Source organism: Lissotriton helveticus, chromosome 4_1, assembly GCF_964261635.1.
Source record: "Lissotriton helveticus chromosome 4_1, aLisHel1.1, whole genome shotgun sequence".
Lineage (NCBI taxonomy): Eukaryota > Metazoa > Chordata > Amphibia > Caudata > Salamandridae > Lissotriton > Lissotriton helveticus.
Genome location: NC_136063.1, coordinates 20499740 through 20643918, shown reverse-complemented (window position 1 = coordinate 20643918; position 144179 = coordinate 20499740). Strand labels below are relative to the sequence as shown.

The following is a 144179-nucleotide window of genomic DNA, read 5'->3' as shown; positions in this document are numbered from 1 at the left end:
ATACAGAGCGAGATGACACTCGCAAAGATAGAGATGGCGCAGGCAGATAGTGAGATGGCACACGGAAAGAGAGAGATACCGCAGGGAGAGAGATGACACACACAATGAGAGAGATGTGTCATCTCTCCCTTTGTGTGTGTCATCTCTCTGTTTGCGTGTGTCATCTCGATCTCTGTCTGCACGATCTCTCTCTTTGTGTCTGTCATCTCTCTCTTTGTGTGTATCATCTCTCTCTTTGTGTGTGTCATCTCTCTCCTTGTGTGTGTCATCTAACTCAGTCCCAGCACCATCTCTCTCTTTGTGTGTGTCATTTCTCTGTTTGTGTGTGTCATCTCATTCTGTGCCTGCCCCATCTCTCTCTTTGTGTGTCATCTCTCTCTTTGTATGTGACATCTCTCTCTTTGCGTGTGTTATCTCACTGTGTGCCTGCACCATCTCTCTCTTTCTGTGTGTCATCTCTCTGTTTGCGTGTGACATCTCACTCTCTGCCTGTGTCATCTCACTCTCTGACTGCGCTATCTCTCTCTTTCCATATGCCATCTCACTCTCTGCCTGTGCCATCTCTCTCTTTGCATGTGTCATCTTGCTCTGTTTCTGCTCCATCTCTCTCTTTGTGTGTGTCATCTCTCTGTTTGCGTGTGTCATCTCAATCTCTGTCTGCACGCTCTCTCTCTTATTGTGTCTCATCTCTCTCTTTGTGTGTGTCATTTCTCTCTTTGTGTGTGTCATCTCTCTCTCCAGCATTGAATCAAACCAAGAGAAACAATATAAAAAAAACAGTATCCTATAAGCTAAGAGATGCAAACTGTGAGGAGACACAGGTGACATTATAGAAAAAGGTGAAAATATAATTCCTTAATTGACACAGACACTCAGTGTGATCCTTGTCAAAAATGTTAAAGCCATTCATTTTACCCAAAAACATTTAGCATAGTAATTCGTAAAAGACACAGATCACAGCCCATATCAATGGCCACTACATTACAAGGCAGAAACTTGACTGATTTCCAAAATACTTTTCCAATATGTACCATTCATTTTTTTGCCAGTATTACATAGAAACATGAGACACAATGCAAAAAGAAACAGTACCCTATAAGCTAAGAGATGCAAACTGTGAGGAGACACCGGTGACATTATAGAAAAAGGTGCAAATATAATTCCTTATTTCACACAGACACTCAGTGTGATCCTTGTCAAACATGTAAAAGTCATACATTTTTCCCAAAAAGATTTAGCATAGTAATTTGTTTAAAACACAGAGCACAGCCCATATCAATGACACACACAAACAGAGAGATGACACACACAAAGAGAGAGATGGGGCAGAAACAGAGCGAGATGACACACGAAGAGAGTGAGATGGCATCCGGAAAGAGAGAGATAGCGCAGGCAGAGAGTGTGATGACACATGCAAAGAGAGAGATAGCGCAGGCAGAGAGTGAGATGGCACACGCAAGGAGAGAGATGACACACCCAAAGAGAGAGTTGACACACACAAATCGAGAGATGGCCAGGCACAGAGTGAGATGACACACGCAAAGAAAGAGATGACACACAAAGAGAGAGATGACACATACAAAGAGAGAGATGGGGCAGGCACAGAGTGAGATGATACACGCAAAGACAGAAATGACACAAACAAAGAGAGAGATGGTGCAGGGACTGAGTAAGATGACACACACAAAGAGAGAGATGGGGCAGAAACGGAGCAAGATGACACACGCAAAGAGAGAGATGGCGCAGGCAGAGAGTGAGATGGCACACGGAACGAGAGAGATAGCTCAGGCAGAGAGTGTGATGACACACGCAAAGAGAGAGATGACACACACAAAGAGAGAGATGACACACGCAAAGAGAGAGATGACACATACAAAGAGACAGATGACACACACAAAGAGAGAGATGGGGCAGGCACAGAGTGAGATGACACACGCAAAGAGAGAAATGATACACAGAAAGAGGGAAATGGTGCAGGGACTGAGTGAGATGACACACACAAGGAGAGAGATGACACATACAAAGAGAGAGATGACACACACAAAGAGAGAGATGACACACGCAAAGAGAGAGATGACACATACAAAGAGAGAGATGACACACACAAAGAGAGAGATGGGGCATGCACAGAGTGAGATGACACATGCAAAGAAAGAGATGACACACACAAAGAGAGAGATGACACACACAAAAAGAGAGATGGGTTAGTCACATAGTGGGATGACACACGCAAAGAGAGAAATGACACCCACAAAGAGAGAGATGGTGCAGGGACTGAGTGAGATGACACACACAAGGAGAGAGATGACACACACAAAGAGAGAGATGACATACACAAAGAGAGAGATGACACACACAAAGAGAGATATGACACAGGCAGAGATTGAGATGACACACGCAAACAGAGAGATGACACACATAAAGAGAGAGATGAGGCAGAAACAGAGCAAGATGACACACACAGAGAGAGAGATGGAGCAGGGAGAGAGTGAGATGGCACACTGAAAGAGAGAGATAGCACAGGCAGAGAGTGAGATGACACACACAAGGAGAGAGATGGCGCAAGCAGAGAGTGAGATGACACACGCTAAGACAAATGGCACAGGCAGAGAGAAGGATGACACACACAAAGAGAGAGATGACACACACAAAGAGAGAGATGGTACAGGTAGAGAGTGAGATGACCCATGCAAATAGTGAGATGGTGCAGGTAGAGAGTGAGATTAATAATGATACTGTACTGCACTGTTGCTGTGAAACAGGTGCTGTGCTATAAACTTAGTTTTGTTGTAAACTAGTGTTTATATCGTTTACTTATTGTAATTGCTATGTAGTATGTTAGTAGTGGTCTATAATATGTTATTTTTTCTTTACCACAGATTGTATCATCTATAGAAAGATAAAAGAATATGCCGACGAAGGAAAGAAGAAGAAAAAGTTATAAACATGGTTTATTGTCTAAGAAAACACAATTAGAAGAGTCATCCAAAACACAATCTTCAGTGAAAAAAAAGAATGTTCCTGGTAAGCAAACAAAGGAGTTTTTTAGGAAAGTAACGCAATGTAAAAAACATCTGGATGTTGATTCAAAGAAAAAAAAATCACCTGTAAATACAAAGAAAAAGCAGAGCCCCCCAAAAAATGTTAGACCTGTAGAAGGAGATGATATTCTCTATAGTAATAGACAGAGAAATCAATTTATTGACATTCGTAGACGAATGTTTTATAACAGAATTGTTTTAAATTTATTAAAACATGTAAAGATTTATAAAAAGATGACTGCTTTTTACAAGAAAAAAAGTATAGTGAAGATTGTGGATCAGGCTTTTGAAGTGAAAAACAAATTATATGGTTCAGTAATCAATAGAATTTGTACACTAGATAAGGTAATCAATGTTTTGAAATCAAAATGTAAGTGGAAAAGAGTAATTAATTGGACTAATTTTTGTGATGTTTTTTCTGGAGAATGGAAGCATAGTTCAAGTTGTGAGCCATTTTTTAATGAAGGGAGTTACTTTCAGGATAATGATTTGGTGCGTGCAAGTGACACCAGTGGTCGAGCATATGAGGTGAAGGATGGTTGTCCGGAAAAAAGAAAAAATTGTGCCTAGAAATGCAGATGAGGTGTTAGCTGATGAAGTTTTATGGATATGTCCTAAGGCTCCAGTGTATACTTGGAATTGTAGTAGTATTTGTAGTGTGCGACAGGATTCAATTGATTTGTTTCTCAATTTCTTATGGACATATACTAAGAAAAGTCTAAAACAAAAGATGAAGATGTTGCAAGAGTTCTATCCTTGCAAAATGAGAGCAAAAACAGTTTTGCATGGGCATTCACTTGCTTGTCTTTCAAGAAAAGTATGGCAGAGTGTTTTTCACCATTCATTTTAGGATGTTAGCAGTGCATCATAATAAAGTGAGGAAATTAGTGAGAAGGTTGTATTATGCAAAAAGTCCAGCACTTAAGTTGAAACAGTTAAACAGTGCTCTTTTGCATGGATCTAAATTAGATGTGAAGAACATTTGTGAAGAAATTGAGTTTTGTTATTTTGGTGAAAAAGAGGACAGTGCAGAACCTGATACAGTAATAGAAGGTAAAGTGTAAGAGAATGTACAGATTTCAAGTACAGAAACATTTGACCATGAAATTACAAAGTTTAAGGTCAATTCAAGTGAAAGGCCTAATTTTTCCTGTGTGTGTTTTCGACGAACTCATTATAAGAATCAGACTACGTTAGTTGATTTATATGTAAAAAGTGAAATGGAAAATAAAAATGAGCGGAAGGATTTTGCAACTTATTTGTTGGTAGAAAATTGTTTTGATTTAGGTTCTGATCAACGTATTTGTAAATATTGTTATAATAAATTAAATAAAAAACAGAATGCTAGAGCTGTTCATAATAATCTGGAGTTGGTAGACATTCCTTCTGAATTGATGGATTTAAATACCTATGAGTCTATTCTGATTCAATGTGTGCATCCTTTTCAAGCTATTGTTCGCATGGAGCCTAAGACAGGGAAATTGCCTCCTTCAGATATACAGAGAGGATTAAAGGGAAGAGTTGTGTATTTGCCTCTAGATTTTAAGAAAATATTGATACAATTGGTATAGAAAAAGTAGAAGAGGAACCTCTGGTTATTCTAGTTAATGGTGTTCCAACAAAGAGTAATAAAATCTGGCAAGAATTAGTGGATGTTAGGAAAGTCAAAAAGGCAACGTTGTATTTGGTAAAAACAATCACTACTACAAAAATGTATATGTTGGAGAATAGGAAACAACTGTACAAAAGGACAGTGATTTCTCAGCTGGGCAAATTGAAGAAGTGAAGAAATTTATGAACATTATAGTGTTCATCCTTTGCATTCCAAAGAAGTAATGGGGAATGCTATTGACTTGTTTCAAATGAAAGAAGCAAAAGGAAATCCCATTAGTGTATGGGAAGAAAGTTTGGAAGCTCGTTGTTTTCCTCAGTTATTTCCAACAGGTCAAGGTGGACGATATGACGACCGACCTGTTCAAATTCCTGCATCTGAATACCGGACTTTAAGATTATATGCAGAAGATCCAAGGTTTCATCAATGCATTCCATATTTGTTTCATCTACTGTTTGAGAGTGACTTGTCTGGACTTTCTTATGCAGTGAACCATATACTGAAAAGTGGAGTACATCTGCAAAATGTTTCGGCAAGGGACTTTATGCATAAAGTCAAACTGCAAGTCAGTATTTTGGAATCTCACCTAATTAATCTCATGGCATGTCAGCGTGGTACTAACGAGTATTGGTACCGTCGTCATGGGGAATTGAAATGTATGCTAAGAAACTGAGGAACTCCAACATGGTTCCTCACTCTTAGCTGTGCTGAGTATGCTTGGGAAAACTTACTTCAATTTCTACGAGAGGCAAATGCAAACATTGAAAATATAGAATACAAGACACCTGGAGAACTGTGCTCTTTGGATCCAGTTAATATATGCAGGTATTTCAATCATATGTTTGAAGCTATGATGTCTTTTATCACAAACAAAAAAAATCCTCCGCTTGGAGAGGTTTTGGATTTCTTTTGGAGAAAGGAGTATCAAGCAAGAGGTGATCCTCACATACATATGCTGCTATGGATCAAAGATGCACCCACATTTGGAACAGATTCGGATGACACAGTGATGAGTTTCATTGAACAGTAATCTACATGTGCTGTTCCGAAAAGTACAGAAGAAAACAATTAAAACATTAGGTTTTACGCTTTCAAACCCATCGTTGTGGAAAATACTGTCGTCGAAAGTTCAAATCCAAGGAGAAGTTCTACACAAAATGTTGTTTTGGATTTCCACGACCAGTAATATCTAAAGGAAGAGTGAACAATTTTATGTCTTCTCTGCGACATACTGTGACAAGAAAATCACCGAAAAATACATACAACTTAAGAAGAAATGAAGAGTCCAAATGCATAAATGACTACAATCCAGTCATTTTGTCCATGTGGAATGCTAACATGGATATTCAATATGTTGCTGACAACTCTATTGCTGTGGCTCGATATGTGACGTCTTACATCACAAAATCAGAAAAGACGGAACTGAAGGAAATGTGGAGTCTAAGTAAGAAATTGTACAGTTACAGTCTGAAGATGTTGTCGCATCTAGAAATTGGAACATATGAATGTTCTGATTGGTTATCATCAGCAAGTCTATATGTCATATCTAGAACAATCATTTGGGTGAGTCTAGGTCTTGCTTCAACACGAAACCGAGTTTTGAAATCTGTACAAGAAATTGAGTATTTGGCGGAGAAAGAACCAAACAGTACAGATATTTTGAAGACAAACTTGTTGGATACTTACTTTCCAAATAGAAGTAGTCATCTTGAGAACGTTTGTCTCTATGAAGTTCTGCAAAGCTATACTTTTAAGAGGAACATCACAGAAGATATCATAAAAGGAGTATATGCTGTAATTGGATGTGAAGGATGACTGGTGAAACAAAGATAACGCCAGTTGATTAATCGTCGAAAATTGAGTTGCGAATCTCCTGACAAAAGGGAATTTTACTAGTTAGCTCTTTTGAAACTCTTTAAGCCATGGCGTGCAGAAGAGGAACTACTTGGAGATTTTCTCAGTTATCAAGATTCCTTCAATGGAACCATCAAATTATCTGCAAATGTTGAACGTGGAAATACAGCAAGAAGCTACAATTGAAGCAGAGATTGCTAGAGACAGTTCTCAAGACAGTCAGAGTTCTGCTTCATTGAGTCAAGATCCACTAGGAGGACCAATTATCCAAAATGAAGCTGCCACTGCCATGGATGAAGTGGAAAGAGCCATGGAACAAGGTCAGGAGGATGTAGTTAACGTAGAATATTTGGAAAAAGAACTAAACGTGGAGCAGAAACAAATAGATGACGAAGTCACAGAACAGATTGAGCATGGTTTATGTCATGAGAAAAAAGAGTGCTCATGTACGTCATTTATGCCTGTCCGACTGTACGTGAGTGGAGAAGCAGGAACTGGAAAAAGTTTTCTGATTAAAGCAATTGCAACTTATCTGCAGAAAAGAATGGAGTCATTGCAGTCTTGTGTTGTGACCGCTCCAACTGGGTTGGCAGCACATAACATTAAAGGGATTACTTTACATCATTTATTGATGCTGCCAGTAGAGCATGATAATAAATTACAATACCACAAGCTATCTGGAGAAGCTTGTTGTGAAGTTTCCAGAGTCCTGAAGAAAATGACACTTCTTATCATTGATGAGGTAAGCATGGTATCAAATGTAATGCTGGCTTTTGTGCATTTAAGAATGCAATACATTATTAAAACAGAGTATGATGTGTTATTTGGAGGCAAACACATCATTGTTTTTGGAGATCTACTGCAGCTAACTCCAGTGAAAGGACAACCAGTATTTAACATGCTTACGCATGAAGATACCAGGTAGTGCCTAGGAAGCATTGGAAATGTTAATACATGGTTAAATTTCAAATATGCAGAACTGCTTCAAAATATGCGACAGTCAAAGGATGAAGATTATAAAAATATTCTACAAGATGTAAGAATTGGAAAAGTAAGTGAGCATGGCAAAGAAGCTTTACATGCACGATTAATTTCAAATTTGTTTCCAAACGAACAAATTCTCCCAGAGAATATTTTAAAGAAAATTGCTGAAAACAAATCTGTGATATGCTTGATGCCAACTCTGCAAGAATGTTTAATCTTCAACAACAAAATGTTAGAGTTAGAAAATCAAGAGATTGTAAAACTGAAAGCTATTGATAAAATAGAGCATGAAGGAGCAACTATTATTAATACAGAAAAGTTGAAATCCAAATTGGATTCTTTAGAGAAGACAATATCTAAAACTGCTGGTTTGGAAAAGACTCTGTATGCATGTTTAAATTGTCGTATAATTTTACGACGTAATTTACATGTGGAAAGAGGTTTAGTAAATGGAGCAATGGGTCATGTTGTTGATTTTGTGAATTACCGAAATAGAGATGGAATTGAATTTTTAAAAATAAAATTTGGGGAATTGAAGAAGTACAACAAATCAGTCGTTGTTCTGCTCGATTTTTGCTTGTGAAAGATTTATATGTCCGCCGAAAACAGTTTCCTGTTTCTTTGGCATATGGGTGACTATTCATGAACCTCAATGTTTAAGTGTAGATAGTGCTTTGGTGAATAATGGAAGTTCTGTGTTCAAGGAGGGTATGACATATGTTGCTTTATCTCGAGTCAGAACTTTATCTGGATTGTACTTGATTGATTTTGATGAGACAAAGATTAGTGCGGATCTAAATTGTGTAAAAGAATATAATAGGTTAAGAAGAGAGTATGCTCCAAATTTACCTCAATATCCTCTATTTGAAAAGCGTGTGGTAGGCTGAAAAAGAAGAAATGAGAAAAATTGTGGTGAAGTTGTAGCAAAAAGAAAAAAAGTAGATGAACCAGTAATTGTAAGCAGAAAAGAAAAGGATTCAGTTAAAGATGTTGTTGGATTTCAGTATGAAAACAGTTCTGGTGTCAACTGGTATGCTAATGTAGTGGTTAATGTTGTTTTTTTTCTCCAAACTTTACAATAACAGATTATTAAAAATCGGGATCAAAGATTTTGTTCTTTGTTGAATTCTGTGTTTGAGAAATGTAGCAGTGATAGAACAAACATAGAAAGTGTTTCTGCAATTCGAAATGTTTTAGACATATGTTCTGGTCTAAATCAATTTTCACTGAATATTCAGCAAGATCGTCAGGAATTTCTAATGTATATGCTTGTTGTATTGCAAGATGAAGGTGTAGGAGAGTAGGGTCTGCTATCCTATGGTCACCCCAAATTTTTGCTTTTTGCTTAATTGGTTTATGACTTAATGTGGCTGTGGGCCTGCTAATCAGACCCACAACCTGCTGTTCTCTCTCTAAATTGTAACCCATGCACTTTAGGTGCATAACGAAATTGGAACTGGTTCACCTTATTGGCCCCTGTAACAGTGTACCCAGGTACCCAGGGCATAGGTGCTTCCAAGGCCTACCAGGAGCTGCAGCATGTATTGTGCCACCCCTGGCCTGGCCTCCATATTTGACACAACTGGCTGATCACTCAGCTGGGGTAAGTTGGTGTAACCACCCCTTACTTAGGTGTAGTATGCCTATACCTAACCTAAAATGGACACATATGTTCCTATCAGTCACTCCTATGGAAGGCCTCATCAATCCTGGAGGCAGAGTGCTTGGAAATATGTGAGATGGTGCTCTGGCATGAGCTGAGCCTATCTGCAGCTTTCGGAACCATGTCCTTTAGCTGTTTCATGATGCTGCCATACCATATACTCTTAAGTGCATTATAATCCTCGCGGTTAAATGCTATCTTAGGTTTGGCTTTATCAAAACATGTCGAGTAAGGTGTCATACGAATTGGAATACTACCCCCTTGCCAGTTCTGGCGACGGGGGTAGCATTCCACCCTTCTAGAGGGACACGACATGTACCTAGCCTGAACCCCGGTTAAAGTTAAACAGAGCCTCAGCATCACAAAATGGATGCTGCCCCCACAGACACAAGTCTGACCTCCTGCTGCTGGGAGTCCTTCCAGCGAGGGCAGCTTGGACAAAGGGTTTCCTGCCTTGGGAGGTGCTAGCACCACCCCAGACAGGATTTTGTGTAGTGGGTAGGGGAGGGCTGAATAGAATCAGACATGCCGGGGGCACACAAGGTGTCCCTGTGCATAGGCCAGTTCAAACCGGTGCTGGGGCCTTCCAGCCCCAGTCCTGGCGCGAAATTGGACAAAGGAAAGGGGGTGTAACCACTCCCCTTCCTGGTTCCACCCAGAGGAGGGACCTAGTAGGTGATCCGGCCCCCCAGATTCGAATAAGAGTGGGAGCTGTGTCCTGAGACTTCAGATAATCCTGAATCAACTTGAAATACAGAAGAAGACTGGACTTCGACATTCTGCTGCACAGAAGACGGAAGAGAATCTCCCTTGTGGCCAAGGAGTGACCACCCTGTGAACACAGGCACCAACCAGCAACTCGACGTCTGCTTTGCTGCCGCCTCCCGCTGGAGCCCGAGCCCAGAGCCTGACAAGACCCAGACTCCCAGACTACTCACCGCCCGATCCACAGTCCCTGCAAAGAAGGGACCCGTGGAGGCACCGAGAGACGTGGGACCAGACATCTTGGAAGACCCACGAAAAGCGGACTGCGCAGCATCAGAGGCACCCTCGACACTGTGCTTTGGGGTTTGAGAAGCCCCAACCTCGAGCAGCCCTTGCACCGAAGATCAGCCCCCCAGCATCTCCACGATCTGCGTGGGGCCCTTTTGCACTGTGCCACTCGACGCGCCATCCCGTCCACTTGCCATGCGGCTATTGGCCATCTTGGCGACGAAATCTTCAACTTTCACTGCAGGTCTGGTTGCTCCAGACTTGCCCTTGCTTCTGTGAAAAGGAGCACCCGCTCTGACCTTGCTGTTCTGAGTGACAAGCCTTTCTTGATTCCTGCGTGGCTTGCATTAGCCAAGGCCTGTTTGCTTCCATCCAGTTGCCGACATGGCCAACAGCGAGAAGCCTGCGTGGGACAGCTCATGACCGACTCCTGGATGTCTTTGACCCCTTGTGTCCACGTGGCTGCAGAGAGAAGCTACACCTAGACGCCTGTTTGCACCCGACATCGCCTGGTTCCACTCTGGTTCCACGGTAGTCACTGGCTAGTGACTTTGAACATTGTCCCCTCTGCTTTCAGGTCTTCACGACTTCAGATCCACCCTTGGATCCACCGGAACTCTTCACCTCGAGTCGCCTGCAGCATCTTCAGCTCCAAGCACCATCGACCAGCGTGACGAAACCCGACACTACTTCGACCCTGTGCACCCGCTTCCTGTGGGTGAGGTAACTCAGCTCCGCCGGTGTTCCCACACTGGTACACACCTCTAGGGCCTGTGTCTTAAGTTTCATCATTCTAGGTCACTCGGAAGGTTCCTTTTTAACTAACTTTGTACTTTTTACGCACCATTGAAACTGCATTGGTATTGCGTGCACTTTCCGCACTGCACCCGAGTCCTGCGGGCCTTTCCCGACTTCATCACTGTTAGTCCTGAACAGCTCCAGCGATTCCCCAGGCCCTAGGCCTCTTCACTTTCCTCATAGTGGTTCTTATACCACTATTTTAGTATATGGTTTAGGTGGCCCCTAGGGCTCATCCATATTCGTGCAACTTTTGTGTATTTAAACTGTGTTTTGTTTTAACGCTTGTGCTTCTGTGCTCATAAAGAGTATAGGGTATCTTTGTAGTTAATAAATCTATATATATTTTCAATATATATCTGTGTGGTGTCCTTTCATTTGGTATTCAAGGGGATTGTGTATGGTAAAACAGCTTGCTTCACATGCCTTTACAGAGTTTAGCCTAAGACTGCTTAGTCCATGCTACCCCTAGGATAGCTTGTCTATAAGGTTGACTTTACAACCTGCACCATAAGGGTTGCTTGGCATGGTACAAGGTGATCACTAGAACTAGTGAGCATCATATACCAGGCCAACTTCTCACATTGGTGAGCAGCGGATTGGGATTTGAGCTTGCTGTTGTTTTACCATTACAGTCTTTGAAAATATAATTTGAAAGATCATACAGGTACCTGATAGGTACACTAAAACAAGACTAGATATACTTACGTTCTACTGAACTTAGTTGTTGTAGAGGATAGGGAGTAGCATACCCTGACTACAACTACTAGATAGGTTTTGTAGGAAAACACAAGTGTAGGTAGATTGCAACACATCCACCACACTAGAGCAATGTCTGGAGCAGAGGGATCCACTGGACCCATCTCTGTTGAGAGTGACCCTCCAAGGGCACCATCCAAATTTGCTATCTTTCCATTTAAGGAACTGAGGCAACTGTGTTCCATGAGAGGAATCAAAACAGGTCCTACTCCTACAGCAGGACACCTCAGAGAGCTATCAGACCAGTCTGAAGCTCTAAAGAACCCCAAACCAGGTGAGGAGGTTTCTCCTTCTGAAGATGATAACCCTGATGCCCCTGCCCCTGTCATCCAGATAGATGAGGAAGACCAGACCCCTGGGAATACTCAGCCTGAGGAAGAGGAGGAGGAGGAGGAGGAAGACAGTGATTCTGATGATGGTAGAAATAGCCAGGTGTTAGTCAGCAGGCTTAACCAGGGTAACTTAAGCTTATTTGGGACTGAAGGTGGGTCCAACCAATTCAGACCCCCAAATGGACTTAACCAGGAGCATAGGAGGAGGAGGAATCACTCAGGTGAATCCAATACCTCCCATGTTTCTAAAGGTTCTCATGGCAACTCCAGAAGGGAGTTGACTAGCCCTCAGAGAAGGGAACATGAGGCCAAAATGAGAGAGGCTGAACTTAGGATCCAGAGACAAGAATTAGAAGTCGCCCTGGCCAAAGATAAACTTGCTAGAGCAAGGCAGCCTAGAGAGAGTGGGTTAGAACCCACTGGTGGCAGCAATATCCCTAAGGATAAAGACAGGTCCTATGACAATAGAAACCTGAGTAAGATTGTGCCCCCCTACAAGGTAGGGGATGATATCCACAAGTGGATGACTGCACTTGAGAGAGCTTGCAAAGTACAGCAGGTCCCTCAGGAGCAGTGGGCAGCAATCTTGTGGCTCTCCTTTGAAGGTAGAGGCCAAGACAGACTCCTCACAGTTAGTGATGGGGATTCTAGAAACGACCTGGTCCTGAAGAGTGCTCTGATTGATGGGTTAGGCTTAACCACTGAACAGTACAGGTTAATGTTCAGAGATACCCAGAAGACACAGACTCAGGACTGGTCTGAATTTGTTGAATGTGCCACTAAGGCTCTGGAGGGCTGGTTGCTGGGAAGTAAGGTTACAGACTATGAAGGATTGTACAATTTGCTTATGAGAGAACAGATTTTAAATAACTGTCAGAACCAGCAGTTGCATCAACATTTGGTTGACTCAGATCTAACCTCTCCCCAAGAATTGGGAAAGAGGGCAGACAAATGGGTTAGAACCAGAGTTAAGCAAAAGAACCAGAACCAGAACCAGGGGGGTGACCAAAAGAAAACAGACCAGAAGGGTTCGGAGCAGAAAGCTAAAGACCAGAAGTCTTCAACAGGTCCCCAAACTAATACTGAGGGTGGGTCCCAAACTTCCAAGAAGAAGAAGAAAGAAGGTCAAAGAAAACCCTGGTGTAGCTTTTGCAAAAACACCACTCACTGGACAAGTGATTGTAAAAAGGGTGGAGCCCCCAACACTGCAGCCCCTAAGGCACCTGCACCCACTAGTACAGTTGGCAGTGTTGGTCCACAGACTAAGGGGGTAGTGGGTATCACCTTGGGAACTGATGGAGATTCTGACCTAGTCAGAGTCCCCACACAGGCTGTTCTGATTTGTGATGGGGAGATTGATTTTTCCCCTACTATAAGTCCCAATAACTTGGGCAAGTACAGACAGACACCTCTAATTAATGAAAAAGTGGCTCAAGCATACAGGGACACATGTGCCAGTGTCACCATGGTGACGCCTAGCTTTGTGGACCCTGGACAATACATACCAGGTGATAATTACCTGGTGACCAACGCCAGCAATGTCACTACTACCCATAGTGTGGCAATTGTTAACTTTTCCTGGGGAGGGGTAACTGGCCTAAAAAGAGTTGTGGTTAGTGCTGATCTCCCAGTAGAGTGTTTGTTGGGGAATGACCTGGAGAGCTCTCTATGGTCAGAAGTTGAGTACATGTCTCATGCTGAGATGTTAGGGATATCATCACATGTCCTTGCTGTGACCAGGTCACAGGCCAAAAAGTGCCTCTCTGAACTTCAGGTTTTGGATCCTGGAATGTAGTGTAGCTCCTATTTTCCCAATAGGCTCTGCGCATTGGAATAGTACCTACAGCAGTAAAGGCCTAGACCAGACGTTAACTAGGTCTACTACTGTCGATACTAGACTTAATTTTTGGGTTTGCCAGCTAAGCTCAGAGTTCGCTAGAAACTTTCTCGAATGTTCAAGGAAGGATTAACTCCCCTGATTAGACAAGAAGGGATTTAGTTTCTGACAACCATAGAACATGACAACTTTGCTCTCCCCTAATCAAGAGTCAATCTCAAGAGTCGTGTGAGCACAAGGCAATTATTTTACTCAGTCAGTACGTGCATTCTTAGTCTCATCAGAATGTAGAGAAAAGGAAGAGACGGGCGTGTTCAATAAAAGATGTTATTTATTGATCAGTCTCTTTTCTCGTACAAGAGAAATGGATCGATATTATTGCAATACTTATAGTTAAGTAAAGTGCATACATTAGAAGCAATAGTATAAAATAATACTGTAAAAACATTGATATGGTTTCTGAGCCATATGATGTTTAGAATGATTAAAATATATTTACATACACATATATATTTGACTAAACGTACTCAACTGGTGTTTCTAAATACGCCTACCCCGTGTACCTGACCTAAGTCTAATGCGTGGGCGGGAATAGAAAGTTACAGTTTAAGTTAAGTTTGTTTTTGCCAAGTGAATAACTAAAGAATTCTCTAGGAGGGGTTATTCAGTTCTGTACCTGGAATTTAGGATGAATGAGGAATGGTATCTCTTTCTCTGCTCTCGATATTCCAGGCTGCCTGCGAGGGCTGCCCGGAAGCGCCGGTGCTGGGTCTCTCGGCTTGAGATAGCAGCGCGTCTCTCAGCGCGTCAGGAAGGCGGGGCTGTTGCCTGCGGGGTCTGCTTCTGCTCTCGGCTTCGGCAAGTATGGCTGCTCCGTCTTTTCACCACGCGTGTGTTTGCATAGGGCAAGGTCGGCAATATTTATACCTTAAAGGTGCCGGGATTGACGTAAGGATGGACATAGGTACGTCAATAAAGATGTCATACGACTTGCTCGTTAGCACATTCTTTACTAAAGTTCTCTGTGAAATCAAAACAATGGCCGCACGGATTATCCAGGTTGTCATAGGTTTGATTTGTTATGAGAACGTCGTATGCCTTATCAGGGGCTGGAGGAATGTCGCTTGTCTAATTAGATCTCAAGCGTTATGACCTAATCAGATAACACGTTCCTGTGCCGTAGTGTGACTGCGTCAGATAACGGTATCTGCATCATGGGGGTTTTCTTGCCTCATGGGCTGACTGTTAGTTAACTAGCTAGTTAGTTTAACCAGAATAGGGTCAGGAATATGGGGATCGATTCAGAACCTATAGAAATACACGACACCCACTCCACGCTAACTATGGTCATATCTACTAATCTATGCATAGTATAACATAGTACAACATACTATAGAGTATAGTGTATACCTTACCACCCCAAAATACATAAATGCATTTCGAAATTTTCAAATATACTGAAAAATTGCAGTCATATATATTGTATGCACTTAAGCTATGAATTAAATGCAAAAGTAAACACGCATTTTATGCATTATTGCTTGTTGGTATATGAGAAATACACATGAAATGGCTCTTAATATGGCTACACAGAAAGAAAAGTCGAAACCATTTCATCACATAATATATTTTGTGAACATACCAGCGGGCAGCTAAAGTCTATATAAAGTATCTAAAAATAGAAATCTTAGTTCTCTAGGAATAGTTTCTTACTTTAAGCAGAAGATCAGTGTCCCGGGGAAAAAATATATAGAAAAATATTTTAAGGGCTTGCTGAAAAAAGTTGCTGTCCGTGAACTGGATTGTAATTGTTCATGTGACTTTATTTTTAAAGTTGAAGGCCGAATTCAGGGAACGCCGTGTGCGAGTTTACTCAAAAGTCTCTATTTCTGTTCTGGAGAGAACATCATATCATTCAGGCTTTCGAAAAAACTGTCAACAGCTTCATGGGAAAGTTCCTCTAAGTCGGAAATAGGGGTAACCATGCATTCGTGCGCATGATTGTCTCCATTGACATTCTGATTTGCATTGCTGACAGAAGGTCGTACCTGTTCGATGCTGCTTTCATCTCGAACTTCACTACCCTTCAATCGTAGTGGTGAAGATTCCAGGAATGCCGTCATCAGAATTGGCAGCCTTTGAGGGCAGCACAGTGCGTGAACCTTGGTAGGAACCAACAGTGTATCTGCATCCACTGGCGCATCCGATTGTAGCGTCAGACAGGTGTCTAACACGCATTCTTCTCCGCATAGCAGACACCTTAGTACAGGTAAAACACACCTTTGCCACATTGGTCGAAATGATAGAAACCAAGTCATGTTTAGGTCTCTAAGCCGGGAGAGTCCCAGGATTTTTGATATCCGGTCCCGGTATCCAATGGCTAGGATCGTATCTTCCATTGTCGCGAGAGTTTGATCTGTGACATGGGTTGCCATAACGGAAAATAAGGACTAGGAATAGGATTCCTGCAATTAGTCCCAGGATCAGGGGAAGTCCGCCAAAAATCGAATGGACGAAATCTGGAAAAATACCCAGTATGGCTTTGAATGGTGTTAATGCCATCGAAAATACTGTCTTAAATACCTTTGAGACCCCAGTGGTATCAGAAATATTTAAGATTTCGCTCAGGATTTCCGCGAAATGTACGGGGGAATTAGTTGATAACAATGAATGTATCTCTGCAGTCGTCCTTGCGACTTGGAGATCATACGTTTCTTTTGATGACGTGAGCCTTGTAGGCGTCTGAAGAAGCACTGTTTTCATTCTGCTTAAAGTATCTATTCGAATAGAAGTAATTTTCAAACCGGGCCATGCCCTTGCCTCCCTGTCTGGAAAGGAGCTGGGGAACAAAGAACGTCCACAGCACTTGACCTTCGCCGTCGTAGTGACGAGATAAGGAGTCCCGGGCATAAGACTACAACATCTGCGGTCTACAATAAGAATGTAACTCCCATTATAGAGTCTTTGAAAGAATGGTTCTATTTCAGTTGCAGGTGCGCCTTGCTGGTGACATGAAAGGTTGTATGAATTCCCTTCACAGGCTCCGTGCAAACTAATACCGTTACACAGAAGCGTGCCGCTTAGTGACATAGCACAATTGTTGCCACTAAGAAACACTTTCTGTCCTTTGTTACTGACACATGCATGTGAATAGGGCAGGTTCCAAGTTGTTTTAAGGTACCCCTTTCCCAATTTCTCGTACATGCCAGCCTGTATATATTTTTGGCAGTATTGAAACCTGAAGGTTGAGATTGGAATATTTATGATTCCGTGGATTATCCATTCACTGACAGGTCGTTCTGACATTGTCATTGGTAATCTTTCTAGTTTTTCAATGCTCAAGATTGTATAATCAGCACCCTTCTGCGCCATACCGATTTGTCTATCAGTAAGGTTAAAGATTTGGAATAGTGACGTTGTGTTGATTAAACGCCAAGGCACGTAGCCTGAACGCAGATTTTGTAACGTCCAGCCAAGCTGTACGATAGAACGCAATTGTGACTGTCCATGATGTAATAACAGTAAGTCTTGCGATAATATATCGATTGCTGAAGACACAATGCTGTCCAATGAAAAAATTCTGGAGGACAGAGTCATTAACCCATTGTCCACTACAGAAAGTGATTTTTCCAAATTAATACGATCAATTTCACGTATTCTCTCTGCTGTCTCAATTTGAGTAACCTTCCAGGCCTCATTGTATGCTGCATATACAGAGGCTGCTATGAAACGCTTATGACGCTGTTTGCGTGGTCCCAGTATGAAATCACGCAAGTCAGCACCATCAGTAAGTAAAGTTAGGTGTTGCTTAATTTCAGGCAGTGTGGAAGTTTGTAGCCATTGAAGGCATAATTTGCCCACACTGTAGGTTGTTATTATCCCTGGGTGATGTCTTTGGGGATATCTAGGGTCTGGCCTGGTCATTTTGAAACCCTGTGTTTTATTCAGGAATCTATCTTGACAGTTATTTGTATCTGTGGGCCAGATCAACCATTGTTTCCAATCAGGATGTGTTCTGTTTTGGTTAAGTATATGGCTTATGTCTATTTCTTCATCTGTATCAGAGTTATTGCTAAACATTGTTGGCTTTGGAATAGACAGGTTATTTAAATCTTTGATTTTGGCTAAGCCAAGACAGGTGGTTTGTTGAACAGTGTCATTTAAAAATATAATTTGTTCTGGGATCATGCAGGCTCTAAACAAAGCTTCTAAACCCTGTACTTGCCATTCTTTTGTACCCCAAACACTTTTCAAATCAACATTTTTGTCCCAATAATCAAATCCAAAAGTATTCATTTTTTCAAAGAACGAATCAGAATAAATCAATTTTGTGTTGGTTATCATGGTTTTCATCCCTGTCTTGTTTGACAATTTGTAATAAAATGTTTCAGCATTAGTTATGTTAAAACCTGAAAAATATGAATATTTGTCATAAACGATTCTAGAGCTCCCTTTTGGAGGTGTAGCACAATGTTCCCATTGATTATAATTTAAAACATTTCTAGGTTGTGCAGATTTATGCAAGAAATGGTTACCATAATGGTTATAGCAATACATACTATCATAATTTGTAGAACCCTGCAAATAATCATGTTTTGTAAATTTAGCAGACATTACTAAGTCAGACATCATATTGTTTATACTTTCAAAGTCCCAATCATCAGCAAATGAGTTTGGTTTTGCAAAATCACTGAAGGAGATCTTGATTTGGTGTGGATATTTCAGGATCTCGACCGGACCATAAATTTCATAGTCAGTGTTGTCCCAGGCTACCCCACCAGGTATTGGAATTGCTGTGAAGTTGGCTGAAGAAAGTTCTGAAGAAAGTTCTCGTTTCTCGACGTGTGAAGATGTGTGTGGTTTGAGGACCAAGTTGATGTTCTGACTTGCTGTGTCCATTTTAGCATATTTTCCCTCAATGAAGCGTCCCAAGGTAAATACCATGATGAGCCAAAGTATGAGGATAAATGCACCAAAACCCACCCAAAACTCAATCCATGGAGAAATCAGATATGTTTCTTTTAGTTGTTTCAAAAGTTCCTTTGCTTTGTCTTTAAAGGATTTTGATGATGGCTGTGTCTTTTGTTCACTGAAGCCGTCAGAGGAATCATCGAAGTTGATGAAGTAACCAGATGCAGTTCTGTCAATTGTTCCAATTGGTTCAGGATTTTTGTTTTTTGCATTTTCACTTGGCACTTCAGTATAGATTGGTGTCTCTCTGCTAAAGGTCTTTATTTGGGTTTTCAGAGGTCTTAGTTCTATTGCATTGTTGCATAGTCCTTGTTGTTCTTCTGTAGGCGTTTCGAATGTGATGAGCCTCTTTGATAGGACCTCTGTACTGGTAGCAAACCTTGGTGTTCTGCTACTTATTGGGAGTCCACTTGGCCTACTGTTTGTTATTGGCCACATGTTGTGGTTTTACCAGGTCGATGGATACAACTCGGTTCTCCTTTTTTCCAGCAAGTGGCGGTAGTACAACTGATCTTGTCCCGTTGACAGACAAGACAGGAACTGCTTTTCTGTAAGAAGGCCCAAATTCCTTCTTTACCGCGATCTTCTCCCTGACTAGATCCCCGACTTTTGGAATCCAGACAGGTCTTGCTGGGACAGGTGGTGAATCTTCAGTGGTCGTTGGCTGTTGTTTCAACTGTATGTTGCTCAGGTCTTTTCTTGTTTTGTTTAAGTCCTGCAAAATAGCCAAACGGTCTTTGACATCAAAGGTTTTTTCTATTACCACTGAAGTCTGACTATCAAGGTCAGAGATCAACATCCTAGTTCCGAATAATAATTCGTACGGACTGAATCCCTTCAGAGAATTTCTTGGCAAGTTATTTAGACTACGTTGGACACTTATTAGATGTTTGACCCACCCAGCTCCCGAACCTAATACCTTTGCCGTTATAGATTGCTTTATGTCACGGTTTTTTCTTTCAACAATTCCGTTCCCCTCAGGGTGAAATGCACAAGAGTACCGCAATTGCACGCCCATGCTGACCATGGCCTCCTTATAAGCCCGAGAGCTAAAAGCAGGACCATTGTCCGAATGCAGAATGCCAATTGCGTATGTGCCGATAAAGACCCGCAAATCTTTTATAACAGTTCTGGCGTCAGCCGTTCGCTGGGGCCACATCCATATGAATCTCGTGCATGAGTCCACTGCGACCAAGATATATTTATAGTTACCATCCCTTTGTAAGGGACCGCAGTGGTCTAGATAAACACATGCTAATGGTTTATCCGAGATTAGAAGGGGCGTCTGTGCTGGACGTCTCACAGTTGATACTTTCATTTTTTGACATATTTCACATGCTAGAACATAGTTCCTTGTTTGTCTTCTCATTTGTGGCCACCAGTATCTCTGTTTTAATAATGATACTGTGGCTGAGACGCCAGCATGGGTAGAAGCAAGCCCTTCGTGTGCCGCTATTATTAGTCCTAATCTGTGTTCCATGTTTGGAATTGCCCTATCCCCCACTCCAGGGATTCGAGCAAAAGGAACATTGTTTTCATCAGTTATGTATGAGTATTTTACTGGAAAGCCTTTAGGGAGTGGTTCTATCGAATCCTTTTCTGAAGCGCTGACAGCTTGTAATATTTCGCTGTCTATTTTTGTTTTTGACCGGGTGACGGCTGCTACGGAAGCCGTTTGCACAGCTGCTTTCGCGGCCTCATCAGCCAATTAATTCCCTGCAACGTGAACGCCATCACGTTGATGACTCAGTGTATGTATCACGTGAGTCTTTGGTAGTTCTTTTTGTAAAAGAGCTACTTGTTCCCAGAGCATTTTATGCTTGATTATGCCACCTTTCGCATCCTTGAAACCGTTCTGAAGCCAGACCTGCAAGTATTCATTATAAGACTGAACGCAATAATACGAATCGCACACTATAAGTGTGGGGAATTCTCGATCGGTATTTTCAAGCGCCATCTTGAATGCTAGTAGTTCAGCTCGCTGAGCTGTGCAATCTCCTAGAGATTGTGTTTTAGTGAGGGTTGGTTTAAATTTCCCTTCGTGCCAACGACCTTTAACAATCGCGCACGCAGCACTGTAAGCTTGTTTACCCCCTACTGCGGGTTGTGCTGATCCGTCTGTATATATTATACAGCCGTAGTGTTCTAGAGGCAGAATTTCGGTTGGCGGAGGACATTCAAATTCGAGAAATTCTTGTGTTTTTAAGTAAGGATCAAATTCGTACACCACGTCTGTTGCAGCAAGAGAGTTAGCCCATTGTATCCATCTCGGATGGAGTGCTTTAGCATTTGGAATGCTTGCCTTTGTTACCGCCTCTAAGGCTGGTATTGGTGTCACGATTACTATTCGTTTACCTTGTGCCAGGGCTCGTTCTTTTGCTATAGCTGTCTGTGTTGCTGTAAGAATTTTTTCCGTTGGGCTAAATTTCATTTCAGCCTTAGTGTACAAGTGTGATTTGAATGCAATTGGTACCTTATCTCCCTCATTAGAGGTTAGGTATGTGAATCCGCATCTCCCTGGGATGACTCGGATCACAAGGTTGCGTGTATTATCACGGGTTTCTAATTTTGTTTTAATTAGCATGTCTGTTTGTAAGGATCTCAAAATTTCTGTGTGTGCTTGAGTCCAACTGGATCTTTTAAAGTCTGGTTTAATTAGATCATAAAGGGGTTTGACCCTTTCTGCGTAATTTGCAATATATGTTCTTCCGAAATTTAGGAAGCCTAGAATTGACTGTAGGTTTTTTAGTGTTTTAGGAGCTTGGATTACGGCACATTTCTCTAGGAAATTGTCTGCCAGGCTTTTACCTTCACTTGATAACTCATATCCTAAGAATAGGACCGTCAGATGGGCAATTCTGGACTTTTTGAAGTTGAATTTGTAACCCTCTGCAGCGAAACCAAGTATTATGGTGTTCACTCTTTTCAAGTGAGTCTCCAAGTCATCATCTGTTAAGTAAATGTCATCGACATAAGATAATGCTTCATCATCATATAGTTGTAGTAATTCTGTTACTCTCGCTGAGAATACCCCCGGGCTATTCTTGTACCCCTGGGCTAACCGACAGAATTGTTTTTGAGTGCCATTTACTGAGAATGCAGTTAAATATCTGCTCTCTGGTGCTATGTTTTGACAAAAGAATCCATTGGAGATGTCCAAGGTTGTTTTGTATTTTGTGCGCACTATGTTATTCATTAGTGCAGCACTGTGTGAGTTTTGCACTGCAAAGGTTTTGCAACATGTGTTAAGGTGTCGGTAATCCAAAACTAGACGATATGAGTTGTCTGGTTTGGCGACCGGAAACAAAGGATTGTTCATTTGTGAGGTGCAAGTTTCAATCACCCCCTGGTATTCTAGCTGATCTAGTATTTCATTTACTTGTTTTTTAGCTTCTTGCTTAATTGGGTACTGCCTTAGTGCAGTAGGTTGTGATTTTAACTGGACTTTGTGAGGAGGAGAATCCTCATCCCATCCTACATGATTTTTATATAAAGCAGGTGCTAAGGCCACTGCCCACTTTCTAGCAAGTGTATATTTTTTATGAATCGGTATTTGATTCGAGAAGGCAGGCATAATTACTTCTTCGCCATGAGGGCACTCCCTGACAAACTCTGGTGGCCAGTCTTTTTCAGCTAGAAGGATGTCATAGCCTTTGGAGAGGTTATCCCAAAATAGTCCCCTAATTTTCCTAGTCTTATCTCCCTCTATACGTAATGTTATCTCGTATATTTTGTGGGGCTTGCTAACTCTGGTATCTGCAGTTTCCACTTGAAGGTATTCATTCGTGTCCACTGTCTCCAGATGATTCATAAGGACTTTGCGAGCTATGCTCACCTCTGCTGCGCTGTCTAGCATTGTCTGAGCCCACTCTCCGTTTTTCAGTTGTGTCCTCAGTATTCTCGGCATTGTTAACTACCTTGATACTGGCTACCTTCTTTTTTGGAAATTGTGATTTCTTTTTCAGTTGAGCAGGTTCCTTGTCTTTGGACTTGGCGTGCTCTTCTGATCGTCCTCTTCTTTCCGATTTCTGCGAGGAATTCTGAAAAGATTGAGAGGGACGTGTATCAATGTCTTGATATCTATCAGGTTTTTTAATATTATCCCTATTTCTAAGGTTATATCTATTCCCAGAGGGGTCACTCTGGGGTGACCTTTGTCTCGGGTTTGGAGATTTCTCTCTTCGCCTAGGAGACCTTCCTCTGGACTGGAATTTCTTTTCTTTAGGATTGGATTGTTTATTTCCATCCCAGTTCTTTTTTGGTGAATTATTATTATTAAAAAATATTTTTTCTGGACTTGTAGTCAGTTGCGGTTTTACTGGTATTCCACCTAGACTATCTCTGCCTAGTTCTTCATAGGATTTTTCTATGATTCTGGCAATTTCAGCTGGTTGGTCTGCTATATCTGTCTCTTTTAACCTTTGGCGGATCGCCACGTTTGCTGCTTCACCTTTTATGTTGGCTAATAATATAGCCGAGACCTGCTTGAAGTCTTTTAGTAATTTCATACCAAGAGTTAAAGCAGGTTCTGGACCGTATTCATCTTGAATTTGTTTTAGCACATCTGGTATTACCGAAATGGATGGAACACCGTGCGTTTTTGTATAGATGGAAGCAAAGACTGTACCCCAAGTGTCACAGTCCTCAATGTGTGGTGCGATTCCCATTGGGAGACATATAGTCAGAATCCTGTGTTTTTCCAGCGGGGTGGTGTCAGGAAACACCGCCTCTATTTGGGTAATTTTCTGTGCCAACCAGAATGGTATCTGTTCCCGTTTAGCTGGAACTTTACCTAGGCAGGATTGGATGTTCTGTGGTGTAATTTTATTTGTGTTCCCCTGGTGAGGGGTCAGCTGTGGAAGTTTAATCGCTGGCTGAATTGTTGAAGTCCGCATTACATACTGAACTAATTGTCTGTGAATTTTTAGTAGTTGTTTTAGCTGTATTAACAGCTCTGCTGCAGGCATTCTTTCGATGTCTGGATGTGGTGTGTATCCGGCTAAGACCGGCCACGTTGCTCCTGGTCTTCCTAAAGGACCGAGCCTTGTAATGTGATTGTTATGTATTAGGGCGCCATCAAATAAGAGCAAATGCTCTTGGAATTTGAGTGGTACTTCCACCTCCTCGAAAGGAGTGTACGTTTCAGGAGGTTCCTCTATTTTGTAATAGTGGAAGTACTTTGTTACAGGATTTGCTGCTGGAAAGTTTATCTATGAATAGTATACCTCTGTCTGCCTATATTCGTGTGCCTCAATTACGAATATGACTGTGCCACCTCTAGGTGTCAGTCCATTTTCTATAAGTTTTAAGGTTATAGATCTCCTTTTAATGACCGGAATGAGTATTATATCCGCGTCTGCTGCTTGCATGGTAGCATCAGCATCTGCTATTTCAGTAGCTAATCTAATTGCCTCTCTTTCTCCATCACTGTCTCCCATTTTACTGACAGGATGGTATTATTTTTATTTGCAGATCAGGTTTCTTATGGAATCAGAGATTAGATGCACAATATTCTGGAACTGTTTTATCCTTCAACGTTGACTAGACCAAGAACCATACATAGGAGTTCCCTCCTGCGAGGTTTTGGAGGATATAATAACCTTTCACCCACTCCAGACGTCTTTGGAGTATTTGGGAAAAGGGGTCTGAGTGAGAAAGCACGACTGAGTTACTCTAAATGTCTTACGTTAGTTTTATCGCCCTTTCCGAACGCGTTGGGCGCCATGTAGTGTAGCTCCTATTTTCCCAATAGGCTCTGCGCATTGGAATAGTACCTACAGCAGTAAAGGCCTAGACCAGACGTTAACTAGGTCTACTACTGTCGATACTAGACTTAATTTTTGGGTTTGCCAGCTAAGCTCAGAGTTCGCTAGAAACTTTCTCGAATGTTCAAGGAAGGATTAACTCCCCTGATTAGACAAGAAGGGATTTAGTTTCTGACAACCATAGAACATGACAACTTTGCTCTCCCCTAATCAAGAGTCAATCTCAAGAGTCGTGTGAGCACAAGGCAATTATTTTACTCAGTCAGTACGTGCATTCTTAGTCTCATCAGAATGTAGAGAAAAGGAAGAGACGGGCGTGTTCAATAAAAGATGTTATTTATTGATCAGTCTCTTTTCTCGTACAAGAGAAATGGATCGATATTATTGCAATACTTATAGTTAAGTAAAGTGCATACATTAGAAGCAATAGTATAAAATAATACTGTAAAAACATTGATATGGTTTCTGAGCCATATGATGTTTAGAATGATTAAAATATATTTACATACACATATATATTTGACTAAACGTACTCAACTGGTGTTTCTAAATACGCCTACCCCGTGTACCTGACCTAAGTCTAATGCGTGGGCGGGAATAGAAAGTTACAGTTTAAGTTAAGTTTGTTTTTGCCAAGTGAATAACTAAAGAATTCTCTAGGAGGGGTTATTCAGTTCTGTACCTGGAATTTAGGATGAATGAGGAATGGTATCTCTTTCTCTGCTCTCGATATTCCAGGCTGCCTGCGAGGGCTGCCCGGAAGCGCTGGTGCTGGGTCTCTCGGCTTGAGATAGCAGCGCGTCTCTCAGCGCGTCAGGAAGGCGGGGCTGTTGCCTGCGGGGTCTGCTTCTGCTCTCGGCTTCGGCAAGTATGGCTGCTCCGTCTTGTCACCACGCGTGTGTTTGCATAGGGCAAGGTCGGCAATATTTATACCTTAAAGGTGCCGGGATTGACGTAAGGATGGACATAGGTACGTCAATAAAGATGTCATACGACTTGCTCGTTAGCACATTCTTTACTAAAGTTCTCTGTGAAATCAAAACAATGGCCGCACGGATTATCCAGGTTGTCATAGGTTTGATTTGTTATGAGAACGTCGTATGCCTTATCAGGGGCTGGAGGAATGTCGCTTGTCTAATTAGATCTCAAGCGTTATGACCTAATCAGATAACACGTTCCTGTGCCGTAGTGTGACTGCGTCAGATAACGGTATCTGCATCATGGGGGTTTTCTTGCCTCATGGGCTGACTGTTAGTTAACTAGCTAGTTAGTTTAACCAGAATAGGGTCAGGAATAGGGGGATCGATTCAGAACCTATAGAAATACACGACAGGAACAATGGACCAAGTACCTTCCAAGACAAGGAACAGGAGGGTAAAGGCTGTGCCTTCCCAAATGCCTACAAGTGAGGATCAGCCTTCACAGGAAGATGATTCTGAGACCCCTGAAGGAACTGTCCCTATAGAGCTTGAACCTGATCAGGTTGAGTTTCAGGGGACAGGGGGACCTTCTAGGGCAGACTTGGGGCAGGCTCAGTTATCCTGTCCTTCTCCTGAACCCCTCAGACAGCAGGCTGCTGCTGAGGCTGCTGGGAATGCTCAAGGTACCCATAAGGTCTATTTGGAAGATGGGCTCCTTTATTCAGAGGGTCGAGACCCCAAGCCTGGTGCAACCAGGAGGTTGGTCATACCTCTGCAATTTAGGGGCATCCTGCTTACCTTGGCACATGATATTTCCTTAGCAGGACACCTAGGCCAGAACAAAACATGGGACAGACTTGTCTGTCACTTTCACTGGCCTCACATGTCAGAAGATACAAAGGAGTTTTGTCGCTCCTGTGTAACCTGCCAAGCAAGTGGCAAAGCAGGTGGTTCCACAAAGGCCCCCCTGATACAACTACCTGTGGTGGGGGTGCCCTTTGAAAGGGTGGGGATTGACATTGTTGGACCAATGGATCCCCCTACAGCATCTGGGCACAGATTCATACTGGTGGTGGTGGACCATGCCACCAGGTACCCAGAGGCAATTCCACTTAGGACCACAACAGCTCCTGTTGTGGCCAGGGCCTTACTTGGAGTTTTCTCCAGAGTGGGGTTTCCTAAGGAGGTAGTATCTGATAGAGGTGCAAACTTCATGTCAGGTTACTTGACAGCTATGTGGAAGGAGTGTGGTGTTAACTATAAGTTCACCACCCCCTATCATCCACAATGCAATGGGCTTGTTGAGAGATTCAACAAGACCCTCAAGGGCATGATCAAAGGATTACCTGAGAAGCTCAGGCGAAGATGGGATATCCTTCTGCCCTGCCTTCTGTTTGCTTACAGAGAGGTCCCACAAAAAGGAGTTGGCTTCAGCCCCTTTGAATTGTTGTTTGGACATCCTGTAAGAGGATCCCTATGTCTGGTGAGGGAAGGATGGGAGTTACCTCTCAAAAAGCCCAAGCAAGACATAGTGGACTATGTACTTGGTCTCCGCTCCAGGATGGCTGAGTATATGGAGAAGGCCTCCAAAAACCTTGAGGCTAGCCAGGCCTTACAGAAAGCCTGGCATGACCAAAAGGCTGTCCTGACTGAGTACCAGCCTGGACAGGAGGTATGGGTGTTGGAGCCAGTGGCCCCAGCAGCACTCCAAGACAGATGGTCTGGACCCCATACAATCATGGAGAAAAAGGGAGAGGTCACCTACTTGGTGGACCTTGGAACTCCCAGAAGCCCCCACAGGGTGCTCCATGTTAACAGGCTGAAAGCATATGTTGACAGGGCAGACATGGGCTTGCTCATGGCTACAGATGAGGGGCAGGAGGAAGAGAGTGACCCTCTCCCAGACCTGCTGACTCAGAACCCTGGGGATGGCTCAGTTGATGGTGTGGCCTTAGATGGCAGCCTCACTGAACATCAGCAACATGACTGTAGACAGGTTTTGCAGTCATTTCGACATATGTTCTCCCTGATACCCAGCCAGACTAACTGGTGTACCCATGTGGTGGACACTGGTGATAGTCTCCCTGTAAAGAACAAAATTTACAGGCAGCCTGACCATGTCAGAGACTGTATCAAGGCTGAGGTGCAAAAGATGCTGGAATTAGGTGTCATTGAGCCTTCAGAGTGCCCCTGGGCTAGCCCAGTGGTTCTGGTCCCCAAACCTCACACCAAAGATGGAAAGAGAGAGATGAGGTTCTGTGTGGATTACAGAGGACTCAATGCTGTCACCAGGACAGATGCACACCCTATTCCAAGGGCAGATGAGCTCATAGACAAATTGGCTTCTGCCAAGTATTTGAGCACATTTGACTTGACAGCTGGCTACTGGCAAATCAGGTTAGCTGAGGAGTCTAAAGCCAAGACAGCATTTTCTACCCCCAGTGGGCATTACCAGTTTGGGGTGATGCCCTTTGGTTTGAAAAATGCACCTGCCACCTTCCAAAGGTTGGTGAATCAAGTCCTTACTGGGTTGGATAACGTTTGTGCTGCATATCTGGACGATATTGCTGTCTTTAGTTCCACCTGGGAGGATCACCTTGTCCACCTGAAGGAAGTGCTAGAGGCTCTGCAAAAGGCAGGCCTCACTATCAAGGCAACCAAGTGCCAGATAGGGCAGAGTAAGGTTGTGTACTTGGGCCACCTTGTGGGTGGAGGCCAAGTTCAACCTCTGGAGAGTAAGATCCAGACCATAAAGGACTGGACTCCTCCAACTACCCAGACTCAGGTCAGAGCTTTCTTGGGCCTGACTGGGTACTACAGGAAGTTTGTTAAGAACTATGGGTCCATTGTGACTCCTCTTAATGATCTGACATCCAAGAAGATGCCCAAAAAGGTTCAGTGGACAGAATACTGTCAAAAGGCATTTGATGACCTGAAGAAGGCCATGTGCTCTGCGCCTATCCTGAAGAGTCCTGACTACTCAAGAGAGTTTATTGTCCAAACAGATGCTTCTGAGTTGGGAGTGGGAGCTGTGCTTTCACAACTTAATGTAGATGGTCAAGACCAGCCCATTGCTTTCATTAGCAGAAGGCTGACCCCCAGAGAGAAACGTTGGTCAGCCATTGAGAAGGAGGCCTTTGCTGTGGTGTGGGCCCTGAAGAAGTTAAGACCATACTTGTTTGGCACTCACTTCAAGATTCAGACCGACCATAAGCCCCTCTTATGGCTTAATCAGATGAAGGGTGAAAACCCCAAACTGCTCAGGTGGTCCATTTCCCTACAGGGGATGGACTTTACAGTGGAGCACCGCCCAGGGACTGACCATGGCAACGCAGATGGTCTCTCCAGGTACTTCCACTTAGAACATGAAGACACAACTGGTCAAGGTTAGTCTAATATCCCTGCGTTTGGGGGGGGTTGTGTAGGAGAGTAGGGTCTGCTATCCTATGGTCACCCCAAATGTTTGCTTTTTGCTTCACTGGTTTATGACTTAATGTGGCTGTGGGCCTGCTAATCAGACCCACAGCCTGCTGTTGTCTCTCTCTAAATTGTAACCCATGCACTTTAGGTGCATAACGAAATTGGAACTGGTTCACCTTATTGGCCCCTGTAACAGTGTACCCAGGTACCCAGGGCATAGGTGCTTCCAAGGCCTACCAGGGGCTGCAGCATGTATTGTGCCACCCCTGGCCTGGCCTCCATATTTGACACAACTGGCTGATCACTCAGCTGGGGTAAGTCGGTGTAACCACCCCTTACTTAGGTGTAGTATGCATATACCTAACCTAAAATGGACACATATGTTCCTATCAGTCACTCCTATGGAAGGCCTCATCAATCCTGGAGGCAGAGTGCTTGGAAATATGTGAGATGGTGCTCTGGCATGAGCTGAGCCTATCTGCAGCTTTCGGAACCATGTCCTTTAGCTGTTTCATGATACTGCCATACCATATACTCTTAAGTGCATTATAATCCTCGCGGTTAAATGCTATCTTAGGTTTGGCTTTATCAAAACATGTCGAGTAAGGTGTCATACGAATTGGAATACTACCCCCTCGCCAGTTCTGGCGACGGGGGTAGCATTCCACCCTTCTAGAGGGACACGACATGTACCTAGCCTGAACCCCGGTTAAAGTTAAACAGAGCCTCAGCATCACAAAATGGATGCTGCCCCCACAGACACAAGTCTGACCTCCTGCTGCTGGGAGTCCTTCCAGCGAGGGCAGCTTGGACAAAGGGTTTCCTGCCTTGGGAGGTGCTAGCACCACCCCAGACAGGATTTTGTGTATTGGGTAGGACAGGGCTGAATAGAATCAGACATGCCTGGGGCACACAAGGTGTCCCTGTGCATAGGCCAGTTCAAACCGGTGCTGGGGCCTTCCAGCCCCAGTCCTGGCATGAAACTGGACAAAGGAAAGGGGGTGTAACCACTCCCCTTCCTGGTTCCACCCAGAGGAGGGACCTAGTAGGTGATCCGGCCCCCCAGATTCGAATAAGAGTGGGAGCTGTGTCCTGAGACTTCAGATCATCCTGAATCAACTTGAAATACAGAAGAAGACTGGACTTCGACATTCTGCTGCACAGAAGACGGAAGAGAATCTCCCTTGTGGCCAAGGAGTGACCACCCTGTGAATACAGGCACCAACCAGCAACTCAACGTCTGCTTTGCCGCCGCCTCCCGCCGGAGCCCGAGCCCAGAGCCTGACAAGACCCAGACTCCCAGACTTCTCACCGCCCGATCCACAGTCCCTGCACAGAAGGGACCCATGGAGGCACCGAGAGACGGGGGACCGGACATCTTTGGAAGACCCCCGAAAAGCTGACTGCGCAGCATCAGAGGCACCCTCGACGCTGTGCTTTGGGGTTTGAGAAGCCCTAACCTCAAGCAGCCCTTGCACCGAAGATCAGCCCCCCAGCATCTCCACGATCTGCGTGGGGCCCTTTTGCACTGTGCCACTCGACGCACCATCCCGTCCACTTGCCACGTGGCTAGTGGCCATCTTGGCAACGAAATCTACAACTTTCACTGCAGGTCTGGTTGCTCCAGACTTGCCCTTGCTCCTGTGAAAAGGAGCACCCGCTCTGACCTTGCTGGTCTGAGTGACAAGCCTTTCTTGATTCCTGCGTGGCTTGCATTAGCCAAGGCCTGTTTGCTTCCATCCGGTTGCCGACACCGCCATCAGCGAGAAGCCTGCGTGGGACAGCTTGTGACCGACGCCTGGACGTCTTCGACCCCTTGTGTCCACGTGGCTGCAGAGAGAAGCTACACCTAGATGCCTGTTTGCACCCAACATCGCCTGGTTCCACTCTGGTTCCACGGTAGTCACTGGCTAGTGACTTTGAACATTGTCCCCTCTGCTTTCAGGTCTTCACGACTTCAGATCCACCCTTGGATCCACCGGAACTCTTCACCTCGAGTCGCCTGCAGCATCTTCAGCTCCAAGCACCATCGACCAGCGTGACGAAACCCGACACTACTTCGACCCTGTGCACCCGCTTCCTGTGGGTGAGGTAACTCAGCTCCGCCGGTGTTCCCACACTGGTACACACCTCTAGGGCCTGTGTCTTAAGTTTCATCCTTCTAGGTCACTCTGAAGGTTCCTTTTTAACTAACTTTGTACTTTTTACGCACCATTGACACTGCATTGGTATTGCGTGCACTTTCCGCACTGCACCCGAGTCCTGCGGGCCTTTCCCGACTTCATCACTGTTAGTCCTGAACAGCTCCAGCGATTCCCCAGGCCCTAGGCCTCTTCACTTTCCTCATAGTGGTTCTTATACCACTATTTTAGTATATGGTTTAGGTGGCCCCTAGGGCTCATCCATATTCGTGCAACTTTTGTGTATTTAAACTGTGTTTTGTTTTAACGCTTGTGCTTCTGTGCTCATAAAGAGTATAGGGTATCTTTGTAGTTAATAAATCTATATATATTTTCAATATATATCTGTGTGGTGTCCTTTCATTTGGTATTCAAGGGGTTTGTGTATGGTAAAACAGCTTGCTTCACATGCCTTTACAGAGTTTAGCCTAAGACTGCTTAGTCCATGCTACCCCTAGGATAGCTTGTCTATAAGGTTGACTTTACAACCTGCACCATAAGGGTTGCTTGGCATGGTACAAGGTGATCACTAGAACTAGTGAGCATCATATACCAGGCCAACTTCTCACAGAAGGTATAGATGTAAAAAATCTTTTTGGCCTGTTTTATAAATGGCAGCATAACTGCGACAAGTGTTCCTTTTCAAGTACTACTACTATAGACACTGAAAGATTTATATATTTGACTTTACCAGACTGCAAATCAGTGTCTTTTAATAATCTAGTTAGAGAAGCAAATCAAAACAGGGTCTGTACCTAATGTAACTCACAAATGTTATCAACATTATTTATACAAAGATATGGACAGTATGTAATTTTAATGTTCCAACGATGTAGACCTGATGGAACTAAATTGACAACTTTAATTAAAAATGTTGTGGCTTCTCAATTTTTAATTTCAGGAAGAACCTTTGCAACTGCAGCAATTATTTTCCATGATGGTCCTTCGACAACATCAAGACATTACACAGCTTATTTAAAATGTCAAAAAGGCTGGACTAATTGTAATGATACTCAATTGACTTTCAAACAACGTTTGCCTTCTGACTTACAAATTTCTTATCTAGTGTTCTTACAACCGAAATTTAAGGAAAGGTAATTGGGCTATAAAGATTGGTGCAGTTAATAAAACTTAGTCCGCTGTTCAAAATTACTTTGTGAGTAAGAGTGATCAAGATAATAAAAAACTTGTAGTTGTCATAGAGGTAGTGTAAGTGTATCACATAGTGATGTGATGTATTCCTATAGGTTCTGTATCGATCCCCCTATTCCTGACCCTATTCTGGTTAACAAGTTAACTAGCAGCCATCCCATGAGGCAGAAAACCCCCATGATGCAGGAACCGTTATCTGATTAAGCCACACTACGGCACAGGAACGTGTTATCTGATTAGGTCATAACGCTTGCCATCTAATTAGACAAGCGGTATTCCTCCAGCCCCTGATAAGGCATACGGAGTTCTCAAAACAAATCAAACCTATGACAACCTGGGAAAAACCCTGCGGCCATTGTTTTGATTTCACCGAGAACTTCAGCAAAAGAATCTGCTAACGACCAGGTCGTATGACATCCTTATTGACGTATCTATGTCCATCCTTACGTCAATCTCGGCACCTTAAAGGTATAAATATTACCGATATTGCCCTATGCAAACACACGCGGTGGTGACGAGATCGGAGCAGCCAGACTTGCCGAAGCCCAGAGCAGAGCAGACCCCGCTGGCGCAGCCCCGCCTTCCTGACGCGCTGAGAACGAGACGCTGCTTTCTCCTGCCGAGAAATCCAGCTCCGGCGCTTCCGGGTAGCCCTCGCAGGCAGCCTGGAATATCGAGACCAGAGATGAGAGATACCATCCCTCATTCATCCTAGATTCAAGGTACAGAACTGAATAACCCCTTGCAGAGAATTCTTTAGTCAGTCACTTGGCAAAACAAACTTAACTTAAACTGCTACTTTCTATTCCCGCCCACGTATTAGGCTTAGGTCAGGTACATCTGGGGTAGGCGTAGTTAGAAACACCAGTTGAGTACGATTAGTCAAATGTATATGTGTATGTATCTATTTTATCCATTTTAACCCATCATATGGCTTAGAAACCATATCAATGTTTTTACAGTATTATTTTATACTTCTGCTTTTAATGTATGCACTTTACTTAACCATAAGTATTGCAATAATATCGATCCATTTCTCTTGTATGAGAAAAGAGACTGATCAATAAATACCATCTTTTATTGAACACGCCCGTCTCTTCCTTTTCTCTACAATCTGGTGAGACTAAGAATGCACGTACTGACTGAGTAAAATAAGTCGTCTTTTGTTTTCACACGACTCTAGAGATACACTCTTGATTAGGGGAGAGCAAAGTTGTCATGTTCTATGGTTGTCAGAAACTAACTCCCTTCTTGTCTATCCAGGGAGGTTCAACTCCTCCTTGCCTATTCGAGAAAGTTTCTAGTGAACTCTGAGCTAGCTGGCAAACCCAAAACTTTAAGTCTAATATCGACAATAGAAGACCTAGTTAACGTCTGGTCTAGGCCTATACTATTGAAGGTATTATTCCAATGCGCAGAGCCTATTGGGTTAATAGGAACTACACTACAGTGAGTGATATCAGTATTATAGGAAATGTTGATCATGAGAGAGCCAGAGGTGGAAATATAAGTATTGTTACATGATGAAAAAGATGTTGGATCTTTTCTTTCAGAAAGTCGGGTAAATGGAAGTTTAAGAGTACTATTGAGTAATTTCCAAAGAAAAGGACTTTCCATATACTATTTGGCCTCGTGGAAAAGTAAGTGGATCACAAATGAGTTAAGATATGTTTTTTCTAATTTTTACATTATTTATTGAAACGTTGTAGGGGTTTTTAAACACAATCTTTTTTATTGTGTTTTTTTTGCCTGCTGTCATATGATGAGTAGTATTGAACTCACTGTTTTAAGTAAAATTCAATATATTCTGAGAACAGAAAAAATAAACCATATAACATGTTGTACAAGTTATTTTGTATTGTGAAATATATATTATACTCCCCTTATCTCACGCTCACTTACCTTTTTCCACCCTCTATCACCCCTCTGTACTCACCCTCACTGCCCTTCTCTCACTCTCCTTCACCCCCGTTCCCTTACTCCACTTCCCTCACTACCCCTCATTCCAAATTCCTTCATTCCCCATTCCCTCTCTCCCCTCCACCACCTTCCAGCTCTCAGTCACTCTACTTCTCTCCCCTTCCCCTTCTTTCCTTCCTTTGCTCCCTTAGTAATTCCCATTCCCTCACTCACCTTACTCCACTTCACTCACTCCTTCTCTCACTCCCTCTGTCCTCTCACATCCTCACTCCCCTTCCCTCACTCTCTCACTCTTACCCTCACTCCCTCCATCCCCTCACTTTGTCACTCTCCCTTCCATCACACTCACTCCCTTTAACTCACCAACACTCCCTCATTTACCTTTCTATGCTCCCCTTCTCTCACTCCTTCCTTCACTACCTCTATGTCCTCACTCCCTCACTCTCCTTGTCTTATGCTCACTCGCCTTTATCCACCTTCTATCACTCTTCTTTCCTCAACCTCACTGCCCTTCTCTCACCCTCCCTCACCCCCGTTCCCTTACTCCACTTCACTCACTTATCCTCATTCCCCATCCTTAACTGCCCTTCCCCTCACTCTCCTCCCACAGTCACCTTTTCACAGGCCCTCTGCTTCACTCTCCTTCCCCTTCTTTCCTTTCTTTGCTCCCTCAGTCATTCTCCTTCTCTCACTCACCTTACTCCACTTTACTCACTCCTTCTCTCATTCCCTCTGTCCTCTCACTTCCTCACTCCTCTTCCCTCACTCCCTCTCTTTTACCCTCACTCCCTCTGTCCCCTCACTCTCTCACACCCCTTCACTCACCCTCACTCACCTTCCATCCGTCATTGTTGTGCATGCACCCTCACTCACTCCCCCTTCCCTGTCACTCACACCCCTTTCCTTACTCCTCTTTCCTCCTTTAGTTTTGATAACTCACATTCCATTAGTATCTTACTCACCTTCAGTTCATTTCTCTCTCCCTCTCTTCCTCTCTGTCACTGAATCTATCCGCCTCATTATCCTCAGAGTAATTTGCTCTCCCTCTATTTCTATTTCCCTCTCTCTGTCCTTCACCATTCCTTTGTATCCCTTTCTGTGTCCTTCACTCCTACTTTATCTCTTAGTACCCTTTTATGACTTTTAATCTCCTGCCTTGTCTTTTGTATTTTGACATATATATTATAAAAATTATAAGTAATTTGTTTTCCCTCTTCCACAGCTATTCAATTTATTAGAAATATGTTATTACGTTTACATTACTTATAATGTAAATTTGACAATCACAATTTAATTTCTCATCACTCCTTTCCTTAACCTCACTACTCTTCTCTCACCCACCCTCACCCCGTTCCTTTTACTCTGCTTCCCTCACTTATTCTCATTCCCCATGTTTACTCCCCTTTCCCTCACTGCATACACCCTGCTTTACTTAACTTCCCCTCTTTTCCCTTCCTTCGCTCCCTCACTCATTCCCTTCATATTCGTATTCAAACTACAGGCCCTTTATCGAGCCTTTTTGTTGTAACAAGTACCCCAGCCGAAGGCAGTAAAAAATTGCACACTTGCTGCCTTTCTTTGCTGGGGTTATCAATTGTTCATGAATTTCATATTCTGATACAAACTCATGGCCCTTTATTGAGGCTTTTTGCTATACCTACAACCCCGGCAGAAGGCAGTGAAAATTTACACACTAACTGCCTTTTTTGGCTAGGGGTTATCAATTGTTCATGAATTTCATATTCTGATACAAACTCGTGGCCCTTTATTGAGGCTTTTTGTTGTACCTACGACTCCGGCCGCAGGCAGTAAAAATGTGCACACTAACAGCCTTTCTTTACTAGGGGTTATCAATTATTGTTCAATTTCATTTTCTGATTCAAAGTCAAGGACCTTTATCGAACCTTTTTATTGTAGCTAATACCCCGGTCGAACAAAGTAGGATATTTTCACTCTTGCTGCTTTTCTTCACTGGGGTTGTCAAATATTTTAAAAGTGCCTACAAGCTTAGCAACAATATTTTCTTCTGGAAACAAATTTCAAACTAATCATCTCTGTAAAACATCTTTGACATGTTGAGTCATTTCTCCAATTCTTCTTTCTTGTAGAATAGTTCCATATGCAGCATCATTAACTTATTGCATATTTGTAATAACTTCCTTATATTAAAAATATAACCACATTTTAACATTACCAATGCTACATTACATCATTTACTTATACTACCTATGGAGCATAACAACAAATCACAATACCACAAGATATCTGGAAAAGCTTGTTGTGAAGACTCTTGAAGAAAATACACTTCTCATTATTGATTACATAAGCATGGTATCAAACTTAATGCTTGCCTTTGTGCATTTAAGAATGCTGCAAACTCTTAAAACAGAGTATGACGTATTAGTCTCGATTTATTTAAGGCATAGACAATTGTGCTATGTCCTCAGATTCTGTTAACTGTACAAAATAACATTCATCAATGTTTGTGTCGAGTAACACCTTCAATATACATTGCAGACATCAGGGTTCACAACTTCACTTGAGCTTTCCTTCAACATTAAGGACAGCATTGTATTCAGCCTTCCTTTCCTTAAGGCAGAGACAATTATACTATGTCCTCAGATTCTGTTATCTGTGACTAAATAGCATTCTTCGATCTTTGTGTGAACAACTGCCTTCAATCTACACTACGGATAGCTGGGTACACAACTTAAATTCAGCGTTCCTTCTACATTAAGGACAGCATTGCATTCGGCCTTGCTTTCCTGAAGGCAGAGACAATTATACAGTGTTCACACAATCTGTTAACTGTACAAAATAGCATTCTTCGATCTTTATCTCAACAATCATACTGTATTCTGAGATTCTATTATCTGTGATTAAATGGCATTCATCGACCTATGTGCCAACACCTGCCTTCAATCTACACTGCGGACATAAGGGTTCACAACTTCAACTCAGCTTTAGAACTAAAATTATCTTCAATATCTGTCCTTACAACAATGTTCAATATATGCTGCGGTCAGTAAAAAATTAAAACTTCATAGCAAGAGATCCACTACTACAGAAAACATTGAATTCAGCCTCGCTGTATTTAAGGTAGAAACTAATGGATTTTATGTCTTCCAATTTTGTAAACGAATGTCACAAATAGTATTCATCTATAACTGCTCACAAGAGCTTTCAATCTACACTACGGACAGCTCAGTTCACAAATTCTCTTCAGGTTTCCTTCTTCATTACGGACAGTATTATATTCAGCCTTCCTTTCCTTAAGGCAGAGACAATTATACTGTGTCCTCAGATTCTGTTATCTGTGACTAAATAGCATTCATCGATCTTTGTATCAACAACTGCCTTCAATCTACACTACGGACAGCTGCGTTCACAACTTAAATTCAGCTTTCCTTCTACATTAAGGACAGCATTGTATTCAGCCTTGCTTTCCTTAAGGCAGAGACAATTGTACTGAATCCTCACATTCTGTTAACTGTGACAAAATAGCATTCATCGATCTTTCTGTCAACAACTACCGTCAATCTACACTGCGGACAGCTGCGTTCACACCTTCAATATAGCTTTCCTTCTACATTAAGGACAGCATTACATTCAGCATTGTTTTCCTTAACGCAGATAAAATGCTACTCTGTCATAAGATTCTGTTAACTGTACAAAATACCATTCATCAACGTTTCTATCTATTAGTACCTTTGATCTACATTGCAGACAGCAGGGTTCACAACTTCCATTCAGTTTTCCATATACATTTCTCCTCACTATGTGTGCTGAGAACTGCCTTCAATCAATTCTGCTCTCAGTAGTGTTCACAACTAGGTACCAAGAGCGCCAGCACTACAGAAAACGTTCAATACAATCTTGATTTACTTAAAACACAGACAATTGCACAATATCCTCACATTTTCTTAAACTTTGAACACTAGGAAATTCAACCTTCATTGATTTGATGCAGACAAAATTCTACTATATGTTTTTCACATTTTGTTTAAATAAGTGACAAAAAACATTCATCTATGTGTGTTAACAACTGCCTTCAATCCATACTGCAAAGGGAACGTACAAGCTCACCTCCAAAGATACTACTTACTCAGCGTACCATAAATAATCACAAACAAAAGTGAACACTTTTATGTCATAGTGAAACATACTGTCCCTTTTAAATGGAATTGATGCAGAATTGAATCAACAATAGACGTTACTTCAATTACTTTACCTCACCCTGACCAAACATCACCACAAGGTACATTCAAGCTCAGCACCAAAGGTAATACTAACTCAGTGCACCACAAATGATCACCATCTCACTGTATTGAATAAGATGACTTATTTAGAAAAAAATACATCATACTTTTTGAAAATATACTTAAACTTACTTCTGTGAATGGACAACCAATATTTATTAGAAAACTTGATTTGAAAGATTTTGCTACCAATTGGTGCTGCTTGCACCACACATTATCACACACTCCACAGAACTTTGTTGCTTTAGATGCACACTTGCTTCCTTTCTTAGCTGGGATTATCAATTATTCCTCAATTTCATATTCTGATTGAACGTCAAGGCCCTTTATCAAACCTTTTTCTCATTTCTACTACCCAGAAGAAGGGTAATACTCCAAAACTAATCGGTAAAATTTAGCAAACAACTCTTTCAAGGGATGATCCATCCAGAAAATACTCCTTCGGCACACCAACTATGGTGCGAAATATAAAAACTTGCACCCCAACAACTTCACTTGTAAACTTCTTCTTGTGAGACAGAGACAGAGGGAGAGACAGGGAGGGAGAGACAGAGAGGGAGAGACAGAGAGGGAGAGACAGAGAAGGAGAGAAAGAGGGAGAGACAGAAAGGGAGAGACAGAGGGGGAGAGACAGATAGGGAGAGACAGGGAGGGAGAGACAGAGGGAGAGACAGAGAGGGAGAGAAAGAGAGGGGGACAGAGAGGGGGAGACAGAGGGAGAGACAGAGGGAGCGAGGGAGCGAGGGAGAGAAAGAGGGCGAGGCAGATGGAGAGACAGAGGGAGAGACAGAGAGGGAGAGACAGAGAGGGAGGGAGAGAGGGAGAGACAGGCAGACAGATAGACAGACAGACAGACAGACAGATAGATAGATAGATAGATAGATAGATAGATAGATAGATAGATAGATAGATAGATAGATAGATAGATAGATAGATAGATAGATAGATAGATAGATAGATAGATAGATAGATAGATAGATAGATAGATAGATAGATAGATGTAGGTAGATATATACACTCACTCCATTTCACATACTCACTCGCAAAAATGAATAAAAACAACAACTTAAGAATTATTTTTTTCTTATCTTGATTCCTCCCTTGGTGACTCATTGTAGCAGCAGAATACAATCCTCCAGAGTACACTGAACTAGCAATGCATGATTTCTAAACTGCAAACAAGGAGCCAGACAGAGCAGAAGACCTGCAGCAAGCATCCCTCCATGTTCCAATAGTGCTGGATTTCACTCCTGTTGTCCTGTGTCTCTCTTCATTCGTCTCAGGGATACTCTACTCAGTGCCTGAAAGCCCCATTACAGCAGATATTATGGTGTACCTGAGTTATGCACAGTGTGTCTGCTAAATCAAATGCATTGTACCTGTGTGAGTGGACTGTAGTGGGTTACGTCCCTCACACATACTCACTTTAGACTTCTCTCCACAAAGTCTAAGTCTCATTCATTAGATGACTTGTGGCTCAGCTCCTTCCTTCTCCTGAAATCAGGAGACTGGAAAGGCCAAGGGGGAAAACCTGTGCTTTGTTCATGAAAGTTGTGTTCTCATGAGCACTGCTAACATTAACTGAATAGGAGTCCGGCCAGAAGCGAGGGGCACTATTGGTGTCTCGCAGGGGGCAATTTAGGACTCCGGAACCCACATTGATGAGCTGCCACTATTCTCATCTTATGAGGACCATTTTGGGGCCTGTAGCAGCTGGTCCTCTGATCATGCCTGGGGAAGCTGGTATCTCTTTTCCCCTCATCCCAAAAGGTTGTCTAGATTTCTGTTTTTTGAGGTGCATGATTCTCTATGAGGGACCTTTATATGTACTCTTAATGTGGGGACCAGTACTCACAACTAAATGTTTACTTTTTTAGGGAAGAAAATTAGATAGGGAGAAATGGTACCTTCTGACTTACTATGAAGAAAACCTTACATTTGAAAAAACCCTATCTATGGGCCAATCCTTTGAGAACATGTTTGATGGCAATGAGGATGCTGTTAGGAAGAGTACGTTCTCACGATCTTTACTCCGCTCTATATGATTACCCTGACAAGACATTTTATAGAGTCAATCTATGTGAAAGTTGATATTATTGGCCTCTGTGTTGTACTTTGATTTACAACCAGTGGAGGTTTGAATGCTCTTGATTTTGGTGTTAGGTGTTGGGGCAAGGACGAGTGACTTAGAGTGATAAACATTATCGGTGAGAAATCATAGCACTTGCTAAGTGAAGACTAGGTATTTTTCAAGCTCTAGCACTTACATATGTTGCCCATAGCCAATGTTCCTGGATTCAAAGACACACAATACATAATCCTTCCTTATACTCTATGTAGGAAAGTAAGATCTGTGTAGTAAGTATTCATGGAAGTAAGCAGAGTTGATGTTGAAATATGAGTTTATTCTGCTCAAGAGAATAACAGCGACATCAGGCAGCAACAGCGATCAACTGCCATCCAGCCAACATTCTAAAACAGAGCACAGAATGTCCATAACACAAGGTTCTTCCTACAAGTGCCTGAAAGGCACACTACACAGAATACTACATTATCCTCTTTCCTACAAAACAAAAGAAAATAAAGCAAAAGAAAATAGAGAATAGAAAAGATATGAAGAAAGGAAAACAAAGAAAGGTAAGTAGCAAAAGAAAGAACAAGAACACCACAAAGTAAAAACAACAGAAAACAGGGTACTAGAGAGTTACCTGAACCTGGCAGGAATTTTACAGACTCTCAAACTCCTGCGAAGCTCTGGCACAAAGCTAACATCGTTACATCTATCATTTCCATTATTGGTATCAGAACAAGAACTAGACAAATAGTTATTAGAGTCAATGTCCTCACCTTTGACTTTAACAACTTTACAAATGTTCCACCAATTCTTGTTATTCACACGCACACCATTACCGCAAACCTTATCAACAACTAAAGGCTCGGAGAATTTGCTTCTTCCCTTGGTGACATGAACTGGATTTTTGATACGAACAACATCACCAGCACAAATGTTATGAGAAACAGCCCTTTTTCTTTCATCAAAATAAACTTTTTGCTTTGCTTGTGCTCCAGTAACTTTGTCCCTCACAAATCCATCAATGCCATCCATAACATTCATTTTCACCCATTTTGACATCCAACCAGGACAAATTTTCGTAGAAGGTTTTCTCCCTCTTAGAAGTTCAAAAGGAGACACTCCAGTTGACGAATGCGCAGTGGTGCGATAAAACCAGAACATGGAACGCACAGCATTCTCAACTACACACTTGCTAGCAATAGCCCACTGCACACAATTATTGAGCACTTGATTCATTCTTTCAACAAGGCCATTAGCCTGGGGGTGATAGAAAGAACTCTTCTTGTGAGTGACACCACCTTGTCTTAGAAAACACTCAAATTCAGAACTAACGAACTGTACACCATTGTCCGTCATAACAAACGAAGGAAAACCTTCCCTCATGAAAATATCTTTTAAAAAGAGAATTACATTAGCTGAGGAAGGTTCGCTGATAAAACGAATCTCCGGCCATTTGGAGTAATAATCAATGGCAACAATGGCAAAACGTGAAGAAGAAGGTAAGAGATTGAATATTTCCCACAATTACGACAAGTAGAATTCCTAGCAGGACAGAATTTGTTACTCTTATTATGTGAAAGATTTCCACATCTATAACAAATGTCACTCCTAGAAAAAGAATTTCTCTCATAACGTTGTGAACCAGGAAAATTGTTCTTTTCGAAACGTTGTTGACCAGATACCGCCTTATTTTCCTTGTTCTCTTTAGCTCTAACTATGGAAACTGCCTCTTCACTTTTCTTCTCAAGTTCCTTCACTTCTTTTTTAGACAACTCAATGCTTTTGGCTGTACGGATAGTCTCTTCAAGTGTTGGATTGCCCAAGGTAAGCAGTTTTTGTTGGATTGACTTGTCAGTACATTTACATATATACTGATCTCTGATTAATTGTTCTCTGAAACCCTCAAATTCGCATTCCGCACTCAACTGCCTTGGACTTGATACATATGTCTCAACATCTTCTCCTGGTAGCTGTTCTCTTTTGAAGAATTTATGTCTAATCACAACAAGACTAGGCTTGACATCAAATCTCAACTCCAGTCTCATCCTTGTCTCAGTATATTCATCAACGTCTTCTTCTGCGTTGTTTCTTATTAAAGGAGGTAAATGTTTATACATTTCTCTTCCTTCAAAACCTAATGAGTGCAATATTAGACATTTCTTCCTCTCTGCGCGATATCTTGACGCGCCTATTGCACCCAAATTAGTCTCAAACGCATCAAACCATTTTTTCCAAATTATAGGTGGATTGCCTGGCGTCTCCAGAAAAGGAGGAGGAGGTGAAACTGACTGCATACTGCACAAAATAAATGCTTGACCACAGAGTCCTAAACCCAAATTTTTACAAATCCGTCTTGTCGCTGTTCTCAAAAGATGGCAACATTTGGGATAGTTTTAAAGTCAAAATCGTGAAATAACTCTTTTTTTAGATACTCAGTAGTTTAAAGCATGTTAATTACCTCCAAATTAAAGAGCAGCACAATAGTCACAAAATGCACTTTAATTAAGTTAGTACGATATGTTTCCAATTCTTTGTGCCGTGTGTAGACTACTGACAGTGTCTATGTGTTCATTTTCATCTTAACAGCATTGAATGAATGAATGAAACTACACTTGTATAGCGCTATCTACCCGGAGGCCTCGTAGCGCTTATGACTGAGAACTTACTTAGTGCGGGCTCAGGGCAGATCAGCAGGATTTAGCATACAAGTGAGTTTTCAGGGCTTTCCTGAAGGAGAGATGATTAATAGTTCCCCGGAGGGGTAAAGGGAGGGTGTTCCAGAGCTTGGCCGCAGTATATGAAAAGGATCGGCCTCCCCAACGGGTTTTCCTAACTCTGATGGAAGTAGCCAGCTGGAGGGTACAGGAACGGAGGGAGCGGGACGGGACATAGGGAGTGACCAAGGACTGTAAGATTGCAGGGCCAGTGCGATGAAAGGCTTTGTGTAAAATACACATAGCCTTGAATTGTACTCTAGCCGCAATAGGGAGCCAATGAAGCTCCCTTAGGGCATTCCTTGCTGACTTGGTTCGCGAAGAACAGACAACGTTGTCTTCGTACTTATGTCTACAGCGTTGCTAAGGTTACGCGTGTAGAAAAAGAAGCTTTTAAAATGCCTGACGACAGCGAAGAACAGACAGCGTTGCTTCCGTCGTTATGATTACAGCGTTGCCAAGGTTACGCGTGTATAAAGAGAAGTCTCTAAAATGGCCGACAACAGCGTCCTTAACGTAGAGTCACGCTGCCAACCACACGCGTATTTCCCTTCCAACCACGACTCGCGCTGACAGTCAGGTTCTACATCGCGTACATGCGTAGAATTGCGCTGCCAACCACACGTGTCTTTCTTTGCCAAACACGACTTGCGCTGACGATGGAAACATTTTCTTTTATCGCTTACGCATTCTAGCGAACAAATAATACCTTAGACGCGCTAGAAATGAAGCGGAAGGACTTATCTTATTTTTCTTTTTCGTCTGCCATGTTATTGCTGTGTGGATAACAGCGTATCTTCGTTCTCCCACGAAGCTTGAAGATGAACACAGAATCTCGAGGTAGTTCGAGGTAAGACAGGTTCTTTACCTTCTCTTTAGCATCGTCGCCAACAATTTTGTGGTAAGTATTCATAGAAGTAAGCAGAGTTGATGTTGAAATATGAGTTTATTCTGCTCAAGAGAATAACAGCGACATCAGGCAGAAACAGCGATCAACTGCCATCCAGCCAACATTCTGAAACAGAGCACAGAATGTCATTAACACAAGGTTCTTCCTACAAGTGCCTGAAAGGCACAATACACAGAATACTACAATCTGCTTCTTATGGTTACCCACTTTTTGCTTGATATAATGCTGTTTCTGATTATCCTGACTCAGATCCTGCTAATCAGGACCCTACCCTCTTTGCTTTCTTCCCTAAATTGGTATGGTAAGTACTTAGGTACACCCCAGATTGAATACCCGGGTGCCCTTATCAGTCCTTAGGTATCCCAGAGTTCCCCCATGGTCTTAAGCATGTATTATGGCACCTATGGGAGACCATCCAAGCTATCACAGGGGGCCCGCCGTTGTAGCCTGTGTAATCCATGTACAAAAGGCATGTGTTTTCCCATATTTAGTGTCACTGCACTTACAAACTATAAGTAACCCCTGCATCAGGCATTTTCAATCCTGAAGGCAGGGTTCTTGGTTCTAAGTGTGAGGGCACCCCTGCAGCCTGCGGAGTCCATTCTCATGGGTTGCAAGTGAGAGAGCCATGTAACATATAGACGGGAACTACACCTTTATGTGATGACCATTTCAAAACTGGCTGTAATGAACCCTATTGTGTTTGTATTAAACATTCTGGAAAGGCCCTCCATTAGTTCCCCTGAGCTCCCCGTAACAGTCTTCTAGAGCCAAACAGCACAACGTGGCTGCTGCCACCCAGAGACACAGTTCTGCTCTCCTACTGCTGAGCTGAGCTTGAACAGGGGAAGACAGAACAATCAGCATCCTGTCACAGAAAAATATGACCACCTCCTAGATAGGGTTTATTGTATTGGGGCTGGGTGGGATTGCCTCCCAGCACAACATATTCTGCGTGCAGGGCACACTCGGTGCCCTCCATGCATAGTCTGGTGCAAAACTGGACAAAGGACAGGGGAGTATCCTCTCCCTTGTTTAGCCATCCTTATGGAGGAACCCCTAAATCATCCCAACACACCTGAATGTATTTAAGGGCTAACCTGTGGGTGGGTCCATAAATTAATTGTGGAACAAGATACAATTCAGATACCACTTCAACTTCGACGGTCTGGCCTTCGCTCTGGGTATCAAGACTGTAACTGGGAGGACTCTTGCTGCCCTTGATCTTTTTGCATTGCTTCTCTGCTGCAATGTCCATGCCTGTGCGCCATACAGGAACTTTCCAAGCCCTGTGGGCATCAAAGACACCTGAAGGAATCACCCATGAAGTGAAGGAGTCACTTCCCTGCATCTACAGGTACCTCAACTAGGCTGAATGGTCTGCTGATCCTGAGCTCCTCCGGACTCTGAAAGGTCCTGCAACACAGTTGGTAATTCTTCAAATCCCTTGATGCCTGCCCTGTCCTCTCACCAAGTTTGAGGCAAGTATTACTCATTTGAGCTGCATGAACGATACCCCTGTGCACTGCATCGACTTGCTGTTGAAAAGGCTTGTTGGCTTCTTTACACCAATATATTTGGGCTCCAAGTAGCTCCAACCTCAAGCATGTCCAAGCTCATGTATGGCTTCCACAGTGACACCTTGTCCACGCAGCTGCAGTTGAAAGGTTACCGTCAGCCATCCTGCAACCCATGACATTGTGGGCATTTGTCTTCTGTGCCTCCGGGTAATTCCTGGTAATTCCTGTGCAGGTTCTTCACATCTTGAATCCACCTCTGGGTTCTACTGGACACTTTCACCTTTTCCTGAAATCTTCCATTGAGCTTGACAATGGTTTCTGACGCCACTGCACAACTATGCGCCCGGCCTCCCTGGTGCAGGTAACCTGGTTCCTAAGGTATCCACGGGTGGGGTTGCTCTCTAACCTTCTGTCTTCCAAGGGGTTTCTTCAGGTTTCACTGGGAAGGGTCCTTCTTCTTTAAAATTTCAACCGTGACATACCCATTGACTTTTGTTGATCCAGCGGTAGTGTTACCACACTGCACGCGGCCCCCGTCGACCACTGCATATTCTGTGCTACGTACCTGTTTCTATTACAAAGTATTGTGAGTATTGTGTATATCTCCAGCTAGGAGATATCCAAACGTGTTAGTGAATGTCTTATAATAAATACATATTTATATAAATACACCGTGTGGTTCTTTTTCATTCAATCTATATCTATACGATCATGTTCATGTAAAACAAGCTGCTTTACACGCCTTCTACACTGAAGACTGCTCTCCACAACTACTACTTAGAGAGGTTTTTAAAGCTGTCAAAGACCACTAAAATCACCATATGGGTTGTCTGGACTGGTGCTGGGTGCCCACTTACATTTGTGTTCATCATATACCAGTCCAACCTCTCACACACTATGTCACAGAAGTGTTACACTGTATGAACCTTGCTAATTCCTTCTGTCACAACTGTCAGCCACACAATGCATGTCCCTTGCCCATCCCATCAGTTACACATGACAACATCACAGACTGCGTGTCCCTGCACAGCCACTCCTTTACAGATGACAGAATCACCGACTGCATGACCCTGGACACCCCCTCTTTTACAGATGTCATTGTCATAGAAGGTACACGATCTAAACATCCCCTTTTTTATTGGCGTTAGAGTCACAGACTGCCCAGACTGCACATTCTCCACCTGTGTGGCTACAGGGATACAACAAATTCAAAAATCATTTGTTGTTTCCCTGGGCTTTCCCAAAACATGGAAAGCATTGGCAATATCATTTTGTAAAAGTCCTAAGAACTTCTACTGAAATCGGGGATCATTATGTGAAGAGCTGAAGAAAAAAGGACCTCTAGGTGACATGTATTAACCACTGCAGTGAATCTAGTCCACACTTCCTGGGCTAAAGAAACTGCTGTGTGCCGCTTGGAGCTTCCCCCCAATAGTATATCCACCTCAGTGAAAAGAAACTTATTAGAGGTCAGTTAGCCACAATTTCCTGCTGGAGCAAATAGACCTCCAAAAAAGAGACACTGGGGCATTTTTATCAAATATTCACTCAACGCAGCAATTCTCCATATTCCTGCTCTCTCCCTGAGCTCGTGCACAAACTATTGCCTACCTCCAACGAAGATACCCTTGCACCGTGGTGTTTGGGTGTCTGCATTGTAGTCAGGATGGTTTATGTACAGGAAGGGATATCTTCCTGAAAAAAACAAGCCACAGGTCTACCACTAATGGTGAATATGGAAGTGCACCAAAATCTATAGATAGATGCAAGAGAAAACCCACACTCTACCCATGGAACACCTCCCTGGGGCAGAGTAGCACAAGGTAACATTACTCCACATTTACCAAGCTACAAAGGGCCACGCACAGTGACATTGCGTTACTTGGTAAATTTCATTCCTTTAAAAACCAACAGTTTCATTCAGACTCACTCAATGCCTATCCTACTTTAGTGAGACATTCCCTGGTAAAGCCTGAATCCTTGCTCCTCTGAGTGATTGTGACTTCTGTTTTGTACACTAAGACAGAAGGGAGAATCCTGAACCCGGCTGACTTGCTGGTGTGTTCAGACTTAAGATCCATTTTGGTCAATTTGAAAGCATTAAAGTGTGTGTAGGTCAGGGTGTACTATTGGATATAATTGCCACTATTTTTCCTTAAAGTTTTAAAAACTCTTTCCTATGGCTCCCCTTATTGGATTTTAATCATTTAAAATGTGCTCGATTTTTCTAATTTAAATTTGAATTTTCATTGTTAGGTGTTTCGACTTTATTACTGTTTTGGTATCACACACGTTCTTTATAAATTGCCCTACGTTAAGTTGGTCTGCTCTGTGCCATTGCTACCTGGGGGTTGAACTCTGGTTAATTTAGTGACTTTTGCAGCAAACCCTAACAGAATAGTGTATTAATCCTCAAAGGGGTGGCGTGGGAGCGGGGGAGGTGACTGCCCACCCAAGATTATAAACTACTTTCTTAAAATGGACCTGAGGGTGAAGGAGCATCCCTGAGTCCTACCAGGACTGTAATGTTGCAAAGGGCCTTTGACCACTGCAGGAACATTGGTTTCATGTTGGGGGCCACACAGGAGCAGCAGCAGATCCCCCAACACAAGAGCAGCAGCAGATCCCCCTACAACTCCCCAAGCTATACTAGTTTAAAATTCAAAACAACACCTTAAGTCTCCCAGGTCAGTGGATTCTCGATATGTCGTATTTGTTATGTGCACATGTTAACATGTACCAGATATAACTTTGGAATAGTTTAGGAGTAACAATAGTGTTTTCAGAATGTTTGTCCTCTGAGTATCAGACAAGACATTGACTCAATTGGACTGGTGCAGGTAAAAAGCAGGTGTAATACCCAGGTACAGAAGCCATTTAGTGGCAACGCAACGTATCATTAAAGATCATGCCAACAAAGCTAAAGATGTGAAGGATGTTGAGGTCTGGACCCAGGGTAAATTATCTCTGACATGGAACAGTTCATTGATTTTCACACATGGAACACAGATAGGCCTGCAGAAACCAAACAGCCCTGCAGGTAGATGGACTTAAAATAGCATGCAAGTTAGAGAAATTCAGGCAACCCATGAAAACATGGAGTCTGAATTAGAATTAAGTGGAAAGAGTGTGCCACCAAACTCTTGATCCGCTGACATTTTCAAATGATAGAGCCCTCATTTGCACTAATGTTGAAAAACTTCCATTAAAGGACCGAGAGAGTAGAGATAGTCAGAGGAATTCCACTAGAGTGTTCATCTCCCGGACACTGTAAGGTGTAATGTCTTTTATTCTGTATGTCACCACCAGGAAATCTTGGAGGTGACGAATGGAAAATAAATGACACCTCCCAACACCGTAGACAAACTCTTTACCTGACAATGACAGATATGAATAAAACACATTACAATGTCTAACACACATAAGCAATCTCCTACACCACCCTGTAGGAAGGACTATCAAAGTGGAATAGAATGTTTCCCTTGGCACAGTTTAATCGTTAAGCCCACATGTTAACTTTGGATATTTAAACATTTAAACACTATAAAACAAACCAATACATATATAAAAAGGCTGGTATAAATTTATTATTCTTAAAAACAATGACAGTCACAAGGACTATCATCCATCATACATTACATAAAGACCATTGTTTCATTACAAAACATTGTAGGAAAGTCCTTTTTATTATTTAAATCTAATTGTATCTGTTTTTGTGACCATTAACAATACTTTAGAAGCAATAGCACCTAAAACCCTGGTCGCTTAAGCCAGAATCTTAGAGTCTACTACATTTAGAAGAATGACATACATCACTGTAGACATATATTCCTTAATTTTTGCAAGATATTTGATTTTTACCCCTGTTCACTTTTATATTCTACTGCTAGGTCTCAATCACCTTTGTCAATGTGAACAATTGTGAACTTCCCAATCAAGCAACAAACATCCCCCCTCACTGTGGACACTCCATCTACCAGTGTGTTTGTTGCAGGGTATAGTTGCAAAGCAAAGTGGTACCATCCTCGTCACTCTAATCTCTATTTTTAGCAGCACCGCCTCATGACTGATGATTCTCTTGCAGCTACTGGGACAATATCAAAATTTAACAGATGTGTTGATTCAGTTCAGCCCATCTAGCATGTGTAGTTGTTATGACCATTATAATATTACCACTTGTTAATGTACTATGCACCCACTTTGGATTTATGTAGAGATGTACACATTAGAAATCTTTCGGTGGCCTCCCCAGGGATGCTAGCACCCTCATTCTCAGGTTTGATCAAATGGACTGCATGTGATTCAAGCTGTGAGAGCAGGATCTGACTTCCTGGATCTGTGATTTGAAATGTGGCTTTGGGCAACATTGGTATAGATCAATCTATTCACCTTCAAACACCATAGGAAAAAGAAATGAAGCAGAGGGACTAGAACTACGTGTCCTCTTCATTTGCTTTGTGAATCTCCAGTAGAAGCAGAGTATGCTGCAGGTGGGGACGATTCTGCCATATAAGGTACCTTTTTTCAGCCAGGAGGTTGTGTTTGTTTGTATGGATGAGAAAAGACAAAGAGATGCACATGTTATGCACATCAGCAATGGGAACCAGTGTGGATTGTCAAGAGTGTGAGGGACTAGGAGAGAGTTATCATATAGGTCACCATATGGAAGACATAGTAATTGTAGGAATAAAAAACCAGTGTGGATGAGATTGTGATGTTTTCACATGAAAGTATCTACTGAAAAGATATATTTGATGTCGTGCATGAGACCAAGTGACACCACCCAGTCTGGAGCTTCTCATCTGCCCCTTGAAGGAAAGGCTTGGGTAGATATAGAGACCACTGGACTTGACACTTGTTGCATGTAGTTTAGAAAGTCAGCAAAGTGTTGCTGTTTTTCCACAAATGATGTCACAGAGTTGGATTGCATTTGTTATAAACTGTGTATAACCACAATGAAACCACAGCTCAGGTAATATCTTATACCAGCTGCTGATGTTAACTCGAGCTACAGTTGCATCATACAAGAGTACAAATAATATGTTGCACATTAATACTCTAAGGCCTCCATGATCGGAATAAATACCTTTTTAAAAAAAAAAAATTATTAAGAATTTTTTCCCCCATTTTCTTTATGACATGGCACAATGATTGCAATACAATAGAACACAAAATCATACATACATATTCAAATATTCATCTAGACAGGTTCTTAGTCTTTTAACAGTCAGTACCTAACTTCCATCGAATGAAAGGATCCCAAATTTGTATACCCAATTTCTTACCCTTTTTTCCCTTCCTAGCATATATGGCTGTTTCCAGTTTTTGTATTGACAATACTTTGCCTAACCATTGATGGTATGATGGAGGGTTAGGATCAAGCCAAGCAGAAGCCACTAACAATCTCAGAATCGCCATTGCTACAAATATGAAATTTCTACAGCTCGATTGCCCGTCAACACTTATCCCCAATAACATAATAGCTGGTGTTAACTCTATTGTTGTTGACAGTGCGATCCGAAAGAAGTTCACGATATCCTGTTTCAACTTATCCAAATGGGGACAAACTGAAAAAATATGTATCAAGTCAGCTTCTGAACTACCACATCTAAAACAAGTGATACCAGATGTACCACCCCACTGAGCAATCTTCGCGGGTGTATAATATAAATGGTATAATATCTTATAATGTTGGGCCTGAAGGGACGATGAACACAGCATTTTTCTCCCCATTTCCAAAGACTCAGTAAAGATATCCCTGCCTATATCTAAATCAATAGACCACTTATCTATCCATTTCTCTAAATCGTCTTTCTTTAATTTTGTCATTTCTAAATAAAACCTTTTAATAGTGCAATCACAACCACTTTCTATAAGGTCCATCACCATATTTCTTTCGAATCCCGATGCCCCCCCCTTGTTTATTTAATATGCAGCTTCTTATTTGAAGGTATTTAAAGAAGTGTTTTGTATCCAAAGCAAAACTATTTTGCGATTCCGTGAATTGTAATATACCATGAAGGCCCAACATATCTCCAAAATTTCTTATCCCCCGCCTCTCCCATTCTTGAAAGACATCTCCCGAAAAAACCTCGCTAGGTAGGGAAGGGTTATCTTTTAGTCTAGTATATGCATTATACTTCCCAATTCCGACCTTTTTAGTGAACCCTTTCCATATATTATATGCAGCCATTACTGTCTTAAATCGTGTTCTTTTGAAGTAGCTTCCCTTCGTGAATCTCAAAAATACATTTTCAGCATTCGTGCCCAGAACCAAACCATAAATAGCAAGCAAACAAAACTTATCCCAACCCTCCACTTCAGCACCTCCAATCAAGCCCACCATATATTGCAATGCTGCTGCCCAATAATAAAGCTTTAGATCCGGTAGTGACCAGCCTCCTCTTTCCCGCGAGAGCGACATGAATCTCAGTGCCCTACGCGTCTTGCCTTTTGCCCAAATAAAACGATTAACCATTTGTTCACAAATTTTAAACCACTTATTGTCAATTGAGAGTGGAATTGCTCTAAAAACATACAAAAATGTCGGCAAAACCAGCATTTTGATAATGTTCACTCGTCCTACTAATGACAGGTGAAGATTCTCATATCGATCCAGGTCTTTCTTTACTTTATCTATTATTAGGATGATATTTTTTTCCACCAAAGCGTCAAGATCAGCTGAAATATTAATACGTTAATACATCCCTCCCTGAACCACTCGGTTATCATCACAGGGAGTCATAGAGTTTTTGATGATCTGAGTCTTTGAAGTATTCAGGGCATAACCCGAAACTTGCCCAAATCTACGAGCCTCTGCCTCTAGCAACCCAATCGCCTCCGTGGGGTTTGGTGTTATCACTGCCACATCATCGGCGTAAGCAAGTATCTTACAGGGGCCCAATAATGTATTTAGTGGGGTGATATCTGCACATGACTCTATCCTGCGGATTAGTGGCTCCATGTACATGGCGAATAGCAGCGGGGAGCAAGGGCACCCCTGCCGTGTACCTCTCTTAATCTGGAATTGTCCCGTAATGCCCCCATTTACTCTTAAAGCCGCAACCGGTTCCCTATACAGAGTCTGTAGAGCTTTCACGAAACTGCCCTTAATCCCAGATCTTATTAGGGTTTGCCACAGATAGTCCCAGGAGACCCGATCAAACGCTTTCTCAGCATCTAACAGCATTACGGCCATCGGATCTCCTGTGACCTCGTTGGCATCAAACATGGTTATAACTTTCCGGGTGTGATGTGTCGTCCCTCTACCGGGAATGAAACCATGTTGGTTACTGCTGACTAGGGCACCTATTATTCCTGCAAATCTCGTTGCGAGGGCTTTCGAATATATTTTTGTGTCATTGTTCATCATTGTAATTGGTCTGTAGGACCCTGGCTCAATCGCCGGCTTCCCTTTTTTTAATATTAAAACAATATCTGCACCTCCCCAAGATTTGGGGATAGACTCCCCCGTCTGAGCAGCTTGGATCGTTCTAATTAAATCCTGTCCTAGACTCCCCCAGAAAGTTTTATAAAACTCTAAAGGCAGCTGATCCGGACCAGCGGCCTTTCCTGAGGGGAGATTGCCCATAGCTTCTTTAATTTCAGTGTAATCCAACAACTTCTCAAGTCCTTCTGTGTCTTCAATAGAAACCCTCTCAGCCGGAATATTCCGAAGATATTCACTTATCTCTTCATCATTACTGGGGTATTGTTCATCATATAGTGTCTGATAAAATTTCCTAAAGACTTCCCTAATTTCCTCAGAGTCTGAGTGTAGTCTTCCATTTTCATCACTAATCTCCCTAACAGTCCCGGTTGCCACTATCTGCCTAGTACGCATGGCAAGTACATGTCCAACTTTTTCGCTAAACTCGTAGCATCTCTCCCTTCTAATAGTGTAGTAATGAGCTGCCTTGTTTGCCAAGTCATCCTCAGCTTCACTTTTTACTTTCATCATTTCTATAATTGATTGTTCTATCGATTCACCCATTATTACGCACTTATGGAGCTGCTCCTCCGCCTCTGAGACGGCCCTCTCTATGCCACTATCCCTAAGTCGTGCTACTTTCCGTTTATATGCGCTAAAACTGCATGTCTCTCCACGAGCACCAGCCTTAAAGGCGTCCCATATAACTCCCACCGGAGCACTCCCTCTGTTATTCTCAAAGAACTCACTGATCCATTTGGACATATGTTGTATATAATTATTGTCCAGGAGAAGCCCTCTTTCAAAAATCCAAACCCTACTTAGTCTAGTTCTCCCTTCTAGCTTCATTGTTAATACTAAGGGGTTGTGGTCACAAAAAATTCGTGGGAGCCTATCAATTTCTACTCTAGTCATTAGGTCGTTAGATATCAAAAAATAATCTAATCGAACACAGATACGATGTGCGGAGTAATATGTAAAGCCTATTTGATCCGATCTAATTCTACCCCAGACATCTTGCAGAGTATTATTCTCTAAAAGATCAACCAATGCTTTACGTACTCTTTTCTTCCTGCCTTTATAAGTTCCAGTCAACCCTACCCCCAGCCCACCCGCCCCATTAATATTTAAATCACCTCCTATAATAACCTGAGGTGGCCAACCCGCTAACTCTGCATCTAAAAACTGCAGAACTTCTGGATCATCCTGGGTTGAGCCATATACTGCCACCAAAGTTGTCCATACTCCCTCTATTAAGATCTCGACCATAGCCCATCTACCCCATTGATCTTCTAGTTTTTTTCCGGTTACCACATTTTTACTTCTTGAAAGAATAGCTACCCCTCTATTTTTCGTCCCTTGCTTGGACCTTGCTATTAAATGGAACCCCAACTGATTAAGACAAAACTCCTGGGTACTCATTATGTGTGTTTCTTGCAGGAATACGTAGTCTACGTTCATCTGCCGCAATCGGACTGCTATCTTTTGTCTTTTTTGGACGTCGTTTAACCCACAAACGTTCCATGTTACAAATCTAAGGGATATATCTAGTTCTTAAGAGGCTACCAACTGACTGCTCACTACTAATTACCAATCTACCAAGCTTGTTCTTCGCTACTTCTATTTCAAAAACTCCCATTATAATATTCTTAACCCATTCCATCCAACACCTATACTCGTAGTTCCGATCTAGATTAAGTTCTTCATAATCCTGACAAATTCCAATGCTCATGTGCCCTGCCCCTACTCCCCCCTCCCCCACCCCAGACAACCCTCCCACAGATACCCACCCCCCCTACAGGCAAATAGGTCTGAAGGACCTATGTCTGACCGACGATGCCTACAGGATGTCACGCCCTCCCTACCCTGATTCTCATAAACCATAAATTTCACTCATGGTGCTAAGTACTATTCAACCTCATCTGCCCCCGATATCACCTAGAACTATTGACACCCACCAATCCACATCAATACACACCTACCCCTCTCCCCGATCCAGCAAAAAGAAATATACGATCTTAGCTCATAAGTCAAATATTTAAACAAGCAATAGGCCTCACCTACTGCATAGTATTATTGTTATCTCTTCTTTATTCTACTTCTTCCGGGAAATGTCTCTAATAGCAACCACTTGGGCGTCATGCTCCACAAGCTCCTTATGTTGTGCCTTGTGTTGACCTCTGGTTTCACGCAGAAAACTTAGGTACTCTTGTGCCATAATTTCGGAATGGAAGATCTTAAAGTTTCCATTTAGTCCGACCTTCAATCGTGCTGGGAACATAAGGTAAGCCTCACAACCAATGTTCTGAAAGGGAGTAATCATCTGCCTCATCCGCCATCGCCTTTCCACGGTGGCGTGGCAGAAGTCAGGACGGGCAAAGAAAACAACATCCTTATAAGTACGCCAAGCCTGTGGTTTTGCCTTACTGATTATCTCTTCACGTAATAAAAAGTTCCCTACATAAAGCAATATTGCGCGGGGCTTACCCTGTGACTCTTTCTGCGTCATCGGGAACCGATGTGCCCGTTGTACCTCGTGTTCCCAATCCCATGATGAGGTATCGGGTTCTGTCAGGCCTACATACTCTGCAAAAACACTCAAACACCATAGACAGAAATTGGCACGGAAACTGGAAATACAAAGAGACAAGTTTATTAGGACCCCATGGGGTGGTGGTACATTCCCTACAGCACCCTTCGGTAATGCAAGAAGTATCACACCGAACATCGGTGCGCGACCTCTTTTATACAGTTTAAAGGTAATAAAAAGGTAGGCGGTACACATTTGAACAGTTTTCGGTACATGTAAGGACATTTTTGGCGCACAGCCAGCATGTGGGAGGAGCTTTATACCACTGGTCAGTTAGGGGAACATTGCTAAAGAGTGACCACTCTCTTAGTCCAGAGATCGTGTGTGCGCATGCGTGAAACTGACCATCGCTAAAAATAGCCTGTTGCTGGGCAAAGTCAAGGTTCATTGGCATGAAGGAAGGACAAAAGGGCACTCTACCACGAGGCCGCATGTTCGTACAAAATGGAAGCCACAAAATACAAAATGGCCCCCGTACGCTTAAGTCAAGTTAACAGAAAAGGTCGTGTAGCTGAGCTAAACGCTAACTCAGGTGCTGACAAATTATGACAGACGGCCCTTTTAGCGTTTAGCTGAAGCTACCTCATAATGGAAATAATCCGGATGTTCATCTTCGATATCGATCATCATGATCCGCTTCACTTCGGCATTACTCATTTGTACATTTTTAGCAATAGCTCTTTTGGATGGGATACAGGCCGTAATACGTACAGAACATAGAGCAGGACCACATTGAATACATAAACAGCAAAAGAAGAATATTCCAATAATTACACATAGAATCGTTAGCAGTTTCCAGCCCCATGTACTGAGCATAGTCCAAAACCAACCCGAAAAAGTCCAAGTACCATTGTCACTGTGAATTTCAGAGGCGATTTTGTGCAATTTGGAAATGGAATCATACACAGAAGGCGAATTATCAGGGACATAGACGCAACAACTACTTCCGATGATACGACATGCACCCCCACGATCAGCTAACACTACATCCAGAACCATTGGTTCTGAAGCATAACAATTCCAGTAATCTGGAGCTCTTCAGTTATATTCCCTAAAGCAGAAACACTGTGCCCCTCGAGGCCGGGTCACCCCCTTGCTCCCTCGCCTGCTGACCTGATAGCCAGCCAGCCTCCTTGCCAGCCCAGCCGATCGCCCAGACCAGCAGACCCGCCCTCCCGTCCCCCTTCTTAAGGGGATTACCTGGCTGTACGCGGGAGTGACCACTGTGCCTCTCGAGGCCGGGTCACCCCCTTGCTCCCTCACCTGCTGACCTGATAGCCAGCCAGCCTCCTTGCCAGCCAGCCTCCTTGCCTGCCTGCCTGCCGACACCGTCGCCCCCCCAGCACCCCCGAGCGGCCCAACCTCAGCTGAGCCGCCCGCTCGCCGCTCGCCACTTTTTCCCGCCGCTGGCCCCCTGCGGCTCCGCCCACCACCGGCCAATTGGCCCAGCCGATCGCCCAGACCAGCAGACCCGCCCTCCCGTCCCCCTTCTTAAGGGGATTACCTGGCTGCGCGCGGGAGTGACCACTGTGCCTCTCGAGGCCGGGTCACCCCCTTGCTCCCTCGCCTGCTGACCTGATAGCCAGCCAGCCTCCTTGCCAGCCAGCCTCCTTGCCTGCCTGCCTGCCTGCCGACACCATCGCCCCCCAGCACCCCCGAGCGGCCCAGCCTCAGCTGAGTCGCCTGCTCGCCGCTCGCCACTTTTTCCCGCCGCTGGCCCCCTGCGGCCCCGCCCACCACCGGCCCATTGGCCCAGCCGATCGCCCAGACCAGCAGACCCGCCCTCCCGTCCCCCTTCTTAAGGGGATTACCTGGCTGCACGCGGGAGTGACCACTGTGCCTCTCGAGGCCGGGTCACCCCCTTGCTCCCTCGCCTGCTGACCTGATAGCCAGCCAGCCTCCTTGCCAGCCAGCCTCCTTGCCTGCCTGCCTGCCTGCCGACACCGTCGCCCCCCCAGCACCCCTGAGCGGCCCAGCCTCAGCTCAGCCGCCCGCTCGCCGCTCGCCACTTTTTCCCGCCGCTGGCCCCCTGCGGCCCCGCCCACCACCGGCCCATTGGCCCAGCCGATCGCCCAGACCAGCAGATCCGCCCTCCCGCCCCCCTTCTTATGACGCCCCCGGAGCGACCGCGCAGCGGACGCGCGCAGTGGGAGCACCGATTGAGCGCCGAAGGTGCGCCAAAGGTAAGCCCGTCTGCGCCCGTCCGCGCCTGGACCGCGCCCAGTGCCAGGACCCCTGGCCCCCACCGCCGGAAGCCGACCCGACGGACCTACGACGCCACCGAACTCAACGCACTCAACACCGGCCGAACCCCGGGCTGCTGCCGAGCCACACCGAGACGCACCCACGGACCCTTCAGCTGCCACTCCTGCAACTTCACCTGCAACCGGACCCACGCCACACCAGCACCCACCAAGCCGAACTCCAGCAGCACCCACCTGAAGTGCATCCTGCTTAACACCCGCTCCGTCCACAGACACGCCGTGGAACTCTGGAACCTCCTCGATGCTACATCACCGGACGTCGCCTTCCTAACGGAAACCTGGATGAACGCCTCCTCAGCGCCCGACATCGCCATCGCCATCCCGGACGGCTACAAGATCATCCGGAGGGACCGCGTCAACCAGGCAGGAGGAGGCATCGCCATCATCCACAGGAACACCATCCGCATCACGACCAACACCGACGACAACCTCGCACCCGCCGAACACCTGCACTTCCAGATCCACGTCAACCCCAAGACCACCCTCAGAGGCACCCTCATCTACAGACCCCCGGGACCACGCACACAATTCAGCGAGGACATCGCCGACTTCGTCAGCCCGCTCGCCCTCCCCTCCGCCGACTTCATCCTCCTCGGGGACCTCAACTTCCACCTGGAGAACAACAACGACCGCAACACCACCACCCTGCTGGACAACCTCGCCAACCTCGGACTCAAGCAACTGGTGACCACCCCCACCCACTACGCCGGACACACACTCGACCCGATCTTCTCTTCCAGCAAGGACATCGCCTTCAGCCACGCCACGGGACTCCACTGGACGGACCACAGCTGCGTCCACTTCAGCTTCAGAAGAACCACGCTCCACCATCACCAGCAACAGGTTCCCTGCAGAAGCTGGAACAAGATCACTGCAGACCAGCTCACTACTTCCCTGAGCAAGAACCCTCCCACCAGCACAACGAACCCCAGCCAAGCAGCCACCAACCTCACGAAATGGATCAGCGACTGCGCAGACAACCTCGCCCCGCTGAAGACCCCGCCGAGCAGACCCGGCAGCAAGAAAGCCCCATGGTTTAACGACGAACTCAAGAGCTCCAAGAAGAACTGCAGAGCACTCGAGAAAACCTGGCGCAGAGACCCAACACCGGACAACATGACTGCCCTCAAGCTCGCCACCCGAAAACACCACCAACTGATCCACGCCACCAAGAAAACCGCATTCAAGGAACGACTGGACAACAATGCACACAACAGCAAGGAACTCTTCAACATCGTGAAAGAGCTCTCCAACCCCAACGCCGGAAACAACGACATCACCCCTTCGCAAGACCTCTGCAACTCCCTCGCCTCCTACTTCCACAACAAGATCGCAGACATACACAACAGCTTCAGCACTCAACCGACGCACGCCACGACCGAACCACCGCCCCCCTCCACCACCCTCCGCGCCTGGACCCCGATCAGCACCGAAGACACCATCCGCACGATGAACTCCATCCACTCCGGATCTCCGACAGACCCTGCCCTCACCACGTCTTCAACAAGGCCGACGCTGTCATCGCACCCCACCTGCGGGACATCATCAACACCTCCTTCGACATCGCCACCTTCCCGGAGAGCTGGAAGCACGCCGAACTCAGCGCTCTACTCAAGAAACCATCAGCAGACCCTACCGACCTCAAGAACTACCGCCCCATCTCGCTGCTCCCGTTCCCGGCCAAAGTCATCGAGAAGACCATCAACAAGCAACTGGCCGCCTTCCTCGAGACGAACGGCTCCCTCGACCTCTCGCAGTCTGGCTTCCGGGCCAACCACAGCACCGAGACCGCCCTGATCGCAGCTACAGATGACATCCGAGCCCTGCTCGACAATGGAGAAACAGCGGCCCTCATCCTCCTGGACCTCTCCGCGGCCTTCGACACTGTCTGCCACCGTACCCTAGTACAGCGCCTCAGCAACATCGGAATCCAGGAGAAGGCACTGGAGTGGATCACCTCCTTCCTCGCCGGAAGGACACAGAGAGTCCGCCTCCCCCGTTCAGATCGGAGGCCACCGAAGTCATCTGCGGCGTTCCTCAAGGCTCCTCGCTCAGCCCAACACTCTTCAACGTCTACATGAGCCCCCTCGCAGCTATCGCACGCCAGCATAATCTGAACATCATCTCCTATGCCGACGACACCCAGCTGATCCTCTCCCTCACTAACGACCCCGCCACCGCCAGAGCCAACCTGCACGAAGGGATGACAGACGTTGCCAAATGGATGTCTAACAGCTGCCTGAAACTGAACTCGGACAAGACGGAAGTCCTCATCCTGGGATCCTCACCCTCCGCCTGGGACGACTCCTGGTGGCCCCCCGCCCTGGGCAGCGCACCCAAACTAACTGACCACGCACGCAACCTGGGCTTCATCCTGGACTCCTCCCTCCCCATGACCAGACAAGTCAACGCCGTCTCCTCGTCGTGCTTCAACATCCTGTGCATGCTACGCAAGATCTTCCGCTGGATCCCCACCGAGACCAGGAAGATGGTCACCCAGGCCCTCGTCACCAGCCGTCTGGACTACGGCAACTCCCTCTACGCCGGAACGACCGCCAAACTCCAGAAGAGACTCCAGCGGATCCAGAACACCTCAGCACGACTCATCCTGGACATCCCCCGCCGCAGCCACATCTCCGGACACCTGAGAGACCTGCACTGGCTCCCGGTCAACAAGAGAATCACCTTCCGGCTCCTCACCCACGCACACAAAGCCCTACACAACCAAGGACCAGGAGACCTCAACAGCCGTCTCAACTTCTACGCTCCCAAACGCAAGCTTCGATCGACCAGCCACGCCCTCGCCGCCGTCCCCCGCATCCGAAGAGCCACCACAGGAGGAAGGTCCTTCTCCTACCTGGCCGCCAAGACTTGGAACTCCCTTCCGACCCACCTCCGCCTCACCCAGGACCACCTCGCCTTCAGGAAGCAGCTCAAGACCTGGCTGTTCGAGCAGTAGCGGACCCCCTCCCCCCAGTGCCTTGAGACCCTCCGGGTGAGTAGTGCGCTATACAAATGCTCTGATGGATTGATTGATTGAGTTTCATTAGCAACTGCCTCCACAACACGTGTTAGCCGCCTAATTTTCCTGCTGTTTAGAGCGGCGCCCACAAATGAAAATAACCCTAAATTAAAATCCACCTATTGTTGTAGGGAGGTGTCAGTTTGATCAACACCATCAATGTCCAATGTCCTCTTAACTCTATTCAAAATAAAATCATGATATAATACAAAATCATTATGGTACATAGGAGGAGCAATAAACACAGGGGTTAATACAAAGGATATGTAACATGTACCTAACCATCCAAGAGGAAGACGATGATAACCTTTATTACCACAGATAAAATAAGTGTTTCGTGAGGCCACAAATGAAATACCATTGGGAGTATCAAAAGCAAGAGTAATATTGCATTCACTTCTCCCCACCGGAATTGTTCCCTTATTCCTAATACAGAGATCTGCTTTCGTATCAATGACAGTAATTACGTGTAAACTAGACATATTTGTAAGTCTCTGATTAGTGAAGATGCGAGGTGCAGATACATTGTCCGGTCAATATTCTTCCCACTCGAACTTAGTTCCTTCTGCTTGTGGATAGCCATCTCGATCATTATAGCAGACCTTGTTCAGTCGAAAAAGTAGTCCACCTTTTGTTGGCCATCTCAAAGTAAAGAGAAGAGTGTACCAAGCATTGCATGACCCATTATGAGAAAAAGGAAGAGGAATAAGTGGGGTTCCTCCCTTCTTCTGATGCCCAGGTAACATCCCACATACCCAACAGTTGGACGTGTTGGTCATATTATGCGTGTGATGTAATATCTGAATGAAACTATTATTCAAATAAGTCTGTCTATGTCTTTCTTCGTAATAGGGCAAAGTAAAATGAAAATGTTCAGATGGAATCGGAGTGGTAGGCAGTAAATAGTCCCGTGCAGAAAATAGTCTTTCTATAGTCCAAGCTATTACTGCTATTACCACTATTGTTGCAACAAAAAGAACCGCACCCAGAATTCTTCTGTTTCTCAATGTCATAGGTGCCATGGTACAATGAACAGAAGTCTCAAGAAACAAACTAAAAAATAAAAATATGGTGCTGAGAACCGAGGCTGCCGTTGAGTTTTTCTCCGAGATTGAAGACGGGTGTCGCTACACTGGACAGAACTGATCCCCCCCCTTGATATTCCCGGCTTCCGTTTCACAAACCTCGGAACGGTTACCAACCAGTCAAGAAAAATACAAAAAAATGTATTTCCTTGGCCGTGGATTGTACTTCACTCCACCAGAATCGGTGTGGTCTGGGAAGGCTCCCTCTGACTCGTGAGGCGTAACAGCTGGGCTCTTCTCCGCGTCCAAGATGTCTCTGTAGTCGGACAGCACAGTAGGGTTCACCAGGTCCGGAGAGACACGTCAGCAGTGCGTCGAATGTATCCACCACTTCTTATTCGTGACACGCACAGCCGTTCGCGTTGCCAGCAGCACTTGCTCAGGGCCACGCCACCTCGGCTCCAAGCTGCTGGATCTCTCAAACACCCTGATCATCACGAAGTCGCCAGGATGAAGATTGTGAGCCTCTGCAATGGAATTGTCGGGGAGCGCTTCTCGAACCTGTTGATGAATAGAAGATAAATCATTTGTTAATCGTGCCAAATAATCGTTCATCATTATACAAGGCACATCATGTATCAAACAAGGCTTTGTAACTCCCCAGATATTCATGGGCCTTCCAAACACCACCTCATAGGGTGTGAGGCCAGTCCGAGAGTGTGGTACTGATCTAATAGACAATAATGCCAATGGCAAAGCGTCCGGCCATTTCAAAGAGGTGGATACCACGATCTTTGCTAGCTTCAGCTTCAGAGTCGCATTATACCTTTCTACTAGCCCTGCTGACTGCGGGTGGAATACAGCGTGGAACTTTTGTCTTATTCCCTATCCTTTCAGGACATGCTCCACTATTTTCCCAACGAAATGAGGGCCATTATCATTCCACAAAAATTTACAAACACCATAACGTGGGAAGTACTCTTTCAGTAACACCTTAGCTGTTGTTAATGCTGTATTATCCTTCGTGGGGTAGGCTTCAACCCATTTACTGAAAGCACACACCACCACCAGGACATACTTGAGGTTATTACAGCGCTCTAGCTGGATGTAATCCATTTGCTGTACTTCGAATGGTGCAGTAGGTGGAACGAACCCTCCTTTAGGAGTAGAGGTCCCTTTAGCAGGATTGTACTGTAGGCATATCAGACAGGTCTGTACTATTCTCCTAGCCGTGCTGGTAATCTCAGGATGCTCCCAAACTCGTGTAAGCAATTTAGTAATCGCATGAGCTCCAATATGTGCCAGCCCATGCGTCATTTGAACCATTGCCTGCAAGTAAGCAGCAGGTAATTTCCATCTCTTCATGTCTTTGCTTCTCCAGCAACCCTCATCATCCAACACTCCCTCTATTGCCCATGCTGCAAGCTCCGCTTCAGACGCTGATTTCTGTATGTCTAAAACTTCCTCTCTAGCATCATGCCATCGCTCGGCTTGCGATCCCACCACATACATAGGAGAGTCATTTTGCAACATGGCAGTCTCTCTCGCTATGCGGTCTGCAAAAGCGTTTCCTTGCCCTATTTTGTCTGTCACCTTTTTATGTGCACTACATTTTATTATCGCCACCTTCCTTGGGCATAATAGTGCATTCAGGGGATCACATACCAACTCTCCGTACATAATGTGTGTTCCGTGTGAAGTCATAAACCCTCGTTCCCTCCAGAGTAGGCCAAAATCGTGCGCTACTCCAAAGGCATAACGACTATCGGTGTAGATATTCACACATAATCCAGCACTTAGCTCACATGCTTTCATTAAGGCTATCAATTCAGCTGCTTGAGCCAATTTCTGCAGTATCCGTGCTGTTTCTACCACCGTCTTAAGTGTCGTGATCGCATAGGCCGCGGAGGCCGTTCCATCTGGTAATCTCACACATGACCCATCAACCCACAATTCCCCATCTACATCTGGAAGTGGCGTGTCCTGTAAATCAACACAACCCTTTGTTTGTTCATCAGTCAGAAAAACACAATCATGTTGTTCTTCTTCCTGGGTCTCAGTAACAGGATATGGCAATAAAGTGGCGGGGTTCAAAGTGGCGCACCTCTTCAATGTAATGTGTGGCACCAGCAGTGTTAACTCGTATCCTGTTAAACGGGCACTGGTTAGATGCTGCGTTTTCGTTTGGTTCAATAGCGCATCTACTGCATGGGGAACTAACACCAACAATTTATGCGATAAAACTATTCCCTCACTCTGCCGTATAGCTACTGCTGTTGCTGCAACTGCTCGAAGGCATCCAGGCAATCCTCGAGCCACAGGATCGAGTACCGCTGAAAAATATGCACAGGGTCTCTGTTTGTCTCCGTGCAATTGTACTAAAACTGACAATGCGCACCCATCCTTTTCGTGTACATACAGTGTAAAGAGTTTTGTATAATCTGGTGTACCTAACACTGGTGCAGAACAAAGAGCTTGTCTCAATTGTTCAAAGGCATTATGACATTCATCCGTCCATTCAAGGGAGGTTGGTGCAGTTTTGGACAGCAATGCTAACAAAGGTTTTACAATGTATGAAAATCCTAATATCCATTGCCTGCAAAAGGACGTCAAACCTATGAAAGCACGAACATGCTTCTGTGTGCAAGGGACTGGTGTGTCTAAAATTGCTTGGATTCGGTCTGATGTTAATGCACGTCCCTCCTTAGACAAAAGATGACCAATATATGTCACCTTTGGTCTACAGTATTGCAGCTTCTTCCGTGAAACCTTATGATTATGTTCAGCAAGAAAAGAAAGCACGGAGAGCGTACTCTCCTCGCATTGCTCCTGTGTGTCTGCCGCAAGTAAAATGTCGTAAACATATTGGATAAGCGCCACCCCAGACTGCAAATCAAAAGAATCAAGCTGTCTTTTCAAAGCCTGGCTGTAAATGCTAGGACTTTCTGTGTAACCTTGAGGCAAAATTGGACTGTTGCAAACATTGTAGGGAACTTCCTCCACCACCCCTGCCGTTATCAAGTCATTCACAATATGTGTCAAAGCCAGTTCGCCTTCTCTAGAGATCTTGTACTGATGAACACGAGGTAAAACCGCTCCCTCCTTTACAGTAATGTGCACAGGGGGAATAATCATTTGACCCACATCAGTATCAGAAGTGGCCCATAACGTGCTTGGAAGGGAAGGTAATGCATCGGACTCTTGCATGAGGCACAATCTCTCAATTTCTGGGTAGTTTCCATTCAAAATAACCCGCACCCCTTCAGGGGCACAGCGTATTGTTGCACGAAAATGCTTTAGCATATCAAGTCCCATAATATTATCTGGTGTATTATTTGGGGACAATAGAAACGGACATGGGGCAGTGAATTTGTCAACATGAAATGTAAGAGGTTGAGACAATGGGCTTAGAGAAGGTGTTCCATCGAACCCTATTGCTGTAATTGTTTCGCCAGACAGGGGAGCCCTTGGAACCAAGTGTTTGGACATAGTGCTACGAGTAGCTCCTGTGTCAACCAGAAACTGATCAGTAGAACCCAAAACATGTGCTGATATATATGGACCCCTCTGATTGACTGGTACCTCAACCGATTCCACACCCCATCCTACGCAATCCTATGCATGTCTATTATCCTGTGACTCAATATGTTCTCCTTCAGCTACCTGATATTGATTCCGTCGATCAAAAGTATTATGTTCAACCTGACCACGACCCCTCTCTTCAAACCTACCACGGTCATTCGCTCCACCTCTCGGTCCTGAATAACTATTTCGTGACCTTCCACTTCCTCGACCCCTCTGACTACGCTGTTCACGAAGTACCGGACAATCTGCAACCCAATGTCCAAACTGTTTACAGTATGCACACTGATCCTCAGAAATGTCGGAACGAGGGGGAGACATAACGTACGATACCCGTCTACCCCTATCATTCCCTCTCGATTGCGTAGCATGAACTTGTGCCAACATCACCTTCGTCTTTAAGTCTTTCACTTTCTTATCACTACTTTCTTTTGCCTCTAATTCCTGTCGTTCATAATACTGAGCCATGGTTAATAAAGAAGCGGGCGTTGCAGTGGTCCATGAACTTTCACTAGCCTTTAATGGTTTTGCAATCTCCGGTAGGCGATTAGCCACATACTTGTCTACAAACAAATGCCTGCCCGTGTCCTCTGTTAATGATTGACCACTGTAATCATGGAATGCTTCCTCGAAACGTGAAAAGAAGTCAGAAACTGATTCATCTAGCTTCTGTTTACAAGATGCCAATACTGTCCAATCTATCTTCTTAGGGGCGACAAGCGTTTTTAATTTATTCAAGATAGCCGTCGGTAATTCTAAAATTAACTGGCACGGCTTACATGCAGGTTCCCTATCTAGGTCAGCTCTCACTATCTCCTTCCAATCTGCACCTAATATCGTACGATCGTCAAACTTACGAATCGCCCTCCACATATCAGGAGGCAATATCAACCCAAAGAAAAGATCAATAGCGACTAACGTCATAATACATGAAAAAATAGCGCCCTCCACACCTTCATAGAAAGCTGCTGGATTTTTACGGGGGTCAGGCAAAGCATTCTTAAGTGCCATAACATCTGCTCTATTCCATGGCGTTTAAACCCAATTATACACAAAATAGCCCTTTGAATCTTTAGACATCTTATCATCATCCGTACCGTCCCCTTTGGGAGGGACATACAAAGGTGCGGCTTCCCGCATAGGCAAAACATTAATCGCAACACTCTTATCTGATCCATAGATAGGGCACACTTGAGAAGTTTCCGTCGATTCAGACGCTGGTGGGTTCGATGCCTTTTTCACCGCTCGCAATCGTGTCGCCTCATCCCATAACCAAATCAACCGTCGGAAAAATTTCTCCGCATCTGAAAGAGCAAAACACCTTTACGGAAATTCTCACGACCAACTGATATATCCTTAGGTTCAAACTCAGGAGATTGTTTTCTAAACCGCTCAACAACTTCGCCTGCAAAATGATCTAAAAAATACAATCGTTCCTTGTCTTACTCATAAAATCATCAACCTCTGAAACAGTTATAGAATTAACATTAAGTTTACGGGCAACCGGACGCAATTCCGTCATACGCTCGGCATGCAACCTGGTACGTTGTTTGTCCTGATTATCCTCGTCCGATTCCACATCCGGAGCCGTAGGCTGAACATACGGAGGCGGGCAACGATCTAACAATGAAAAATCATCTAATTCATTAGTAAGGACAGGATAGAGAGGACGCCGAAGAGGAAACTGACCATTAACTTGTAAATTACGCTCTCGACTCTCTTTTTCTTTCTGTTCCTGCAATTCCTTCTCCTGTAGCTGCAAAGCGTTATCCCGAGCAGCCTTGCGCTGCTCTTTGTCTGCCAAGGCTTCTTCACGCTTCATTCGTTCACGCACCGCTTTCTCCCACATACGCACACAATCAAACATGTCCTGTCTAGACCTGCGCTAGAACAAACACTGCTCCACATACTAGACTTTTCGCAAGTCGAATGACCCATGTAGTGGCCATTGCAATTCACGATCAGATTTTGTATATTTGTGCCATAACGTGCTATACATTATGGGAGGAAGGCCAAATTTAATGTACATTTCACGGTTAGGAGTCCCCTCTGGGGGAGCCGGCTGAGATTCATTTAATCGATAACTGGTACCATTTCCAAAACAGCACATTCCTCGGAGTGTGCTGAGAACAGGCATGTTCAAAATATCACAGGAACGTGATATTACAACAAATGGCACTTAAAAAGGTACTTACGCACGATGTGCCGTTCAAACAAATTCAAAATCAGAGAAATATCCCTACATGCCTGCCTATGTGAGGTGCACTCCACATATAATTCAAATCATAGGTCCAAACGTTAGCTAACTCATACAAATTCAAATTCAAATTCAAATTCACAAAAGCCACAGCAAGTGTCAATAGACTACCTTACCAAACATAAGCTTACTAAATATCTTCAAAAGTGTCCAGATTTCCAACTGCCAAGTTCCGTAGCCAAATCAGCCAAAACGGGCACTACACGACAAACCAACCGATCAGGATCTCAGTCGAAGACCGGCGCCACCTGGAAGGTCAGATCAGAAGGAAGGGAAAAACACCGTGGGTGCAGAGACTCGGGTCACTCGGTGGCAGCGTACGCGTCCATAGCGAGTTTCCAATACTTCGTCGTGACCTCTCCTTCGGGCATCCGAGTCGTCGATGAGTCCCTTCGTGGTCGCCAATTGAGGTATCGGGTTCTGTCAGGCCTACATACTCTGCAAAAACACTCAAACACCATAGACAGAAATTGGCACGGAAACTGGAAATACAAAGAGACAAGTTTATTAGGACCCCATGGGGTGGTGGTACATTCCCTACAGCACCCTTCGGTAATGCAAGAAGTATCACACCGAACATCGGTGCGCGACCTCTTTTATACAGTTTAAAGGTAATAAAAAGGTAGGCGGTACACATTTGAACAGTTTTAGGTACATATAAGGACATTTTTGGCGCACAGCCAGCATGTGGGAGGTGCTTAATACCACTGGTCAGTTAGGGGAACATTCCTAAAGAGTGACCACTCTCTTAGTCCAGAGATCGTGTGTGCGCATGCGTGAAACTGACCATCGCTAAAAATAGCCTGTTGCTGGGCAAAGTCAAGGTTCATTGGCATGAAGGAAGGACAAAAGGGCACTCTACCACGAGGCCGCATGTTCGTACAAAATGGAAGCCACAAAATACAAAATGGCCCCCGTACGCTTAAGTCAAGTTAACAGAAAAGGTCGTGTAGCTGAGCTAAACGCTAACTCAGGTGCTGCCAAATTACGACAATGAAGCCATCTCCGGAAAAGCACCTTTTAATAACTCGACGACAAATCCCCGTACATCCCCCCTCCTTTCCTTCCTGTACCCCAAGTAGTCTAACGTTATTGCGCCTCTGTCTGTTTTCGAAATCCTCCAATTTCCAGAGCATATCCGCTGTAGTCTTATCCTGATCTCTCTTAGTGTCCTGCAATTTCACAAAATCGTCCTCCAATTTTCCCGTTCTGTCCTCCACCTCAGATACTCTCCCAACCACTTCTTCGTACATTTTATTGATTTTATGCAAAGAAGTTTGAATTTTTTTATTTGCATGCCTGGCTCTTCTGTTTGCCCTTTGACTCTCAGCCCGAGCCTCACCCTGTATTTGCTTTAGGGTAGAAAGTAGGACTTCAAAGTTTGAGGCACTCCCCTCAGCCCCCTGAGAATTTACATCTAGAATACCCATATTCATATTGTTGGGTCCCCCCGTAGACAGTGCATGGCTTTCCAGTGTATTGTCCCACTCAAGTTTCTTTGCAACTGATTTTCGCCGGAACCCCGCGAGATGCTCTGGCCAAGTTCTTTTGTCTAGAGTTATTTTTAGCTTTACTCTTGCACTTGGTTCTGCTTTTCAGTACTGGCTTGTTCATCTCTATGGGAGCGGTCTTTTGCATCACCTTTGGAACTTTTTGGACTGTCTCTTGCTCCAAATCAATAGACTCCGTGTCACTATCCAGAGGGATTGAAACACTATCCGATTCTGTCTCATTATCAATATCTGTATCAGTACCCACTTCGGAGCCTACTGACGTTTCCAGATCTGAGTCTGGCACCAGATCCGAACTACTGTTCTCACTCTCATCCTCGTCGTCTGCCTCATCATTGCCAGTGAAGAAAACGTCCTCACTGGGGCAAGCCAAAACAGATCCTGAGGTAGTTGGTATTTTTTTGCCAGCCTTGTGGGTTACATTTGCATTTGCATTTGCGTTTGCAGATTTCTTAGCCCCTAATTTCACTGGGTCAAGGGCTGCCTCTTTATCTGCTTTTCCTGGAGTCAGCTCTGATGTTGATGTTGCAACAATATGCCCAATCTTATCGGCCACGTCTGCATCAGCGCGAGCATTAGCTAGTTCAATGACTGTCTCTGTCTCTTTAACTGCAGTTTCTTTTGCAGTTTCTTCCGCCTTTGATTGCTCAGCCCAGCCCCCTACCAGGTCCGTAGAAAGCTCTGGTGATCTCGAGGGCTCTGTAACTTCACTGCAGCTGATGGGTTCCACCAAGCAGGTCACTCCCTCAGTTGCTCCAACGAGGCTGACAAGTTGTTTTTCTCCAATTAAGCCACACAAGGACGCCAACGACGGAACCACGAACATCCGATGCAGAGCAGGTTGGGCACTCGGTAAGGGTGAGAATGTTTCCACAATCGTGGTTTGTCGGAGCGGAGTCTCTCTCCCTACCACCTCGCCAGCGAGAGCCTGCACCTCTGCTTTTTTTTAATGGAGCCGTCATCTTTTTCTTCTCCATTTCTTTTTCTCGGATCTTCCGCATTTTGCTCTCCTTTGCGGCCTCTCGTCTCTGTTGCGCCTTTGATCTCGCTTTACCTCTCAGGTTGGAAGCTGGGGCTCCAGAGCCATCTGTGGGCGCTTCCTCGTCATCATTGCCCCATCTATCTTGAAAATCACGGGTTTTCTTGGGTGACTGCAGGAGTTTAGGAGCCATTACTCTCAATAGCTCCTTCCAATCGATCTGCCCAGACCACACCGCACGCGTTGCAAGGAAGTAGATGCCCTTGAAAAGGGTCCTTTCCTTTAGCTGAGTTATATATTCTGCTCGTTCAGGCCAAAGAGTGAACACTCCGAACATCGCCTCCAGCAGCGGACTGTTCTCTTATCTATTTCTCTGGATTTACCTCAGTATCGCCTTATTTTTTTCCCCCCATTATATCAGTCCAATCCAGTAATAATCCAACGGTGATTGAGTATCCCATTTAGAGCATCAACTGTGGGGGAAACCGTCTGAAGAAAAGCCAGGGATTGAGCACCAGATGCACCATATACACCACCATCAGGAGGAGAGTCAGGCGTGACTCTCCTTTACAGCGTCTCGGCGGCCATCTTGCCCCCACAGAGATCAGAATAAACACCAATGTGTGTTAATGTAGCCCTAGGAGTGCTCCATATATGAAAGTGAGGACATTTAAATGCATTGATTCATAGTGGGTAGGAAGGACATGTGGATTTCTTTTATGCAACTGCCAATGTGCGAAGAAAAGTTCATCAACAGTATCAAAGGTCAGCTAGAGGTCATTTTTGAATTCCTTCCAGGGGCAGTTGCCACATATATTTGCTATTATTTTCCCACCTTTCTGTTATTTGAAGTTTCTGAAACCTAAGGGAGGCTCCTGACCAAATATATATGAGACCATTGTCATTAGACATGTGGTTCACCCTCAGACCTAGTAAATTCCTATTTTATCCTAAAACATGATGAGGAAATTTAAGATATGTTTTAAAGACCTAATTAGGGGACTAACATCAAAATGTTAAGGCTTAATTAGCTAACGTCAGACCCAGAATTCCAAACTGGGACTCACTTGCTGCAAACTCCAAGGATTTCTTAGACTTTCATTGATTCAAGTTCATGGCAAACATAATGTCCACCATTTACTTGAGAGACAGTCTTGTACTTCACTTTGTTGCAACCCATCCCCCATTAGACTTCACAGTGATGGCATTCATGGCATCCGTTAGGGTTCGATGTCAATGAGGGGTCCATCAGCAGTGTCATATAAGACTCAGGTCTTCATTCCATTATGGGCATAGCATTAATAGCATTGATATTTCATCCTGTCTTCAACATAAACTCTTCTTTATAGCTGTTTATTTACCATTACTCCTTTTACACCACTTCTCTTAATGAAAACTCAACCAATAGGTATCCATAAAAAGACGGACCCACAGTAGATGCAGCAGTGTCAACTAAAGTGTATTAATATATTCAATGTAAAGAACAAAGCAGGTGTGTACGTTTTATGGTATGGGTTTTGCTACAACACAAAGCAGATCAATTCCAGGATTACAGAGTGGATTAAAATCGAGGACAGAAACTCATAACTCTGCGGTAGATCTTTTCTATGATCTGATATTCGAAGAGGTGGTCACCTCCAAGGTTAAGAAAGAGGAACACAGCAGGAATGTCCAGGAGCACATAGTAAGGTCGCACTGACAGAAGTTGGTTAGATAGTTGGGAGGCTCCTGAGAGTGGTCACTGATGGCCTTCAACGTGGAGAAGAAGAAGAAGGATGAACTCAAGGAAAAACCACAATGGATAATTATCAATATCTTGATCCGAAACTTCCAGCTGCTTCGCAGAAGTGAGGGTAAACCTTTTCTATCTGGTTCTGGTACAGATTCGCTTATAATTGAGCTGTGCTTACTGGTGAAAAGGAAGTTATACAACTGAAGGAGTCAGAAATTCAGAAATCAACCAGACTTTGAGCACGCAGCAGTAGGTTGTACTCTTTGTGTATCACACATGAACACAGGAAGTTGATATGTAATCTGCATTTATATTTATTGGCAGGATATGCATAGACAATACCATCATAATTCAGGTGATGTTATTTCAAATGGAGAGAGAACAGTTGAAATCAGTTTCCTTCAAGGTTACAAATTAAGCTAGCATTAGTATCCTATCAGAAGGAGCATCTTTTCTGATCCCAAGCCATTCCCTTGGGTGGTTGCAGTGCCTGGGCTTCAGTCTCTCAATGCACCAAGGAGAGTATTCCTTCTTAGGTGCCCGGGCAGTATATATGGCCGAATATAGAGGCCGGTGGTACATAAACAACATGGCAGCATAAACAGTACTACACACATTGCTTCCTAGTATTCGGTGTCCCAGGGAGGCTGACATGAGTTCTTCTGCTTCATTCTCACATTGTTCCTCTTCATGGCAGGTACTGGCAGAGCTTCGGGAATGTTTCTACTGACTATTACTAAGCCGGGGTGAGACTGCATCAGAGGTGTGAATAATGGCCTCACAGCTTCTTGGCAGGTTCACACAGTAATTCATCACCATAGAGTTGGGTCGCCACTTGGTCAAATATTTCACAGTAATCTGGAGTAGCACATCCTTTCAGGCTAAATGGTGTCAAAGTGTAACCTGTGAAAAAAGCGCACAGACAATATTCAGTCGTTATCAATGCTGCTACATAAATATGTTCTCCATCTAGGAAAGAAATCATGCCCATCCTGGCCTAAAGTACCTAAGATCTCAGATAGGTCACTCACATACACACAATGATAGTTGTTCCAGGATCTTGGTTTCCAGGCTGAATTGTGACTGTCACAAAAGGTTCATAATTGTCCATATGGTGGGAATCAAGAGCACCGCATGGAACAAGTACACAGTCGGCCAGACTGATAAGTATTAATTTCAACTGTACATTCCCAACAATAAATATGAATCGCCCACATTATTTTACAGAGATTATCGATGAATAATTGAATTTATATAACTGTTTTTGAAATCTTTGTTTACTTTTTTCTTTTACACTAAATATTGGACATGTTACATTTTAATTCAACTGATTTCCAAAAACCCAAGAATGCTCACTTGTTTTTTCTGCAAATGTTATAATGATGTGTACCTCAGTCCTAACTAAATAATACAACTATTTTATTTGTATATCTTTTTATGCTACCTAACCTTGGTGATTAACCTATTAGTGTGCGTTCTCAAAAAGATCCATCCTTCTGGTTCATCATACTGTTATCCTCTAGGCTACCAGTGTTGCAAAGTGTGAATAAATGTGAACAATCTTTCTTTCTGCGGGGGGCATAGCAAGAACAACACATTCCTGTTGTCCCTGTGGCTCCAACATGAACATTTTTTAGAGACAGGCTGAACGTTGCACCCTAGAGAAGTTGCACAGCCTGCCCTACATGTATGGAATCACCTGGGAGAACTTGTCCTCCAAAATAGCTGAGACACACAAACAATGACTATGTAGGTATTGGTTATGTTCTTGGTTTTGCTGCTGGCTGTCCATTGAGTCTGTGTCCAGTGGTGAAATACAGAACCGGCCATTGTTGGTAAGTAGCTCTCTGTGCCCACAAGAGTGGACCATTGGTGTTAGGAAAGCTGTATTATCCCCATCCTGATCACCTGCCACATACTTTGTACTATAGCGTCCCATTATTTGGAAAAGTATTGATTTTGTGTGGTGTATTCCCTTGGGATGTACTGTATGATGAACATTTATTCACAGCAGAAAAGTTGGAATTGCAGGGACAGAAAGAATCTTATAGTGTTCCATCTACTTTTTTATCTTATCATCTCTTTCCCCAACAGGAAGGACAACAAATAATATGAAAAGCATGTCTCTAGATTTCTATTGAGTAGGTGGGGCTGAATAGTTCTACAGTCATAGATTGCCACACTCTGTGTGGCTGCGCATGACTCGGAGAACAACATGGTCCCTCCTTCTACACCTAGCCATTCCTGCTCACTCCCCCAGTGGGAACATGCCTTGCGGACATCTGTGCATGCTTTTAGCCATATCAAATGCTCCAACAACCTCCTCAGCCACAGTGGCCCTGAAGCCTTAATACACTACAGGGTACTAATGCACCTTCTCTCCATCCGGGCCTGCTGGTCAACTGTGGCCGCTGCCTGTGCCTCCCAACTACATCACAAAATGCTGGTTGGAGCTGATTGGACCTGGCAGGACTAATGTCTCCAGGGCCCATCACAGAGGACCTCAGCTGTCCTGCCAGGTCCACGCTGCTGGACTAGCCCCTTCGGCTTCAGCAGGGTCTACCACAAGTGACCCATACAATTCAATGCTAGGGGTACCTTTGAGGGACACAATTCTTATCATCACAATGGAGCGGCTCAAATATCAGAACAACGGTGCAACCACGATTTCTATGGGCCTTGTTGAAGTTAAGCCAATACCCCTACTATTTGCTTAGGCATTTCATCAAAAGGCCCTCCACACTAACTCAGCCCCAGTCTACTTGTTTCCCCCACACCTTCCAGAGACAATAGGACCTTGGACACTCACAGCAGTGACTGAATCCCCTGCACCTGGATGGTTTTCAGTCATTGCTGTGAGTGACCTTCCTAGCTCCTTTTTTATGGGCCCTGGTCTATAGGTTTTCCCCCATGCCTATCAGAGATTGTTGGCCCTCAGACATTCTCACCAATGACTGGATCACCTGTCAACGGATGAAATTAAACCCAGTCCATTGTTCGTCTACCTCCTGTCCCTTTTTTTATGGGCCAATCAACTTGAGTATCAGGACCTGAGATGATACACCTTTATTTATTGATGCTACTGCACTATTAGTCTTGGCCTGGCCGATTCACACTTTCCTGCAGTGAAGACCTACTGGGCAGCTACACTGTCTAACCCCACCTGGACTGGACAGTGATTGCTTTCTCTCACCTGTCTCACATCCCTGTGAACGTGAGCCTTGCCTTATTTACTTCTGTTACTAAACCCGGATCCTAGTACAATACTCTCATTTAAATCCTCTCACCAGCTACTCTTCAAAGGTGTAGTGGGAGTGGCAATAAGAAATCAGCCTCTGCATCAACATCACTGAAAAAAACAGACATCATCCTCAAGAAACTTACCTCCTCCAGCTATCTTTCATAGGCCAGAAGATATCTGATTGCATGATCATGTCACAACCATATAGGACAGCATAAGCATTATTCAAGCCCGAGTGGACATAGTTGCTGGTGGCTAGTCAACACAGAAGACTGATTGGGGCACCTGGAGGTTCTGGAACTGGACAACCATCTCCCAATTATAAGTTGACCTTGAAGACCGGTCGCCCAACCTAAACATCTGCTATTATGGAATACCAGAATGTCTAGAATGAAATGACACCCACATGTTCCTCTTGGATCTTATCCCATGCATCACTGGTCTGTCCTGTAGCCCCAATTGGAAATTCAGAGGGCCATTGAATGTGGTCTTATACTACTCACTCCTCTACTGTGTGCTTCAATAGGCTTCCTCTGCTGATTGCCTATTTTCTACTCATGCCCAAACCCATTTTATTAAACAGGATGCATATCACAGTGGACTTTTCATCAAAGACCAACACTAAAAGGAATGTGTTTCTAGCCATTTGCCTGCAGCTTAAAATTGGGATATGAAATATGGCTTTCTTGAACTGGACACCAAATGTATTACTTTGGATCGCCGCTCCAGAAATTTCCTTGACTCCAGCAAACTGGCCCATTTCCTGGACTGCCTGGCCCTGTATACCATGGTAACCACCACCCCCTATCTCAACAAGAGGATGGGAATGCACATGCAGGGAAACTGCAACCCCACAAGAGCATTCTACCTGACTAACCACAGAGGAGCTCTTCTGAATGTAGCTGTAGCAGAACTAGCTCAGACAGATTTGAGGGACACCTTGTGTTCACATGTTCCGACAGTATCTGACCATGGCAGATCATGACGAGTAGCGTAATGAGAAACATGCAATGTTTCCCTTCAACTATGAAATGGTTTTACAAAACATCTAGATGTTGTGCCCCTTTCTGGCATGATACTCTCTGCATGGTCTGTTCTACCTGTTATGGCAGACAGTACGTTTCCTGATCCCCATGGGATGCCGGGTTGTGGACTTGAGACCTACTAGAAGACCACGATGTGGATGTTAATGTTGACGCTGATGCTCCCGTTTGTGGTAGTATTTGTGGCCACGGTTCTGGTAGTGTTGCTATACTTGCGCGCATCTGTTCTTGTACCAGTTCACCTCCCTAAGGCTGGGCACCCTCCTCTCCTTCCCCATCTTTCTGAATGGCCTCTATACATCATCATACATTGACAGTTTCTCATCTGTCATCTGTCTTCTTGGCATAGAGTCATAACCCATGGTAGATCTACTCTCTCACCATCTGCTCCCCTGCCCCCAAACAGTTGCAAAGACGCTAGCGTGCCATGCCCCCTGGGCACCCATTGTATCATTTTCTCTCCTCTCTTCCCCAGTAGTAGCACACTGGCCATACTTATCTCTTAAGAGTATGACCATCATGAATGCTCCATACCATCCTTTGTCTCCAAGAGGGGGGTCAACACACAAGAAACAGATACTTAACACCACATGGATATACATTTACTACTCATACCCTTTTTACTCTTCTTTTTTTGCTTTGTCTATTCTGCATCATTATTGGCTCAACCTCCCTGTGGCAAATCCCCCTCATCTGCCTACCTCCCGCTCATGCCCTTAGATAATGTTGGGGTTTAGGCTCCCCTTCAACTGCACCACTCCTGTGCACCCAAAGCACCTCACAAATACTGTGCTCTCCCTCCCTTCTCTACAATGTTGTTGACAAAATACACTTGCCTTCCATCTTCCAGCCGTATACTTTACCAACTTCACTCGCTAATGGCCACTACCATATCCTGCCACATCCTTACTTTCACCACGCTCAATTTAATGTGCAGTACTCATATTAAATAGGAAAATATTGTATCCTACCTGATATCTAAGCACACTGACATTAGCCCTTTTCTAAGAGACACACCTTTCAGCAAGTGAGGCAGAGAAACTCACTGGACTGGGTGCGACAAGTCCTCTAAAGCAGCAAGACATCAACCAGTAAGGACCCTACCATACTCAGTGACCCCATGCCCAGCTCCAATAAATGTAGGGTGGCCATTCTCATTCACAAATCCCTTCAATATAGTGTTCTAGAAAACTGGTCAGACAATGAGGGACAATATTTGTTTGCCAAGCTCTGGACTCGCACTATGGTGTTCAGCATCGGCTCTCTCTACGCTCCTAGCAGTGACATGTCCGCCATTCTCTCCCACCTTAACTGCCCCATCACTGAACTCTGAAAATCTCATATCATACTGGGAGAGGATTGGAAAGAAGTGCTGGACACGTTTCTGGATGGTAAAGGCCATATCTATATAAGAACCTTTGAACAGAACCTACTGACCACCTCTTTAGACTTTACCCCTCCAGCATCTTCAGACACTTAAGGGTGAGTGTTTCGCGCTTCACAAATACCAGATTTACTGTTCCAATTCTTTCTCCTATGTACTCTGAAGATGCCGTTCTCATTGCACTTATAGCGACTGGCTTGCAATTGCTCCTGGCTTCTTCTATGGTCCGTATGGAAAGATTCAATTTAAAGTTGATCCTTAATAAAATATTCACAATGATTTAAGGTGGAGTATCAAAACACAACCGTTTTCCATTAAAGGTTATAGATAAACAAAGATAATACCTTTTGTAACCTGAGAATTCTATTTGAAGGCTCTGGAAATTGGAAACCCCAATTCATTCTTAGGAACCAGCAGCCTGAAAATCACCTGTACGAGATTTAGATTTGCCTCTAAATTAGGGTCGGATTAGGGTCAAGTCGTGTGTAATATATGTTATGTTATGTTATGTTATGGTATTTATTTTTCTATAGCGCACAGCTGCCCCAGCAAAGGGGCGTCCTGGCGCTTTGACAGGCACTATAACATAACACACAGTAAAAGAAAGGGATGACTATTCTAGGGCGGGAAACAGGAAGTTTTTAATTGCCTGCCTAAAGGCGAGTAAGTCATTAAGAGCTCGAGTGCACACCGGGAGCGAGTTCCATAACCCTGCTGCGAGCACCCGGAAAGAACGGCCACCCATTCTACTCAGTTTAAAACGAGGGCAAACTGCCAGATGGAGAGCCTCTGATCTCAATGATCTCAGAGGGATGTAAGGAATAAGTAGATTGGCAAGTGCCGGCGGCGAAGAAAATTTCAGAATTTTAAAGACCAAGCACAGCGCTTTAAACTTGATCCGCTGCCTGACCGGAAGCCAGTGTAGGGCCGAGATGGTACCAGACACAGAGCAGTGTCTGGGGAGGCCCACAATGGCCCGTGCCGTAGCATTTTGCACCCTTTGGAGCCTAGAGGCCTCCGCCTGATTCATCCCTAACATCAGCGCACTCCCATAGTCCAGCCGAGATAAAATCGATGCCTGGACCACGAGCTGTCTGGTGGGGGGATCGAAGTACTTTAAGACCGGCCTTATGCCCCGCAGGATACCATAACACGTGGCAGCCACCTTCTTAGTATGGTCCGTAAAAGTGAGCGCGGGGTCCAGCCAAATGCCTAGGTTTTTCACTCCAGCAGCTGGAATCGGGATAACGCCCAGCTCTGGTGGCCACCACTGGTTTCCCCATAGCTCAGCGTGCTTCCCCAGTACCAACACCTCAGTTTTGGTGGCATTCAACTGTAGGCAGTTGGTGCGAAGCCAGCTTGCTACTGCCACAAGACCCGCACTGAATCTGGGGGCCTCCACCTCAGGGTCTCCACTGAGTGTCACCGCCAGCTGCGTGTCGTCAGCATATGAGGTCATCGTCAGACCCCACTGTTTGACGACTGCAGCCAACGGTTTCACATAGAGATTGAACATTGTGGGGCTCAACGAGGAGCCCTGTGGGACTCCCAGCTCCAAGGGATGGATGATGGATTGGCCTGGTGGTATTGCCACTTTAAAGGTTCGATCAGACAAAAATGATCGAAACCACTGGAGAGCGATGTCAGTGACTCCAGCTTCCTCTAGTCGTTGGATCAGTATATGGTAAATAGTAAATGTATTTCTGCTGCTATTTTGTCATGTATTCCTATAGGTCCTGAATCGATCCCCCTATTCCTGACCCTATTCTAGTTAAACAAACCAACAAGTTAACTAGCAGTCAGCCCATGAGGCAGAAAACCCCCATGATGCAGATACCGTTATCTGACGCAGTCACACTACGGCACAGGAACGTGTTATCTGATTAGGTCATAAACACTTGCGATCTAATTAGACAAGCGATATTCCTCCAGCCCCTGATAAGGCATACGGAGTTCTCATAACAAATCAAACCTATGACAACCTGGCAAAACCCTGCGGCCATTGTTTTGATTTCACCGAGAACTTTAGTAAAAGAATGTGCTAACGAGCAAGTCGTATGACATCTTTATTGACGTATCTATGTCCATCCTTACGTCAATCTCGGCACCTTAAAGGTATAAATATTACCGATCTTGCCATATGCAAACACACGCGTGGTGACGAGACGGAGCAGCCATACTTGCCGAAGCGAAGAGCAGAGCAGACCCCGCTGGCGCAGCCCCGCCTTTCTGACGCGCTGAGAGACGTGCTGCTTTCTCCTGCCGAGAATCCAGCACCGGCGTTTCCGGGTAGCCCTCGCAGGCAACCTGGAATATCGAGACCAGAGAGAGAGATACCATTCCTCATTCATCCTAAATTCCAGGTACAGAACTGAATAACCCCTCACAGAGAATTCTTTAGTTATTCACTTGGCAAAAACAAACTTAACTTAAACTGTAACTATCTATTCCCGCCCACGTATTAGACTTAGGTCAGGTACACGGGGTAGGCGTATCTAGAAACACCAGTTGAGTACGTTTAGTCAAATGTATATGTGTATATAATATATTTTATTCATTTTAAAACATCTTATGGCTTAGAAACCATATCAATGTTTTTACAGTATTATTTTATACTATTGCTTTTAATGTATGCACTTTACTTAGCTATAAGTATTGCAATAATATCGATCCATTTCTCTTGTATGAGAAAAGAGACTGATCAATAAATAACACCTTTTTATTGAACACGCCCGTCTCTTCCTTTTCTCTACATTCTGATGAGACTAAGAATGCACGTACTGACTGAGTAAAATAATTTGCCTTTTGTTCACACGACTCTCGAGATTGACTCTTGATTAGGGGAGAGCAAAGTTGTCATGTTCTATGGTTGTCAGAAACTAAATCCCTTCTTGTCTAATCAGGGAAGTTAATTCCTCCTTGAACATTCGAGAAAGTTTCTAGTGAACTCTGAGCTAAGCTGGCAAACCCAAAACTTTAAGTCTAGTATCGACAGTAGTAGACCTAGTTAACGTCTGGCCTAGGCCTTTACTGCTGTAGGTATTATTCCAATGCGCAGAGCCTATTGGGAAGATAGGAACTACACTACATGGCGCCCAACGCGTTTGGAAAGGGCGATAAAACTAACGTAAGACATTTAGAGTAACTCAGTCGTGCTTTCTCACTCAGACCCCTTTTCCCACAATACTCCAAAGACGTCTGGAGTGGGTGAAAGGTTATATCCGCCAGACCTCGCATGAGGGAACTCCTACGTATGGTTCTTGGTATAGTCAACGTTGAAGGATAAACGGTTCCAACATATTGTGCATTTAATCTTTGTTTCCATAAGAAACCTGATCTGCAAACAAACAAAATAACCTTCAGGACAGTAAAATGTCAGAAAATGAAGAAGAAAGAGAGGCAGTTAGATTAGCAGCTGACATAGCAGAAGCTGATACTGCACTACAAAATGCAGACCCGGATATAATACTCATCCCGGTCATTAAAAGAAAATCTATAACCTTGAAACTTATAGAAAATGGACTGACACCTAGAGGTGGCACAGTCATATTCGTAATTGAGGCACACGAATATCGGCAGACAGAGGTATACTATTCATGGATACATTTTCCAGCAGCAAATGCTGTAACAAAGTACTTCCACTATTTCAAAATAGAGGAACCTCCTAATGAGTACACTCCTTTCGAGGAGGTGGAAGTACCACTCAAATTCCAAGAGCATTTGCTCTTATTTGATGGCGCCCTAAAACATAATAATCACATCACCAGGCTCGGTCCTTTAGGTAGACCAGGAGCAACGTGGCCGGTCCTAGCCGGATACACACCACATCCAGACATCAATGGGATGTCTGCAGCAGAGCTGTTAACACAGCTAAAACAATTAATAAAAATTCATAGACGATTAGTTCAGTATGTGATGCGGACATCAACAATTCAGCCAGCGATTAAACTTCCACAGCTGACCCCTCAACAGGGGAACACAAATAAAATTACACCACAGAACATCCAATCCTGCCTAGGTAAAGTACCGGCTAAACGGGAACAAATACCATTCTGGTTGGCACAGAAAATTACCCAAATAGAGGCGGTGTTTCCTGACACCACCCCGCTAGAAAAACACAGGATTCTGACTATCTGTCTCCCAATGGGAATCGCACCACACATAGAGGACTGTGACACTTGGGGTACAGTCTTTGCTTCCATCTACACAAAAACGCACTGTGTTCCATCCATTTCGGTGATACCAGATGTGCTAAAACAAATTCAAGACGAATATGGTCCAGAACCCGCTTTAACTCTTGGTATGAAATTACTGAAAGACTTCAAGCAGGTCTCGGCTATATTATTAGCCAACATAAAAGGTGAAGCAGCCAACGTGGCGATCCGCCAGAGGTTAAAAGAGACAGATATAGCAGACCAACCAGCTGAAATTGCCAGAATCATAGAAAAATCCTATGAGGAACTAGGTAGGAACAGTTTAGGTGGAATACCAGTAAAACCACAACTGACTGAAAGTCCAGAAAAAATATTGTTTAATAATAATTCACCAAAAAAGAACTGGGATGGAAACAAACAATCCAATCCTAAAGAAAAGAAATTCCAGTCCAGAGGAAGGTCTCCTAGGCGAAGGGAGAAATCTCCGAACCAAAGACACAGGTCACCCCAGAGTGACCCCTCTGGGAAAAGATATAACCTTAGAAATAGGGATAATATAAAAAAACCTGATAGATATCAAGACATTGATACGCGTCCCTCTCAATCTTTTCAGACTTCCTCGCAGAAATCGGAAAGAAGAGGACGATCAGAACAAAGAGAAGAGCACGCCAAGTCCAAAGACAAGGAACCTGCTCAGCTAAAAAAGAAATTACAATTTCCAAAAAAGAAGGTAGCCAGTATCAAGGTAGTTAACAATGCCGAGAATACTGAGGACACAACTGAAAAACGGAGAGTGGGCTCAGACAATGCTAGACAGCGCAGCAGAAGTGAGCATAGCTTGCAAAGTCCTTATGAATCATCTGGAGACAGTGGACACGAATGAATATCTTCAAGTGGAAACTGCAGACACCAGGGTTAGCAAACCTCACAAGATATACGAGATAACATTACGTATAGAGGGAGATAAGACTAGGAAAATAAGGGGACTATTTTGGGATAATCTCTCCAAGGGCTATGACATCCTTCTAGCTGAAAAAGACTGGCCACCAGAGTTTGTCAGGGAGTGCCCTCATGGCGAAGAAGTAATTATGCCTGCCTTCTCAAATCAAATTCCAATTCATGAAAAATACACACTTGCTAGAAAGTGGGCAGTGGCTCTAGCACCTGCTTTATATAAAAATCATGTAGGATGGGATGAGGACTCCCCTCCTCACAAAATCCAGTTAAAATCACAACCTACTGCACAAAGGCAGTACCCAATTAAGCAAGAAGCTAAAAAACAGGTAAATGAAATACTAGATCAGCTAGAATACCAGGGGGTGATTGAAACTTGCACCTCACAAATGAACAATCCTTTGTTTCCGGTCTCCAAACCAGACAATTCATATCATCTAGTTTTGGATTACCGACACCTTAACACATGTTGCAAAACTTTTGCAGTGCAAAACTCACACGGTGCTGCACTAATGAATAACATAGTGCGCAAAAAATACAAAACAACCTTAGACATCTCTAATGGATTCTTTTGTCAAAACATAGCACCAGAGAGCAGATATTTAACTGCATTCTCAGTAAATGGCACTCAAAAACAATTCTGTCGGTTAGCCCAGGGGTACAAGAACAGCCCGGGGATATTCTCAGCGAGAGTAACAGAATTACTTCAACTATATGATGATGAAGCATTATCTTATGTCGATGACATTTACTTAACAGACGATGACTTGGAGACTCACTTGAAAAGAGTGAACACCATAATACTTGGGTTCGCTGCAGAGGGTTACAAATTCAACTTTAAAAAATCCAGAATTGCCCATCTGACAGTCCTGTACGTAGGATATGAATTATCAAGTATAGCCTGGTTGACAATTTTTTAACAACTAGAAGAATTAAAAAATATAGAATATGAAGAAACATACCCTCTCCCAATCGACATTCTGCCTTTACGACATTACGCCTGTGTAATCTATACAGACGGACATGCTCAACCCTCCGTTTGGGGAGAACAAGCATACAACCCCACATGTGAGATTACAAAAGAAGTGTGGCGCGGAGGTAAACTAAAACCTCTATTAACAAAGACACACTCAGTAGAAAGTAATTCAGAACAACAAACTGAAATATTAGCTTTAAAAATGGCGCTAGATAATGCGGATCGCGAATTCCCGACACTTATAGTGTCAGATTCATATTACTGCGTCAAATCATATAACAGCGATTTGCAGACAGGGATTCAAAACGGTTACAAAGATGACACAGATGCACCAATAAAGCAGAAACTGCTCTGGGAACAAATAGCTCTTTTACAAAAAGAACTACCAAAGACTCACGTGACTCACTCACTGAGTCATCAGCGTGATGGCGTTCACGTTGTAGGGAATTCATTGGCTGAGACAGCCACAGCGGCAGCCACTAAACTGGCTCCCGTAGATCGAAAAAAGCGTACATTAAAATACATTGACGGTGAAACAGTGCTGGCAGTGAAAACGTCATCAAAAGGCGACTGCTCAGCGTTACCGATCAACTATCCACTCAATTACACATACATAATCGATGCAAACTCCGTCCCTTTTGCTCGAATCCCTGGAGTGGGGGATAGAGTGATTCCAAACATGGACAGGAGAAACTTGTTAATCGCAGACGCACACATGGGCGAGGGTCTCAGACACCTTAAAATAAAAGATTCTCTGGAAGAATTACAATCACGGTACTGGTGGCCAGGCATGAGCCTGCGTCATACCATGTTTGTAAAAAACTGCCCAAACTGCAACAGAGATCGCAGTGGGGAGAGAAACAGTTTAATACCTCGTCGTTCTACTCCAGGAAAAATCAGGAGTAAAAAGGAAGGGTTGCGATTAACATATACAGGCTAGTTCCACTTATAATGTAGATCACCAGCACTCGGCTGACGTCCGGACTGTTATACAAAGATTTGCGGGTCTAAATGGCATATACGCTAAGCGCATGCTACGTTTGACTATTGTTTTCACTCAAGCCCTCCAGCCTGGGGGGAAACTTGGCCAAATGAGCATAGTCCAGCGGGAATCTTCTCACTTCCTTCCTGAGGGTACGGGACGGTGTAAAGAAAAAACCAAGGCATAAAGCAATCAATAGCGGAAAGGATATTAGGTTCGGGAGCTGGGTGGGTCAAACATCTAATAAGTGTCCAACGTAGTCTCAATAACTTGCCAAGAAATTCTCTGAAGGGATTCAGTGCGTACGAATTATTATTTGGAACTAGGATGATGATCTCTGACATTGATAGTCAGACTTCAGTGGTGAAAGAAAAAAGCTTTGATATCAAAGACCGTTTGGCTATTTTGCAGGACTTAAACAAAACAAGAAAAGACCTGAGCAACATAAAGTTGAAACAACAGCCAACAACCACTGAAGAACCACCACCTGTCCCAGCAAGACCTGTCTGGATTCCAAAAGTCCGGGATCTAGTCAGGGAAAAGATCGCGGTAAAGAAGGAATTTGGGCCTTCTTACAGAAAAGCAGTTCCTGTCTTGTCTGTCAACGGGACAAGATCAGTTGTACTACCGCCACTTGCTGGTAAAAAGGAGAACCGAGTTGTATCCATCGACCTGGTAAAACCACAACATGTGGCCGATAACAAACAGTAGGCCAAGTGGACTCCCAATAAGTAGCAGAACACCAAGGTTTGCTACCAGTACAGAGGTCCTAACGAAGAGGCTCATCACATTCGAAACGCCTACAGAAGAACAACAAGGACTATGCAAAAATGCAATAGAACTAAGACCTCTGAATACCCAAATAAAAACATTTAGCAGAGACACACCAATCTATAATGAAGTAACAAGTGAAAATGCAAGACACAGAAATCCTGAACCAATTGGAACAATTGACAGAACTGCATCCGGCTACTTCATTAACTTCGATGATTCCTCTGAGGGCTTCAGCGAATCAAAGACACAGCCATCATCAAAAACCTTTAAAGACAAAGCTAAGGAACTTTTGAGACAACTGAAAGAAACATATCTGATTTCTCCATGGATTGAATTTTGGGTGGGTTTTGGTGCATTTATCCTCATACTTTGGCTCATCATGGTACTTACTTTGGGACGCTTCATTGAGGGAAAATATGCTAAAATGGACACAGCAAGTCAGAAAATCAACTTGATCCTCAAACCACACACATCTTCACACGTCGAGAAAAGAGAACTTTCTTCAGCCAACTTCACAGCCAATCCGATACCTGGTGGGGTAGCTTGGGACAACACTGACTATGAAATTTATGGTTCGGTCGAGATCCTGAAATATCCACACCAAATTAAGATCTCATTGAGTGACTTTGCAAAACCAAACTCATTTGCTGATGATTGGGACTTCGAAAGTATTAATAACATGATGTCTGACTTAGTAATGTCTGCTAAATTTACCAACCATGATTATTTGCAGGGTTCTACAAATTATGACAGTATGTATTGCTATAACCACTATGGTAACCACTTTTTACATAGATCTGCACAACCTAGAAATGTTTTAAATTATAATCAATGGGAACATTGTGCAACACCTCCAAAAGGGAGCTCAAGAACCGTTTACGACAAATATTCATATTTTTCAGGTTTTAACACAAGTAATGCTGAAGCATTTTATTTTAAATTGTCAAACAAGACAGGAACCAAAACCATGATAACCAACACAAAATTGTTATATTCAGACTCATTTTTTGAACAAATGAATACTTTTGGATTTGATTATTGGGACAAAAATGTTGAATTGAAAAGTGTTTGGGGTACAAAAGAATGGCAAGTACAGGGTATAGAAGCTTTGTTTAGAGCCTGCATGATCCCAGAACAAATGATATTTTTAAATGACACTGTTCAACAGACCACCTGTCTTGGCTTAGCCAAAATCAAAGATTTAAATAAACCGTCTATTCCAAAGCCAATAATGTTTAGCAATAACTCTGATACAGATGAGGAGATAGACGTAAACCAAATATTAAACCAAAACAGAACACATCCTGATTGGAAACAGTGGTTGATCTGGCCCACAGATACTAATAACTGTCAAGACAGATTCCTGAACAAAACACAGGGGTTCAAAACGACCAGGCCAGACCCTAGATATCCTCAAAGACATCACCCAGGGATAATAACCACCTACAGTGTGGGCAAACTATGCCTTCAATGGCTACAAACTTCCACACTGGCAGAAATTAAGCAACACCTAACTTTACTTACTGATGGTGCTGACTTGCGTGATTTCACTTTGGGACCACGCAAACAGCGTCAAAAGCGTTTCATAGCAGCCTCTGTATATGCAGCATACAATGAGGCCTGGAAGGTTACTCAAATTGAAACAGCAGAGAGAATACGGGAAATTGACCGTATTAATTTGGAAAAATTACTTTCTGTAGTGGACAATGGGTTAATGACTCTGTCCTCCAGAATTTTTTCTTTGGACAGCATTGTGTCGTCAGCAATCGATATATTATCGCAAGACTTACTGCTATTACAACACGGTCAGTCACAATTGCGTTCTATTGTACAGCTTGGCTGGACGTTACAAAATCTGCGTTCAGGCTATGTGCCTTGGCGTTTAATCAACACAACGTCACTATTCCAAATCTTTAACCTTACTGATAGACAAATCAGTATTGCGCAAAAGGGTGCTGATTATACAATCTTGAGCATTGAAAAACTAGAAAGATTACCAATGACAATGTCAGAACGACCTGTCAATGAATGGATAATACATGGGATAATAAATATTCCAATCTCAACCTTCAGGTTTCAATACTGCCAAAAATATATACAGGCTGGCATGTACGAGAAATTGGGAAAGGGGTACCTTAAAACAACATGGAACCTGCCCTATTCACATGCATGTGTCAGTAATAAAGGACAGAAAGTGTTTCTTAGTGGCAACAATTGTGCGATGTCACTGAGTGGCACACTTCTGTGTAACGGAATTAGTTTGCATGGAGCCTGTGAAGGGAATTCATACAACCTTTCATGTCACCAGCAAGGCGCACCTGCAACAGAAATAGAACCATTCTTTCAAAGACTCTATAATGGGAGTTACATTCTTATTGTAGACCGCAGATGTTGTAGTCTTATGCCCGGGACTCCTTATCTAGTAACTACTACTGCGAAGGTCAAGTGCTGTGGACGCACATTGTTCCCCAGCTCCTTCCCAGACAGGGAGGCAAGGGCATGGCCCGATTTGAAAATTACTTCTATTCGAACAGATACTTTAAGCAGAATGAAAACAGTCCTTCTTCAGACGCCTACCAGGCTCTCGTCATCAAAAGAAACGTATGATCTACAAGTCGCAAGGACGACTGCAGAGATACATACATTATTATCAACTAATTCCCCCGTACATTTCGCGGAAATCCTGAATGAAATCTTAAATATTTCTGATACCAATGGGGTCTCAAAGGTATTTAAGACAGTATTTTCAATGGCATTAACACCATTCAAAGCCATACTGGTTATTTTTCCAGATTTCGTCCATTCGATTTTTGGCGGACTTCCCCTGATCCTGGGACTAATTGCAGGAATCCTATTCTTAGTCCTTATTTTTCGTTATGGCAACCCATGTCACAGACAAAACTCTTGCGACAAGGGAAGAAACAATCCTGGCCATTGGATACCGGGACCGGATATCAAAAATCCTGGGACTCTCCCGGCTTAGAGACCTGAACATGACTTGGTTTCTATCATTTAGACCAATGTGGCAAAGATGTGTTTTACCTGTATTGAGGTGTCTGCTATGCGGAGAAGAATGCGTGTTAGACACCTGTCTGACGCTACAATCGGATGCGCCGATGGATGCAGAAACATTGTTGAGCCCGATCAAGGTTCATGCTTTGTGCTGCCCTCAAAGGCTACCAATCCTGATGACGGCATTCGTGGAAGCTTCACCACTACGATTGATGGGTAGTGAAGTTCAAGATGAAAGCAGCATCGAACAGGTACGACCTTCTGTCAGTAATGCAAATCAGAATGTCAATGGAGACAATCACGCGCAAGAATGCATGATTACACCTATTTCCGAGTTAGTGGAACTTTCCCAGGAAGCTGTTGACAGTTTTTTCGAAAGCCTAAATGATATGATGTTCTCACCCGAACAGAAATAGAGACTTTTGAGCAAGCTCGCACACGGCGTTCCCTGAATTCGGCCTTCAACTTTAAAAATAAAGTCACATGAACATTTTCGCTCCAGTTCACGGACAGCAGTTTTTCCAGCAGCCCCAAATATTTTTGCATATTTTTCGGGACACTATCTTCTGCTTAAAGTAAGAACTATTCTTAGAGAACTAAGGTTTCTAAATTTTAGATAGCTTATAGACATTAGCTGCCCGCTGGCTTGTTCATAAAGATATTTTATTCTGTGATGGAATGGTCTCGAAACTTTTTTCTGTAAGAAACCATTTCATGTGTAATTCTCATATACCAAATAAGCAATAATGTATACAAATGCTATTACTTTGGCATTTTTCTACAGCTTGAGTGCATACCATATATATATGTCTGCAATTTTTTTTCAGTATATTTGAAAATTTCAAAATGCATTTATGTATTTTGGGGTGGTAAGGTATACACACTACTCTATAGTATGTTGTACTATGTTATACTATGCCTAGATTAGTAAATATGTCCATAGTTAGCGTGGAGTGGGTGTCATGTATTCCTATAGGTCCTGAATCGATCCCCCTATTCCTGAGCCTATTCTAGTTAAACAAACCAACAAGTTAACTAGCAGTCAGCCCATGAGGCAGAAAACCCCCAGGATGCAGATACCGTTATCTGACGCAGTCACACTACGGCACAGGAACGTGTTATCTGATTAGGTCATAAACACTTGCGATCTAATTAGACAAGCGATATTCCTCCAGCCCCTGATAAGGCATACGGAGTTCTCATAACAAATCAAACCTATGACAACCTGGCAAAACCCTGCGGCCATTGTTTTGATTTCACCGAGAACTTTAGTAAAAGAATGTGCTAACGAGCAAGTCGTATGACATCTTTATTGACGTATCTATGTCCATCCTTACGTCAATCTCGGCACCTCAAAGGTATAAATATTACCGATCTTGCCATATGCAAACACACGCGTGGTGACGAGACGGAGCAGCCATACTTGCCGAAGCGAAGAGCAGAGCAGTCCCCGCTGGCGCAGCCCCGCCTTTCTGACACGCTGAGAGACGCGCTGCTTTCTCCTGCCGAGAATCCAGCACCGGCGTTTCCGGGTAGCCCTCGCAGGCAACCTGGAATATCGAGACCAGAGAGAGAGATACCATTCCTCATTCATCCTAAATTCCAGGTACAGAACTGAATAACCCCTCACAGAGAATTCTTTAGTTATTCACTTGGCAAAAACAAACTTAACTTAAACTGTAACTATCTATTCCCGCCCACGTATTAGACTTAGGTCAGGTACACGGGGTAGGCGTATCTAGAAACACCAGTTGAGTACGTTTAGTCAAATGTATATGTGTATATAATATATTTTATTCATTTTAAAACATCTTATGGCTTAGAAACCATATCAATGTTTTTACAGTATTATTTTATACTATTGCTTTTAATGTATGCACTTTACTTAGCTATAAGTATTGCAATAATATCGATCCATTTCTCTTGTATGAGAAAAGAGACTGATCAATAAATAACACCTTTTTATTGAACACGCCCGTCTCTTCCTTTTCTCTACATTCTGATGAGACTAAGAATGCACGTACTGACTGAGTAAAATAATTTGCCTTTTGTTCACACGACTCTCGAGATTGACTCTTGATTAGGGGAGAGCAAAGTTGTCATGTTCTATGGTTGTCAGAAACTAAATCCCTTCTTGTCTAATCAGGGAAGTTAATTCCTCCTTGAACATTCGAGAAAGTTTCTAGTGAACTCTGAGCTAAGCTGGCAAACCCAAAACTTTAAGTCTAGTATCGACAGTAGTAGACCTAGTTAACGTCTGGCCTAGGCCTTTACTGCTGTAGGTATTATTCCAATGCGCAGAGCCTATTGGGAAGATAGGAACTACACTACAATTTATTCTGTGAGTCTATGCCGATTGCCAACAATTGCATTGACTTTAAAGATTGCTCGCTGAAACTCAGGGTTTATCTGCCACAAATAACTGGGTCTACCTTACATTGAGGTACAACCAATAGAGTCTATCTGGGCCAAATCTGAAACCAGTCTGAAAAGATTATTCTTTGTTTATTTGTCTCTCCCTTTATAAAGCGCCAGGATACCCGTGGGGTGACAGTAAGCGCTATATAGGTTTTAAATCACTCAATCAATCAATCATAATGCTTTGATTAGAACTTTGCATATTCTCCTAGTTTTGAGTTTTCTACTCTGAAGAAGGAACAATCAGTGCCACCCTTTCAAAAGCAGAACTGAAAGGTAAACTAAGAGGGATCACTCTTGTCTGCAGGGAAGGGTGTGACATTTCCAATCACACAGTCTCTGACCAATCCATGACTTTATCTTCAGGAGGAATTCAGTTGGATTTGTTTATCACTTTATTTTCTCCTATTTAACGTGGACCACTATATATTTTATGGTGGCACACCCTACATTGTGACACTTGTTTAAGGAGCCTGACCTTGAGAAAGAGCCTCATTACAAAGCACTTTGCATTTTGTCCTGCTCTATACATTTTACAGAATTCCTAGGACTCATTTTTTTAACAAATTGACCCTAAGCAGACCTGCTCTTATTTGTCCTAAATCATTTCAAATTGTGCCCATATCTAACTTTGTACTGAGTCTTGTGAATAATGTTGTGCGAGTTAGAAAATGTTCTCTCCTAACAGTTTCTTCATCTTATGAATTGGTTGTATGTTTTCTTTTTCTTTTATGATGTATGTATGTTATTTTTTCATGCAATAACTGAACGTATTATATGTTTATGGTTTTACAATTAAACTTAATAAAGATTGATTGATTGATTGACTGATTTGAAATGAGTGCACGAGGCTGCTCTTATTAACTGACTGTGTTCAGTCATAACTAAGAATTTTTCAAGGCTTTGTTTCATCAATAGATACACATAGTGCTGTTGTGCTTTGTCACTCCATGTCATGCTGTGTTATTTGCATTTTACTCAATAAGACTATCAATTGGTGGCCTTCTGGCAGTATGAACTGATTGTTCACCTTACAGCAAGTGGCTTACTTAACCTGAGATCTGCAGCACACACACGTACACATCCATGCTCCACACAAGGAATGCCTCCATATGGCAGAGTAGAGCAAGCCAGGGACTCGCATCCCCTCGCATTTCTACGGATTTACCTTGTGTTGCTTACAGAATCTGATTTAAGGATTCCTCTGCCCTTGCAACACCATGCATAATGGAAGGACAATAAAATCCAATTGTAGATCTGGCCTCAAGTATCCTTGATTCCATTTCGTAAATACTGTGGTTATTCTGAATCTTAGTTTTGGTTTAGTTTGCCTCTGACCCTGTACAGAACGCTATTGCTCTTTTGTCTAGGTTTTTGTTATACAAATACCACATCATCAGGGTATATTTGGTGAATTGGACATGATTTCTACTTTAAATTTAATGGAACCAAGCTCACTGAAGACATTCAGGTGGATTCTAAGAAGAAAATGAAAATTAATTAGCATGAACAGCATTTAGTTGGAATGAAAGGACCAGAAACCAGGACGATTGGTACAGTGGAATATATAAATCACACTTAGAAAATCAGTTTCTCTCACCAGGTATGATTGCTTTTCCTGAGTTGCTGTGGCACGTGTTCTGTTCCCCGGTGCACTGAACTTCTCCAGTCGGTATGCAGGAGTCCGAGGATTGGTCGGAAAAACACTCATCACACGTATATCCATTGGGGGTCCTATCCAGAGCAGGCACTGAAATAACACAGAACAGAAATTGAGAAACCTAATGTGTTCAGAAATGGGGTGCTAAGTCATGGCTAACTTCTCCCACCCTAACAACAGTAGCATTAAGCACTGCACTTTGTATGAAAATAAAATAAATGTCATGTTCAACTCATGATGCACAGAATTTATTGACTTAAATTTTTGCCCGGAATAGAAATTCTTTTTCATTGACTGCTGTAGAATAGTGTGTGTTTTGGTAACACACTAGACCTGTGCATTGCGTCACTCATTTACAAGAGTCCAGCACCATCGCAGCGTATATTTTCATGACTCTGTGGTGGCACAGGGCTCTCAATCATATCTATGAGGCGTGGCTTTGCATCGCCGCATAGATATAGAGAAAAGAGAAGCCACGCCTTACTTTACATCAAGTAGGGGTTCCATGGGTGTTGCTGTGGGTGTTGCCACTCAACACCCATGGAATTTGACACTGCTCCAGATTTACAAAAGTACGTAAACCTGGGGCAGCACCAAAAAATGCCTCTCCAGAGTAGGTGTAATGAGGAGAAATGCTGACATTTCTCCTCATGTTTTCCCCTTTCAATGTGTGCAGCCTTCTGCAGCACACGTAAAATGAGGGAAATGCCTCTCGTGATTGTTTTTATACATGAAGGTGCCTTTCCCAGCATAAAAACACAGACATGCTTGGAAGCATAGCCATAGTTCACAAGGACTCCATCAAAATTACTATCCTGAAACAATACTGTGGCAATAAATTAAAAATTCTTGTGTTCTGAATCGACTTCCAACCCCTCTAATTGCAGAAAGAGGGAAGAGTGGTGGAGAAAGAGGCAAACGGTGCAGAAAGAAGCATGAGAGCTGCAGAAAGAAACACAAGAAGGAACAGGGGTGCAGAAAGAGGCAAGAGGGCGGTAGAATGAGGCAAAAGGGGTGCAGAAAGAAACAAAAGAAGTACAGAAAGAGGCAGGAGGTGTGCACAAAGGGAATAGGGGGTGATAAAGAAGCACGAGGAGTGTAGAAAGAAGTAAGAGGAGTTCAGAAAGAAGCAACAAAGGTGCAAAAAGAGGCAAGAGGGATGCAAAAAGAGGGAAAGGGAACCAGCAAGAGGAATGTGGGATAAAGAAAGAAGCAAGATATGTGCAGAAAAAATCTAAATAAGTGCAGAAAGATAGAACAGAAGTGCATAAAGAGGCAACAGGGGCACAGACAGAGGGTGGATGGGTAGAGAAAGGGGCAAAAGTGGTACAAAAGTAAGTGAGAGGTACAGAAAGAAACAAAAGGAACAGAGGTGCAGAAAGAGGAAAGAGCGGTGCAGGAAGAGGGTTGTGAAAGAGGCAAGGGCGTGCAAAAAGAAGCAAGAAAGGTACAAAAAAAAACAGAAAACGTGCAGAAAAATGGCATAGATGGGCCAAAGGAGACAGAATGGGTGAATAAAAAGAGGTAAGAAGGGTGCAGAACGAGGCAAAAGGGGTGCGGAAAGAAGCGAGAGTAGCAGAAAGAAACAAAAGAAGTACAGAAAAAAGGAACAGAGGTTCAGAAAGAGGCACGATGGATGCTGGAAGACGGTTGTGAAAGAGGCACAAGGGGTGCTGAAAGAAGCAAGAGAGGTGCAGAAAGGAGCAACAGGGTGCAGAAAGTGGTAAGATGGGTATAGAAAGAGAAAAAAGTGCTGAAAGAAGCTAACAAGGATAGAGAAAGGGGGAACAGGGGTGGAGAAAGAGGCAAGAATGGTACAGAAAGAAGCAAGAGAGGTGCAGAGAGAAGCAGGAGGGGTCCAGAAATAGGGAGGAAGGATGCAAAAAGAGGCAAGAGAGGTGCAGAAAGTACAAAGAGTTTGAGCTAGAAACAAGGCTTTTTTGTTCAAATCTGCAGATTAGGCAGCAGATGATGGATTATGTGGCTAATGCGTAAAATTTATAATTGTGCAAAAGTCGTTGCAGCCACACAGTCACATGATTCCAGTGGCCCTGTTCATACCTCTGACTAGGTCCAGAAGTGCTCCCCAGTGATTTCCTCTTTTTTTTTATCTCATGGAGTTCATAATTTTGCTGCTATGGAAACAAGGAAGCCTAAAACTGAGGTTACCACTCCACAACACAGACTACCATATCGCATAATTACTCCCCATAACACATAATCCCACTCTACATAATTCCTGTACACTAAATGGGAAACCACCTTTACAACACAGTCATTACATCACACTACTTTTACATAGCAGTCATAATATCGCAACATCCTGTACATCGCATGTCATTACAACGCAGCCATAACATTGCATGTCAATTCAACGCATGTCATTACAATGCATGTCACTACAATGCAGGTATTACATTGCAAGTAATTACAACATATACCATTACAATGCATAGTACCTTGACACGTACCCTACTGTTGCACTCACTGGAATTACAATAGTAATTTTTACCCCTAGGCTGTGGGGGGTAACATGCCCCCATACATTTCATTATTAAAGCCCCGGGAGGTGGCAGTCCCCATGGCTGCTTAGGGGGCTGCATGAGGCCCCTACCCATTTTAATAACAATAAAGCCACAGTGAGGTGGTGGTCACCAGGGCTATGTGCCCCCTGCATATAATCAGCATGGCCCCGGGGAGGTGGCTGTCACCGGGGCTGCAAGGGCCCCTGCGGGCCCCTTTACTATCTTTTGTGATTGCCCCCTGGATCTGGGGCTTAAGTAAACAAAGCACAGGAGACCGCACTTCGATTTTCTTTTTCTGCAGGATTCACGCACCCAGCGCATATTCTACAGATTCTTTTTATGTATAACTTGCTTTTTTTCACCAGGGGTCCCAGAGGGACTGAGCATTCTTGTTTGGAACATGCTTTTTTTCACCAGGGGGTCCCAGAGGGACTGAGCATTCTTGTTTGGAGTGTTGGCAGCCAATCAAAATGAAGCTTGTGCTCGGGAGGGTTTGTAAATCCTCCTTGATGCCCAGATTTCAATATAAATATTTTTATTTTTTTAATTTCTCAGGAGCTATTGAATAGATTTATACAATTTAAAGTGTATCACACTTTCTGGGCCAATGTCTAGCTTTTTGTCAAATTTGGTGTAATTACGTTCAGCAGTTTGAGCCATAGCTTTGTCTACATTTCCTATGGAAATCAGCATGGAGGAAGAGGAAACGTGTTTTGGGACCCCCCTTTTTTCCCGGCCACTGTTTGACGAATCACCCCAAAACTTTTAAGACAGGAGCTGACCTGAGTGAACCATTTGTTTTGAAAAAGTTGCGAAGATTCGTCAAACAGCGCTAAAGATATTGATAAAAAAAAAGAAACGTTTTGGGTAGAAATGAGGTTCTAACTATAACTACCTACTGGCGACTGCATTTTCTGGGATTCCCAGCGGTGGGGTGAGGAATACGGGGAGCTGTCCCATCACCCATGAGAAAGATCAAGGTCCTCCATGGGGAGAAGGGTACAGTGATGTCATCAGTGATGTCATTTTAGATGTCATCAGTGATGTCACTGACCATGTCATGAATGATACAATATGTTACGTCATCAGCAGTGCATTGCTGGTGCGCGATATGCAGTTAGCTCAACTAAGTATAACCGTGGAATTTCTATGGTTTTGTTCGAGTGAAATGTCAAACTAACTATAACATGTCTGAAACCTATGTTTTTTTGGGTGAATTACTAAGGTTTTTTAAATGCTAATTTCAAACTATAATGTGCCTGAAACCTATGGTGTTTTCAGTATATTTCAAAGGTTTTTTTAATGCTAATTTCAATCTATAACGTGCCTGAAACCTATTGTTTTTTCAGTGAATTACAATTTTTTTAATGCTAACTTCTAATAATAATGTTCTTTTAACCTATAGTTTTTTTCCAAAACCCAATAAGGATACAACACCCACTGCCTCAACCCTCAGGACCTCCCCCCGTACCACCCCTCTCCCTACTACCACCAAGGCAGTGTAGAACAGGGCAGTGAACCCTCCAAAAATGGCATAGTCCATCAGCCATGTAATAGCTAAATGTCGGGAAATGTGGCAATCTTTTTTTCAGTAAATTTTAATGTTTTTTTTTAATACTCATTTTTAACTTTAATGATCCTGATACCTATTTTTGGTGAAATTAAAAGGGTATTTAAAAACTAATTTATAATTATAATGTTGGTAAAACCTATGTTGTTCTGAGTAATTTTGAAAAAAGTGATATTTTGTAACTTTAATATCCTAAAAAAAGTTTTCGTAATTTTTTTATTTGTTATTTAAACTATATAATGTCTTCTTTTTAAAAAAAATATTAAACAACTACATACAGTATGAAAGGGAGCCCAGCCCAGAGCCACATCTGAAGACCAACACATGTCATGGACCTACTGATCAAGCAGCACCAACACCCAAGAACGCCACAACACCCACCACACCCCGGGTGTCCCCCCCTACCACCAAGGCAGCACAGAACAAATAAACTTTCAGAAAACAGCATGGCCCCTCAGCCACACAATAGCTGAATATTGGGACAGGTGTGAACAAACTATATGTGAAGGAAGCAATTCATCCATGAATAAAAATGCACACAATGCAAAGTGTAGCAGTGATGTGCTAGACACATCACAGTATGCAGAACACACACCTCTCCATGTGCACAAATACTACTGGTGCTTGTTGTGTTGTGGACAGTGGACCCAACCATGTAACATCAAACACTAGGGAAGATCTCAGTCATGTAGCGGTGTCGCCCCCCCCTGTAAGTATAAGTGTAACCTGAGTAGGCTGATCTGACGTACGCCACTTCAGGGTAGGAGTATGAATAAATAGGCCGGATTGCTGGACGTGGTTCACTTGTGGGAAGGCCAAAGCATCTGCCAGGGCTGCACCCCTCACCCTTCCATGAGGCCCCCGTCGTAGCCTTCTCAGCCGATCGCTGGCTTCTGCCACACAGTCCCCCAGTGGAACGGCACCATGGATTTTTTTCTGTACAAACTACTGCCTTCGATATACACTGTGGACACAAGGGTCACAATTCAGATCGAGTCGTCCAGTAGGGCACAGACATTGCTCAAGTCAACAACAAGTGGCTGTGGGCCCTACCTGACCGCTGCCTCTGGCCTACACTGCGGTGTGTAGGGCTAACACTTCAGATTGAGTCGCAATTCAAGATAATGCAGTCCAGTAGGCAAAAGACATTGCTCAACTCAACGCCACATGCCTGTGGGCCCTTCTTGACCGCTGCCTCCAGTCTACACTATGGTGAGTAGGGCTCACAATTCAGATTGAGTCGCTATTGCAGACAACGCAGTCCAGTAGACAACAGACATTGCTCAAGTCAACGCTACGTGCCAGTGGGCCCTTCCTCACCGCTGCCTCCTACCTCCACTGCCGTGAGTAGGGCTCACAATTCAGAGTAACTCGTGATTGCAGATGACACAGTCCATTAGGCAACAGACATTGTTACCAGTACGGCCTGCCCGGACGATGCTTTATCGGCACAGTAGATCCCACATGTGGAACTGTGTCCTAAGTCCTAAATGGCAGTGACCCCAAATCCCTGGTAGCGACCAAAGCATTAGACTCCCTTCGATCAATGAGGCGTATTTCAATATGGAAGGCCGGCGAAACGTGGTGCCACTAACCCTATTCAACACAAGCCAATCCCACATGTGGAATCGTGTCATGAGTCCTGAATGGCAGTGGCCCTAAGTCCGTCGCAGCGACCACAACACCAGACTCCCTTCAATCAGTGAGGCGTATTGCCATATAGAAGACTGGCGACACATGGTGCCACTAACCCTGTACAATGCAAGCTGCAACACATGGTGCCATGAACCCTGTTCAACTCAAGCCGGTGACACGTGGTGCCACTAAACCTGTAAAACAGAAGCCAGCGACACGTGATGCCACAAACCCTGTTCAACACAAGCCGATCCCACATGTGGAACCATGTCCTGAGTCCTGAATGGCAGTGACCCCAACTTTGTGGCAGTGACTACAGTACAAAACTGCCTTCGATTAGTGAGGCGTATTTGCATATGGAAGGCCGGCAACATGTGGTGCCACTGAACCTAAACTACACAGGCCGGTGGGGCCACCAACCTACGCATGTGGCTGTGGGCCCTTGTTCACCGCTATCTATGGCCTACACTGCGGTCAGCAGGGCTCACAAATCAGATAGACTCACGATTGCAGATGACTCAGTCCAGTATCAGTTATAGCTTTAGTACAATGACCAAATTCATCTTCAAGTGCAAACGAACACTCAATAACAGTCTACACTGCGGACAGAAGAGCTCGCAATTCAAATTTTAAATGCTAATTTCTAACACTAAGATTGTACTCAGAAAATACAACTCTTCGACAGTGTATTCTATTCATATTACATCATTTCATGATACACCTACGCTACGGTCAGTAGGGCTCACAATTAAAATTAAGTCTTGATTCATTAATTACATAGTCCACTAGGCAAGTGACTATCAGAGTCCTAAAACCTACATAATATCCTTTTAGTATCCTTGCTTCAAGAACTTTTTTATATCAGTATAGCTTTAGTACAATCACCAAATTCATCTTCAAGTGCAAACAAACACTCAAAAGTAGTCTACACTGCGGGCAGCAGAGCTCACAATTCGAATTTTGGACATGTGGTGCCACCAACCCTGTTCAACACAAGCCGATCTCATATGTGGAACTGTGTCCTGAGTCCTGAATGGCAGTGACCCCAAGTCTGTGCCAGCCACTACAGCACCAGACTCCCTTCGATTTGTGAGGCATATTTCCATATGCAAGGCCGGCGACATGTGGTGCCACTAACCCTGTTCATCACAAGCCGATCCCACATGTGGACCGTGTCCTGAGTCCTGAATGGCAGTGACCTCACTTTGTGGGAGCGACCACAGCACCAAACTCCGTTTGATTAGTGAGGCGTATTTGCATATGGAAGGCCGGCAACACGTGGTGACATGTGGTGCCACTAACCCTGTTCAACAAAAGCCACGACACGTGGTACCACTAACCCTGTTTAACACAAGCCGGTGACACTTGTTGCCACTAACCCTGTTCAACACAAGCCGATCCCATATGTGGAACTGTGTCCTGAGTCCTGAATGGCAGTGACCCTAACTTCGTGGCAGCGACCACAGCACCAGACTCCCGTCGATAATGAAGCAAATTTGCATTTGGAAGTCATCGATGTGGAAAGAATATTCGATGGAAATATAAGTCAAAGGATACATTTTACACCAAATGTCAATTTGCTTTCTATGTCCAGTAATTTCCAAAGGAAGAGAGAACAGTTTTATGTCAGCAGGGAGGCATACCATCACTCAAAAAAAGTACTGAAGAATCAAAGTACATTAATGATTACAATCCAGTGATTTTGAAGATGTGGAATGCAAATATGGAGATACGGAGGGCCCGATTCACAGAACTAACTTAGAAGAAAATTCTAAACTTACTACCATTTTAGTATTCACAGAAGACACTTACTCATATTGGTATTCACAGAAGGTACTTAACTCATTGCGGTATTCACAGAAGTTAAGAGTCCTTACTTTAGGACTTCTAAATGCCTTCTGTGAATACCGAAAGTCTTAAAGTTAGGATTTTTCACAGTTTAGGAGTAGTAAAGTTAGGACTCCTAAATACCTCCTGTGAATACCGAAAGTCTTAAAGTTAGGAATTTTCACAGTTTAGTATTCGTATATTTAGGACTCCTAACTTTAGGACTCCTAAATGCCTTTTGTGAATACCGAAAGTCTTAAAGTTAGGATTTTTCTCACTGTAGGAGTCCTGAAGTTAGGAGACCTATTGTGAAGTCCCCGCTATGCAGTGGGAGTGCATGGTATATAGTACTTTGGAAGAAAAACAACACACGCACACCTCCTTACGGCGGTAGCTGGTAAAATACAGTATACTGTCTTTACAAAGACATAAAGTAAAAATATACGTGTGCAGTTGTATATACTCTGCTTTTACTAACTCTATACTATCTGTCAGATCACTAAACTAGAGGGTACACTATGAACCGACATGTGCTTGGACACACACCAGAGGCAAAAGTGTGAGCTACAAAGATGTTCTCCAGTATTAACTGCTCCATCTATAACTTTCTCTCTCTCACAGTTTTAATGCCTTTTTTCTCTCTTTCTTTCTCTCCTTCTCTCTCACATAGTTTGTCTTTCTCTTTTAAATGTATGGATGTTGCTATCCACTCTGCAGATAAAAACATCAAGGCTGTATGTAATACATTCTGCAGTGTACAACCAAAGCTGAGTTCAAGTTGTGAACACTGTTAGCCACAGTGTTTACAGAAGGTAAGCAGAGAGGTCTAGATACACAATGCCTCCTATTAAATGTGTTAGAAATAAAGGGGCTTATTTATAAGCCCCTTGCGCCACGTTTGTATCATTTTTAACGTGGGAAAAGTAATGCAAAATTGGCGCAAGGGGCTTGTAAATAAGCCCCAAAGAATATTGTCCTGCATAATGACTTGATCTCTCACCAAATTCTATCTCATCTATGAATCATTTGAATGACCTGTTGGTCCATACTGTAAATCTGACGCAATAGGCACTTCTGTACAAACACCTCTTGAATGCGGGCCTATAAGAGAGGTGGAATGTATCAGGCACACTGCAGACGTAAAATTAACCTTAACTTGTAATCTTTTACCTCCTTCAGTAACATCGATCTAATTTTAAACACTTATTTTCCTGTTTGTTTTGCAGATTACCTACCCTACTTCTATTGGAGTCCATATCACATTTTGTTTATTATATTGCTTTGTTAAGATTATGTTTCTAGTTATTTATTATATTGTTATTTTAAAGTTACGTTTCTAGTTATTTATTGTTGTTTTAATAAAAGTTTAAAAAAGTATATTCGTCTTCTTTTTCTGACAACATTTCACTAATATTTAGTGTGATAATCATATACTTAGAAAACATTTAAAAATAAAAATGATATTTATAAGTAGAAGTATAATACTGAGGCTAACTCTTTACCAGCTCTTTACAAGAGTCTATAGCTACGACTAACGGTTCATATGGAAATCTTTTAAAACTCCAGAACAGTAACTGTTTCGATTAGCAACATTGTGTGGTGAACTTCTAACCTCTATGCTCACTTAAGTGTTCCATGAACTGTTATTATGGTAACAGGCAGTAAGCAGTTTGGGGGTAGGGTTGAAAGGTACTGACTGTACAAAAACGCTATATTTACCCAGGATCCTCTGCATGACAGAAGTGAAAGCAAAGTAAGACAGAACACTGTGTAGCAGATTTACAAGCCCCTTGTGCCACTTTTGCGTCACTTTTCCCATCTTAAAAGAGATGCAATAGTAACGCAACGAACTTATAACTCTGCCCCTATGCATTTTACGAGCAAAAGAAGTACACAACTCAATTTTTTATCGATCACAATTAAACAGTGTTGCTTCACGATTCACAATGCACTTCAACAATTACTTTGTGCCTATTTAAATGGGAGATGGGTTTGTCGATATTACAACACTTTAGGCATATTTACAAAGACGCTGTTAAAATTGTCGCCGCTTTAACAGCAGCAAACTACAACAAAAACGGCAAAATGGACTTCAAAATCCTTTGTTATCTTATCAGAAGATTTTTTCAACATTGCTGTTTGCTATGCAAGAGTGAGAGCCACCCCCAGGGGCTATAAAAGACATGGTTTAGAGGGCTCCAATGCCCCCCTGCAAAAATAGTGGTGGGGGGCCTCAACGACACCCCCAAGCCCTGGGGACCACCACCTCTGTGGCTTTCTGTATTGTGGGAGGGGGGCTGCATTATCCCCATCTTGGAGACCTCAAGGGCCTTGGGGACCACCAATCCCCAGGGCCGGCTCCTGCAGTGTCCTGGGGTGCCTACCCCCGGGACACTGCTGTTTGCTATGAGAGGGCAGGAGTCTCGCGGCTCCCGCCCTCCTATAGCAAACTGCAGGGCATATTATAAAGCATGGCATTATAATTATCGCCGCTTTAGCGGCAGAAAACTGCCACTAAAGCGGCAATAATGGGCTTGATAATATGCCTTAGAGCGTTCACTTATAAGCCAATGTTCACACCAGAACATGGGCTTCTATGGGAATTTACAATTATCTGCTAACATGCAGCTCCCCATGTGGAAAAGCAATCTGCTTTGGATTAGGAAAAAAGCATCTTTCCCTGTTCTCTCATTCAAAATCCAAACCAAGTTTGCTATGGGAGGGCGGGAGCCGAGGCTCCCGCCCTCCCATAGCAAACAGCAGTGCCCCAAGGGTGCGCACCCAGGGGCACTGCAGGAGCCAGCCCTGGCGGGTGGCAGTCCCCAGGGCGCTTGAGTGCTCCAGGATGGGGGCCACGCAACCCCCTCCCACAATACATAAAACCCCAAGGGTGGTGGTCCACGTGGCTTTGGGGGCTCTGAAGCCTCCCCCAACCATGTATTTTTTTCTAGCCCCGGGGGGTGACAGTCAAAGTCATATATCAAAGTCAAAGTCAAAACAGTCTTTATGTTGATCGTTCAGAGCATAAAAGACACAAATAATATTTACAGTATTACATTAAGACTGAAAAGTTAGAATAGATTCATGTACAAGTGCAATGGTACAATGACTACACTAGAAAATACACAATGTAACTCTTAATATATACATTGCATTATTAAGACAAAGTAAAAACAAAGAACTGGGGTTAAAAGATTAATACAATCAGTGAAGCACATCGGTGTAGCTACTTTACTTAACTGCCATTCAAGTACATACTTCCATTTCATAAAATGCTAAAACATTCTATTTAATCAGACTTGTTCCTAATGAGTATAAAAACAGGTCCCACTAAGCAGAGAGTATTAAGTACAAAGACTGTAATCATTGTTCTATGTCAGCATTGTTACGTTTCATTAGCTCTTGCTTCTTCAGCTTATTAGCACAAATACCCCACATCCAGCTAAATAATTTGGCCATAGCCTTCGCTATGGTCTCTTGACTATTGGTCTTTAGTATACGGAGAGCTATATTGCTTGACCTGGTACCAAGGTTGGAGCATATTGGCTTTAGCCATTTGTCCCTGGGGACTTGTATGCTGGACATGCGGCCCCCCTCCTGGAGCCCTTGATGGCCCTGGGGACCGCCACCCCAAGAACACTGCTGTTTGCAATGACAGGACGGGAGCCGCGTGGCAGGGAAACCTGCTCTCGCTTCATTGAAGCAAAGCAGATGATTGCTTTTGAGCGAGGGGAGTTGCATGTCAGCAGTTCCAATTGCTCAAAAGCAATGACGGCTCCCTCAGGAAGCCTGAAGCTGGTGGGAGCAGGGGTGCATTGGGGCTCCCCCCATGCTCCCCAACACAATGGGTCCCCCTTCAATATTATTAATATTTTGTTAAATGAAGCACAGCTCCGGGGATGGGGTCCCCGGGCCAATATAGGCCTAAGGAGGGGGGTTTCCTGACCCCGCTCTAAAATTAAAAATACCAAACAAAAAAAGTTAAAAAAGGGCAGGCCCTGGAGGATGGGGTCCCTGGGGACCAGATAATGTAAAAGGAGGGGGGCCACACAGCCCCCCTTTTGAACCCCCAAAAAAGCCAGCTTTGTGCATGAGGCCCTGCCCCCTCCCTGCAGCACTCAGCAAACTTGCCCACCAGGTACCTCCAGTAGGTGCCACAGAGCAGTGTTGCAGGTAGGTGGTCCGAGGCCACACCCCTTTTTACAATTCTCTGCAACGCAGCTTTATGGCGCTTATTGGAGGTACCTGGTGGGCTAGTTGCCCCCATGGACCCTCAGGATGCAAGGGGACTTAATCCCCCTACTTAGAAGACACCAGGGGCACCTTTGCAGAGTGCTGGAGGGTGGGGGTGGGCCTGATATAACAAGTTAGCAATCCTGCTGTGTGGGACTTACTGCAGGAAATAAAAGGGGTAGTTGACGTCTGGGGCTCACTATCCCTCCTATTACGTCTGCTAAATCCCACACAGTGGATTTTGCTAAAAGTTGTTTGAAGGCCACGCTCACCTTTCTCCACCACTTTGCCAACGCGGCTGCTATGTTATAGTTAGAAATGAGCATTTAAAAACCTTTGAAATTCACAGAAAAAACATAGGTTTCAGGCACGTTATAGTTAGAAATTAGAAATTCACAAAAACACATAGGCTTCAGCCACATTATAGTTAGAAAATCACATTTAAAAAACCTTTGAAATTCACAGAAAAAACATAGGTTTCAGGCACGTTATAGTTAGAAATTAGCATTTAAAAAAACTTTAGAAATTCAATGAAAGAGCCATAGGTTTCAGGGTCGTTATAGTTAGTTGGACTTTTCAGTGATACAAAAGCAGAGAAATTCCAGCGTTATAGTTAGTTCAGCTAACTATAACTTGTGCCCCCGCAATGCACTGCTGATAACGTCACATATTACATAATTCATGACATGGTCAGTGACATCACTGATGACATATCAAATGCATATATAGATTTCATGGGGTCAATCTATGTGAAAGTTGAAATTATTGATGTCTGTGTTGTGCTTTGATTCACAACCGTCAGAGGTTTGAATGCTCTTGATTTTGGTGTTGAGTGTTAGGGCAAAGAGGAGAGATTTAGAGTAATGAACAGTATCGGTGAGAAGTCTTAGCACTTGCTAAGTGAAGTCTAGGTATTTTTCAAGTTCCTGCAATTAAATATGATGCCCATCTCTAATGTTCCTGGAGTCAAAGACACAGAATATACACTCCTTCCTTATATTCTATGTAGGAAAGTAACATTTGCTTCTTATGGTTACCCCCACTTTTTGCTTGATGTACTCCCGTTTCTGACTAGTCTGACTTGGATCCTGCCAATCAGGACCCTAGTCTCTTTGCTTTATCCCATGAATTGTTATAGTAAGTACTTAGGTACACCCCTGATTGAATTCTAGGGTACCCTGATCACTCCCTATTATATGGTACAAAGGTACCCAGGGCATAGGTATTCCAGAGTTCCCCCATGGGCTGAAACATGCATTATACCACCTAAGGGAGACCATTCAAAATGAGCATGCCATTGTAGCCTGTGTAAACTGGTTCTAGCTCCATGTAAAGGCATACCTTTTCTTAATTCTAGTGTCACTGCACTGGAAACCTATAAGTAACCCCTACAGCAGGCCTTTTCAATCCTGAAGGCAGGGTGCTCGGGTCTAAGTGTGAAGGTGCCCTTCCATGAGCAGGACACCCCTACAGCCTTCGGAGTCCATTGTCCTGGGTTGTAAGTGAGAGAGCCATATAACATGTAGAGGGGCACTGCGTCATTCTGCGATGACCATCTCAATACTGGCTGCAACAAACCCTGTCGTGTTTGGTATCAAACATGTTGGAATCATAGCACTGGAAAGGGCCTCTGTAAGGTCCACAGAGATTCTGGTAACAGCCTTCCAGACCCAGGCAGCACAACATGGCTGCTTTCGCCCAGAGACACAGTTCTGCCCTCCTGCTGCTGAGCTGAGCTTGAGCAGGCGAAGGCAGAATAATCGGCATCCTGTCACAGAAAAATTTGACCACCTCCCAGATAGGGTGCATTATATTGCGGTCGGGTGGGATTGCTTGCCACCACAACATAGTCTGCGTGCAGGGCACACTTGATGCCCTCCATGCATAGTCTGGTACGAGACTGGACAAAGGACAGGGGAGTATCCTCTCCCTTGTTTAGCCATCCTTAGGGAGGGACCCCTGTATCGTCCCAAGCTTCCTTAGGGTATTTAAGGGCTTACCTGTGGGTGTGTCCCCAGATTAATCATGGGACAAGATACAATTCAGCTACTACTTAATCTTCGAAGGTCTGGGTACTCTGGACCTTGCTGGACTTTGCTCAGGACATCAGTACTGCCACTGGGAGGACTCCTGCTGCCCTTGATCTCTTCACCCTGCTTCTCTGCTGCAATGTCCATGCCTGTGCACCATAAAGGAACCTTTCAAGGCCCGTGGGCATCAAAGACACCTGAAGGAATCTCCCTTGAAGTAAAGAAGTCAAATTCCTGCATCTATCTGCACGCTCCTCAAATGAGCTGACCGGTCTGCTCCTCCGGACTCTAAAAAGGTCCTGCAACACAGATGGTAATTCTTCACATCCCACAAGGCCTGCCCTGTCCTCTCACCAATTTTGAGGCCTGTATCCCTCGTCTGACCTACATGAACCATACTCCTGTGAACTGAGTTGACTTGCCATTGCAAAGGCTTGTTCGCTTCTTTAAACCAATATGTTTGGGCTCCAAGTTGCCCCAACCTCAAGCATATCCAGTGACTAATATTTTCATTCCCACTGTATCACTTGCACCGTGGGCCTGCATCTCTTAGTGCACTGCTTGAGGTCCTCTGTGACTCCAGTGCCACCAGCCTGTGGGTCCTCTTCAGGGTCACCTCTGAACTTTTCTGGGCTCCCCTGATTGCTTGGGCCTACCCTTAGTCCCCTACTTATGTTGAGTCTCCTGGACCTTGCTGGTCCAGACATTACACATCTTTCAACCTCCCTTCTGTTTGCATTTACCAATGTTTTTACGTTCTCCCGCCAAACACTGATTCCTCAACTCTCAAAATCTGATGTAGGAAAGCTCATGTATGGCTCCTGGTCTTCCAGTGTCTCCTCGTCCACACAGCTGCAGTTCTAAGGTCAGCGTCAGCCCTCCTGCAACCCCCGACATCAGTGGGCATTCCTCTTCCGTGCCTCCGGGTCACTCCTGAGTGTCATAGACTCTGTCCCCTCTTCTTACAGGTTCTTCACATCTCGAATCCACCTTTGGCTTCTACTGGACACTTTCACCTTCCCCAGCAGTGGCATTTTCCTGAAATCTCTCATTGAGTTCGACAATCGTTTCTGACGCCACTTTACAACTATGCACCTGGCCTCCTTGGTGCAGGTAACCTGGTTCCTAAGGTATCCACGGGTGGGGTGGCTCTCTAACCTACTGTCTTCCAAGAGGTTTCTTCATGGTTCACTGGGAAGGGTCCTTCTTCTTTAAAATTTCAACCGCGACTTACCCATTGACTTTTATTGATCCACACTGCACGCGGCCCCCGTCGACCACTGCGTATTCTGTGCTACGTACCTGTTTCTATTACAAAGTATTGTGAGTATTGTGTATATCTCCAGCTAGGAGATATTCAAACGTGTTAGTGAGTGTCTTATAATAAATACATATTTATATAAATACACCGTGTGGTTCTTTTTCATTTAATCTATATCTAGACGATCATGTTCAAGTAAAACAAGCTGCTTTACACGCCTTCTGCACTGAAGGCTGCTCTCAACATCTACTACTTAGAGAGGTTTTTAAGGCTCTCTAAGACCACTAAATTCACCATATGGGTTGTCTGGACTGGTGCTGGGTGCCCACTTACATTTGTGTGCATCATATACCAGGCCAACCTCTCACACACCATGTCACTGAAGTGTCACACTGTATGAACCTTGCAAATCCCTTTTATCACAACTGTCAGTCAAACACTGCATGTCCCTTGCCCATCCCATCAGTTACATATGATATAATCACAGACTGCATGTCCCTGCACAGCCACTCCTATACAGATGTCAATGTCTTAGAATGCATGGCCCTCCACAACCCCTTTACAGATGACAGAATCATAGACTGCATGTCCCTGCACAGCCACTCCTTTACAGATGTCAATGTCTTAGAATGCATGGCCCTCCACAATCCCTCTACAGAGATGACATAATCACAGACTGCATGTCCCTGCACAGCCACTCCTTTACAGATGTCAATGTCTTAGAATGCATGGCCCTCCACAACCCCTCTACAGAGATGACATAATCACAGACTGCATGTCCCTGCACAGCCACTCCTTTACAGATGTCAATGTCTTAGAATGCATGGCCCTCCACAACCCCTCTACAGAGATGACATAATCACAGACTGCATGTCCCTGCACAGCCACTCCTTTACAGATGTCAATGTCTTAGAATGCATGGCCCTCCACAACCCCTCTACAGAGATGACATAATCCAAGACTGCATGTCCCTGCACAGCCACTCCTTTACAGATGACAGAATCACATACTGCATGTCCCTGCACAGCCACTCCTTTACAGATGTCAATGTCTTAGAATGCATGGCCCTCCACAACCCCTCTACAGAGATGACATAATCCAAGACTGCATGTCCCTGCACAGCCCCTCCTTTACAGATGACAGAATCATAGACTGCATGTCCCTGCACAGCCACTCCTTTACAGATGTCAATGTCTTAGAATGCATGGCCCTCCACAACCCCTTTACAGAGATGACATAATCCAAGACTGCATGTCCCTGCACAGCCACTCCTTTACAGATGTCAATGTCTTAGAATGCATGGCCCTCCACAACCCCTTTACAGAGATGACACAATCCAAGACTGCATGTCCCTGCACAGCCACTCCTTTACAGATGTCAATGTCTTAGAATGCATGGCCCTCCACAACCCCTCTACAGAGATGACATAATCCAAGACTGCATGTCCCTGCACAGCCACTCCTTTACAGATGTCAATGTCTTAGAATGCATGGCCCTCCACAACCCCTCTACAGAGATGACATAATCACAGACTGCATGTCCCTGCACAGCCACTCCTTTACAGATGTCAATGTCTTAGAATGCATGGCCCTCCACAACCCCTCTACAGAGATGACATAATCACAGACTGCATGTCCCTGCACAGCCACTCCTTTACAGATGTCAATGTCTTAGAATGCATGGCCCTCCACAACCCCTCTACAGAGATGACATAATCACAGACTGCATGTCCCTGCACAGCCACTCCTTTACAGATGTCAATGTCTTAGAATGCATGGCCCTCCACAACCCCTTTACAGAGATGACATAATCCAAGACTGCATGTCCCTGCACAGCCACTCCTTTACAGATGTCAATGTCTTAGAATGCATGGCCCTCCACAACCCCTCTACAGAGATGACATAATCACATACTGCATGTCCCTGCACAGCCACTCCTTTACAGATGTCAATGTCTTAGAATGCATGGCCCTCCACAACCCCTCTACAGAGATGACATAATCACAGACTGCATGTCCCTGCACAGCCACTCCTTTACAGATGTCAATGTCTTAGAATGCATGGCCCTCCACAACCCCTCTACAGAGATGACATAATCACAGACTGCATGTCCCTGCACAGCCCCTCCTTTACAGATGTCAATGTCTTAGAATGCATGGCCCTCCACAACCCCTTTACAGAGATGACATAATCCAAGACTGCATGTCCCTGCACAGCCACTCCTTTACAGATGTCAATGTCTTAGAATGCATGGCCCTCCACAACCCCTCTACAGAGATGACATATTCACATACTGCATGTCCCTGCACAGCCACTCCTTTACAGATGTCAATGTCTTAGAATGAATGGTCCTCCACAACCCCTCTACAGAGATGACATAATCCAAGACTGCATGTCCCTGCACAGCCACTCCTTTACAGATGTCAATGTCTTAGAATGCATGGCCCTCCACAACCCCTCTACAGAGATGACATAATCCAAGACTGCATGTCCCTGCACAGCCACTCCTTTACAGATGTCAATGTCTTAGAATGCATGGCCCTCCACAACCCCTCTACAGAGATGACATAATCACATACTGCATGTCCCTGCACAGCCACTCCTTTACAGATGACAGAATCATAGACTGCATGTCCCTGCACAACCCCTCCTTTACAGATGTCAATGTCTTAGAATGCATGGCCCTCCACAACCCCTCTACAGAGATGACATAATCACATACTGCATGTCCCTGCACAGCCACTCCTTTACAGATGTCAATGTCTTAGAATGCATGGCCCTCCACAACCCCTCTACAGAGATGACATAACCACAGACTGCATGTCCCTGCACAGCCACTCCTTTACAGATGTCAATGTCTTAGAAATCAACGCCCTCCACAACCCCTCTACAGAGATGACATAATCCAAGACTGCATGTCCCTGCACAGCCACTCCTTTACAGATGACAGAACCACAGACTGCATGTCCCTGCGCAGCCCCTCCTTTACAGATGACAGAATCACAGACTGCATGTACCTGCACAGCCCCTCCTTTACAGATGACAGAATCACAGACTGCATGTCCCTGCACAGCCGCTCCTTTACAGATGACAGAATCACAGACTGCATGTCCCTGCACAGCCGCTCCTTTACAGATGACAGAATCACAGACTGCATGTCCCTGCACAGCCCCTCCTTTACAGATGACAGAATCACAGACTGCATGTCCCTGCACAGTGGCTCCTTTACAGATGACAGAATGACAAACTGCATGTCCCTGCACAGCCACTCCTTTACAGATGACAGAATCACAGACTGCATGTCCCTGCACAGCCCCTCCTTTACAGATGACAGAATCACAGACTGCATGCCCCTGCAGAGCCCCTCCTTTACAGATGACACAATCACAGCCTGCATGTCCCTGCACAGCCACTCCTTTACAGATGTCAGTTTCATAGGCTGTACATATTCTAAACATCCCCTCTTTTAAAGGTGTTGGAGTCACAAACTGCCTAATCTCTCAGTTTCAGATATTGAATGTATAGACACTAACCCCCCTGCACATCCCCAATGTTATAAATGTTGGAGTCACAGACTACGCATACCCTGTGCATCCCCTATGCTAGAGATGTCAGAGTTAAGAATGTACATAACTTGTGTGCCCCTCTGTTACAGAACTTACCCTGCACACCCCCTGAGTTACAGATGTAGGAGTCACAGACTACACATACTTTCTGTTACAGATGTTAGAGTCACAGACTGCATCTACTCTTCACATTACCTGTGTAGCAGATTTCAGAGACCATACGCACTCTCATACATACCTTCCACCTCCCCTTTGTTACAGAAGTCAGAGTCACAGCATGTTGTACTGATCCGGAAAGTGAACACAGAGTTTTGGAAATAAAACTCTTTTCCACAGGCTGCTTTTTTGGAGGGATTCATACAGTCCTTGAACGCAGTTACAACAACAAGATCCCCTGTTGGCACAAATAGAAGTTTTGATTAAACAAAATAAAAGATCTCAGTATGAGTTCCTGAGCAGACCTGGTTACCTTTAAGGAGTCTGGGTGAAGCAACCAAACAAAAAGTAAGGGTTTAATGTGTTCAAATAGCTTTTATTTCAGTGTTTATGCACCAAATGCCATTTTTATGTAATGAAAAATATCCCTCCTTATTTTTTTTTTATGGGGTGTCTCACTTTGCCCCTACCCCTGTGATGATTACTCCATTATTTTGATAATTTTGAACTCAAATGCATTTATAACTTTTTCCACACTTCTAAACCACTTTCAATAGCTCCCAGTAGATTTCCAACCTATCATGTTATGCCAACTGTGCCACTCCATACAAAAGAAGCCGTTCTTATGCAAATCAGTACTGACCTGACACCCATGAAAACAATCCAGCATGAACTGCAAGTCAAGACACTCTCCAGAAGGGAACACAAGCACCACAACCCTGTTACACCATTATAAGGCCTCCTTAGTGAGTTGTAGCTGAGTTAGGGCATCTGGCACCGCAAGCAAGGGACCCAGGTAGGAATGTATGCCAGCCTACAAATTTTACCGAATCAGTTGATGCCATGTAGATACAACGGAAGAGCATTCTGAAGTTCACAGAGGCACCTTACAACCAACCACTAAATGGCCAGAATCAATTCTTAATTTGTGCTGGTGTTTTCTGGTGCTTGAAACCCGGACTTATTTCACAGTGGCACATATTTATGACAACTCTCCACATGGTGGCTCTGTTAGTCTATTTTTGAAAATACACCTAAGAAAAGTGTTTAATATAGGATTAATAAAATAATAATACCAAAGTGCTTGCTCAGGTCCTTCTTACAGCTTTGGTTCACCTGGTATAGTCATACTTTCAGGACTGTAATGGTATGTAGGCTCTTCACTCTATAATCCCCTCTTCCGTTGCCCTTTTACATTCCACTCGGTGCCAGAACACTCCTCGGAGTAGCCGTGATCTCAAGAAATATCATTATTTTTTCACTCATTGATTTATTCATTAACTCATGTAGGTGTGCCATTGGTACATGTATCTGGCAGTGCGGACAAGGACCACAGGTGGTGCCAGCTGCAGAGGCCTCCTAAGGACAGAGTTACAGATATGTGGCATGTGACACTCACCAATTGTGGCATTCTCCAGCCCTTTTTCGCAGTGAGTGACATCAGGAGGGCATTGCTTGAAGATACCTGAGCATTGGCTGGTGCCGGTAGCAAGACACTTCTCGCAAAGTAGGCAATCTGCAGGAAAAAGAAATGCAATCTAGGAATCCGAGCAAATTTGCGCTTTTCACTCAAACATAGAGAAATATGTGTAAAAAACAAGTATGGGGCTTTAGTCTTAGAGCGGGCCACATTCACACTTCACGTGGAATTTTTTAGGAATTAGGAGAAGAGAAGAAAGTACTTAGTGGTACAAAATATAACAGAAAATAGGTAATGCATCAGAGAGTTCCAATTGTTTGGAGAGCAGAAAAATGAAGTAATATAAACACAAGGGTGCTAAAGAAGAGGCGAGAAAAAACTGAGGCAGAAAGAAGATTATAACAGAATGAGACAGAAAGAAACCAATAAAAACACACAAATGGCTAGACTCAGCTACATAGAGACAGACGGAGACTAATAGAAATAGATAACGACAAATGCAAAGATCTAAAGATAACTAAAGCATTGACACAAACACATGTGATGAGCTGTGTTATGTCAAAGAGAGAGAGAAATCAGAACAGCATCATTTTGACTAATATATTGTGTTTTTCTTTCTGTCTGTGCTGGAGCAAAATTGATTTCTGTAGGTCTGGGAACAGGGGAAATAAACAACAGACTATGAACTACAACTGTAGAATTCCCTCTAGACCTAAATTACTTTAAATACTGGCTAAAAATGTCTTAGAAATGGGGCATCATGAACATTGAATTACACAAAAACATGTTTTTTTTTAAATTTCTCATTACGTATTTTATATTTCATTTTCTTCATTATATACTTTTTTATATTCATTACGCTTTGTGTTTATTATACTTTTCAGGCTTAGCAAGAAATGTTCCCAGATACAGAAGTATGTGTGGCTTCTGAATTAAAACATTATCCTATTCATATCTATAATTTGGAAATCACATGTGATGAAATTATATCACAGTCATTGAGCAACCCCTACACTCAATCACACCTCTTTCACCTACCACTCATGTCTCTTACACTCACTACATTCATACTTTGCACCACCAGAACAACACTGCATGCACAGATGAGAACCAGGTGATATGATCAACCCTGAGTAGCTGTGCTGTAAGCTGGGGTGCCAAACTCTCGGGCGATACATTATCGCCGCTTTTATCGGCAGGAAACTGCCAATAAAGCGGCGATAATGGACTTGATAATATGCTCTATGAATTCCTATCGAAGCCCATGTTAGATGTGAAGACATTATCGCCGCATTATCGGCAGTTTCCTGCCGATAAAAGCGGCAATAATGTATCGCCCGTCCTTGATAATATGCCCCTCTATCTCTTAGCCAAGGCACGTTTCAATGCTACTATTGCTTTTTAACCACCTTCTTCAGGACTTGTTTTTTATAATTGCTTAAAAACGGATGGAAGGAGGGGAAAGATAATCTATTTGTGATGTTCTTGGCGTACTCTGGCGGTACAACTTATCTGTGCAGCTAGTGAAAAGGATAAACTCAAACTGCTAGTAATGAGGGAACCTTATTGGTGATGTCTTGTGCTGCCACAGAGGTTGGTGTAATAGGTACAATTATCCTTTTCTATCTCTAATGATGAAGTTAGGTGGTTGCATCTATCAGTACTTGACTTTGAAGATCCTCTACAGCAGGTCTTAGTTGGTATGTGTATGTTTCTTTGGTAATAAACAGGGATGAATTGTCCTCTGTCCCTATCTTTGCATGTTCTTCTTTGATAATAGACGCTACACCTTGACCGTCTATATAATTTTTCATGAAGGTCGCACGCCCTTCATTTGTCAGCTCGCCATCCGCCATTGCTAAGCTCTATAGTGCAAAGCCATCTCTGTAATGTGCCGCATGGGTTTCCGAGTGGAAGTGTACCCTCCCACTATAAAATTCTGTGCTTAGAGATAATTAAAAAATGTTGTTCATTAGAGCACACATGGAAAGTTGGAAATGTTTGGAGAAAAAAGGGGCTTATTTACAAGCGACTTGCGCCGCTTATGCTTCATTTTTAAGATGGTACAAGTTATGTACGTGTGGCACAAGGGGCTTGTAAATAAATCCAATAATATTTAAAGTGATGCAAGTACAATACAAAGGCTTCAGTAATATTTATAAAGCCTCACACAGCCTGACTTCACAGCATTGCATGTTTTTTTCATAGAAATGTAAAGCAAGATAGCTGCTTGCGCTATATTATGTTACATTTCAACTTGGGTGTATTTACATGATTGGAGCATGGACATGAATTCTGTCATGGATTTTGCTGCATTTCCAGATTTTGTAAGAGTTGTGAACCTGGGAAAATGATGAAATGCTACGCCTTGCCGAGCAATGGGGATTGAGGAGACTTATATTTATTTCTCTTTGTTATTTCCTCTTTTCATATGTGCTGCATTCTGCAGCATGCACAGAAAGAGGAAAATGCCCCTAAAGATTGTTTTTGTGCCGGAAGGTGATCCTTCCTGCACCAAAAGAATCCTGCCAAGAATGCACTGTAAGTGTTTGTGCATCTCCTTCTGAGACACACTGAGGACAAAGAGAGCCCTGTAGTAAGAGGGTCTGGTGGCATGGCTGGTTCTGTTATTTCTCTGTTGCCAGCAGCCAACCTTCATCTTGCAGTCAACTTTCAGGCAAAAATATTGTTGTGATCATTTAATGGTCACCATGACAACAGGTGCCCTGAAGATTATTGTGATCATTGTTCCAATGCACCTCCTACATTGTAAGTAATAATTAACATGCATCCAGCGCCAAGACACCTCCGGGTATATGTGCGCTTTATGAATCACAGTAACATTAACATTAAAGCAATCCAAAGGTGCTGGGTTTCTATGAGGTCATTAGATTGCATTTTCATAAGAAGGCTGGCAGGACAAGCCCCAAGGTACAGAACTCAAAGCCTGAGCAAGGTCCAGCCTGGCCGAACCGCAAGCAGAACCTAAGGTACAGTTCAACACACCCTAAAGAATACAAGGCATTCCAATTAATATAACCTATAGGCCCCTCCTAGAGTTTGTGGTTAGGGAGGCGGACCCTGGCATTTACAGGTTGTCCAACTAAAGAATGAACAATAGAGGGAAAGAAAGAAACAAAGAAAAATGGCAATGATATGATAGAAGATAAAGACAGCTGGGGACATTTAAACTTACAGCAGATTTCTGGAGTGAATTAAGCCCTGTCCTGATCATTATTCTCTTAATATCTATGTGCACCTTAGAGTATACTCACAACAATCAAAACTGTACAAGTTTACGACCATCTTACCTCCACGTATCAGTACCTGGAGCATGACCACAGCTGCAAGGATGGCCCTCATGGTGCTAGCAGAGTAAGGATTAGGGGACGGAGTGGATCACTTGCCTGGGTCTTCTGCACATCTCATGCTCAGGGCATGCCTTTTATACTCTCACAGAAGGGGTTGGGCACAGGATACTTAAATGATGTTCACAGGATGTGGCCAAACTCGTTGTGTGTGACTGGAAGCACTTCTCTGGTTGCAGGCCTCATCCCTTGGAAATAAACTGTAGGAAATGATGTACTGCAGATTTGTTGAGTAAATACCAAATTGTACTGAGGCCATGATTATAAGTGCTGAGCTCAATTCCAATCCAACAATCATATGTAAATATGTGTAGGAGTCACAATCATTTACTTATGGGTATTTACCACGTGGTGGAGTATTTTCTACCTCAATCAATCAATCAGTCAATCAATCAATCAGTCAATCAGCATTTATAAAGCACAGTAATCACCTGTAAGGGTCTTGAGGCATTGGAGATTTTAACTGCTGCGTGGTAGTTGCTCATTTGAACATTGATGTATTTTCTGAATTGCTGGAGTGACCGAGTGGTCCTCAGGTGCAGGGGAAGGTTTTTCCATGTCTTGACCACCAGGTGCGATAAAGATCTTCCTCTGTTATTGCTTCAGATCCGGGGGCTGTCTGCAAAGAACAGGAAAGCAGATATAAGGTCCGTGTTTTCACAGTTAGTGCGGTGAGTGCAGTCAGTGCGGTTGAGATTGGGCAGCGGCAGGAGGTGAAAGCAGCAAGCGGCGAAGCAGCGAAACAAGTAGCCAAGGAGCGAAGCAAGGAAGCAGCAGGCGCCCCCCATCCCTCCCCGACCTGTTCCAACAGGAGCTGACCCGAGCACCAACATCAGCGGCGGTGGTGGCAGCGGTGAAGCGGGAGAGCTACCCTTGTTACCGCGGTCCGCGAGCGGCAAACCTCGAGCTTTGAGCCCCTGCTCCTGCCCCGACAGCCGAGCACTGAGAGCCACGGTAGGAGCAACACGGTTGGAACGTCTGACTTGACTTGTGGGATTGGCTTTGTAGTTATGCTCCCCAGTTGTGCTGTGCTGGGAGCCACGTATCCCGCGATTCACAGTGGGAGGCACACAGAGGCGCTCAGCACAGAGCAGAGAGACACTTAGCGACTGCGGCTGCGTGGAGAAAGACTGCAGGGGGGCCTGTGAGTAGCTACAGCGGTCCTTGTCTTGCTCCTGGACCCCCACCCGGTCTCTCATTACAGCTGGCAGTACCTTTATGCTGTTTGCCCCGGTCACGGCGAGAGAGTCGCTTTGCTTCTGCTGCTGCCTCTCCTGTACCTGCTCTTTGACCTGCTCCCGCTGTCCTAATCTCTCGCCTTCATTAGCGGCCAGCGGGATCTAGGGCTGTGGATAATTGCAGAGGACTGCAAAGTGGACTACGGTGCTGCGGTGTTGTGGTGGTCCGTGCAGTGGGCCTCTCTTGGGCCCCTTTTTGTTTACCCCCCTTGTGACTCCTGACCCCCCTGTGGCAGTGGCCGTGGCTTGTGGCTCATGGGGGGACGATTGCAGTCCATCACCATTTCTTCTCGATCCCAGCCCCATGTCCGTCCTCCACCTTCTTCCTCCATCCCAGCCTCTCACCCCATGCCCCGAGTAGCACCCACCACAAGGCTGTGAGCTGGGCTGCGGCAGAGGGGGGAAGAGGGGGGCAGGTGGGGCGAGGAGGGGCAAGGAATGAGGGGCCTAGGTGCTGCAGCTGTGACCCAGAAGCCGAGACCCAGCAGGGGATGCAAGACACTACGGGGCCTCTGGATCTCTGAAACTTCTACCATCCTCCACCACTCTTCACAAATTACCCCCCCAAAAAAACTATTGGAGTACAAAAAAGAACAAAAACCCCTTGCAAATTAAAATTATTAACAACAGCCATCTGCTCCACCAGCATCAGCCCTAACACCTCACTAATACATAGGAGGGGCCGGAAGGACAGAACAATAAAAGGACACATGCAAAGAACGAATGAGGAAAAACTAGGAAAAACGAGGTAAAACCAGGAAATATAATCCACCCCGTCTGTTCTGGACTCTAGACAACCAGATACCCAAGAATCTTCTAAGGATCACCGGAGGGTAATCCGGTATTGGTAAACCTCTTCAAATCATCAACTCAATGACTTCAAATTCCAACATTACAAAACTAGAGGAAAAAATCAAGGGCCCATATTTATTTAACCTGACTGCCTCAATCTACTAATCTGGACCACTACTCAATACATCCAACAGGAATTTCTAGGATCAATTGGGAAGCCTTGAGGCACCCAGGATGAGGTCTGGACGAGTAAGGAAAGCCCCATCAAAACTACCCAAAAAAGTGCAAAGAAAATGGACCTCTGTGATCTTCTGGCTGAACCCTCAGTGGCATCCTCGCCTCACCAAATATCAGTAAACCAAAGGAAAGTACCCGATCCAGGGCCTGCATACACCTATCCAACTGCCGAGGAACAAACATCTGGCCCTATAGAACAATATAAACCAACAAAAATCAAGGCCTCTCTAAGGGACTACTTTAGGACCACAGTCCCAGCTACAGCAAGGAAGAACCCCACAAGCACCCAGGACAAACAACACGAACCCCCATCCCCGGCAGGTACTCCCCCCGGCAGCCTCCGAGCTATGGCCACACCAAATTATGGTTCTGCCAATGATCCACAGTGTTGATTGAGGGCCCATCGACCTGGGCAATCTAGCACTTTTTATCAACAACAAAATCTCTCTGCAAAAGTGGCCTAGAAGCCCTGGATCTCAGTCAACCTCAACAGGCTCCCGTTCAACCATCAGCCCATCATACAACTCAGCTAGAACAAGCTTCATCCAATGTAACATCATACAGCAACGTCGATCCACCAACTTTTCAACCATTATTAAAATTAAGCCCGTTTTCTCCATCCATACTTTACTCTTCAATCAATCCTAAATCGGACAAGCTACAAAAGAGTCCAAAAAACCTCATTACCACAGGCCGGGCCCAACCACAAGCATTTTTTAGCAATACAGTTCAACGAGAACCAGATTATTCTCTGAATAAGGTAAAACAAGGGGAAGAAGCCGACCAAAAGGTCACCCGAGATGGGCCAAATTAACATAATTAACAACTCTCTGGACTTATCGTTCTTCAATACTGAACCTAAGGAGTCCGAAAGGCAGGACAGTTCTCCTTAGGCTAACCTTAATAATCTATGGTCCCAATTATTACAAACCTTTCAAACAACGTCAGCTGCACTTACATATCACTCAGACAAGATGGACATGCAGGTGCACCTGCTAAACACTCTTGCGCTGTACACTGCCCGGATCAACCAAAACAACTGAGGCGCTCAACGCTCTTATCAAAAAAGCTCAAGCCCACACTCAACTGGTGCAGTCAGTGTGCTGTTGCTCCCCTAAAATAGAGTCCCTCTCATCTCTGCCCCAATTCCTTTCAGCCGTCCTAATGCAAATAAAGAAACCCTCAGAGTCCAAGTTGCCAGACTCCTCAACTCAGGCTCCAAGCCAGGCATATGAGTCACCCTGCCCGAAAGTACACTCAAGTACAACTTTTTCAAAACCCACAGTCAGTAGTAGCTACCCACCATCGAACCATCTAGAAACCATAACTTACACCGGTTGTCAAAAAGGGAAAAGAAAAGACAACGAAAAAGCCAGGAATAAACTTAAAATTGGTATAAAAACCTCAAATATAAGTAATTCCCCTAGGAGCCACGCAGCACCTACAGGAAATGTTCCATCGGCCGCATCGACATTACTTTTGAAAGGAGATCTGACAAGCCCACAACTAATATTGAACCAGTTGCCCGCTCAGACAGAACCCTCAACGGGGACCACTCAGCTGTCAGTGCTACCTCAAGTTCTGGGATACCCTCTCCAGCCATCCATACAAGTAAAATCTAGTTCTAAACAACCATTACCTAAGCACCCAGTATCGGAAGGAGAGCAACATAGTCCTGCAACTATTCGCATGCCAGCCCAGGAAACCAGTTTCCCTCGTCTTCTTATCGTCGAGGAGAACAAATTACGTACACAGAGCACAGCTACAGAATCAGGTCGTGAGCACACTAAAAACTCAGCAAGCTGTCGCAAGTTGGTGCCCACAAATAAAAGTCGTCCCCCACAATCCTTAAATACCAACTATAAGGAATTGCACATTTTCAAGAAAGCGCCCCGATGAAAAACTAAAGCAAAAACAGCCAGTAATGGACAATGAGCCCAGTGAGTCCCTAAGCAGCAACGAGAACACCAAATTGCTGCTTATCCCAGAATTTACTTCGAGGGGCCCTCACGGCATCCTTAACCAAGGGAATATACTGACATTTTTTAAAACCCTACCAGATTTAAATCATCTGCAATCGAGAGATATAATCGCTATCAAATGTATTCCATTTACCGGATCCAAAACGGGCGAAGCTACACAAGTAACACTTTTATCACCGGCAACCCGAGATTTAGTCCTGACGAAAACCGACCGATTTAAAACGTGGGGTATAATATTAACAATACCAAGTGCCCCTCGTTACCCCTCAATATTCGAAAACAACCAGGCAGGTACTTTTAGCTCCTCCTAAACCCCCTATTGGGTATTGAGGTCCGTACGAGGCAGCTCTCCAACTGGAACCACTGAGCAAGCAATTGACCAACGAAATATTGGTGAAGCAGACTGGTTATGGCTTCCGGGGATTATATCCAGAAACCAGACTCTGACAATATGCTCCTGGCACATCAACGGATTTGGCCTGGAAAAACAATCTCCCGCCATCCTGGATTTTTAAAAGAATACGACATCCTCCTTCTACAGGAGACATGGACAGGAGAAAGTATCCCAATAGTGGGCTATCTGGAGTTTATGACTCCTGCCACCAGGCATCCAAGTTCGGTAGACCAAGTGGCGGTCTCTCGATCTATGTATCAACAAAATTATCCAAAAGTATTGAACAGATTAAATTTGAGGAGGATTGGCTGGGCAGTTCGCTCACGGACCCTCAGCTGCTCATTCTCAATGCCTATATCTCCCCCTGCACCACTAAGAAAAAATCCAAAATGGACAGCCTGATCAACTCCATCTGCAACCTAATTGGCAAGTATGGCAGTTCACCAAGAATCATTTCAGGTGACTTCAACACTAATATTTACTGCAATCTTGCTGACGACCCAGGACCAGACCCCCCCAGAATTCCTCCACATTTTGCATCCCAGTCAATTCCTGTTGGGAACAAATTATCAACATTGGGTGAATATGTGGTAATGCAGTTCAAAAGCTTACAATATACCGTACTGAATGGGTGCTTTTCTTCTGACATCCCTCCCGCATGGACCCGGTCAGATGGCAGATCCCTTTTGTTTTTGGACATTACCCTAGGGAGCAGAGAAATACTGCCCTGGATCATGAACTACCAAATTGCTCCACAAGGAGAGAGCGATCACTGGGCACAAATAATAACACTTTCCACTAGCAACCCATATCATCAAGAACTGGCCCACTCTCACTCAGGCAGTCACACAGATGACCTAAAGCAGATAAAGTAGTCAGATTCCTCGGCCCCATCCCTGACGGTAAAAAGCACAGCCTTATTACAAAAATCTTTAGAGCTTAAAACTCATGTTGTTAGTGGCTTGATCTCTCTTACAAATCTCCTTATCAATGAACTTCCACTAAGGAGGGACCCAAGAAATCTAATTTCTCAATTCTACATCTCAAAAGCCACAAGGAAATTAAGAACCGAGAGGAATCGAGCACTCTGTCAATCAAGAAAGATCCCCAGCAACAAAACCTACTTCAATAACTACAAGCAACCTCAAGCAGCCTTCAGAATCGCCACATAAAAGGAAAAACTAGCAGCCTCGGCTCAATTCTGGCTGAAGCTCATCCACGAAAGTAAAAATCCTAACCCAAAGTAATTCTGGTCTCTCATAAATAGGAGTAAACTAAGTGCAAGTGGATATGGTAGCGCAAACATTAGTGAAGCAGTATGGTGTAAGTTTTTAACTCTTCACTTCAGAGACACCAACATAAACAAAGCTTGCACCGTTTCTGCCGGCCCTGTCAACCCCATGAGATTTCTTACTGGACAGTAGAGCTCGAGGCGGGCTCGGCCTGTAAACACTCCATCTGAATATCTGACACACAAGGAACCAATGAAATGGAGTGATACTTCACCAGAGCCCACGGTTTCGCCGGATGCCTTAAAAAACAAGATCTCAAGCTTCATAGGAAAAGCCAAAGCCTAAGGAGCCCCAGGCCCGAACAGCCTCCCTCAAGCTATGTTCAAATCTGACATCAGCCTTTGGTCAGAATACTTGACTCCTTTATTTCTCTACTGCAGTCTAAACAACACGGTCCCAGCATCTTGGGGAGGTGCGGTCATTCACCCAATCTACAAAGGCGGGAAGAGAAATGAGCCAAAAAATTACCGAATAGTAGCGCTTCTTGACATGGAGTCTAAGTACATTGCAAATATTCTTCTGGAGAAGCTACAGGCTTGGACCGAATCAACCGCTCGCCTTCCTTTCAACCCGATGGGTTTTGTGGCTAATACCGGTACCACAACCAATTTGCTAACGCTAACTGTCTTGATGGACAAAGCGACCTGCCAACATATCCAGCTGCACTCCTGCTTTGTAGATTTCAAAGCAGCCTTCGATCGTGTGCCCAGGGGCCTGTTATGGCAGAAACTAAAATCGTGGGGCATACCACAGCCTCTTCTTCAGGCAATAATACAACTCCACACGGAAACGTGGATAAGAATCAAGATGGGCGAAGGCTGCCATGTCTCCAGGAAGATCCAAACTGAAATCGGCGTCAAACAAGGGTGTGTATTGGCCCCGCTCCTTTTCAATTTGTTTATATCCGAGCACTCTCCAGCTCTCCACAGTGTAAACTGACGCCCTCCTCAACTCGATGGGACTCGCATCACCAACTTGCATTACGCTGATGATCTGGTGCTTTTAAGCCACACAAAAGTGGGTCTCCAGAGGCTACTGGATGAATTGCTACCCTATACGGCAAGAAACCATCTAGAGATTAACTTGTCAAAAACCAAAACTATCTCTTTTGGGAAGCAGAAATGGCCAACAGAAAGGTGGTACTTCAACAAAACAAAGTTAGATTCAACCGCCAGTTACAAATACCTGGGCATCTTTCTGGATACAAGAAGCTCCTTAATCAAGCACAAAGAAGCATTAAAAATCAAAGTTCTGTCATTAGAGGTGGCCGCTGCAAAATTGGCAAAACAGCTACTAGGTCCTAGTCTAACACCCATGCTGAAAGTAATGAAAGCCAAAGTAATAAACTCCCTGACGTACGGCCACGAGATCACCAAGGGCACAACTAGTATACTAATAAACAAGTTAACAACAAAAAGTCTTTAAAAGAGCCTTTGGGTTGCCAAAATCTGCCTCGCCAGCTCAAGTGAGACTTGAATTGGGACTCCAAGATCACCATGGAGTGGAGGCAGGTGCATTCATTAAACTGTGTCAAAGAATGCGGCGCGCCCAGGAGGGTTCCTTGGAGGCCCGACTCTGGCAGGAAATACAGCAAAATAAGACCAGCCACAAGCATCGGCAACTCCTGGATTACAGCCTACAGTTATTAGGCGCAAAAGAGCTCTGGGATATAAACCCATCTCTCCCGGTGCTAAAGTCCACCATAAAAAAAAACGTTAGCTTGTGGTCCTTTCACTCGGATAGGCCGATTCTCTCAAAGAGGAGACACGCCTGGGCTGTAATCGCCAATTTTAAAGTGGGTGTTCAGCCGCTCTACTTCTCAAGCACATACGTACTTTATTGAAAACGCAAGTTTATATCCTTGAGGATGGGAGAATGGCCCTTTCTGCAGAACCTCCCGGAATGGTGCCGGCCGGGTAGTAGCACGGAATGCAGATTGTGTGGTTACCATTGAGAAACAATGGAACATATCGTCTGTGCATGCCCTGCACTGCTCACAGCCAGACGGTCACTGGTGCGAGGCCAATGTATTATGTTGGGAGTTCGATCTTGCCGTCAAGCGATAATGGCCGCTCTCAACCCTGACAACACCAAGCTAAACATTTGGCTTTCGAAATTTGTCCATAAAGCGTTAAAACTCCTTGAAGCCACTTTCCAATCCAACGTCTCCCCATCATAGCGGAGCGGTCGATGTAACAGATACAGCATCCAAATCAAAGACTACAAGAAACCCAGATTTATGTACTGTATCAGAACATTATCAACTCTTATTGGCCCCCCCGAATCCTAAGTCATTTTAAACTATTTGTTTTAAAACTTTTATCACAGTCATTTCTATTAATTGTTATCATGTTGTAAATTGTAATGGTTTGTTAACCAATCAATCAAGATTATTATTATCAGATTTAAGGTATCTGTGGGTCAGCATCTTGAACTGACATCTCTTCTTGATCAGGAGCCAGTGTAATTTCTTGAGGTGGAGTGTAATGTGGGTCATCTGGGGATGAGTCTTGCCACTGAGTTTTATATTGTCTGAAGTCTCTTCAGGAGACGTGCAGTGATTCCTACTTAGAGCGTATTTTCATAGTCCAGTTTATTAGTGATGAAGACCTCCATGAATGTCCTTCTGGTGTTAAATAGGAGCCACATGAAGATCTTTCGTAGCATGAGAAGGGTGTAGAAGCAAGCGGATCAGACTGCATAGACCAGCTTATTTATGAATAGCTTTATGTCCAGTATGATGCCTAGGAATGCAGGCGTAGTCTGTCAGGGCAGGGGAGGGCTGAGATCCGTGGGCCACCATGCATTGTTCCATTGCGAGTTGTTCCTAAGAATAAGGACTTCTGTCTGTCTGTGTTGAGTTTGAGACAGTTGTACAGCGAGAGGATCAGCTGGTTGTGGTCAGTATAGGAGATAATGTTGAATCAGAGCAATCTGATGGTGTAGGCCAGGGGGTAAGTAGGTGTTTAATAGGGAGGGATTGAGAGATGAATCTCGGGGGACTCTGCAAATGACTTACTTGGACGCCAATTTAAACGCTGCAAGATGAATCCTCTGGGTTCTTCCGATGAGGTATGAGGAAATCCAATGTGGTGAAGTCTGTTGATCAGGATGTGATGGGAGATGGTGTCAAAAGTGGCTAACAGGTCCAGGAGGATGAGGGCTTCCATTTAACCACATTCCAGGAGGGCCCTGATGTTGTCCATGGCTGCAATCAGGGCTGTGGTTGCTATGGCTGCATAGGGTAAATATCACACCTCTGTCAATTTTTCAGGAAAAAATGCCCCAATAACAAGCAAACATGAGGAATTTGGGCTCATAAGTACTGTGTCTACATGTGTGGCCACAATACAAGGACCAACGCCAGGATAAAGAGGTATTTACCACACCCAGAAAGTACTGCACCCTGGATATCTTTGTACGGTTATTGTTTTGTGTGGTAAATACCTCATCCTATTTTATCATACTATCTGTTCTGCTAGATATGCTGCAGAATCCTCTTTTTGTATATTATCTCATTCATAAATTCATACGTTTTGAGTAAATGTACAAATTGGAATTCTACAATCTGTAAGCTGAGGCTCACTAAATCATTTAACATGAAGATGCAGATAGCATGCATAACACCGACTTGTATCAGACTTATATAGTACAGTTTATCTTTTCTATTTCCTTTTCTTCCTTATTTTCTGGCTTCTTGCTCACCGTATTAATTTCAGAAACACACTGAGTGCACGGCCAACACATATTTTACCTCTTTCTGGCATTCAGGCCTGGAGTGTTTCGGAGCTGTGAGTGAATTTTTTTATAGAAATTTCATGTATATTCTCAGTTACGAAAAAACTAAAACTCAGCGAAAGTGGTTTCCAGCCAAGTGCCCTCCTCACACACATCCATGCACCGTGTACCATGCACCATTTGGCTATGCACAACGTGACCTTTTCTACTGCGTTTTGAGCTGCAGCCCTGATCCTGGGCCTAAGCACAAACTGCAGAAGATAAAAGCATGGCGGTCCTGTCCTAATCGGGCAGATTGGGATGACCATCATAATAAGAGCTACTGTTAGCCATGACCCGAGTCAGGATTTTCTCTGAATTTCCCACCACTCTCAGCAAGGAATCAATGAGGGATGTCAGTACATGACATTTGTAGATCCCATCCCCTGTTTTTAAACTGTGGCAATAATAGATTCCAACCAAGATTTGGGCCGGTGAAGTTGCTATCTTCTTTCAGGACATTGGTCACAATGGAAGCCAACAAGTCTACGTATTGCTTGCATAAATCTATTGGGATCCCATTAGGTCTGAAGATTTCCCAGAGCGGCACTCATGTATAGCTCTGACTACCTCAATGAAAGACCAGCTTCTGATGAAATGTAACATGGATGAAAGATTGGAAAATCTTTAACTGAATTTTTTTTGCTTATTTTTCTAATTGAATGGACAATTTTGGGAGCTTCAATATTAACCTGAAACTAATATTGGAAAAACCTAGGACCATTACCTTAAATGACAAACATATTCTCAAATATGTTATGCCCAGAAGAAGTCCATCTCTATGTGGATGAAACGTGTTGGCTAGTTTTCCTTGGCTTATATTTATGAGGCACAGTAATATTTGCTACAACCACCCGAGGTGGCCTAGCCTAAACATTATTATTAACACTAAGGAACCAAATTTTCTGTGAGTTGTAATATTTACACATTCAATAAGCCCTGGCTTTAAAACACACAACCAACACCTGTAATGATGAAAAGCAAATCTACTAGGCACTCAGTCCACACAGTGCACATGAGCTGCTCGTGCAGGTAAGAGCGGTGGGGCAGGGTGCGGGGGACTCGAAAGATGACAAAAAGGGAAAATTAAATAAATAGTTAATTTTCCATTGTCGTCGTCTATCGACTCCCCCCACCCCCCCACACTCCTGTCTACTAAATGCAATAGGCTTCTGGTAAAAAACTGTGATTAGCTGAATTCTGATTTATTTGTCGAAAGTTGTACGTGTATGTCCAATTAATTGGCACACACTGGGCCTTTTTATTTGTTTTTTTTAACCTTTATTGCTCAAATGCCCTAGTATTGTTAATATTGCATGATGTAATACTTTCTTTCAAATTGCAGCCTCCAGACCTGGATAGGATGTTTGAGCTTGTGTTGTGTACTGCTTTGCTCTACTGTAATATAGAAAAGATATTATTTTAGAAAATAGCAGAGAATTAAATCTTTATCGGTCATGCTGACATCATGTAAAAAATGTCCTTCAACTTCTTTTTATGGCATTTACTTTGTTTGCATCCAGGGAGCCCTTCCTGTGTCCCCTGCATACTCCTTTGCTAATACAGTCACTTGTTTATTCCTTCCTCATGTTCCCTCCCTTCCTAGCTCTTTGCTTCCTCCCTCTTTATCCTCCCACCCCCTCCTTTATGGGTCCCCACCACTGGCCAGTCCCAAGCCCACCTGCAAAACGAACATTATGTGCGGTATAGCTACCCTACCTTGTAAAAAAATGCTTGCTACAGATACGGCATACAATAGACCAGAGGACTTCCTGGTCTTGGAGAGAGACACATCTCTTTCAGTGAGACCAGGTGGACACAGTCCAGTTGGAAAACACAATCCTCGGCAGGATTACTGCTGTGTTCTGGAAGTGAGGAAGATAATGCCCCACACGCTCAGTAAGTAGCAGTGATGCTAATGCTAGCAACCAACAGACCTCTGATTGAATTTGATTCCCACTGTCCCAGATTCATCACAGCGACTTTCAAGACAAAGAAGGAGGATCAACGTGAATGTTACTCAAATACAAATGAAGAGGAAAAAGAACAGTTTTACATCAGACTCCAGATCTGGAGAATAGCCTTGAGTGAAACATCATCAAACTGATGGGGGACCTCAATGCCAAGATTGTAAGCGACAACGCTGGGTGTGAATAAGTCATGGGCAACGAGGGCCTTGGCGACATGAGGGAGAATGGTTAAAGGTTTGTAGATCTCTATGCCCTGCACAGTCCAGTGATAGGGGGGAGTGTATTTTCATGCAAAAAAAATACACAAGACAACTTGGCTGTTGTTGGACAATTCAACAGAGAATCAGATCGACCATACTGCATTGCCAAGAAGTCCAGATGTTCCTGCAGGATGTGAGAGTGATATCAGATCATCAAATTCTCATAGCGAGGCTGAAGCTAAATCTGAAGAAAGCATGGATGGATTTGACAAACCGACACCAGCGATATAACACCGCCCTCCTCAAAAATACACAGAAATGGAGTGAATACTCAGTCACCCTCAGTGACTAGTTTCAGTTCCTGGAAGAAGTAAAGAATAACAGAGAGCCTGTATAAAGTCAGTGTGAGAAGGTCAAAGAACACGTGATATCAACATACCAGGACATGCTGGGTCCCAAGAAACTGATCTCAATGATTCTCTGCAAAATCTAAGTGAGAATGGAAAAGAAAGCTGAGATCAACACTAGCCAAGCAAGAGTAGAAAAAGAAAAAGCCCTAATCAAGTACACCAAAACCAGCAAGGTAGCTAACTTAGGAGCAGACAAGCATGGATTTGATTGTCTTGTCACTCAAGTCCAGGAAGCAGCAAGTCATATAAACTTGATAGAACTCTACCACATACTTAGGGTACTCTCCAGACAGACCATTTAAAGACAATCCTGAGAAGACAATCATGGGTAACCGAGGCCAACAACGAAGATGGATGGTGGACTTTGAATAACTGCTGAACCAGCTCTTGCCACAGCCTTAACCAGCCAGCTGCCAATTCAATTCAGCAGATTAACTAAGCCATCAAGCATCTCAGAAATTGGAAGGCAGCAGGACCTGACAACATTCCTGTGGAGACACTGATGGCAAAGCTTTGAAACATCAGCAGCCTTTCTCCATCCCATGTTTGGAAGGATCTGGGTGGAGGAAAAGGTGCCATCAGAGTTGAAAGAAGGGATATCTCAACAAGATTTCTGAGAAAGGTGACCTGACTGTGCAGACAACATTGGGCTCACTCTTCTATTGACCCTAGGCAAAGATTTCAACATATTCATCCTGAACAGAATGAAGAAGCAAATTGATGCTTAGTTGTACTGCTCATTATCATTGAGAAGCCAATAGAATGGATCTCCCACCTATGTAAATTTACCGACCATGAAAAGGTATTCAGACAAAATTTTGAAAAACAAAAATTGAGAGGCAAAAATATTGAGTTTAAAATATTATAATGCAAAAATATTCTGTGAAAAATGATTTGTTGACAAGAATATCGATTTTAAGGAAAGTAATATTGATGTTAAAAATATCTATATATATCATCACTGTAAAAAACATGTACGTTGTTAATATAATTTACAAAAAATCACTGTTTTTATTATGTTATCTATTTTAGTATATATTTTGATTGTATATGTTATAAGTTGTTGGTATCATTATTGTCAATTTTTTATATACTATTTAAATTTTTGGTTGTTTTTAGATTTGATGTAATAGTTTATTGTTATTTTTAATGCCATAGTGATTTGTGGGGTTTACTGAGGTACAGGGTGAAAACTAAATTATTTATTATTATTTAATGTTTATTTTAATTGATATTGTTTTAATTATGTGAAGTTTTCACTGCAGGTTGTGAGGGATACAGCTCTAAAGGGTGGAAAGTAATTGATACTTGGTTATGTAAATATCTAATTCTCTGTTGTTTTATTTGATATTTTTGGTGTGGGTTCTCGTGTTTTTGTATGTGTACATGGTGTGCAGAAAATTAAATATAATGATAAATGTTAATTATTAAAATGTATTTAATTGATAATTAAATATGTAAAGTGTGTATTTAAGAAATGTTTAAGTTATATATCAGGTGATGGTTGTTTAGTTTGTTTGGGTAAGGGGTTGGAAGTTAATTAAATATAATACATGTATTATTAATTAATTGTTATTAATTGTTTATTAGAGTACATGATTAAATAATTCAATTTTGTTTTATTATGTTTTGGCACTCCAAAGAGGGCCACATAAAACAAAATACAACAAATACAAATACACATTTCTCTAAATAAAAATGACGACTACAAAATTTTCCACTAAACAAGAAAATCAGCGTCACAGACCTCCATATTTAATCAATAAATAGCTAAAAAACATTTCAAAAAGTTAAAAATGTTGAAGCAAAACATTTCATTAGGAGGAGTATATAAGGCCTGTAAAAAAGAATTCACATTAAGGATACCCAATTGCAGGCATATTGGCTTTTACCACTTCAACCGAAGTGGACGCAATGCATGACATGTAAACAATATATGGGAACGATCCTGAACAGATATATTACAAAAGTTACATGTGGGAGAAGACCCATACCATTTTGCCAAAAGAATGTTCAGGGGCAACAAGTCCTGCCTTAAAAGGAACCAAAAACTCCGAATACCATGAGGTAAATTCCAGGCGACATAGGGTTGGGCAAGCTTCATAAAATATGAGTTGGCAAGGAGATCACCTCCCCTCTTTACTTGCATAGACTTCTTATCCAACGTGAAACATAAATCCCATGACGCCTGTTTCAAAAGGGATTTTAACTGGGTAGGAGAGATAGTAAAAAGAGTACTCTCTTCCAATTCAAGAAGTGCCACAGCCTTTCTAAAGTTCTTAACAATTTGGGAGTACTCTTTTAAATTACCCAACAATTCCCCCTTAAGAAGGAATCTCAAAGACCCCGTTTCTCCTCTAGCTAGGTTAACAACCCATCGAACTAAAGCTGATAGGCCCTGCGCCCAACTGCTACGGAGACCGAATTCCAGTCTGCAGGCGGTCACAGTACAAGCCGGATTAAGGGATGTTATAGACCTTAATAATTTTCCTTCTACGTCTGCAAAAAGACCCAATGCTTTATATCAACCAGTTCCATTCCGTACAGGAGAGTTGGAGGAATTTTTGCCCTAAAAACCTCCAGTAAACAAGCAAAATGTCTTCTCCCTGTGGCGAAGTAAAGGGCACTCAGACTTTTGCCGTGGGATCTGGCTTTACGGGAATTATTATCAATATGAGGCTTCTCACTCAAGTTGGCGCAAATTATTTTTCCTAAAAAGGTATATGTCTTAACCACCTCCAGTCTCTGACCACCTACTGCCCAACCAAAATTCTCAGATTTAGATTTTTTCTTCCCTGTAATGCACATGATTTTACTTTTTGAGGCATTTATCCTCATGATTAAATAAGATAATTTGTCAATTATATATTAGATGTTAGTTGTTGCGTTCTTCGGGATAAAGGGTGGGAAGTTAATTAGATACAATTATTTTCTCAGTTAATTATTAATTGTTTATTTAATAATTACGCAAAATTTGTAATTGCCCTGGAGCGATACTGAGGCTGCACCTGTCAAGGAATCTGATGAAATCCATTGAGTCATTTTGAATGTTGTAGAAGTGCTCATCTTCTCAAGGCTACAACTGGGGCAATTGGTTTCAAGAGATGTTTTACTGTGTGTCTCCATTTTGTAATTGCTTTCTCATTCTTTTACTCTGCAATATAAGGACTAATAGTCTTATCTATTGTTTTCTTACAGTTGGGTGATAGATGCAAGGAACACATGTCGGTCCCAAAGTTAATTAGAGTGATAGCATCACTTTAACACATAGTAGTATACCCAACCCAGTGATATATTTCGGAGACCAGGTATCAGTTATATTTATTTCAGTGCGTTCCTTGGAGATGTGTTGTCAAGTACACACGTATATGCCAAAATATTTCATATCTTTCCGTAACCATTTGAGATTTGTTTTTTCAATTATCTGTGTATAACACTTTTTTTCAACCTTCACGGCCATAATTATGTACACCTTGGATTGCTTTGCATGATGCAACAGGGTGCTTGCATGACATAATCCTAAAATGCTATGTGTTAGGCTACTGAAGGCAACATTGCATGGCCCTGAGTTGCTTGATAAATCCAGAGTAACACAACGGAGCACAAAGTCTAAAAGGGTTTTCTGCGTGCTACTGGTATCTGAAAGAAGTGGGAGGTGTTGTTCGCTTGGGTCACTGGGTGTGACACAGATTGTACGCTAAGCCCCTGGATGTAAAATAGGGTGCATTTGGAAGTTAGGGAAAAAAATATGTGTATCTGTGATATCAGGTGTAGCTTGTGTTTGGTCAAGAGGGGCCTGTGGTTGTTTCAGGTATTGATTTTTTTCACCCCAAACCTGAAATTGACATTTGTGTCTGTGAAATGTTCATGATGATGCCCCAGTTAATAGCAATGAACTCATAGTAAGATGTTAAAACCAGTAATCCCAGTATGCGTTTCCTCATGGGATTCTCCAAAACCCCTAAAAAAAACTAGGGAGCATCTGTCCCTTAAAAAGTTCCCATCTTATCATGGAGTCACCACTAAAACACATGCAAACCAGGTTATCCACACAGTTTTAAAAGCCTAACAACTTTTGCAACCAGTGGCGTGCATACACCAAGTCACATATGTTTCCCTGGCCAAAGGAGGGAGCCTCTGATATAACTATAATCGAACACATGAGGGCATAAAAACAGACCAATTACGTCACACAGAAGAAGGACAGGGGAAAGGCACTGTTACAACTATGAGCTATCTTTTAGGAGGACCAGACCCAAAATCCTTTCTCGTGTTCAGCAAATAAGGTGTACGCAGCTCCTCCGCCAACAATTGCCAACACTGACCAGAAAAAAGGAGACCACTGTGTCCTGGTACAAACACAAGTAATGGGCCAATTACGTTGTCGGACGGAAACTCTTTCGACCGACACGGTTTTGGAATCATTTCCAACCGAATTGGAATTGGTGGATCTGAACGACTGATTACGATGCTTCCTAACACAATTCAATAACACTCCCATTGACTTCAACTGGAGCCTGTGTTGTGTACACAAACACAGGAGAGTTGCCCCTTGGGTACTCCCTCGGGCCCCAAACGGAGACCCCAAAGTCAGATTCAGACAGCCATTTCATGTTGGGCAGGCCGACTCCTGACAGCTGTCAGAATCCAATATCATAATCGCTTGGTCGGAAACGGTATCCATAGAGCTGTATGAATCGACTCAGACCGCCACGGAAGCTCGGAACCAATTCCAACATTCTGAACTGTTTACTACTATCGTAGATTTTACTGACTTGATGGAAACATATGTTCCGAAGCATTTTAGGAGACTTTCCGACCATTGCAATCAGCCCCTAAAATGCATGAGAAGCAATATGCCATCTTTGGCAGCACACAAGGTGAGTTGTATTGAAGGTGTCAGTTGCTACTCGCAAGTGCGCAGGTCAGACAAACTGACCCCAAGGGAGCTAGTTGCCCGAGAGGAAAATTAGCTCTTTGCACTGCCATTTTGCCATCTACTAGCCCACTAGAAAGGGCCACAATGATAGATCCTGGCAAGAGGAAGGATACTTCGAAACAGAGGTCATGGCCGTAGGAGAAGACTGCATTTGGCATGGAGGAGAAGATCCCAATTATACCTTCCCCTACATGGAGGATTACCTACGAGGCTGTGAACGCTGTCAGGGAGAGACCAGTGGAGTTTTCCAAAATCAAAATGTGCCAGTTAATACAACAATGGAGGCAGATACCCACTTGAAACCTTGAGCTTGAAGCTTTATTAGCCACGAACTATATTTAAAGAGAGTGAAGGACTGTCAATTGTCACAACACTTCCTCTGCGCTGCCACGCCTTTGGGGCCCCCTCCCCGAAAGTAAAGACCTGCAATTGCTGTCTATTGCTTACAAATTGTCATGGCCACACAATATTGAAAACCAGATTGGCAACCACTGCTTGTTACATATTGCTGATGGTCACATGAAACCGGCATAATGCAGTCTGTTTGTGAGAAAGACTAACCCAGCCCTGATGAGAGTGCGGCAATTGATTTAACCAGCACTCGAAACGCGTCGGCAGACAGAGGAACTCAACTCCTTGGTTAAATATTGCAAATACATCGCCTTATGTCTCTGATATCTCAGAGGAATTGATTTATCCTAAATATAAGGGTGCTAGTTGTCTAATTTATCATTTTGTATGACAACTTTGTATTTCGTATTGTCTATATATTGATTGATCTTTGTGACAGTTCATTTGTTTGTATTGATGTTTGAATATTATGAGTTTATTTGTAATTGTATGTCAAAACACATTTTTACGTTGTTCATTTTCACTGTGTAAGTATTAATGTGGTATTTCGTTTAGTTGACTATGTGTTCTTTTTGTCATCAAAGATATTAATTTAAAAAAATAATGAAATAAAAGGCAGAAATTACTGCTAAGGTAAATGTATTAATCTGCGTGTCAGAGAGCGTACCTGAATTCCTTTGAATCCATGGGAGCAGATGACCAGAAGGTTCTTGCTAGGTGAGAATTTCCCAACTCCCCTACACCCCTGTACCCAGAGAACTCTGAGCCCAGGAATGAAAGGGAAAGGGGAAGTGGATAACAAACAGAGAGACTGCCACATATATAATCTTCTTTACTCTTCGTTCAGGAAGATCATCTCCTGTAAAAGTAAGCAGAACATTACTACAGTTCCCCACTACTTTCTGGCACTATCTCCTAACTCTCCCTTTATAATCTGCTTGCAAGTACCTGAATGTGTGCGGAATTTAGCCCCTCTCTATAAATGAGTCTGGAATGTGGAAGTCCAGATAAGTAGGAGTAAATCCAGTTTTGAGTTGAGTTCAGGCAGTTCTTGGAGTATCAACCACTGCTGCAAAATTCACGGTGGTATACTACTGTATAATTAATATGCATATCAAAATATACACTACTATACTTGAAGTCATCTAGGCTCAGGAAGGATGAAGAACAATTGCTGCTTGATCATGCTCCACAAATGAGTCTCTAGCTCTCGAAAGTTATAGTAACTCTCAAATGCAGTTGATAGTCTGCCATAGGGTGTTAGCCTAATCACATACACTGTAGTTCATCTGACTTAGACGAATTACGAATTCTAATGCAAGTTCAGAGTGCCTTGGAGAACACTCGCACTGAAGATTCACAGGAGAATACTGGATACTGAACTGGAAAAGCGTAGAACAGAACTCTTACCTCCCTCTAGCAGACTATGACACAAAGGAAGTAGAGTCCTACCAGGTCCGTGAGGCAAGATAACTGCGCAGCTGTAGAAGAGAAATATCAGGAACAGGATAGGTAACACGCTAACAGACTAACTAAGGTCTTTAACGCTAAGTAATGCTGAGGGACAAAGACTTTCTCAAACATAAATTGGACGGACTGGATTAACTCGAAAAGACGCGCTAAAACGGAAGCGTCTTATCCTCAGGAATATGACCGTTGAAGTGCGCTGAGAAAAAGGCTCGAGCGCACAAAATGGCCGCCACAGAAAGACTAGAGCGTTAAAGCAACTAGTCAGTGGCACAATCAGGAAATGTATTTTTGCATCTAGATTGCGCTACTCGTTGCCTCCAATGACAGACTAGAAAGCGTGTGATTGGAACCTGTCTTGATCTTATAACGAAATCTTGGTGCAGAACTTTCCACCACCAGCTGGGACCTGACAGTACCCCCCACCAAAGCCCCCTCTCTAGGCTTTTGAGGATGTGTCTTGTGAAATTCAGCTACCAACCGCGGGGCGTGAACATTCTTGCTAGGTTCCCATGATCGGTCTTCAGGACCGAAACCCTTCCAATCTACAAGGTAGAACAAAGTGTTTCTTCTCAATTTAGAGTCCAAAATTCTCTTAACCTCAAACTCCTCTGCAGATTGGACTTGAACTGAAGCAGGGGGATGGGAACGTCGAAAATTTGGGGGATTGCGTTTAATCAAGGAAACATGGAAGGTAGGATGAATCTTCATAGACTTGGGAAGAGCCAACCTAACACTAACAGGATTTACCATGTCCACTACTGGATAGGGACCCACAAATCGAGGCTGAAACTTTCTGTTCCCCATCAACCGCATATTGCGAGTGGAAACCCAAACTAAATCCCCTGCCTCAAACTCTGGACTCTCCCTTCGCTTCTTGTCTGCCTGCTTTTTATAGTTCTGTTTTGCCTTAGCAAGATTCGCAGATGCTGACTGAAAGGCCTTATGTAAATCTTGGATTACCTCTTCTGCTGCAGGGACCTCTACTTCTACTCTACCCACTAACATATTTGGATGTCTACCTGAATTCAGGAAGAATGGGGAGTAGCCGGTGGCAGAATGGACTGAATTATTGTAAGCAAACTCCGCAGTACTCAATAGAGAGGGCCATTCTCCCTCTTGATCCATCAAATACAAACAAAGATACTGTTCCAAATCCTGGTTCACCCTCTCCGTCTGTCCGTCCGTTTCAGGATGGAAGCTGGTGGACAGACGAGAATCCACCCCCAAACCTTTCAAAAAAGATCTCCAAAATCGAGAAACAAACTGTGAACCTCGATCGGAGATCACAATCTTAGGGATTCCATGCAGTCGCACAATATGTTGAACCAACAAGTCTGCCAATTGAGAAGCTGTAGGGAGGCCTTTTAGGGGAACAAAGTGACTCATTTTCGTGAACTGGTCAACCACCACCCAGATTACAGAATAACCTTGACTAGAGGGTAACTCTACAATAAAATCCATGGAAATGGTATGCCAAGGAGAAGGTGCTACGGGCAAAGGCCTAAGTAACCCTTGAGGTGGCTGTCTAGAACTCTTCCCCTTTATACACTGTTCACAAGTGGCGATGTGCTGCCTAACCTGTGCTTCCATGCCTGGCCAAAAATAAATCCTCTTCACCAGTTCCAGCGTCTTGACTGCTCCTTTATGACCGGCCAATGGATGATCATGAAACTGTTGGATTATTACTGATTGTAATTCTTCAACTGGAACAAACAGTTTCCCTTGAAAGTATGGTTTCCCATCCTTAAGTTCTTTTTCAGGACCTTCGGAAATCCAATTTGTGAATTCTTTCCCTTGGAAGGCTTCACGCACCCGCTTTTCCAGCTCATCCTCCACAATAACAGCTACAATCTTATTCTGTGGAATGATATAGCCTTCCTCCTTCTTGTCTGTAACATCTCCCAGGCTTAAACGAGAAAGGGCATCAGCTTTTCCATTAGCCGATCCAGGTTTGTATGTCAAAACAAAGTCATAGTCCGCGAAGAAAAGGGACCACCTCAGCTGACGAGGGGAGAGGGTTCTGACAGACTTTAAGAACTGCAAATTGCGATGATCTGTGAACACAGTGATGACATGTTGAGCTCCAAGCAGATAATGCCTCCAAATCTTAAAGGCTTCTTTGACTGCCAGAAGTTCTTTGTCAGAAATGGGGTAATTTATTTCAGCAGTCGAAAGCTTCCGAGAATGATAGGCCACAGGATGTAATTGTCCCGTTTGTTTCTGTCGCTGAGATAGAATGCCTCCAATTGCAAAATTGGAAGCGTCCGCTCCCACAAAAAAAGGTTCCTTCAAATCGGGGTGTTGCAAAATGGGTGCAGATACAAAAGCTTCCTTTAACTGTTGAAAGGCCTCTTCAGGTTCTTTTCCCCAGACAAAACGCTCATTTTTCTTTAGAAGTCGAGTAATTGGGCTGACCTTCTCAGAGAAATTCTGAATAAACCGCCGATAAAAATTGGCGAATCCCAAAAAACTCTGTATTTCCTTAATGGAGCGGGGAGCAGGCCAGGACCTTATAGCTTCCAGTTTTGAATTATCCATGTTGACACCTTCGGAAGAAAGGATGAAACCCAAAAATTCCACCTTGGCTGAATGAAAGACACATTTCTCCAATTTCACATACAGCTGGTTCTTCAGCAGGCGTTCTAAGATGACACGAACATGTTGAACATGTTCTTCCATGTTGTTTGAAAAAATGAGAATGTCATCAATATGGACAACGGCAAAGCGATCCAAAAACTCTCTTAGAAGGTCATTTACAAAATGCTGGAAGGCTGCAGGAGCGTTGCATAACCCAAAAGGCATGACCTGATACTCAAACAGACCCAATCGTGTGCGAAACGCCGTCTTCTATTCCTCACCCTCCGCCATTCGCACCAAATGGTACGCTCCCCTCAAATCCAATTTTGTGTAGATTCTTGTACTCTTAACTTGATCTAGGAGCTCCGAAATGAGAGGCAAAGGATAACGGTTCTTTTTGGTGACCAGGTTTAAAGCACGATAGTCTATGCAAGTTCTCAGGGTCCCATCTTTCTTAGGAATGAAAAAGAGGGGGGAAGAAACTGGCGACTGAGAGGGTCGGATGAAACCACTCTCTAAATTCTGTTCAATATACTCTTTAAGATGCTGGTTCTCGGGTTCCGATAGTGCATAGATGCGACTACATGGTAAGGTAGCTCCAGGCTCCAACTCGATACGACAATCATATTCCCGATGAGGAGGTAATCTTTTGGCTTCTTTTTCGTTGAAGACCTCCTTCAAATCGAGATAAACTTCAGGAATCTCTGGAGCTTCCACAACGCAAACCATGGGCATTTGATTTGCCAAATGGGAAGACATTGTCGTCGGCGAAGCCTCTGCCGGTGCATGAAAACAATGTTCTGTACAAAATTCGGAAGTCATCTCAACAGTACGTTTGGCCCAATCGATCCTTGGGTTATGCTCGGTGAGCCAGGGCAGCCCCAAAATCATCTGGAACTGTGGAGCGTCAATGAGGTTAAAACTGATAAAACTCCGATGTTCCTCTGGACCAACGACAGTAATAACCTCGGTATCAAAAACTATTGGGCCTGAAGATAACTCTGTTCCATCCACTGCTCGCACCGGTTCTGGCTTTAGTTTCTTTTCAAACTGGATTCCCACCATTTTAGCAAATTGAAGATCACAAAAGTTTCCGGTGGCACCGGAATCCAACATTATAGACACCTTTTCCTTCCGACCTTTTCCGAACCATACTGTACATGACAAGATCAAATGTGGGGCCACAGCCTGCCATTCATTTGCTAGTATCTGAGTCTTGGGAGTTGTCTCAGGGGCTGCTCCCACCAGTGCAACTCCGTCTACTGGTGGAGCTTGTCTTTTACCCATGAATTGGACTTTGGTTTCTTTGGGCATTCTTTGACAAAGTGACCTTACTGGCCACAATACATGCATAATTTTCCTAGGCGTCGCTTTTCTCTCTCCTCCTGAGACAAAGGGCCACGAACCGCACCAATCTGCATGGGTTCCTCACTGGTATGAACTTCACTATTCTTAATGGGCTCTGAACGAACTCGATCAAAACGTGGTGGGAAGGGTCTGACATCTCTTCGTTTCTCACTCCGACGTTCCGCTTGCCTTTGATCAATTTGAAGGACCAAGTCGATTAATTCAGAGACATCTGTAGGTCTTCTAGGAATTTGGGACAACCCATCCTTTAACTCATCCCTTAGGCCTCTATAGAAAATTGCCGCTCTTTTTGCTGCAGGCCAATTAGTTTCCACAATTAACTTGTTGTATTGTGCCAGATACGCAACTAGTTCTCTGTTTCCCTGTTTCAGATCCAATAACTCGTTATCAGTAGTCTGAGATATTGTACGACGATCAAAGATTCGAAGAAACTCTGCCTTGAAATCTTCAAATTTATACAACACCGGATCATTAGAGGAGACCAGAGGCATTGACCACGCTGCAGCGTCACCACTAAGATAGGACAGCACAAACACCACTTTAGACTGATCCTCTTTAAATAAAATGGGCTTACAGAGGAAATGCAGGGAACACTGGGTCAAAAAGATTTGAGCCTTATGCGGATCTCCTTGAAATCTTTCGGGAGGGGCCAAAGGAATGGTAGGGGACATTGCATGGACAACTTGCGTAGTTAACGCAGATGATGACGAAGAGGTAGGAGCAAAGGTTGGAGCCTTAAGCCCTCCGAAATTAGGACTGGGACTCACAGAAAGTTCTTCTACCCGCTGCCTAAGGTAACTAGCCTCCTGGTTGGACTTTCTAACCTCTTCCCTAGTTTCACTAAGCTGCTTTTGCAAATCCTCAAGAATGGTTGCCAAAGCCTTCACATCTAAACCTTCTGCCATTCTGCCCAGACAGAGAGAAATGTTTTAGGCACTTCAATCTGTCAGAGAGGGTACCTGAATTCCTTTGAATCCGTGGGAGCAGATGACCAGAAGGTTCTTGCTAGGTGAGAATTTCCCAACTCCCCTACACCCCTGTACCCAGAGAACTCTGAGCCCAGGAATGAAAGGGAAAGGGGAAGTGGATAACAAACAGAGAGACTGCCACACATATAATCTTCTTTACTCTTCGTTCAGGAAGATCATCTCCTGTAAAAGTAAGCAGAACATTACTACAGTTCCCCACTACTTTCTGGCACTATCTTCTAACTCTCCCTTTATAATCTACTTGCTACTGTATAATTAATATGCATATCAAAATATACACTACTATACTTGAAGTCATCTAGGCTCAGGAAGGATGAAGAACTATTGCTGCTTGATCATGCTCCACAAATGAGTCTCTAGCTCTCGAAAGTTATAGTAACTCTCAAATGCAGTTGATAGTCTGCCATAGGCTGTTAGCCTAATCACATACACTGTAGTTCATCTGACTTAGATGAATTACGAATTCTAATGCAGGTTCAGAGTGCCTTGGAGAACACTCGCACTGAAGATTCACAGGAGAATACTGGATACTGAACTGGAAAAGCGTAGAACAGAACTCTTACCTCCCTCTAGCAGACTATGACACAAAGGAAGTAGAGTCCTACCAGGTCCGTGAGGCAAAATAACTGCGCAGCTGCAGAAGAGAAATATCAGGAACAGGATAGCTAACGCGCTAACAGACTAACTAAGGTCTTTAACACTAAGTAATGCTGAGGGACAAAGACTTTCTCAAACATAAATTGGACGGACTGGATTAACTCGAAAAGACGCGCTAAAACGGAAGCGTCTTATCCTCAGGAATATGACCGTTGAAGTGCGCTGAGAAAAAGGCTCGAGCGCACAAAATGGCCGCCACAGAAAGACTAGAGCGTTAAAGCAACTAGTCAGTGGCACAATCAGGAAATGTATTTTTGCATCTAGATTGCGCTACTCGTTGCCTCCAATGACAGACAGAAAGCGTGTGATTGGAACCTGTCTTGATCTTATAACGAAATCTTGGTGCAGAACTTTCCACCACCAGCTGGGACCTGACACTGCGTTCATCTTACTTCATATGAATAAGTGTTGTGAAGTCACCTGAGGCATAGGTACATTTTTTTCGTATGTAGTATAACTGGCCCTACCTACCCTCTAATCCTTTGGGCCAAACCCCTCCTTTTTTGAGAAAGTTAATACAGAGCAGCACATCAGGGACCATCTCTGTGCCATGGGCACAGACGGATAAAGAAGGGCTAAGGGCCAAATTTCAAACCTTGCTGGATAGTATTGGGAAATGGTTCTCAGGGTTTGACAAGAGCACCGTGACAGTAAATGTAGCAATAGGCAATGTCAAAAGTCTGCTAAGTAGCCTGTTTGGAGAGAAGACTTATAAGGTGTTCACTTGAGCTCACATCCCAGCAGTCACGCTAATAAACACCAAGCATGAGGGGGCTGCATTCACTTCATACCACACCAAATATGGACAGCCCTAAGAAAATGTTCCCTGAGTGCAAAGATGTAGGAGGGTTAATTGCCAAAACTATGCGAGGTGGGGAGACCATGACTGATTTTATTGATAAAATGATGGGGACAAGAGATAGGGCAGTCATGGAATGATAAAGGCCTGCAAGATGCATGTATTTATAACAAATCCTCAAAAGGGGCTGCCCACCAAGATACAAAGCAGTTTGGGCAGTGTAATGGGTTTATATACAAATCCCTGGCAGGAGATGCAGGCCTGTATGTACCTTGATAAGTCCTTTTCTGGTAATAACCAATCCGCAAGTAGGCATTTGGTTATAAATGGAACTGGAACTTACGGTCCTTGATGGGCATATACTTTGGGGCATTAGAGATCTTCGGATAATTTTTGGAATTTTGAGTGATGTGTGGGGAAGGGCCCGGGCACTCTATTTATTGGATTTGGAGGCACGCAAGCTTAATCGTTATATCTCCGTAACTGGACTTCTCAGCTGTAATGTCTGTTCATTGATGCTGATCAAACGTACTTCATTATTTTAGCCTTAAAAATGTCCCATGGACAAATGACGTGTCAGCTGACTCATGAAGAATAAACAGATCAGAAGCAATTAGACCTGTTTGACCCTGTGCCACAGCACTTTTAGGCATCCTGTTGGCTGCCAAATGCCTCACTGAACCCCTGTTCACTGACAGTACCCACATCGCCTTCTCTGCTGACTTCTCCGCAGCTCCTACTGAGAAACACAGTAAGTGACTTACTGAAGATCCAATCACTTGGATAAGAGCAAACTTTGTCAAGTCCACTCCCCTTGAACCCCACCCTTGCTCCCCCACTCGACTATGACTACTACTATTCGAATGCCATGTGACGTAAGCGGTGTTTACTGTTACAATTCTGTGTATTCCTCACAGTCATTTGACAAATGTTGTAAAGCGCTCTGATACCTTCGGGTCTGGCCAGCGCTATAATAAAACTCTTAAATAAATAAATATGGCCTCATGTAACTCACACAATGAGTCCACAAGAGACTTCACGGACATGAAGGACCTTGAACTGTTTGGTCTTTTTCCAAGACTCTACCGTGGATACAACAGCAAACAGTACTTCAATGCGCATTTCCCAGGAGGATCACCACCCGCCTAGACACCAGCCCAGTCATACCTTTATCAGATCCTGATGCAAAGACAGAGACAGGGAATAATTCATATCACCACTGAAACAGAAGGCAAACACTGATGTTACCAGAGGATATACCTACCAGTATTCTTTGTATTGTACAGAATTTTCCTAATTTCGTATCCCTCCTTCCATTACTCTCAGTCTTCATCTGTATCTGCTGTCTTCTTCTTATACTACCACACAACCACTCACAAAGCTATACATCCACTTGCACACCTACTCACAGACCCTCAAAACCACTCACGCAACCACACAGCAACTCACACATCTACACACACATCTACAAAGCCACTCCGACATCCACTTACAGACCCTTACAGCCAGTCACCCCAAATCAACACATCCTTGTCTCAAATTTATGGGGAGGAAGGGCATCCAGCCCCCCTCCATGGAAAACATACAGCCAGAGTTGATCTAGGGAGGTACATTCCTATACCTAACTGCTGAGGATAGGGCATGGTCTGGTCATCTACCTTTGGGCCTGCTTTGTCTCTTCAAGATATAATGGTGATGATACAATCATGAGAAAGAGGCAGGTAAACTGCTAGCCGACCAATTAAACCAATAGGGAATCCCAGTTGGCCATACCGGCGATATGAGATCAGGTGGTGTCCCTGCTCATGCTTTCTCTCCTACTAAGCTTTACTCAATGTCGCACAACAGAGTGTCAAACCCAATCTAATGAATTTGTTCATGGCCCCTTTTAACCTACCAGTCAAGTCAGAGCAGGGGCTGGCACTAATGTAGGATGAATTTGTCGACAAGCCCTCCTGATGTGTTAGCCTCCAGGAGAAGATAGGTTCCCAGGTGATGGGGATTCCAGGAGGCTGGAGCGACGGGCTCCCTCAGAGGTATTTTTAACAAGGCCACTTTCATTCTTCTTCCAAAGATGACTGAAGACCCTCAGGACTGTGCTAGCTACTGCCCAATATCCTTACTTAATGTGGGTTTAGGATCATGGGAAAGATGATGACACCATACCTGAATAAAGTGACACTTTTTCGAATCTTCAAATTCCAAGTAGGTTTTGTCTTTGTCTACAGCTTTTAACTTCCTCTTGGGTTGTTGATGCACCTATAGTGGCAGCTGAAAAAGTACCCACTCATACTCCTCATGTTTTCTCCACTTGATTGGGTGGATTGGCATAAACATTTTTACTTTACACCCCACATGCGCTTAGGAGTCAAATGTACTTGCAAGGTAAGTCTTTAGTACAGATCTCTGGTTGAGGATGTCTCCTGTAATGGGTTTTAACAGATCCATTTTCAGTTGACAGGGGCGCCCGTCAGGGTTGC

At 43.7% G+C, this 144179-nt stretch overlaps 1 protein-coding gene across 1 annotated transcript; it reads right to left on the bottom strand.

Moving 5' to 3' along the window:
• Positions 1-71780: 71780 nt before the first annotated feature.
• Positions 71781-116279, bottom strand: LOC144828289 (phospholipase A2 inhibitor and Ly6/PLAUR domain-containing protein-like). Its single transcript, XM_078686369.1, has 5 exons — positions 116201-116279; positions 112869-112985; positions 111552-111707; positions 92608-92757; positions 71781-72972 (listed from the first exon to the last, which is right to left on the bottom strand). The coding sequence occupies exons 1-5, from the start codon at positions 116250-116252 to the stop codon at positions 72848-72850; spliced, it is 600 nt and encodes a 199-aa protein (XP_078542495.1). The 5' UTR covers positions 116253-116279; the 3' UTR covers positions 71781-72847.
• Positions 116280-144179: the final 27900 nt, after the last annotated feature.

Excerpts from the sequence above, each read along its gene's own strand:
- LOC144828289 (XM_078686369.1), bottom strand. The coding sequence starts at position 116,252 with ATGAGGGCCATCCTTGCAGCTGTGGTCATGCTCCAGGTACTGATACGT. Across the intron at positions 112,986-116,200 it reads CCAGGTACTGATACGTGGAG|ATTGCCTACTTTGCGAGAAG; the intron begins GTAAGATGGTCG and ends TTTTTCCTGCAG. Across the intron at positions 111,708-112,868 it reads GCTGGAGAATGCCACAATTG|GGGATCTTGTTGTTGTAACT; the intron begins GTGAGTGTCACA and ends TTGTGCCAACAG.